This window comes from Pan troglodytes, chromosome 10 (genome assembly GCF_028858775.2).
Source record: "Pan troglodytes isolate AG18354 chromosome 10, NHGRI_mPanTro3-v2.0_pri, whole genome shotgun sequence".
NCBI classification, from domain to species: domain Eukaryota; kingdom Metazoa; phylum Chordata; class Mammalia; order Primates; family Hominidae; genus Pan; species Pan troglodytes.
In genome coordinates this window covers 122085035-122229213 of record NC_072408.2, presented here as the reverse complement: position 1 = coordinate 122229213, position 144179 = coordinate 122085035, and the positions used below count along the sequence as shown (strand labels likewise).

Here is a 144179-nt window from a genome sequence, read left to right as displayed (position 1 = left end):
GGTCACATGCAGCCCAGGATAGCTTTGAATATTGCTCAACCCAAATTTGTAAACTCTCGTAAAACATTATGAGATTTCTTTGTGATTTTTTTTCCCCATCAGCTATCATTAGTGTTAGTGTATTTTATGTGTGGCCCAAGAAAATTCTTCTTCCAGTGTGGCCCAGGGAAGTCAAAAGATTGGACACCCCTGCCTTAGAACATCACTGAGTACAGGGCTTGTCTCTCTCTTTGGCTTCGACACCTATGGGTCCTGAGAGCCAACCTGAACTTGTTCATCCCCAGTGTGACAATCATTCACTTAGCCATCAACACCTGGCCCACTGAACTGTTGGAAGGATTTAGAGAGACAAGGAATTTGCCTTGTGTGGGTAGATGCTAAAGATGCCCTCTGGGGTTTCAGCATTTAATGTTTTCTCCTTGTCTTCTGCTTTTCTAAAGGGAAATCTTTCTTCTCTTTCTCTTTCATTAGTGGAATAAAAGGAAGGAAGACAGACACACAGAGAGAGTTTGCCCTGGTTACTCAACAAAGGCGCACCACAAAGATCGTGTTTGTTCATCCCCGAGGCCTTGGGGCCCTATTAGTCTTCCTGTAATCTTCAGAGTGGCACTGATGAACTCGAAGCCCTTCCTGCTCACCAGTTTTACCCTCCCTTCCTCCCCCTTCTTCTCCCCCCGTGTCTTCTAAGCTTCCAGGGCTGCCCGGTGACTGGGAATTGGGCAGAGCCCTGTTGCAGTGATGTTGCAAATCAGCCCCACCTGTCTCTGGAGTTCTGACCTTTTCAGTTTTGAAGGAATCTAAGCCCCTGTAGGAGGAGCCCTCTCACCTGCTGAGGTTGCCTCATCTGGTCTCAGGGTACTGCCAGGGAATAATAGCAACGGCAACACCAGTTAGTAACGGCTACTTCATATGACCAGTTGACCACGTGCCAGCCACTGCTATTATCTCCATCCTCACACAGCTCCACAAGGGATGCACCCTTGCATCCCCATGTGACAGCTAGGGAAACTAAGTCATAGAGAAGTCACTCAGCTTGGGTTCCAGCCCTAGTGTTTCATGGCTGCATTATACCAGGTACCCTACCAAATGCTTTACATGGATTAACTCATTTAATCCTGTTTATGGCCTAACCAGGTAGTTACTAGCATGGTCCCTATTTACAGAGTGGAGAATACTGGGGGACAGAGAGGCTCAGTGACTTGCCCAAGGACACACAGCTAGCAGGTGACAGAGCTCTATGCTGTTTCCCCAGCAGCAGTGACTTTTGTAAATACCTTATAGAATGATAAAGACATAAGTATTTAGGGCTGGATGGGGCTGCAAGAACACCCAGCTGAGATATTATAGGTCAGGAAACAAACCCAGACAGGCAAAGCAGCTCATCTAAGGATTTACAGCTGGTTAGCTGGGGAGTTTCTGGCAGAGCTGTGGAACAATAAGAACAATAATTATTGTATGTAAATATTTAAAGATATTATTATTTTAAAAATTGGAATGAACTTTGAAGACCTTTTATAAATGCACACTTCATTCTGTGCAGATCAAATTGTAAAATTATTAAAATAATAACTACTAGTTAAGCACACTGGAAGGGGCATTTGCGAACACCCTTCACACATATAACACAACACACACATAACACATATAACACACATACAATGCACAATACAGAACATACAACACAATGCATATAGCACACACACAACGCACACTCCTCTTCCTTCTTTGAGTGGCACTTTGGTATTTGGTGTGTGCATGTGTGTGTTTTTTTCCCCATAGATGGTCATGGGATCTATGCACTAGAGCAAAGCATCTTGGCTACCCCCAAGTTTAGTTTTCTGCTACAAGGGTGGCATGGACAAAGGACAGGGAAGGTGTGGAGAAAAGGACTTTGGAGCAGATGAATGGGGGCAGCACAGAGAAATGAGCAGGGGTGATCCGACCTGGGAGCACTTCGGGGGAATCATTTCCTAGTTTTCCAGCCAAGAATAGGATGGCCCCAGAGGCTCTGAAAGCCTACATGCCAGGGCCGGTAGACGTTGGGCAGGGTAAGCCCAGGGTGACAAACAAAAAGCCAAAGACCCTCCAGATGCCTGTTTTTAATCTAAACCTTATTTAGGACCCAGAAACTGACCATAGTTCATCTTACTGGTCTCCCAGAACAAAGTATCCTTATGTGGGAGAGGCACAAGGTCATAGCTAACATTAAACCACACCATGAAAAATATATTCCTTTTTCCTTATTTCTACTCATACCTTTAGATTTCTTCAGTGGCATGTTTCGGTTGGATGCTAATACTTCTTTACTTCCTCCCCATCACCTGCTAACCTCTCTTAGAAAGAGAGCACCCTTCAAGCTTTGGGCCCTTGTTGGAATCATCCAGCTAGAATTTAGCAACAATGTTTTGTATTCTTTGTCTTTATTTTTAAAATTTATTTTAGACAGGGTCTTGATCTGTCACCCAGACTAGACTGCAGCAGGCCCGTCATGGCTCATTGCAGCCTTAACCTCCCAGGCTCAAGTGATCCTCCCACCTCAGTCTGCTGAGTAGCCGGGGCCACACGCATGTGCCACCATGCCTGGCTATTTTTTTTTTTTTTTATCTTTCACTTTTTATGTAGAGACACGGTCTCACTGCCTTGCCCAGGCTGGTCTCAAAATCCTGGGCTGAAGCGATCCTCCCGCCTCAGCCTCCCAAAGGGCTGGGATTAAAGGCATGAGTCACCATGCCCGGCTGTCTTTATGTTTAAGGTGACTTTCTATTTAAAGGATTTTACTCTAAATAAATTTCCAATTACTGTAGCAATATAGAGTTTACCTTTTGAAATAAATATATTTAACAATAAAGTGAGTTGGCATAAAGAAAATCATCAAGTATCATAGTATAAGTGGTACATAGATGTTACAAAAATCATGAAGGTGATACAAGAATGCTTAATGTTTGGGGGCAATATCAGTCTAGGTGGAAAATGAAGAGACAGAGGACAGGGTTAGCAGGGACGGAGTGGTGTCTTTTTTGATTCACATGAGGGTTCTGCCTGTGCTAGCTCTGGGCCTGAAGTGGGCCTTGGGTAGGGAGGGATTTGGATGGGGTCAGGCAGGATAAGCTTGCTGCTGTAACAAATAACCCCAACACTTGAGTGGCTTTACCCAGTGGAAGTTCATTCATCTCACACTAAAGGCCAATTGGGTGGTCCTAGTTAATGGGATGTCTTCTGCGTGGTCATTGAGAGACCCAGGTTCCCTCCATTTTGTGACTCTACCTTCCTCTAAGGCCCCAGTTTCTCTGTTTTACCGGAAGAGGACCTCATGGGCAGTTTTTATGGGCCAAACCTGGATGTGACGCGTTCCACTTCTGCCAAATCCCATTGGCCAGACTCTGTCACATGGCTACCCCAAACTGCAAGAGAGGCTGGCAAATACCATCTCATTATCTACCCGAGAGGAATAAGAAGTGAGTTGGGTGAGCAGACAATCTGTCTCTGCCCTAGATGGTTAGCTAATTTCTTGACTCAATATTATCGCATGCCTACCATATGCCAAACAATTTTGCATCCCAATTTTATCTAAATAGAATTTACTCTTTTCCTGTGGATTTGGAGATAATGTCTGAAAAATGAATTGCACTTACCATAGTCTATTTAAATGATCTTTTCAGAAATGATGACCCATCTTCAGCAGAGGTTCTGGAGAAGAAAGGCCATATCTTAGACATTATTCTCAAATACCTAACCTTGAGCCAGGCACAGAAATGTTTTGTGGAAAAGAATATAGAAAAGAAGTTTCTACAGACAATGACTACATCAGACTCATGTTTGACTAACAAGTTGTGTTGCCCATGAACAACCACATTTCTCACTCACATCATGGGCTCTTGAGCCCAGGACAGAGCCCAAGGCTGCAAAGAAGCAGGCTTCTGGCTCAGCTCCCCCATATCCCTTGTTGTCATGGGGACATGCTGTCTGGCAGCTGTCAATCAAGAAAGGCTGGGAATCCTAGATGTTCTTCAGGGCCTCCTATCAATGGCCTGATATCCTTTCTTTTACCCAAAGCAAAACTGTTATTTTACCTTTTATAAGTGGTATTTTCTGCTCAATAAGATCTGTGTGAACTCACCTGTTGAACACCTCCATGGGCAAATTCCTTTAAAGAGTAGGGTTTAGAGAGTTTCCTAGATGAATGGTGAGTATAGACAGCTCTTTCTATAATGCTGAGTACACCCTGTCACTATCTAGCTTTAAACAATTCATCCATCCATTTTTCATTCAGCCATCTAATGTGTATTGTGGATTAATTCAGTACTTTCAAATTATACATAGTCCTTGTGTATGTTGTATCTTTGGACATCCACTTTGGGGATAGCTTGTATTCTGGGTGTTCTAACTCCCTAACTCCAGAACACCTCACAACCACTCATAATGTTCTAGGGTATTACTATCTTCCTATTTGTGTTATTCTATAGTTCAGATCACATTATAAAGAGTATATCCTTCAACATATATCCCAAAACATTTCCCATGTCAGTAAACATTATTTGTAAGTATTATTTTAATGCCTCCACAATATTTGGTTATTTGTCAAGGATTGCTAAGTAGGGGAGGCATACTCAGATTATATTTCTTTTCTAAACTTTAGAATGCTGGTTCCAGAACAATATGGAGGATGGGGGATGGGGACAGAAACAAATGAGTGAGAAGGAAAGGTAGGAGGGTGGAGGAATAGTCCAGAAAAGAGCATTAGAACTATGACGAGCCAAGTGTATTGGCTGAGGGTCTTGGCCCTGGGACCAGTATGTCTGCATCTATATCAAAGTTTGTACACTTAGTATAATGGCTGTGTGGCTTTGAGCAAGTTACTTAAGCTTCCCTAGTCTCAGTTTCCTCATCTGCAAAATAGCTCTAACAATGGTACTTATGCCACTGAGTCATTTGAGAGCTGAGATAATTCATGTAAAATGCTCTATGAAATATGTCATAATTTATGAATGTGATAGTCTATAATTCATGTAAAACTACTCTTGAACAGTGCTTGACATGTAGAAAGTGCTCTGTTAGCCGGTGTCCTTATGGTAGCTGGTAGCAGGACAGATAGATTGCAATACATTCCAAATACAGACAGCATGGCCAACTGGTGAAGCATGGTGGTGGGGACATCAACATGATTTTGCATGACTGGGTGGGTGATGGTTCATCTGGCCCAGATGTGAAAGGTTAGATGGACAACAACCTTGAGAGAAGGATGGACAATTGGATGTGAGCCTCGTTGACCCCTTGTGACCTCCTAGCTCCATGTCCCCAACAGTGGGTAAGGGACTTCTCTGTGCTCAACAAGTCCAGGGTCTGGTTTGGCTGGGATTGGCCTTAAGAGTTACTCAGGGTCAGGATACATATACCCTCTGCCATCTCTCTCCTTCATGCACCAATCTGAAGAAGATTCCAGGCTCTAAGATGCTTGATTGTGGGAGACCTCAGGACAGTAGCCATTTCTACATTGGAAAATAAAAATGGGATTGCACCACCTTCTCTTTAAATCTTCCCTCGGGTCTCTTTGCTCTTATGATGCAAGCTGAGCTCCTTAGCATGGCTTTGCTTTATGAGTTCCCCTGAATGCAGGCACTGAGATGGAGTCTAGTGCACAAGATGTTTCTGGTATGTTCTTGGCATAAATCCTTGTGCAATGGCAGGGAAAGGAGCAGGAGTGGGTATGAACAGAAGTGAACAGGGATGCAGTTGACAACAGCCTTGGCCAGCCCCATGGGGAGCTTTGGAGCTAGAATGCTCTTCAGCATTGTCCCTCATTGGACTCGGATGGCCAGATCTTTATATTTCCACATGAATCATTCATGGGATATGGGTCTCTTTGAGAAGGGGTGTGGCTGCAAAGCTGCTCTCTGCTACTGGGGGACTCCTTGAAGGGGTTGATTGATGAAGGCCAACTGCTGACAGTGCTCTCAGCAGCCAGAGCACATTTTTTCTTAAAGAGGGATCTAGGTGTATCTCTGTGTCCACTTCAATGGCCTGCTAGACCCTCCTTGATCTGGGCCTAAAGAACTCCCAGTCTTTTCTCACCTAATTGACTTTTCTCTCTGATCCAGCCACCCTAACCTCTTTTCATTGCCTCAAGTGCCACATGATGTTTGGTGCCACAGGGCTTTTGCTCATGCTCTGTCTGAGATGATCTTCCTACCTGTTTTAATCTGACTGATACCCACCTGTGTTTCCAGTCTCAATTCAAATGTTACTTTCTCCTGGAAGCCCTCCTTGAAACCTAGATAACATTCAGGATCCCCCATTGCATACCAGCATTGCCCGTTGGACTTTTCTTTCATTGTTTGCAGTTCCAGGTATATTCGTTTGAGTCTTTGCTTGGTAGCTCTTTTTCTTACTAGACTGAAAGCTCCATGAGGGTAGTGTTTGGGTTCCTGGCCCATTGAGACAATCAAAACTGATTAATTTCCTCTTCTCTCTTCTCTGGGCAATGGAATACCTCATTCTTTGACATATTTCTTATTTTGATTAAAAAATGCATTTATAGGCATTAATATTTAAAACTTCCACCATAAGGACACCAAGCTGGAGGACAAGTCTCATTGTTTATCCTTTCAGCCACAAGTTGCAAAATATTTTTTAAAACCGCTTTAGCAAAAGGCAGACCTAACTTTAAATCCTCCGTCTGCCACTTGATAGCTATGTGACCTTGGGTAAGCTACTTCACTTCTCTGAGCCCCTGTTTTCTCATATGAAAATTGCCCCCTCTTAGGATAAAATGGGACATTGTCCACAGCTCAGCATAATACCTAGCACAAAGCAGGTGCTTGATGAATATTACTTGCTCCTCTTCCCAGAAGCAGGGGATTCAATTACTGCCCCAGTGGCTGTCTGTCAAGAACAGCAGCAGGAGACCAGTTTCAGACAAACATGCTGGCTTAATTGCCTCACCCTTCTTGCTGCTGACCTCACTGGGGCCAAGGCTTGTTTGCCTTGGAAGATGCGCTGATGGCTCCCAAGGTGGTTTGTTTAACTGATGGCCTTTGAGGGCTGGGGCAAGGGATCAGGAGACCCAGAGGCTCCTGGTCAGGTCAAAGGGTTTGACAGACAAGTTGGGACAGAAGTCTAGTGATGCATTGATTGAAAGTGGAGTGACTTGTTAATCTCTGTTGATTTTGGAAAGATGGCTCTATGTGCCACCTATGAAGACAGGTGGGGCTTTTTCATTCCTTGGTGATGGCTTGGGTATTTAAACACTCCGGACAGGAGGATGTGTATTTATGAAGGAGGCAATTTTAGGCAGTGATTTTCCAGGCCCAAAGAGTCCCTGGCATCACATTCCCACTGTTCTAGATGTTGGATGGCAGATGTTGGTAATGGGGCATCACACCTGGTGCCCTGAGAGCCACATAACCTCTTCCTTCTTATTCATCACCTTGATGAATTACTATCTGTTGGACTCCCATGGTGAACTAAGCACTAAGATCTAGAATGGGTTGCAGTTGGGTTCACTAATCACATTTGGTGTGTCTCTCACAAGCAACATGCAAATCGAATGATAATGTTTAATGTATCCAAGGAGTTTATTATTAAAATGAATCTTATGGGAAATTCTATAACAATCTATTAATTATTTTGCTAAGTAATCATCTTTATAATTTGTTAACTGTGTAAATGTATCCGTTGGTCATCATCCATCTATCTACCCACCCTTTCACTCATTAACTTACTCATGCACTCACTTCTTTGTATGTTCATTCATTCATTCATTCACTCATTCATTCATTCACCATTTTATCTGTATAGTTATTCATCCGTTTCTCCATATGTTTAAGTATCTATCCATCTACCCAGGTATCTACTCACTTTTTTTTTTTTTGAGATAGAGTCTCACTCTGTTGCTCAGGCTGGAGTGCAGTGGTGTATGATCTCAGCTCACTGCAACCTCTGCCTCTGGGTTCAAGTGATTCTCCTGCCTCAGCCTCTGGAGTAGCTGGGACTACAGTCATGTGCCACAATGCCTGGCTATTTTTTTTTTTTTTTTTTTGTATTTGTGGTAGAGATGGGGGTTTGCCATATTGGCCAGAGTGGTCTCAAACTCCTGGCCTCAAGTGATCTGCCCACCTCAGCCTCCCAAAGTGCTGGGATTGCAGGTGTGAGCCACTATGCCCAGCCCTGTCTATCTACTTTAAATCCATCCATCCATGCATTTATACATACATCTATCCTTCTGTTTTTCTAACCACCAACCCATTTATCTATTTATCCACCCAAAGTCTGTCTATTCATTCATTCTTTTTTCTCATTTTAAAATTTATTTATTTATTTTTTTACTTTTATAACTTTAGGGAGTACAAGTGAATTCTTGATACATGGATAGACTGTGTAGTGGTGAAGTCTGGGCTTTCCATATAGCCATCACACCAATAGTGTACCTTGTACCCATTAGATAACTTTTTGTTCCTCACCACAGTCCTACCCTCCCACTATTCCCAACTCCAGTGTCTATTATTCCACTGTCTGTCCCCGTGCATACACATTATTTAGTTCCTACTTATGAGTGAGAGCATGTGATATTTGACTTTCTGCTTCTGAGTTATTTCACTTAAGATAATGGCCTCCGGTTCCATCTGTGTTGCTGCAAAAGGCATGATTTCATTATTTTTATGGCTATGTACTATGCCATGGTGTGTGTGTGTGTGTATTACTTTATATATAATATATATATAACTTTATATATAATAATGTAGTACATTATATATAGTAATATTATATATTAAAAGGTTATAATTATATGTACTATATATTATAGTACTATATGTAAAGTATCATATATACGTGTATGGGTGTGTATATATATAATGTGCTACATTTTCTTTATCCAATCATCCATTGACAGACACTTGGGTTGACTCTGTATCTTTGCTATTATGAGTAGTGCTGCAATAAACATTCAAGTGCTGGTGTAATAATTTCTTTTCTTTTGGATAGATACCTCATTCATTCCTTTCAAATTAATTATTCCTTCAGCAGGCTTTTACTGAGTACTCTCCCTGTCTCTAGTTCTATTCTAGGCACTAGAAAGATAAGTCCCTGGCTTTCCAGAAGCCCATGGTCTCATGGTAGAAACCAATATATAACTAGACAATTATCATCCAGCAAGACAAGGGAGAATCAGGATTTCATAAGGTTAGGCACACCTTTATGTTCAGTAAATGTCAGTGAATTCTCCAACTCCCCAGGTGTCTTAGGAAAAACCCTCTTTACTTTTAAGATGAGATGGACGGAGCATGTGAAGCTAAGGGTAGATGCCAAGTTAACCCTTCACTTTTCAAAGTCTTTCACTCCTTTTGCAAATATCTGTCAGTTTTTCAACCCTTTCCTTCTTTCAAGCAATCTCACTTCTAGAAATCAGCTTGGAAATAACCCAAGTATCCAACTACAGAAAACTTTCCATACGTTATGGTACTGCTAAACAATGGAGCACTGTGCAGCTTCTGAAATGCGCAAGGTAGAAGTTTATGAACTGATATGGAAAAGAACTCAAGATGTATGTTTAAATAAAGAAAATGAAGCCCCAAACAGTGTGTCTAGTACAATCACTCTGCGAGGGTTATGTGGGATGACACAGAAGTGACCAGTTTCGCCCCTGTTTGTAATAGATCATTTTTAAATTTTTGGCTGCAAAGAAAAACTTTCTGGAAAGGTCAGCTTTTACTTGCTTTTGCACTCCCAAAAAGCTAGAACAGTGTCTGGTGTGTAGTAGGCACTCCATAAATATTTGTTGAATGGATCAATGAATGCATGATTGAACAACAAACTGTTGTTTTTTTGGGACATATGGAGTTAAAGGTTTTATTAGGGACTTTTGACTTTCATTATATTATATAAAATATATGAAATGTTTTTTTATAAAACTTTTAAAATTTAAAAACAAAGTGGAAAAAAAAAATCCCTGAAAGGCTTCAACCCTCCTGCTCTCCAGGAAGGGATTGTATAGTTGGGTGACATGCCTCTGCTTATCCAAACTGTTTCTCATGTCTAATTAGAGAAGGGGGCCTTCTGTGTTTTAAGCTTCGTCTCTCCCAAGGGGGAAATGCCAGACCTGTCGGAGAAAACAAACAGCAGCCTGTGTGTGTGTGTGTGTTCCTGCCCAGGCGCTTGGGCCTGTAAAACCTGGACCCCCTTTCTGGGGTAGGAACCTACGTTAGGGAGCTGTTGACAGTCCCTCCGTGTGACCTCTTGCACAATTCCAGGGACAGCTCAGCAGCTTAGAAAAAGGAAGAAAACAAACAAAAACATAGGCTGAGTCTGTTTGTTCTGAGGAAACTAAGAGAGGTGTTTGACAGTCAGTAAATGCCAGCTTGGCTGTTGTTTTTAATCTGTAACATGGGAGGCAGAGGTGGGGTTGGGAGGGAGGAGGAGGACAAAGGGGGAAATGTGGAGAAAGGAAGGGCAGTGCTGGGCAGGGGCTCCCTCAATGATGAGTGCAGGCAAAGTGGGTTACATTGGACTGGTTAGGGGACTTCTGAGGGAGCTGAACTGGGACTTATCCTGGGAGTTTGTAGGTGGCAGGGACTGGGTCTCAATCATTTATTCATTCACTTCTCTATTTATTCATTCATCTCATTTTTCAGTCCTTCACTCCTCCCTGCCTCCCTCCCCACTCCCTCCCTCCCTTCCTCCCTCCCTCCCTTCCTCCCTCCCTCCCTTCCTTCCTCTCTCTCTCCCTCCCTCCTCCTCTTTTTCCTCCCTCCCTCCCTCCTTCTTTCCTTTCTCCCTCCCTCCTTCCTTCCCTCCCTTTTCCTCCCTCTTTCCTTCCTTCTTTACTCTCCACTTTCATTTCTTCCTTTTTTCCTTTCTTCCTTCCTCTTTCCTTTCTCCCTCTTTCCTCCCTCCCTGTTTCCTGTCTCCCTCCTTCCTCTCCCTTCTTTCCTCCCTTCCATTCCTCCTTCTTTCCTGACTCCCTCCTTCCCTCCTTTCTTTCTCCCCTCTCTTTCTCTCTCTCCTTCCCTCCTCCCTTCCTCCTTCTCTCCTCCCTTCCTCCTTCCTTTCTTTCTTCCTTCTTTTCTTTTTCATCTCTCTTTACAACTACTTACTGAGTGCCCACTACATGCAAAAAACTCTTCTGTGTGCTGAGGAATGTGACAGTGAATAAATCATTTAAAGACTCTGCTCTCATGATGCTTCCAATAGGTTGTAGAGACACAAGCAAGTGTGTTAAGCAGTTGTAAATGCTAAGATGAAAAATAAAGTTGGATAAGGACAAGGCATCCTGATCGGGGGCTGTTTTAGTAACAAAAATCAGGGACCATTTTTGGACATTTCAAGAGAGATGTGATTGAAGTGAAGGAAAGAACCATGTAGTTCTCAGGGGAAAGCATTCTGGAGAGAGTGAAGAGAAAATGCAAAGGTGAGAAGTGCCTGGGGTATCTGAGGAGGAGCAAGTTGTTCAGTGTGGCTGGAGCAGAGAAAGCAGGGACAAGGTGTGAGGTAATGGGGTCAGGGAGGTGAGCAAAGGACGGATCCCACAGGGCTTTGCAAGCTATGGTGTGGGTTTTATTGTAATTTGACATCAGGTCATTGGAGGCATTAAGCAGGGTGAGGGTATAATACAGCTTACATTACTGTAACAGACATCTTGCTTGCCTTGTGAAGGACAGAACATAGCGGGGCACAAGCAGAAGCAGAGAGACCATTTAGGAGGCTGTTGTAATTGTCCAGGTGAGAAATCATGACGCTCAGGGCCAGGGGGGTCGTGGTAGAGGTGATAGGATGCGGAAGGATTCTGTGTATACTTTGAAGGGAGAATCAATAGGATTTGCTGATGGTTTGAGTGTGCATTGAGAAAGACAGGAATCAAGGATGAAACCAAGGATTTGTGCTGAAGCAACCGACTCAATGGCTTCTCTGTCTGCTGAGATAAGGAATACTGCATTGTTGACTCTGTACATGTACCTGGTATTTGCTCAGTTAATGTTTGCTGACCGACTGGATGAATGAATGAAAGCTATTTTGGAGAGGGGGTGGAGGGTTGGGGGATTGTCTTAGAATTTCTGATACATTCAACAAACATTGATCGATTGTCTACTATGTGTTAGATTCTGTGCTCAGTGCTGTGAAATATATCAATTCATTCAACAGACATTCAGTGAGTTTTCTGATTTTAGGAGCTGGAAGAAATATAAGGGAATAAGATAGATATGATTAAGCCTCTATAAGGACTCACTTCTAGATAGGGAGGCAGGTATTAGACATGTAAAGAAACAAGCAAAACATTTCCCAGCTGTATTATCAAACAATAAAATAATAAAGGAGAATAAATAAAAATAGTGTCCAGGGAAGGCATCTCTAAGGGGGAAACATGTAATCTGAACCTGGAAAATGAGAACAGCTGAGTCACATGTAGAAAAGAGAAAAAGTCATCCAGGCAGAAAGAATAGACAGCTCAAAAGACCTGGGACAGAAATGAGCCTAAATACATAGCTCCCAAGGCAGAAAAAAAATTGCGTGGCTTGAGGTTAGTGAATGGGGCAGAATGACATGAGATAAGGCTACAGATGAAGGCAGGTGCCAGATATAATGATGAACAAGACAGAGACCTTGCCTGCAAAGACTTACAGGCTGCTAGAGGAGTCAAAGGGTAGACAAAAATGGTGAATAAAAGAAAGAACTTGCCAAAGGACCTACAAGGTGGCCTTGATATTAGAGCTAAGTCTATGCGTAAGGTCTTGGTTCACACAAAGGTACGGAAGACACATTCAGTTCCTTCTAATCTTCCTCTCACTCAGCATCATAATAACTTTTCTGAAATCAGAGCAGGTCTACATGGGAAAGAAGGAAAAGACGTTCCAGTGTGGTTATCCTGAAGCTACACGAGTGTTTCAGACCAAATCCCCAGAACTACAAGCCTCAGGGAAACACATGCCAGGCTGTACAGGATCCTACGTGCAGTCCTGAGGGGACCCACTGTGCTGAAGACTGATGCATTATTGGTTTTTACTCCAGTCTTAAACATCTACTACAAGTAAAAATGCTTTTTGCCTTCTTTCTTTATTTTTTTTTTCTTGATTGTGAGCCTATGGGGTTCCAGAAAGTATTATTCATTCATTCAGGAAATATTCATTGAAGGCCAGCTCTCTTCCAAGTACTATGCTTTGTGCAAAGGAGACTCAGTCTTCCCTTGTGGAGTATGCACTCTAATGAGATCAAATGTCATTAAAGAGGTCAGTAAAATAATTTGCATAAAGGGTCATGGCAAGGAGAAGTTCGGGGCTAGAGGAAGCACCTTGCCATGGAACATCAGGGCAGGCTTCTCAGAGGCAGTGGCGTCTATTCTGAGATCTGGAGAGGGGGAAAATAAAGGTAGCTAGATAAAGTGGGGTGAGCAGCGTGAAAAGTAATCCAGCCAGAGGAGATGGATATTTAACAGCCATTCATTCTTTTGAGCATTCCAATATGTGATGATTCAAAACTCTATCCTAAACCATATCACACTCCAAACAGAAGCTGCCATAACTGGCAAAACGGCAAGTGTGAGGTTTGGGGTCAGCTGGGCCTTGGGTCATATCTCAGTTCTTTCAGTTACTCTCTGTGTGAACTTGGCCAGACCATATCACCTCCCAGGGACTCAGTTACCTTGTCTTTTAAACGGGGGTATTAACATCATTCTACTCTCAGGTTTGTAGGGATATAATAAGTTGGCCTATGTAATGGGCCCAGTGCAATACTGGACACATAGTAAGTGCTCAAAACATCATAGCTATTTTTCTTGTGCAAGAATAAATCGGCACTATAAGAGAACAGGCTGAATCTATTAAAGTTGAATATGTGTCTTTCTCCGATGCAACCATTGCACACCAACGTGGAAAATCTCATGGAAATGTGCTCATATGGTCATTAAAAAACATATAACAGAATATTCATAGCAGCACTATTTATAGTAGTCCAATCTGGGAACTGCCCTGATGCCCATCTAGAGCAGAACAGATAAACTGTGGTAGATTCATGCACTGGAATACTACACCGCAATGACCATGAATAATCTTCAATTCACACAACAGCACGTGTGAATATCACAAACAGTGTTGACTAAACAAAGTCAAAGACAAAAGATGACATAGTGTATGATTCTATTACAGAAAGTGTGAAAACAGGTAAAAACCAATCTATGATATTGGAAGTCAGGATAAGGGGTACCTTGTGGGAGGAGGTGTTAATAATAGGAGGGGGGATGAGAGGGACTTGTGGGGGGCTGGTAATGTCCTTTTTGGGTAATCTATGTGTCTGTTCTATGTTGTGTTCCTTTTGGAAAATTTATCAAATTGTAAACTTATGATCTGTTCTTTTTTTTTTTACTTTTGGGATGTTATACTACTTCAATTAGAAATCTTAAAATATAGTTATTCACATAAGTATTCACATAAGTATATAAGTCAATGAAAGCTACCATTGTTCCGACATTTCAGGCTGGACTCTAGACCCCACTGGATGTTAATGTTGCTTTGTAGAATTTTTAGTCACATTTTTTCCTCAGCATGTTAGCCAACCAGTGGTCAGTGGCTACTCTTTCTGCTCACCGGTCTGAAAGCAGTGCCTGCTCTAATGACTTGCTCTTTCTTCTGGATTCTCTCTTGGATTTGATGGCTTTGGTCTTTAGCCAAATTGCAACTGACTTACCAGAGTTCTAATTTGGCTTTGTGGCTTTAAGAAGCTCTAAAGTTCTCATTTGGGTATCTGAAGGTGGATTATTTGGGCGTAGCCTTTGTTGATTGAATTGAAATATTTTCTCTTGATTCTTTGAGTGAGGTAAGCTGTGATGTGAATCACTGTTTTGTCCTGAGCCAAAACTTTGTGGGGGAAAATTAGCAAAAGCAAGAACTCACAACTGTATGCAATATTCTTCTAGCCCCTCTGGACATCTCATAGGCAGTCTAGAGAAACAACAACATTTAGTCAGCAAAATGGCTCGTTAGCTCCTTCTCCATGTTTCCATTTTATGTTCCTAAAGATTGGGTTTATCTTTCATGGGCAGAGATATTCTATTTTTACTTTGGAAACATTGACCTCTGCTTTGCCTGTGCATTTTTTTTCACTCAACACAACTAAATGGGCTGAGGGTAGATGAACAATTTTACAGGAGTCTGAGCAGAAATAGTCACATCTCCCATTTACTGTATGCCAGGCACTAAGTGCTCCTTTTATAAGCTCATAACAAGAATCCCAAAACACAAGAACAATCACTGTCTATATTTAACAGATGAGGAAATTGAAGTTTAGGCAATTTCAGTAATTTGTCCAAGGTTGCCCTGGCAAAGAGCTAAAATGGGATTCTCACTGCATTTTGATTCTTACACACTTGATCTTAACTATAACACAATTCAACATTTTTAGAATTCACCCAATTTCTTGGCATCCAATTTTCCTCATCTGAAGAATGGGGCTGATTAGACTCCTCTTTCAGGGTTATTGTCAGGATCAAAGGAAACAAGACACTTCTAAAAGGTAAGTGGATCTTGTTCCTACATAAATTAGTTCTAAAGCAATACTTCCCATCACTTACTAAGCTGTGTAAGCCAAGTCCTTTCCCTTGCACAATTCCAACCTCAGGGTATCCATCTAAGAATGTTTCTTAGATGATATAGAGGTCCTGGTTTGAAGGAGAAAGACCAGAAAACTGCTGGGACTGAAGAGAATGTAATCTTTAGTAGCCCTGTTGAATTCATCCACAGGTAAATTCCTCCAAAGAGAGGTTCAGCCAATTTCCAGAGGAATGATAAGGAAAGTTGGCTCTTTCTGAAATATTGAGTGCATCCTGTCACTCTTTGGCTTAAAAGAGTTCATCATTAATTCATTCATCTAATGATTATCAAATATTAAGATTTGGTAAGACATAATAATAGTAAAGCACTTACATTCTAAGCTGTGTCCTAGGTAATTTACAAATATTTACTCACTTAATCCTCCCAACAGCTATACAATATGAGGTTGGATATAAATATGTGCTTTGATTATATGACTTGAATCTAGACAGTCTGGCTCCAGAGTCTGTGTTTCTAATCACTGCACTATACTGTCCTTCAGTCTGCTGTGATCTGTTACCAGCTATTACCTGGAATGATATCTCCCTAGTGGGGATGTGTAACCCTGGGTTGGAGTGACATTTATCACTATTGCAACATGTCTACCAAACATTACACACACCAAATATTTTCTGCGAATATAGGAAAGGGTCTTACAAGCTATGTAAAGGCATTTAGATGCTCCCTCCAGATTGGAGACCACACCTCTTCATGTGAACACGCATATTTATCCCAATATTGAAGGGATTGTACCTTTCTCTCTACCCATGTAGACTGATATGCTTTGAGGACAGGGTAGCATGATGTTTAAAGCTGTATCCCCTACTCTGTCAACTTTGAATGAATGGATGCATAAATGAATGAATTGTGTCTTTTCTCTATCTTCCTGCCTACCCCACTTGTACACTAAGTGCTCACCATGTTGAAGTTTATCTTTTTCATAGCTCATAATTTTTGAGTACTTACCAACTGCCAGGTGCTGTGATAGGTGCTTATCCCACAGAATCTTCATGATAACTACCATGGTTTCAATGATGGTGTCCCCTCTAAAATTTATGTTGAAACTTAATCCCCAGTGCAAGAGTATTAGGTGTGGCCTTTGGGAGGTGATTAAGTCACCATGAATGAGATTAGCATCCTTATAAAAGGGGTCAAGGTTGAAAGAAACACCTTATGGCCCTTCCATCCTTTGCCATGTGAGGACATAGCATTCATCCTTTTTGGAAGATGCAGCAGTGAGGTGCCATCTTCGAAGAGGAAATAGGGTTCTCACCAGACACCAAAACTGCCTGCTTGATCTAGGACTTCCCAGCCCCCAGAACCGTGAGGAATAAGCTTCTGTTGCTTATAATTACCTAGTCTGTGGTATTTTGGTATATAGCAGCACAAATGGATCAAGACAATAACCCTGGGAGGCTTGTAGTTGTATTAGCCCCATTTTAGAGAGAGGGAAACTGAGAAGCAGAGAAGATAAGTAATGTGTTTATAACAGGTAGGCCCAGGAGTCCCCATGGTTTTCCTGGCTGTGCCATACCATTTCACACACCCTGCCTTTGCTCAGGCTGCTTCCTCTGCTTGAAGAACCTTGTTCCTCACCCATCCTGTTAGCTGGGCGCACACCTCCCCAATTTTTCCAAGGCTCAAATAAAGTCTCTCTTTTTCTATGGATTCTTTTAAGCTCTTCTCAAGGAGAAATGTTGATTCTCTCTTTGGTGCCTCCACTATTTTTATTAACACTTCTTTTCCTTTTCCTTTTAGCCATGTAATAACTCAAGCACACAGAAAAATACATACAGAGAATAAATGTCACAAACACCTATAGATAGACGTTTAATGAACATTATTTTCTCATACTTTTTTCAGTTTTTTTAAAAAATAAACTTTGTATGTACTTTCTCAAAGGGAGGAGGATTTTTTTCTTAGGCAAAGATGATCTACAAGGGCAAAAGAAGAGTAGATGAAAAGTAGTTGAAGGGAAAACTTGCTTTATTACACTGATAATTATGAAAATAGGTCATAAAATCTCACTAACCTGAAATAACAGTGAGACTTTACATGTCATAAAAATTAATGGGAAGTACCAATTATTAAATGTTATAAATTTGAAAGCAGTTATAATCTAAAAGTTCATTTCTTTTGACCTGGGAATGCTTCAGTTAGAAATTTGTCTTGCTAAATAATCACAGATGGCTACAACAGTTTACTATCAAGGAAGTTCATTGCAGTGTTGTGTAGAACAGTGAAAAAAATGGAAACAACTAAAATGCATAAGAGTAAAGAGGCTGATTATAAAAATCACAGTTTATTCTTACAATAAAATTATATGCAGCCAATAAAATGTATGTTACTGAAGAATTCTAAATGTAATAAAAAGTTATTCATGATACAGTAAATTAAGATGGCAGAATAAAGAGTACAATACCAATTTTATGAAAAAGACACTAATAAATGTTTGTATCTATAGCTATGTTTACAAGTTTGTAATTAATTATATACAACTATACCAATATCTGGGTGACAGAATTATGTGTAATTTTTTCTCTCCGATGCTCCTGTATTTTATAACAATAAACAATCATCTTTGTAATTTAAAAATAAGTTATTTAAAATGGAAAATATTAATAGTATAGACAAAATAATTACATTATTTTAATGCATTGTACATCTTCCATGCTCAGCAGCAAATGAGTCTTGGTAAGTACAAAGAACTATCTATATCAAAATTACTTTCCAAAATGGCCTTTGTTAAAAATGTGTGAGATCAGAAGGTCTCGGGTGGTGGCTTATTTCCCAAATGTGTTGTTCCTAACCTGACAGGTATGCTGTTGAATTCTGTGAAGTTCATCTGAAGGATGAACTTAAATGTGATTTGATGATCCCTGCCCATCCTGTAAAACTGGAATCTGAATATTCTTTTAAGAGGGTGGGGGCTTTGTGATCAGTTATGCACAACTGGCAGGGTGGGGATGTGTCTAGGATCTGGCTTAGGTGGGCACTCATGCTTGGCTGTAGAGTAAAATGCTGGAGCAACTGGGAAATAAGGAAGTGGCTGAGATACAGGAAAAGGGAAATGCAGGGGCTACCAGGGCAGCAATAGATGTGTTTCCCACAGGGCCTTCATCAGCGCAGGAAACAGAGGCAAAGATATTGTTGTGAGGCACAGATGGGGGCCTCAAGTATATTGTTCCAGGTGTGTGACCTGTGATCATCGGGGGCGGAGGTCTTAGGTTGTGTCAGAATGAGAATGGCCTTGGTGGCCCATGAGCATTGGGACCACCAAGGGACATTCTAGTGGAGATCTGAAATAGGTCACTTCTCACTTCCAGGATCCAAGTTCCTCTGAGACCTTGTAGCCCAAGGAAATTAGACTGGGCATTGGAATCCGACACACCAGCCTTTAAGCACTACCACAGGCTCTCTGTCTCTCTGAGCCACAGTTTGCTCATTTGCAAAATGAGTAAAATAGGACCTAACTGTCAGGGTGGTTGTTAAGATTAATGGAGATACTAGGGTTAACATGTTTGCTGCAGTGCGTTTTCAAATTAAACTCTCAGTATACAACATATGCTTTCCTTGAAAGCACAGCAGGACAATCCATTACTCACGGTACAATATATTTTGCAAAAAAAATTACCCTCAGGTATAACAATGTATCTGGGTTTATGATGACTATCCTCTACACCTCTTTCTTTTGATTTGTGTAAATTGCCTGAAAACCAGCCTACCTGTGAAAGGTATTGAAATGTTGTTAATGTATGGATTTGAGAATTGAGGAAATCATTTCAGATTCATGGGGTCAGTTCCTCTAATGCAATATGAGAACGTATTTCAATAAATTTGTGGGGATGTGAAGGAAAAAAGCCACCATTATCAAAACACTACTTTCATCATTACCTTTACCACCGCCATTTTTATCACCACGTCCATCACCACCACAAAGAGCAAGACCATTACCAACACCACCAGCATTAACCCATCAACACAACCACTATTGACATTGTTAATACTAATGGCCTTCACATCTTTGCCAACACCACCGTCATCACCATCACCACCACTACCAACAATAACAACATAAAGAAAACCAGGAAACCTCACTTTTCTGTCCTGAAGATAATTCTTCATCATATTTAAGGCACTGTGCTAGGTGGCAGGGAATTAAGGATGAGTAATAATGGTCTCTGTCTTCAAAGCTCTCACTGTCAAGTGTATAAAGCTAAAATGGGTGCTTTTATAGGGGCGAGTTACTAGTGCCTAGATGGAGAGTCAATGCATAACTGGTTGGGGGTGGGAATAGATGAATGTGGTCCATTTCGATAGAAGAGGTAGAATTTTAGAAAGTCCCTAAAAGATGTTAAATTTCCCCTTGACCAGAAATGGCAAATGGGATGTTCCTACTCCATATCTTCTGCCCGTGGTAGACATCCATAAACCACCACAGCTGACTTTACAGCTGAGCCTGAAGGTGGTGTATCCACCTCAATACAGTGCTAAGGGCAGCCCAACCAGCTACAATGAACTGGAGTTGGCTCTGAAGAGAAACACTTTTCACCTGCCTTAAGAGAAAAGGCAAAAATGCCTTAGGGCAGATACCTATCTTGCTAACTGTTATATCCCCAAGGCTAAGCCATGGTCCTGTCTCCTAGATGGCTTTGAGTAGTACTGAATGAGTGGTTGGATGAATGGGGATGAGAGAGTATTCCATATGGAAGGCAGGGCATGGGTAGAATTCTGAAAGCAGGAAACTGCAGTGTGTGCTTGGGGAATAGCACACAGGTTTTGAAAAAGAATGAAGAGGGAGACAAGATCCTATTTTGTAGGCCCTTGAATGCAACTACTAAAGGTATTTGAGAAGGAAAATAGGATAATGTAAACTGTTTAGATAACCTGCATAAATAATAGTCTAGTCACAGGTGGTAAAGTAGTCTACAGATGATGCTAATAAGAGCTAATTTCCTGGATCCCCTGCTGTGTTCAGTTCTGATTGTTTAAAAATCCTTCCAGCAATCCTTTGAGTTAGGTGCTATTATCATTTCCATTTTACAGGTAAGAAAACTGAGGCATGAAGAAAAGTAACTTACTTAGAGTCACACGTACAGTAATTGGTCACGAATATCCGAATGGGTTAAATCCCTTTCTGAATGAAATTGAAAAAATATTCTTTCTTTGTCTCACAATGTTTTAGCTAAGTTTTCTTTATTTCCAGTTAGAACCAAAGAATTCATTCCCTTCCTTCTGTAGCAGTGGGGGGCAAGAAACTCATCTCTTATGAAGCTAATGGCAGCTGTTCTTCCCTCTCACCCAGCTGTCTTTTCCTGAAATAGGATAGGACAAGAATTCTAAACTTTCAGATACCAGGGAAAGAACCCTGGAGTTGGAGATCTGAGTTTGAATCCCAGCTCATCCATCATACTCATCTGGGTAACCCTAGCAACCAACGTCACCACTCAACTCTGCTCCTCATCTGTCCATGGAAACATACTCATCTCCGTACTTGGTTCATGTGATCCTGGTGAGGATTGCTGAGGTTGCCTAGATGTATTAAAACATTTTGTATAATGTGTACACATATAGAGTCTGCAATCTATTTGTCCTTTGTGGCAAGTACCATGCTCATACGAATATAGTTATTTCTATAATAAAAATTATTATTTAATATTTGGCTCTTGAACTCAGCTGGTAAGTGGTTGATTCAGAGACCTCTGATGCACTCTGCCCATCCCCTTGCCTTGGCTGTCTTTGATTCCAGCTGCTGTTTGGTGTCTGGTTCTATGCAGGGTCTGACCAGATTTCACGCAGGGGCAATGCACAGAGTTCCACCTCAGGTTCACTCTGTATACCTCTTGCTCCTGGCCTCAGGTTTTTGCTTTTGCTGTCACAGTCTGGAACTCAGCAGAGAACCAAGTCTTCACCCACCTGTGTGTAACCTGGAAATGGCGGGAATTTAATGCCTGTTTGGATGAGCCTTTGATGAATAAGGGATGTGAGCAGGAGATGAAAACTTCCTTTTCCTTCTCCCAAGGCAGACGAGCTGAGGCACATTCCCAGTGGCTTCTTGGATAGTTCTGTCCTTTCATGGTGGCATACTCAATAACAACACATTCTTGTATTAGCTCTCTTCCCCCTGAAACCCCTCCCCCGCAACTCTGCTCCTCCAGCTCTCATTTGTTCCCTGGGATCACATCTGCTAACAAAGTAAAAACACATATATCTCTGTTTCAGCCTGTTTTCTGGGGAACCCAGGCTTAAATAATGTTGACTCTAGAATTTGGATCTTTGACTATTCCTCCTGTCACCCATGCATCTATCCCTCACTAAAGAGACTAGCGCAGTGTCTGGCACATAACAAGTAATAAATAAATACTTAATGAATGCATGAATAAATTAACAAGATGCTTATATCTGTAAGAAATTACACAAATAATTGGATTTATCTATCTAGGTAGCAAAGTACAGTGGTTAGAGGGCAAGGCTTTGGAAGTGAACAGCACAGTTTGAATACCAGCCTTGCCACATATTAGCTGTTATCCTGGGCAAGTTACTTGACCTCCATATGGCAGTTTTCTTGTCTGTCAAATGCATAGAATAGTATGTCAAACATAGGAGGGTTCAATGACACCTTTCATGTAAAGTATTTGACACATAGCCATAAATCAATCATTGAAATTATTATTCATAGTAATAGTAGAAGTACAGATATTACATGAGAAATAATATATCAGAGAGCTCTCGGATGGGATTTGAAAGACACATGTATGACTTTGGGCACATCACTGGATGTGCCTTTATTTTTTAACTTGCTTTCTGCAGGGACAATAATTGCTAATCCACCTACAATTTATGTGATAATTGTGAGAGGATTTTACAAAGCATAAACAGTGCTAAAAATGAAAATGACTTATTTTGCTCTGTGATATTGGTGGTGGATGGCACCGACCAGAAAGCATGTCTGATGGCTGGAAAAAAGGCCTTTCCTTTCGGAAGATGGAAATTCATTTGTCATTTCCGAAAAGTGATCTCCCTAGCTGACCACAGTGTGATCACCCGCTGAGATGTAAATCCTGGAGACAGGCAAAGGGAAACCGGGTTCCTGGAGGCCCTGAAAGGTGAAACCTGTGCCATATTTCACATGTGGCTTAAGCCCATTATCGCTGATGAAAACAAGATTTTTAAAGGACATGCTTCTTTCACTCTTCAGCTTCATTCAATGAACTTTTGACCAAAAGCAGGAGTGTTGTGTGCAGCCAAAAAATTCCTGCTATTTCCCACGATGTCATTGGACTGAGATATAGGATAGATTTTTAAAATCTAATCTGCAGAGTAGAGGTGCTTCTCATTTGATAACATGTTATCATCTTATCATCTTAACATGCAAAGTACCGCCCTTACCTCATTTTATTACGTTGTGTTCTGTTGTTTTACATGGTATTGCATTGCATTGTATCTGCTGTAGTTCCCTCTCTCATCCCAGTCCCACTCCCATCTCTCTCCTTCACTCACTGAAAGCATCTGAATGCATTCTCTTTTACATGTCTGAAATATGCCCTTCAGTACTTTTCCTTCTAAAACATACAGTATGGTTTTGTGCATGTGCTTGATTTACATAAAAGTTATCGAGCTATACACCTTACTTTCCACTTGAATTTTTTTATTCAACATCATGTTTTTAAGACCTCTCCTTGTTGCTGAATGCATATATTAAAATATATGTGTTTATCTTTTGTGCATGTGTGTGTGTATTTATTTCCAACTAATGCATAGAGTTTCATGCTACACCTTCTTTACAGCTTCTGCATCATTCCTATAGAGCTGGTGTATTAGTCAGCGTTCTCTAAAGGGACAGGACTAATAGGATAGATGTATATAAAAAGGGGAGTTTATTAAGGAGAATTGACTCACACGATCACAAGGTGAAGTCCCATAATAGGCCGTCTGCAAGCTGAGGAGAAGGAAGCCAGTCTGAGTCCCAAAACCCCAAAAGTAGAGAAGCCGACAGTGCAGCTTCAGTCTGTGGCTGAAGGCCTGAGAGCCCCTGGCAAACCACTGGTTTAAGTTCAAGAGTCCAAAAGCTGAGGAACTTGGAGTCCAATGTTCAAGGGCAGGAAGCATCCAGCATGGGAGAAAGATGGAGGCCAGAAGACACAGCAAGTCTAGTTCTTCCATCTTCCTCTGCCTGCTTTTATTCTGGCCTCTTTGGCAGCTGATTAGATGGTGCCCACCCAGATTGAGGGTGGGTCTGCCTCTCCCAGTGCACTGAGTTAAATGTTAATCTCCTTTGGCAACACTCTCACTGACACACTCAGGAACAATACTTTGCATCCTTCAATCTAATGAAGTTGACACTTCATATTAGCCATCACAGGTGGATACCTACGTTGTTTCCAGCTCCTTTCCACCACTACCACCATACAGATCTGTGTAAGATTTTCCCAGGAAGTAGACTGTTGGATCCTAAGATATATCTTATTTAAATCAGAATAGATTTTATTCAAGTCATGTTGAAATAAGGATGTCAAAGCCACTTGGTAGGTAACTTTCTCAGAACCCTTCCTCTCTATGAGTGTACATTTACTTGCATTTGTATAAAGAGGGGTTTAGATGAGAAAATATCTAAGGATTCTACCACTATTAAGATTCCACGACTAATTTTCAAGCCAGCTGTGTTTATCAAACAAATGCAAGGAAAGTTGGATGAAATCTGCTAGTCCATCATCCAAATATTTGGAAGTAACCAGATGTTCAGCATCTTGTAGACACCACCTAGGAGGCCTTTGTCAGTGTTCTCAGGTATATTTGTGTTATTTTAGCTTCCTAAGAATTCTCCTTGCTCAGAGAGCTGGTATAGATTCAGGTTTGCAAAGATCCTGCAATACCTTAAGAATTTGGGTTTCAACTTAACTTAGGCTTGGCATCTATGTCTATCTATCTATCTATCTATCTATCTATCTATCTATCAATCATCTATCTACATACCTATAATGTATCATCTACCTATATATCTATATCCATCTCTCTGTCTGTCTAGCTAACTGTCTTCTTTTATCTATCTATCTGTTTATTTTGGGAGGGCTAATGAGAACATTGACTCTGAAGTCAGACAACGTGGTACCAACACATGGTGGGTCAAATAACTAGCTGTTTGACTTTGGGCAAGAAACCACTTGGCACCTCAGTTTCCTTATGTACATGTTAGAAAATGAAAGTAATAATTCTGACTTCATTAGCTCCTTGTGAAGAACGCATGCAATCACATATAGTAAGAATATAGCTCAGGACCTGGCACAGAGTAAATCCTGTGGTCATTTACAAAAAAAAAAAAAAAAAAAGTCATAAATCTTTTGGCATTCTTCTCATGGGAAAATAGAAAATAGAGTCTATGACCCTTCCAATGGAATCTAGGTGGGCTTTTGATTGTTTTCATCAATGAAGTATGGCAGAAGTGATACTATGTGACTTCCAGGGTTAGGTCATAAAAGGCAATGCAACCTTCCAGGGTTAGGTCATAAAAGGCAATGCCACTTGTGCCTTACTTGCTGGCGCACCACTGAGCCACCAGGTGAGACATCTAACTACCCCTAGGCTGCCACAGTGGGTAGGCTACTGGGAGCTATGTCAGCTGACAATCCCTCCTGCATCCAGCCTTCCAGCCATCCCTGTCAAGGCACCAGACACTTGAAAGTAGGTTTTCTAGTCCCAGCTGTTTTAAAGTTTTCCCGCTTGACTCTAGACATAGTGGAGTAGAGCTCACCCAGTCCCTCTGTGCCTTGTCCAAATTTTTGACTCACAGAATACATGAGATGACCATTGTTTTATGCTACTACATTGTTTTTTTTTTTTTTTTTTGACAGGGTCTCACTCTGTGTCACCCAGGCTGGAATGCAGTGGTGTGATCACAGCTCACTGTAGCCTTGACTTCCCAGGCTAAAGTTATAATCCTACCTCAGCCTCCAAAGTAGCCGGTATCACAGGCATGTACCACCACACCTGACTATTTTTAAAAAAAAATTTTTAGAGATGGAGTCCACTTATTGCCCAGGCTGATCTCAAATGCCTGGGCTCAAGCGATCCTTCCACCTTCCCCTCAGAAACTGCTGGAGATTACAGGTGTGAACCACTGAGCCCAGACACTACTACATTTGGGAGTAGATTATTATGCAGTAATAAAAATAAGACCACCCTATACTATTCATATCACTCCTATCTTTTGGTACAACGCAGATATTATGCCTTCTGGGAAGAGGTGTTCTACCACTGATAGTAACTAACATTTATTGAGGGCTTACTGTGTGCCTGGTACCGTGCCAACTGCTTTCCAGGGATGTGTTCATTTATCCCTCACCATAGCATTATGAAGTGGGTACTATTTTATTTATATTTTAGAGATGTGGAAACAGAAGCCTAAATAATTTTCCCAAGGGCAAGTAGCAACAAGTTGGTAAGCCTGAATTTGAACTCTGGTGTCTGAGGCACATAATGAGTATTCACAAAATGATTGCTTTGGGCATTACAGTGGTAGGGACGGCTTTCATTTCTGGTGACTTGGTAGAACATTGACCATGAGACAAGAGATCAGAGAAGTTTCCATCCTCTACTTCTCAAAAATACCACCCCCTTTCCTACTTCTCATATGAAACTGACCAGGTTTTGCCAGAGAAACGATATGGCATCAGTTCTTCCCCAGGTGGGGTGAGGCTTCCTAGAGAAATCCAAGAGAAAAGGCCCTCTATGTTTCTGTCACCCCGAGGGAAAATTCTCTGCAGAGGCATAATGAACAGGTATACAATTTCCTAACATGGTGAGTCCCCTCAGAACTGAGAGAGTGCCCCCACATCTGAGGGTGCTGGATGATTGGGACTGAGCAGGTCTGGAAATGGGTAGAAGACCCTCACGCCTCTTCTCCTCCACCCCCACCTTACATCCATAACTTCAGTGAGCATGACCAGAAAGCCACTAATAAAAACATCTCCACCAGCCCTATTTACCCAGCTGTGTATCTCAGGATCTGTCTCTGACATTTTTAATACTCTCTCATTTCTCTGTCCTCCAAGGATTCACTTGAAGAAGCCCACAGGGACGGGTGACACTGAGGAAACAAAACCCAGGCCCCCCGGCCTCCGACTGAGCCGTGCAGAGCATGCTGGGAGATCACCTCCACCTGAGGAGCACAAAAGACCCCAGGAGTGGAGGAAGCTGGCCTGAGGCCAACCGGATGTAACAGACTTGCTGGGCCCAAGGAGGGAGGTCTGGTGATGGAGCCTCGAGTACATATCCTTCCAATCCTAAGGTAAACAGCGCTTGGGGCTTTGGCTACAGGGAGGGTGTGGCCCATTGAAGTGGGTGGTACAAGGCGGGTACAAGGCAGGCCTTCTGATTTTTTTTTTTGAACTGTCTTATGAATTATACTGTACCTACAGAAAAAACACAACAGGAAACTTAAATGAATGGCTCAATGAAATTGCAAACGTTTGCCCAGATCAAGACCTAAGATGTTATTAGCTCCTTAGAAGTCTCGCTCCTGCCCTCTCTAAATTGTTATCCTTCATCCATACCTTTCCCCAAAAGTGACCTCTTTCTGGATTAACAACAGTTTTGTCTGCTTTTTCACTTAATATAAATAAAATGCATTCTTTTGTGGTTGATTTATTTTCTGGAACACTGTGTATGTGAGCTTCCTTTCTGTTGTGTCTGAAGCTTTTGTTTGTTTATCATTGAATGTCATTTTGTTGCATGATGATATGATTATTGATTGATTCTTCTGTTGAGGGGTATTTGATTTATTTGCGGGTTAATGTGAATAGTATCATTATGAATATTCGTTTCCCTCTCTTGGTACACTCATTTCTGTTAGGTACGTACCTAGGAATGGAATTGCTCAGTTAAAGCATGCATGTATATTTTTATGTATGTCAAAATGTTTTCAAAAGTGTTTGTACCAAATTATATTCTTACCATCAATGTGTAAGAGTTCAGGTTGTTCCACATACTTGGCAGCACTTGGTATTGTCTGTATTTTGAATTTATAGTAGTTCTGGTAATTGGGTAGTAGCATCTCATTGAGGCTGTAACTAGCATTACTATGATTATTATTGAGGCTGACCAACAGTTTATATGTTTGCCATACTTTTGGAGATCTTTTATGAAATGCCTGTTTAAATCTTCTGCCCATTTTTTAAAATTGGGTTATCTCTCTTTTTCTTACTGATTTCTGAAGCTGTTTACATATTCTGAAAATGAGCCTTTACTAGGTGATAAGTGTTGCAAGTATCTTTTTCTTTTCTGTTACTTGACTTTTCACTGTTTTAATAGTGTGTCTTTATGAACAGAAATTCGTATTTTATATACACATACACACACACGCACATATATTTCCTTTAAATTTGATTTTTGGGGAGTGTCTTTTGTTTTTGTTTAAGAAATCATTCCCTGCCTGAATAAAAATTAAAAAAAAAAAACTCTCCTATAGTGTTTTCTAGAAGCTTTATTGTTTTTACTTCCATATTTAGATATACAATATATCATTTTGTTCTTTGATTTTTCTCGCATCATACAGCCTTCTTTTCTGTTCCTGGGATACCCCTGAATCCCATGTCAGAAAAGACGTGCAGCTTTATGACTTAGCAAAAGTGATAGCAACAACACAATCATAATAACTGAGATGCATGCAAGACCTTGTGACGCACATTTCCATCCATTAACTGATTTAATTCTTTCATATCAGCCCTTGGAAACTGTTGAAGTGAGCATCATAATGCCCATTTTAAAGATGGAAAGAGTGAGCCTTAGAGAAAAGTAACTTGCCCAAGTTCACATAGCTGATAAATAGCAGAACAAGGAGATTCAAATATAGATCTGCCTGGTTTCAAAATATATTCTCCTTTTATCCCCTGGTGTTGATTAAGATGCCTTGAGGTTACTAAGTCCCTGTTACTCACAGTTTTGTGTAAGATTTTCCAAGAATCTCACAGGAATTTTGTGTGCAGCCAAAAAATTCCTGGTATTTCCCATGATGTCATTGGACTGAGATATAGAATAGGTTTCTTTTCATGTAATCTGCAGAGTAGAGGTGCACCAGAGAGTTGGGTCATCAGAGGGTTGACATTTTGACTTGCCTAGGGAAATAAGAGTTTCTTTACCTCTGGTCCTCCCTCATCCTCTGGGAAGCCTCGGATGCTTTTTTATAGCCTGGCTGATCTTACGGTAAATGATACAAGCAGCAGCCTTTAAAAATCCGAGTTGCTGCTTCAAGTATTAGAAATGCCTCTAGAGTTTGGTAGTTAAAGCCAAAGCAGATGGATAAAAACTAGTAGCTGCCGAAGGTGGTGCATGATGTCAATGGAGAACAGGCAAGGCAGGTCTTTCGTAGGGGACAGCCGTTGTTTGACCTGGCAGCGCCCTCACTTCTTCAGGGACTGGTGATCCTTTGATAAATTGCTCCTGCCTTCTCTCTAAACATATGGTTTGAATAGAGGCTGTCCATGCTAGCTCCCCACCCTCTTGGGCTGGGTGATGGGTACAGCATTGGACACACCATCCAACAGAGCCAATGAGGTGCCTTCCCTGGGATTTTTCCAACCAAAGCAGGAAAGAAAGTCTGTTCCTATTTTGATACATCTCTGAGGAACACTTCCCAGGCAATAAATATCTATGAAATGAATGAATGAATCCCCACTGCCAAGTGAACTCTCAGAGGGTATCTCTGTACGTAGTGAGAATTTATCATGCTTTTGGATAAGTACGTGAATAAATTAGGAGAGCATGCGTGTGTTCATAAACGGGCATGTAAGAGAGTAAGTGAATAAATAAACAAGTGAATATATACTCTGCAATTCTGATTGTTTATATTTCTCATACTGATAGACATTTGCATTCCAAAGAGATCCACTTTGTTCCAGTTATCTTTGCTGTGTAACAAAGTGTCCAAAAACTTAATGGTATAAACAACCATTTCATTAGGTAACAGATTCTGTGACTCAGAAGTTTTGATAGAAGGTGCAGATAGGTGTTCTCTGCTCCAAGATGTCTAAGGTCTAATCTGGACATAATTCAATGGCTGGGATATGTAGGTGCTAAGTGAAGGGATTTCTAGGTGATCCCAGCTCCCAGGACCTGTTAAATCCTAAACCAGACCATGGCACTCCTCTGTTCAAAACGAACAGCTCACTCCAACCTCGTGACCTTTGCACTACAGCCCCCTCTGCTTGGAATTCTCTGCTACAGAAATCTGCAAGGCAGATTTACTTACAGGAGCTGGGATCACTTACAAATGCCATTGCTTAGCACTTACATATGGCCTCTCCATGTGGCCTGGGCTTCCTCTTAGTGTGGCAGCCTCAGGGTTAGTTGGAACTCTTACATGGTGTTTTGAGGTTCTAGCATAAGTGTCTTAGTGGACAGGGCAGAAGCGGTATTGCTTTTTATGAAGTTGCACAATATAACTTTTGCCATACTCTATTAGACTCTACTGGTCAAAACCTTAGAAGTTACACAATATAATTTCTGCCATACTCTATTAGACTCTACTGGTCGAAACAGTCACAGCCCACCCAGGTCTAAAGGATGGGAACACAAACCCCAACCACTGGATGGGAGGGTGCAAGGTCATATTGTAGAAGAGCATATAGAATGGAAAATATTGTTGTGTTCGGAAAACAATCAGCCACATGATTTAAATCAAATAAATTGGTCGCTGGGGGAGTTTTTAGTTTTAGGAAGATATTTCTCAGGACTCCTGAAGTCAAAGCTTTAAGATGACCTCTTAGAGGATCTGTATATACCCTAGCACTGTCTAGAGCAAAGTATTCCACCAGGATTCACCAATGGAAATAAGACATAGTGGGTCGAAAATGGCCCCCAACTATGTCCACATCCTAATCCCTGAAACCTGTGACTGTGTTATCTTACATGACAAAAGAGCCTTTGTGTGTGTGATGAAGATAAGAACCTTGAGATAGGAAGAGGATAAGAGAGAAGCAGAAGTGTCAGAGTCAGAGAAGGAGATGTGATGCTGGAAAGAGGGCTGAGAGAGATGAGAAAAATGCTACACTGCTGGCTTTGAAAATCAAGAAAAAGTCCACAAGCCAAGGAAAGTGAGAGGTCCCAAGAAACTGGAAATGGCAAAAAGTGGATTCTCCCCTAGAGCCTCCAGAGTGGATGCAGTCATGCCAATGCCTTGATTTTTAGCCCAGTGTAACCCACTTTCAGATTTCTGACTTCCAGAACTTGTAAGATAATAAAATTTTGTGGTCATATGGAAATAAGCTTGGGATTATTTGTCACAGCAGCCACAGAAGACAGACACATACAAGAAAAGCCCTTCAGCTTGCTGCCTGGTTTTGACTCTTAGACTTGATGCCCTCAGAACTGGGAAGACTGCAGGTTGATTGCTCATTGGTTGCTCACTTTTAGGCAGTCTGCCTTATGAAATAAGCTACAATGGATTCTAAAGCTTTACTGAAGTATGTCTAAGGAGAAAAGATTTGCAAGGGACCTCAACGTTTTTTTCTCAATCCTTCGTCACTGAAGTGCTTTAGAATCTTGCTACTCAAAGTGTGGTCCCTAACCAGTAGCCGCATTGTCATCTCGAAGCCAGGTAAAATGAGGAATCTCAAGGTAGACCCCAGAGCCACTGAATCAGAATCTACATTTTAATAAGATCCCCCCAGAGATGTATGTGCACATTGAAGTTGGAGACACTATTTTAGAGATCTTATTGCGTCACCCCATCTTTCCAGAAGTCTCCAGAGTAAAGGTGAGTGTGGTTGTTTCCTTCTTTAAAATAAAATAAGTGGCCTCGAATTTGAGCAGGCATGTCAAAACAGAACTAATGTCCCCAGCTACTGATGCAGGGAGTCCAATTCGTGATACGTGTGGGGCTGATCGTTGCCACTTAATGCTGCTTCTAGGCTGAGCAGAGGACAGACACCTGTGTGCTTTCCTCAGCAAATATGTACAAAGCAAAGTTTGCAATGCTTTAGGAATGAGGCCAGAGATTTCACCCAGCTGAGGAGCAACGCTCTCTCAAGGATAGATAAACCAAAGAGTTCTCCTCATGTTTCCTTCAAAATGGTCGTAATTTAATTTCTCTCCAATATTGCCTGGGTACCATTGCAGACTCTCAGAAGCTGGTATTTTGTTTTGTTTGAAAGTCATGCTGTTGGGCTGTTTCAACTTAAATTCTCCCTAAATAAAACTGTATAAATGCCACGTTTCTAAGTGTGCAAACCCCCAGAAACACACATATGGGGTGTACCGAAATGTGGTTGTGGAAGAGACAGGCAGTAGACTGTGGCAAGAGAAAAAAAGTAGCCTCAAGACTTTTTAGGCCAAGATACTTTGGGTAGATCCTCGGTCGAATTCTGCGTTGAATCCAGGCCCAATGATTCTCTTTTCTAGAAACGAATTCAGACTTAGAACTACCTAAGAGGAGAAGGAAAATGTTGAGGAACTGAAAAGGAATTCTTGAGAATGAGAAAATGACAGCATCAAAAGAAAGGGGAAAATCATTCTTTTGCCTGGGGAGGTAAATTGCTTCCATTTTCCTTTTTTTTTTTTTAATTTTATTTCCTTTGGTGATGTTGCAGGGTAGCAGAAGATTTTGACATCTAAGGCTCAGAACTAAATATAGGGGCTTTCTTAAAGATGTGTGGAACTCCGATGGTTGGATTTTTCACATTGGGTTTTCTTTAATCACGCTAAGACTCTTTTAGGGGCTGAGTTTCTGCATGATCTATTATTGTTCAGAGTAAGGGAAGAAGGATGGTTTGATTTAGAAGTGGTTAAAAAATGAATTTTAAAAAACAGTATCATGTTAACAATCAATACAGAATTGTGTCTAACCAATTACACAAACAACTAACCAAAGCCAATTACCATAAAGCTTAGTATGTAAATATACAAACTCCTCAAGATGGCAGGATTACAAGTAAGTTGAAAAATGTAAAAGAATGGGGGACAGACTCTTAAGAGTCTCTGGCAGGCACTCTGCTGGGGTTTTGCACACATTGTCTTCCTTTATCCTCACTACATTCTTACAACGTGTGTTGTTGTATTCCAATTTTACTGATGAACTGAGCTGAAATTAACTGAAGCTTATTTCCTTGTGTTCACAAAGATGAAGTATGAAGTTGAGAATTTAAGTTAGATCTGTGACTTGGGCTTTCTGATTTCTATGGAGCCTCTCCTTGTTGACCCATTTTACAGATAAAGAAACTGAGGATCTGCAATGGAATCATCCAGCATTATCCAGCTTTTTTTTTTTTTTTTTTGATGGAGTCTCGCTCTGTCGCCCAGGCTGAAGTGCAGTGGTACAATTTTGGCTCACTACAACCTCTGCCTCCTGGGTTCAAGCAATTCTCCTGCCTCAGCCCCCTGAGCAGCCCCATACAGGTGCATGCCACTATGCCTGGATAATTTTTTGTATTTTTAGTAGAGATGGGGTTTCACCATGTTAGCCAGGATGGTCTCGATCTCCTGACCTCGTGATCTGCCTACCTTGGCCTCCCAAAGTGCTGGGATTACAGGCATAAGCCACTGTGCCCAGCCTCATCCAGCTTTTAACAATGTTGGGCTTCAAATTGAGGAATCTCTGTTGTCAATATTAGACCTTGTGGTGGATTAAAATTGCCCATATGAAGGAAGTTCTTTATGGTGATGAAATAGTTCCACATCTTGACTGTGATGATGGTTACCTGTGTTTACATGTGATAAAATTTCATGGAACTCTGCATACGATACACACACACACAATTACACGTAAAAACTGGTGAAGTCTGAATATGGTCTGTTCCTGAGTTAAAAAGTACTGCAGTCAATTCCCTGTTTTTGGCAATATACTATGATTATGTAAGATATTAACACTGAGGGAAGCTGGGTGCAGTAAAAAAACAGTCTCTCTATTTTTTTTTGCAACTTTTTGTGAGTGTTGTATAGTAACAAACAAACAAACAAAATGACCACTCTGCAAATTCTTTAATGCTCCTCCAATGGAGAGGTGGTGTCTCTGTTCCTTTCCATCAGATCTGGGAAGATTCCATAACTGCTTGGCCAATAGAATACAGTTAGAGTGATGCCGTGTCAGGTTTCAGGCTCACACTGTCTGTGGGATCCCTTCACCATTTTGCGTAAAATCTGACTCTCTGAGACTGCCACGCAGAGAGGCCATGTGCAGCATTGCAGTCAACAATCCCAGCTGAACCTGGCCTTCCATCCATCCCTGCTAAGTCACCAGTCACATATAGGGGAAGCTGACTTGGACCCTCCAGACCAGCCCACTCTCCAGGTAATCAACACTGATGAGTTCCGTTGATACCACTCAGTGCCCACCCAGCTGAGTCCTGCTCCAATTCTTGACTCACAAAAGCATGAGGCCTAATAAGATGATTATTGATTTAAGCCTCAATGTTTTGGGCAGTTTTCTGTAAGACAATAGGTAACAAAATAGACTTTTTGTTATCTGATAGAGAAAAAGAAGGCTGATGAAAGGTGGTTAGATATGTAGAATTAGATGATGTGACATAGGCATATGCCTTCCTTTCATTGGGCTGAATACTGTAGGTTTCACCTTGAACACCACTTCCTCCAGGAAGCCTTCCCTGATACTGTAGACTGGATTTTGAGATGCCTCCCTCATGCCTCTCCTTTCCTACCTTGGTTAGCAGGCATCAGAAATATCCTGATGTTATACTTTATTTCTCCCTTTCCTACTAGATAGTAGACTCCATGCAGGCAAGGACTACTGTTGGCCTGTTGTTGTTTTTAAGTGTTGTGGATACATAATAGTTGTGTATATTTATGGGGTACATGTGATATTTTGACACACGCATACAATGTGTAATGATCAAATCAGGGTGACTGACTGAGATATTGTCACCTCAAGCATTTATCAATTTTTGTATTTGGGATATTCCAATTTCACTCTTCGAGGTATTTCAAAATATTCAATAAATTATTGTTAACTATAGTTACCCTATTGTTCACCAAACTACAGATCTTATTCTTTCTATCTAGCTGGATTTTTGTACCCATTAATCAGCCCTCTTTTTCTCCCCCTCCCCACTACCCTTCCCAGCCTTTGACAAACATCATTCTACTCTCTATCTCCATGAGATCAATTTTTTTTTTTTTTTAGCTCCCACATATAAGTAAGAACATATGATATTTGTCTTTCTGTGTCTGGCTTATTTCACTCAGCGTAATGTCCTCCAGTTCCATCCATGTTGTTGCAAATGATAGGATTTCATGCTTTTTATGGTTGAATAATAGTTCATTGTGTATACGCGCCACATTTTCCCGATCCATTCATCTGTTGTTGGATGCTTAGGTGGATTCCATATCTTGGCTATTGTGAATAATGCTGCAGTAAACATGGGAGTGCAGATATCTGCAAGGACTACTTTTGCCTAACATCATTACTCCACTCTGTCTAGTATACAACCTTCAATATGTGATCGCTGAATGAATAAACAAAGAGATGAATGCTCTCCAAAATCCGCCTTAGCTCCAGCCTTCTTCATTGTTTCTGGAGCTTTAGGGCAGGTAAGAAGGTTCCAGGTGTGTCTCCAGTACTTCTGAGACATCAGCCTTATCTCTAGGACTCCCAAGATCCTAAGTCCACAAATCCACCTGGTAGGCAACAGCTCAGAGGCAGCAGGAGCTGGGAGGGCAGGAAGGCAAGCGGTGTACTTGCCAATCCCCTACCAAGCTGGTATCTCCCGGTTTTCTTCTTTCCTGCTCAGCTGCTTCAGCCAGAGGAAGGCCGTTGCCACAGGCGTCTGCCCCCTAGGTCATCACCAGGGAGCTCTCTAGTATCACTAGGTGTTTGTCCCTGCAGTGTCCTGTGTCCCTGTTTAGATCCCGCCAGGGGGTGATCTGGCTCCTTCTGGACTGCCCTTGAAAATTCCAGTCACACTGACACAACAAATATTTACTGAGCATCACTCTCTAGCAAGGCTCTGGGCTGGGCAAACCCTCAGCCTCCAGGAGCTTAATATCTCAGTGGCATCTCCATGTGGTAGAAGATGAGAGATGAGAAAAACAAAAACATAAACAAAAAATCTTAACCACTGGCCTGTTCCTAAAGAGGTCTAATGGTAAGCTGGAGCCAGCACTCATGGGCTTGCAAGAATCAGCTGAAAAACTTTCAAGAATTTCCTGACTTAGTTGTGAAGCCATCAGAAGGTTAAGACTGGTCATGGTGAGAATATCTGCATGGAGAAAATCAGCAAAGACTAGAATCGAGCTCCCTCACACCATCAAGTTTACCAGCACACCACTGCAAAATTCAAGTCCCCTCTCAACTTGTTTTTCTATCTGAAAAATGGAGATATAAGTCCTTATCTCCAAAGATTTCACAAGTATTAACATAGCATAGTGCTTGGCATGTGGCAGGTGCTCAGGAATGACCCTGGCTTCTCTCTTCTTCCTGATCTAACATTGAAGGTTAACAATGGGTTCAATTTTCCTTTCAATGTAGGGATTGATGTATCAACATCACTGAATGGGAAAGAGTATACATTTTAAGATGGAGCATGGGACTGTTTCCCGGGGTGAATAATTCTACTTTGGAATGTTCCTAAAGTTTTCCAGGATCTTATTCTTCCACCCTAGTATTAGTAATGGAGTAGGGAAGACAAAGTCAGGCAGAGATACTGAGGGGGCCAATATGTGAGTGTCTGGGTAGTTTTTAAGTTGCGCAGTTTAGGACAAATGTTTGAACAGATCATGACACTCAGGATACTTCTGTTTGGTCATTCATTCAAAAGCACATTCATACATACATTGAGCATCAGAATAGGGAAGTTACTCTCTGAGCTAGACTTTGGATATGTAGCGCTAAACAGATGTGTTACCTGAAGACAACCATGAAGCAAGTCATTAAAAGTACACAGGTATAACTGAAGGAAAATACAGGCCACTGCATGGGCATATAATAGGTGGGAATAATTTTAGTTGGGAAGGCTCTTCTAAGGCAGTGACATGTCAGAAAAGATTCAAGGGAAAAAATTCTCTTGTCAGGCTAATGGGACATGTGGCAGACAGACTTTAGGATGGTCTCTGTGATCCCTGCCTCCTGATACCTCATGTTATCCTGTCTCCTTGAATGTGGGTGGGACCTGTGACTTGCTCTAACTAATAGAATAAGGCCAAGGTGACATGGTGTCACTTCTGTGATGCCATTTCATAAGACTGCAGCTTTTGTCTTGCAAGTAGACTCTCTCTGTTGCCATCTTGGTTTGCATGCTTAGATGAAACAACTATGTTGGAGAAGCTTACATGGCAGGGAATGGAGAGTAGCCTCCAGCCAACAGCCAGAAAGGAATGAGGGCTCTCAGTCCAACAGTGCATGAGGAACTGAATCCTGTCAAGAGCCCAATTGTTTAGAAGTGGATCCTTCCATAGTTGAGCTTTCAGATGAGACTCCAGCCCTAGGTGACAACCTGATTGCAGCCTTTTGAGAAACCCAAAGCAGAAGACCCAGCTAAGTCAGGCCCAGACTCCTGAGCCATAAAAACTTAGAGATAATAAATGTATTTTGCTTTTAGTTTTTGTTTAAGCTAAGTTTGTGGGTGATTTGTTATGCAGCATAGCTGACTGATACAAAGAGTGAGCAAGAATGTGTTCCAGGCACAGAGAACCATATGCATGTAGGAGGCAAAGAAAATAGAGTCTAAACATGGAGGAAGACCAGTGTGATGGAATGAATACAGGGTGATGAGAACTGAGTCAGGAAGGTAAGACCAGGTCATGTCCTGCAGTCCCATATGGGCCATGGAAGAGATTCTGGCTCTTATCCTGGGGACTCTGGGGAGTCAATAATAGCAAAAATGTAGACTCAACCCAAATGCCCATCAGTGATAGACTGGACAAAGATAATGTGGTACACACCATGGAAAACTATGCAGCCATAAAAAGGAATGGGATAAACGCTGGAAGCCATTATCCTCAGCAATCTAACACAGGAACAGAAAACCAAACACCACATTTTCTCACTTATAAGTGAGAGCTGAACAATGAGAACACATGGACACAGGAAGGGGAACAACACACACTGGGACGTGTGAGGGTGGGGGAAGGGGAGGAAGAGCATCAGGATAAATAGCTAATGCATGCAGGGCTTAATACCTAGGTGATGGGTTGATAGGTCCAGCAAACCACCGTGGCGCATATTTACCTATGTAACAAACCTGCACATCCTGCAACTATATCCTGGAACTTAAAATAAAATAAAAGTTTTAAAAAATGGAAGTGCAGAGCTTAATCAAATTTGCTTTCTAATATGGCTATCTGGCTGCAGTGTGAAGGATGGATTGGAAGGGCAAGGCAAATGTAGGGAGACCATATGGGTAAGATGCCATGGTAGCTCAGACTGGGAAGTGAGAGTAGATTCATGGAAAATTGGACACTTTCAAGGAATATTTCTGAGGTCGAGTGGGTAGGATTCAATGACAGATTAGATATATACAGAGGCAAACAGGACCATCTATTGAAATGAAGGAAGAAGTTGGTGGTTTGAGTCTTTTAAGGGAATTAGAACTACTGGATCAGTCTGGGGAGCTTGAAGGCTCATGTGAATGTTGGCCTTTTGATCTCATCTTCTCTATGGGGTTGTTTTCACCTCCCTTGGGCAGGACATTTCAGGATTTGCCTAGCTACTGAGCCCAATTAACATACTGTGTAAAGATTTCATTAGCATGTGGAGAAGGCCTGGGTGCAAAATAAATCACCATGTCATTTTGCTGATGCTAATTATTTCATCTAAAAACAATCAAGAGTGTGACTATTGCTTGATCAGAGAAAAGTTGTTTATCTCCCTGGGGGAGCCAAGTCAGAGCCAAAATGATATGAATTTATTTGGAATATATGAAGTTCCCTACCATCACATTGTCGATTTAACAGGGATAGATTATTTGCAAGAAGTGTGTGTGTGTGTGTGTGTGTGTGATCTATACAGGAAAGTGAGCTTGATCCTTGCCCTGAAGGAGGTAAGATTCTGTTTAGAAAGGAGGGACATGAATGCATTTTTCCTTCATTTATGCATTCACACAATTTTTTTCTCTTCTTATGCATAGCTCATTTGTAAAGACTTTGATAATTGCCCTAGCAAGTTGCTAAACTTTTTGTACCTTGGTTTTCTCATGTGTGAAGGCTGACAGTCTGCACTTAAAATCTAGCTTTCTGAGTTCAGGTCTTCCTGGAGCAAAGTCAGGTTTTCCTACTAAAATATAAGCTCCATGGAAGCAGAAATATATTCATTTTATTCACTGCTGTGTCCCCAGTGCCACAGGAGACTGCCTGACTCAAGAAGTATTTGCTGAGTAAATAAATGACATAATATGTGTATAGCATATGACATCTAGAAAGCTCAGAAAATGGCCCCGGTTTTCATCTTTCTCTTCTTCCTTGCTCGCTCTTCTTTCCCTGCTCTGTTCCTCTACCTCTGTCTTCTCACCCTCCTCCTCCATTATCTTCCTCTTGGTTTTGGGAGAAAGAGGAAAAGCACCCTCTCTCCCTGCCAGGTGATTTATTGTTGGCTTCCCCAGCATATGTAAACCACATTTATTTCTTTTCATATTATGAAATCAGAGGATTATAGTGTTATGGGACCTCAGTTCAGTTCTTCCTTTGAAAGGATATCTATATTTAGGTAGGTCGTTGGTGAGTATCACAGCTGTTCCTTGGTTTGGATACTATTTGCCTCAGCTCTGGAAAAACAAAAAATTACCCTGAGAACTGAGAGGGTGAGCAGGCTAGACTTTAAATCACTGCTGCTCAAAAGGGAATACTCATAGTTCCTTACTGATTCACCCATCCTTCCATCCATCCATCCATCCATCCATCCATCCATCCATCCATCCATTCATGCATTCATCCATTACTCACTCACTCACTCACTCACTCACTCACTCACTCACTGGTTTATTTATTCTTCTGCCCAATAGGTATGTTAATCAGCAATGTGCTCAATCCTGTGCTAGGAATGGGGAGTATCATGGTGACCAAAAAAGATAAAGATTCTTCCCCTACTTCTTGATAGCCTGTAAATTACCTGCACAGTGTAGTGTAAAACTGTATACCAGGAAGATGTTATATCTTTTTCCTGAAGAATTTTCTACTTCTTGATAGCCTGTAAATTACCTACACTGTGTAGTGCAGGTAATATACAGTTTTACTCAATAGCAAGAAACTGACATGTTAATTCTGTTGTAAAGTAGATGGGCCAGATTTTTCCACGTTGTTGCAAACAGCAGTATTTTCTTCTTTATTAAGGCCGAATAATATTAATATATATTTGAATATATATAAAATATTTTGTAAAAATAAAACATTTTCTTCATCCATTCATTCATAGATGGACATTGAGGTTGCTTCCATGACTTGGCTATTGTAAATAATGCTTCAATGAACATGGAAGTGTAGATATCTCTTTGAGATTCTGATTTCAATTTTTTTAGACATAGACTCAGAAGAGAACTGAAAAATTACATGGTAGTTCTACTTTTTATTTCTTAAAGAACCTCCATTCTGTTTTCTATAGTGGCTGTACCAATTTACATTCCCAACAATAGTACACCTGGGCTTTCTTTTCTCCACATCCGTGCCAACACTTGTACTTTTTTTCTGTTTTGGTTAATAGCCAAAACAGATGTAACAGGTGTAAGGTGATAGCTCATTGTGGTTTTGATGTTTATTTCCCTGATGATTAGTGATGTTGAGCATCTTTTCATGTATCTCTGGGTCATTTGTGTATCTCCTTTAGTAAAATGTGTATGCAGTTCCACTGCCACTTAAAAATTATATATATGTATATATGGATGTGTGTATGTATATTATTTATGAGTGTGTGTGGAGAGACAGTTTGTAAGCATTCCTTAGGTATTGAGCTATTGGCCTTTCATCAAACATATGTTTTCTAAATATTTTCTCCCATTCCAGAGGTAATTTGGTTGATTGCTTTCTTTTAATTTTGTTGATTGCTTCCTTTGCTGTGTAGAAGCTTTTTCATTTGATACAGCACCACTTGTATTTGAGCTTTTGTTGCCTTTTAGCGTCATATTAAAGCAATAATTGCCAAGACCAATATCAAGACACTGTTCCTCTATCTTTTCCTCTAGAGTTTCAGGTCTTATGACTACATTTTTAATCATTTCAAGATTATTTTTGTGAATGTTGTATGAACGTGGTCCAGTTTTATTCTTTTGCACGTAGATATTCCGTTTTCCCAGCACTATTTCTTGAAGAAACTGTTCTTTCCCCATTGTGTATTTTTGACACCCTGGTCAAAGATCAGTTGACCATACATGATAGGTTTATTTCTGGGCTTTTGATTCTATTCCATTTGGTTATATATCTATTTTTATGCCAATATCATATTGTTTAGGTTAATGTAGTTTTGTAATATATTTTGAAATCAGGAACTGTGATGTCTCCAGCTTTATTTTTCTTGCTCGAAATTGCTTCGGTTATTTGGGATCTTTTGTGGTTCCCTATAAATTTTAGGATTGTTTTTCTATTTTTATTAAAAAAATAGAAAGAAAATGCCATTGGAATTTTTATAGAGATGGCATTGAATCTGTAGATAACTTTGGTTAGTGTGGGTACTTTAACAATAACAAATCTTTCAATCTGTAAATTTGGAATATTTTTCCATTTTTTTGTGTTTGCTTTAATTCATCTCATCTGTGTTTTATAGTTCTCACTGTATGAGTCTTTTACCATCTTGGTTAACTTTATTGCTAAGTATTATTTTTATACTATTGTAAATGGAATAGTTTTCTTAATTTCTTTTTGAATAGTTTATTGTTAGCGTATGGAAGCACTATTGATTTTTTACGTTGATTTTGTATCCTGGAACTTTACCAAATTTGTTGTTTTCTGTTTGTTTTGTGGGTCTTTTGCTCCTCCCTTCCTCTCTTGCTATCTTCTTTCGTGATTTTGTTTTTGTAGCTACGTATTTTGATTCTTTTCTCTTTATCTTTTTTGTATCTATAATAGTTTTTTTTTTTTCATTTTGGTTGCTATTAGGCTTGCAAAAAACATCTTACAATTGTAACAGTCTATTTTAAGCTGATAACTACTTAACTTTAATTGCATATAAAAACTCTACACTGTCCCCCTGCTACAACTTTGTATAATTGGTGTCATAATTTACTTATTTTTCTACTGTGTATCCATTAACAATTTTTGGTAGCTATAGTTACTCTTAATATTTTGTCCTTTAAATTTTATATGAGAATATAAAATTTAAAAACTTATTTGGGCACCAACATTACAGTATTATATTATCCTATATTTTCTATAGGTTTGCCTTTACCAGTGAAATTTATACTTTCATATGCTTTTATTTTACTGTTAATCTTCCCTTTGTTTCAGCTAAAGAAACTTCTTTTAGTACTTTTTTTATGGCAGGTCTAGAAGCGATAAACCTCAGTTTTTGTTTGTCAGGTAAAGTCTTTATCAATCCTTCTCTTTTAAACAACAGTTTATCTTGGTATGGCATTCTTTTTTAGCAGTTTTTTAAAAAATACTTTGAATATATCATTCCACTGTCTCTTGGTCTGCAAGGTTTCTGCTAAGGGATCCACTGATAGTCTCATGCAGATTTCCTTGTACATGATGAGCCTCTTTTGCTGTTTTCAAAACTCTCTCTGTCTTTGATTTTTTATAATTTAAGTTTAATGTGTCTTGTGTAGATCTCTTTAGGATTAGCCTATATGGAATTCTTTAGGCTTCATGAATCTGGATGCCTATTTCTCTCACCAGATGTAGGAAGTTTTTTATCGTAATCTATTTAAATAAACTTTCCTTCTCTTTCTCTTCTTCTTTTGGGACTCTAATAATCCATATTCTTTTTTGGTTTGATAGTGTCCCAAAAGTCCCATAGATATTCTTCACTCTTTTCACTCTTTTGCTTTTTGTTCCTTTGGATAATTTCAAATGACTTCTCTTAGAGTTCACTGATTAAACTCAAATACTTGATTGCATTTACAGTTGAAGTTCTGTATTTATTTTTTTCAGTTCAGTCAGTGTATTATTTAGCTCCAGAATTTCTGTTTGGTTCCTTTTAATTATTTCTTTATCTTTTTTGAACTTCTCATTTTGCTTATGTATTGCTTTTCTGATTTTATTTAGTTGTCTATCTGTGTTCTCTTGCAGTTCACTAAGCTCATTTAGGACAACAATTTGGAATTTTTCATCAGGCACCTGACATTCTCATTTCTTTAGATATTCATTTCTTTAGCATTTGTTACTAGAGACTTATTTTATTTCCATGGTAGTGTTGTATTTCCCTAATTCTTTGTAATCCTTGTAGCCTTGCGTTTGTGATTGTGCATTTGAAAAAGTAGTCACCTCTTTCAGTCTTTACAGTCTGGCATGGAAGGCCCTTTATTAGTCAGCCTGGCCAAAGATTCTGAGTGAGCTATTTGGTGGAGACCACAGAGGGGCCCACTTCCAGGATCCACAGGTGGGTGGGCAGATGGACTTGGTGCCTGGGTCTATGTGTGGGTCTGCTGCTGGCCTCTGCAGGTAAACTTGCCGCCAACAGGGTCTTTGGGTGAACAAGTCTTCTGCTGAGGGCCACAGGCAGGAAAGTGTGCCTGGTACTTGGACCCACAGGTGGGAGGGCTTGGTGCCGGGGTCTGCAGGTTGGTGGGCTTATTGCTGGCATCTGCAGGTGGTCCTCTTCCTGGTGGGTAGGGACAGGTGGTCCTGCTGCCAGTGGCCAAGGACAGGTCTTCCACTGGGACTCCAAGCCAGCTGTTGAGATCTGTGTGCTGATTGTTGAGAGGCCCTGCTTCTTTTTGTTTTTAGCTACTCCCAAGCAATCTAACTGTGTTGGCTCCCTCGGTGTTCTGGATGAGGCATAACGGAAGTAGGCATGTCAATTAGCACTCCTGAAGAGCATTTTCCCACCCTTCCTGAAGCAGTGAACTGAGGCAGTCATAATTGTGCCAGGTGATCTGTGATCCCTGGCCTTATCTGATTGGGCCAGTGATAGTTTATAGGTACAACTCAAGTCAATCTTTTTTTTTTTTCTTTTCAGGAATTAAATTAAGAGACATGGGACTAAGGACAAAGAGTCTGTAAGGTCATGCATGGTTGGACCCAATGTCTTCTGATGGCTGATAGCATGCAGAAAAAGGAGCAAGTGTGTAAAGTAACCTGGTGGTCAAGGGAAGAGAAATCAAAGTGTGATATAGCAGAGATGAGCAAACACATGACCCATAAGAGAAGGACTGACGGTCCCATAGAATTGCATTCTGCTTCTTATTTGTTGAGATTCCTCAATTTTATGATAAAACCTTATTGCTTAAGGTAGCTTAAGCTAACCTGTCTGAGTGTCAGTTCCTTAAAATCTAATTAAAGGTTGCTAAGATAAGAAAAGAGACAGAAAAGAATTCTAAGACATGATTCTTGCCCTCAATGAGTTTACTGTCTAATGAGAATAATATCAAAAATTACAACAGCAATGGGTATTGTGTACTGAAATCATGCTATATCTCAGATTCCTTGCATTATCATATTTAAGCCTCATAATCCTCTGAAGTACATAGAACTATTTCTTTTCATTATATTGACAAGAAAGTGGGGCTTAGAGAGAATCAGTTACTTGCCTGCAGTCACACAGCCGGTACACGTTGAAATCTAGTATGGAAATCGGTAGTCTGCCTCAGAGTCCTCTCTCTTAACAACAGTATGCTTGGCTGTCTAGTTAGAGAAATAAGAAAAGTAGAATCACAGAGAATGAAGTGAGTGGCAAATGAATAAGAGTGACCATATTATGCAGATTCAGAGAAGAGAAATATTTACTGTGGGCTGATGATAAGCAGAGAAAGGCAGTTAAGTTTTGGGGACCTGAAAGGATTGCATCAATAAATTAAAGTAATTTCACAATAATGGATTTAGATTCAGAATGCTTAGTGATGGATAGAACTGAAGTTGATAGTTTTAAGGGAAACGTTTTTGTCATAGGTATCAAGAACCTTAAAAATGCCCATAATGTTTAGCAAATTAAATCTACTTTGGGGAATACGTTATGAGGAAATAATATTTTACTGATGCAGAAGATCCCCTACTGAAACCCAACTTACAACACCAAAGAGTTAGAGACAACCTAAATGTTCAACATGGGGGACTGGTTAAAGTATGTAACATCCACTTAATGATGAGCTATTGCCTCTCGTTTTCAATCCCATCCTTCTGTGCTTGGCTTTGTGATCCTGGGGATAAGACTGTGCACCCACTTCTCTGTGAAAAGTGTGCCAGTAGGTGGGTGTGAAAAACAGTGAGAAGCCTGGAGGAAAAGAAGAGTCTTGCTTCCTCCTGGTCAAAAGATTAATTTCAGTAGCAGCTTCCAAATCTACTTTGCCGTTTTCTACTCTATCAGAACTAATCTCACTGGGCTTCCTCAAGGATTCCAGTAAACCATCCAGTTAGTGCCTTATTTTCAGAAGTCTGGGTCTCTGCTATGCTGTGCCTATCTTTAGCCTTACAAATCAAGTTTAATGGTACCAACATCTTTCCTTTGTTCTCTGGTCATAGATGTGGACATTGCTTCTCAAGTGGCTATCTTGGTATGATAGCTCATTATGCCTTATATGTCTTTTCGCTCTACTGTGATTGATCAATAAGCCATGCAGGATGATTCACGTTGCAGAGAAAATTTTATCCTTCTCCTGCTACTGGTGAGTTAGCAAAGTTTGGGGTGACAGTCAATGAGCTAGCCACCTCCAGGAGATAGTAAAATTAATTTTGACATGATACATAAGATTCTCCTCTACTACCTGCTTAACAATTCCTTACGTTACATTCTCTCTTGGTATTAGTTTGTTCTCGCATTGCTGTAAAGAACTACCTGAGATTGGGTAATTTATAAAGAAAAGAGGTTTAATTGGCTCATGGTTCTGCAGGATGTACAGGTAACATGGCTGGGGAGGCCTGAGGAAACTTACAATCATAGCAGAAGGTGAAGTGGAAGCAAGTATGTCTTACATGGCTGGAGTAGGAGAAAGAGAGTAAAGGGGGAGGTGCTACACACTTGGAAACAACCAGATCTCATGAGAACTCACTTGCTATCACAAGAACAGCAAGGGGGAAATCCACTCCCACGATCCAATCGCCTCCCACGAAGCCCCACCCCCACCATTGGAGATTACAATTCAACATGAGATTAGGGTGGGAAGAGAAATCCAAACCACATCACTCTCTTAAAATAACTGGTTTGCTATCTGTCTGTAGCCTGGACCCTGACTGATAGAGACAGTTATGCAAAAATATATGTAACATGTGGCAACATTTACTTTCTAATATTAAATGGGTAAAAATAGGAAGTAAAACTGTAAGAACAATATGACTGGAAGCTTGTTTGTAATGTGTAGGAAAAAGGAATAAAAACAAATGTAAAAAAAGTGACCAGTGGCAGCCTCCAATAATCAGTAAACACATCCACAGGATAGAAAGTCCCCAAGATGCTACTTGGCTAAATCCTTCTCCTGCTGTATCTCATGATACAGCATGTCTGGATTGAGACACTTCTGAATTTTTTTCTACTGGGTCTTTTCCTTTCCTTGCCTGCCCCCTTTGGAGACATGGTAGGGTCCTGGGTATCATCTACAACACAAAGAAACTTGGGGAGGCTCCCTTTGATGTGGGCATGGTCAGGGATGGAATTGCTTTAGGAAGACAGCCTGATGGATCTTGGGCCCCATTTCTATGGCAACAAAGCTGCAAGGCCTGAACGTCTGATTTTGTTTTGGGATGTGGCGGCTGCTAATTATAGGCAGCTCCATGTCCCTTTGCTCTTCCCTAGAATGGTCTCTATTTGTTGTCAAGGTTTATTTACTTTCTTTTTTGGACTTCAGTCCTCCTACCCTTCTTGCACTTTACCCTTAAATATGTGAGTGAATATATATATGTGTGTGTGTGTGTCTGTGTGTATGTCTGCATTCATTCATGTGTGTGCTGTACATATGTGTGTGAATATATATAGATGTGTGCACTCTCTATCTATATTTATATATATATATATTTATATATAGATAGAGAGAGAGAGAGAGAGAGAGAGAGAAATCTTTGTTGTATTTAGTGCTGTGTGCTTTACTAGTTGTTATGGAAACCAAAAGCCAGATTTGAGCAGAAGGGCCCAAGGTGTCCCTTAGCCCAGCTGTAAAGCACAGGAAACAATTTTGGGCCCCAGGGATGATGAGGAGAGATGAAAGGAAGAGCATAAAGGAGTGGAAGGGGGTGAGGCTGTGCGAAGAAGATGAGTTAGACAGGGCCCACTAAGGCTCATTCATCAGAAGACGTACATGTACGTGAGTTGGCCAGGGGCCTCCCTTAGCAACTGGCACATCTTCAATGAAGATTCTCTGTGCTGCACTGTCTGCTTTCTTCTTTCCTAGAGGTTGATCTGCAAACTTCTCTGCTTGGAAGGCTGACTCCGCCTCTGGGGCCCTGGTGAGTCCTTAGGAGGAAAACGTGGCAGGCCTTCCACAGGCTCCCTCCTGGGACTGATGCACACACAGGCTGTGAGGGAGGCAGGAGCCTTCCTTCTTAGTCTCAGTCTAAGTCACTTCTGTCCAATATGGTAGCCACTAGCCACATATGGCTATTTAAATAAACTAAAACAAAATAAAATAAAAAATACTGTCTTTTCTCTGTACTTTCTGCTCAGTGTTTCTGTAAACCTAAAACTGCTCTAAAAAGTGAAGCCCATGAATTTTAAAAAAATTTAATTCCTCAGTTGTCCTACATACATTTCAAGTGCTCCTAGCCACATAGCGACTGGTAGCTATTGTATTGGATGAATAAAGCAGATGTAGAACATTTCCATCATTCTAGAAAGTTCTATGGAACAACTTTGATCTCAGTAATAGTGTACCCTTCTGGACTAATCCTTACATATTCCAGAGCAAAGAGAAACTATTCATTCATTCAGCAAATATTTACTCCTTGCCAGAATTGTTCTGGGTGCCTAGGATTTCACTGGGACAGACATACTTCTGCCCTTGTGAAGTTTATGTGCTGGTACATCATAGGTGTTACATAGATACAAATGGAACATGACTATGGGGAAAAAGAAAGCAGGTGAAGGAAGATAGAGAAGGCTGGGTGCTGGGGTAGTGGAGAGGGTTCTATTTGATAAAGGGTATTCAGAGAAGGCTCACTGAGAAGGTGACAGATGGCAGAGCAGTGGCCTGAAGGAAGGGAATGAGGGAGTATGCCTTGCAGATTTCTGTAGCAGAGAATTCCAAGCAGACGGGGCTGTAGTGCCAATGTCATGAGGTTGGAGCATGCTGCTCATTTTGAATAGAGGAGTGACATGGTCTGGTTTAGGATGTAACAGGATCCCTCTGGCTGTGAAGTGGAGAGTACGGGATGCCACAGAGTGACCAGTAAGAAGGTTGGTGCCACATCCCGAGTGAGAGGTGACGGTGGCTTGGACCAGGGAGGTAGCCTTGGGAGAGGTGAGACGTGGTCAGATTTCGGGCGATACTCTGAAAGTAGAGCAGGCAGGACTTGCTGCTGGATTCACGTGGCGTGAGAGAAAGAGGAGTTGAGGATGATGAGAAGAATAGAGTTTGCAATTATGAAAATGGGATAGATGGCAGAAGGAGTGGTTATGCAGGGACGATAATCAGTATAGTTGTGGAAATAGCAAGTTTGAGATGCCTACTAAATATCTGAGCGTTGATCTCTTTCTATGAGTGTATTCATTCAACAGGTATTTGCTGGGCTCCAATACATATCCAGGACTCAGTCATTTGCATATAAGAGATGAGCATAACTCCTTATTTTCAACTTTCTCTAATTGATCCATTAAAAAATAAACATCTTTTTTTTCCCTTGTTCTTGCACCAGCTTGTACTTTAAACTCTATATTTAGCAGAGCACTGGGATGACTGACTTGGTCCCTTGATTCTACTTTTTTTTTTTTTTTTTTTGCAGTTCACCTAGTTCACAGCCAGACACTTTGCTGGGTTGCAGAGACACTAAGAACATAACATGCCAGCCTGGCCCTTGATAAGCTGACAGCCAGTGGGAGTTGCTAAGGCACAGGACAAAGCACATGGGCTTTGGGCCCATCAAACCTGATTCATAGAACTAGCTCTACCACTCACACGGAGCTCCTTAGCCTGGGGCCACACACTTAACCTCTCTGAACTTGTTTGCTCATCTGTATAATGGAGCACCTGACACCCAACTCACAGGACTGTCAGCAGGATCAGAGAAAATGCATATACATTCACCTGCACAGTACCTGATATATGTAAGTGCTTATTTAATGGTGGTTAGCATTAACTTTACTGTTACCAAATGAAACAGACACATAACAGGAAAAATTATCATATATATTGTGTTAGGCACTTTTAAAAACAGATCTGAATAAAGTGTTAGGAGACAGGATAGCAGAGGGTAGGAATATGGGCTTTGGAGATAGATGTTGATTCCAAACCTAGCACCTCCATTCATGCAGTGAGTTGACACTGGGCAAGTGCCTTGGCATTTTGATTTGTAAAATGGGCACAATTACCTATTAGTACCAACTCACAGGTATATTGCTCATTTTTTTTTTTAAAGAGATAGGATCTGACTCTGTCACCCAGGCTGGAGTGCAGTGATGGGATCATAGCTCACTACAGTGTTGACTTTCTGTAGTCAAGCAATCTTCCTGCTTCAGCTTCCTGAGTAGCTGGGACTACAGACACATGACACCGTGCCTGGCTAATTTTTGTACTTTTTGTAGAGATAACATCTTGATTTGTTGCCTAGAGTGGCCTCAAAACTCCTGGCCTCAAGTGATCCTCCCGCCTTGGCCTCCCAAAGGGCTGGAATTACAGGTGTGAGACACCTCACCTGGCCTGGAATGTTGTGAATTTAAAGGGGATGACACATACAAAGGGATTCACACTTTTTTTTTAGCTATAGGGCTTGCTCAATAAATGTGCATTGCTGCTATTTCCACAGGAACACAGGTGGCCAAAGAAACCTCTTAAGAGGGAAAAAATGAGTCACAGGGAATATGCTCATATAAGAAATTAGGGAAAGAAAAGAAAGAAAACAAAACAAAGCCTTTTTTTTTTTTTTTTTTTTTGCTGGGTATAGGAAGGCATCCCAGGCTGCTTCATCATTGCCCTGTCCAGTTCTGACAAATATCTTTGACATCCCCAGAGAGAACACTGAAGCCCTTCAAGATTTTAAATTCTCCGAGAAGTCTTCAAAGGTCTACTTTGACTGTAGTAGAAGAGTGACTGGTATCTTCGGAATGGTTTTGAAGTTCAGTGGTAAATATGTCTTTTGGGCTGTATTTTTATCAAGGAACATGTAAATATACCAGCGTGCCCTCTCCCTAAGTCCCCAGGAGCCTTGATGTTTTCCTAGATGTCAACTCCGGCACTTCCGTGAGTGGTAGAGGCAGTGGATGCTCATTCTAAACAAGGTGGTGCAACCAGTTTGTTGTAGGTGTAGTTTTCCTGAACTGGTAAATTGTTCAAAACTTTCACTGACTCTGCAATCAGTCACTCCTTGTGCTACTTGCAGACTTGGCTTGCGGCCTGACCTACTTCACGTTTCCACAGGCCCGAAGCTTGCCTGCAAACATCATCAGGGAGCTAGAGATGACGGGCAAGGAGTGATTCATTTCTTTGGCCGTGAGTTGCTTAAAGCAACTCATTTGCGTGCTTGGGGTAACCCCCTTCAAAGTTAAGCAGGCAAGGTGAGCCTTGCTCCATCTGCCCTCAGTAAAGAGATGGCATCCTGCTGGTTATCTTGCTGACATAGCTGGTCCTGCTTAACCAGGTGAGGCAGAGTGTGAAGAGCTTCTTCTGGCGGTCAGGCAAACCTGGCTATGAACTCCGATTCTGCTACTTAGTACCTGTAGCCAAATTACTCAAGTCTCTCTGCTTCTCTAGTTCCTCTCTTGCAAAATGATTTATGAGTGGATTAGATCTATAGATGGCAACATTGTCGTGAAAGACTGTTGTATGGATCGAACACACAATAATCTATGCCCAATACCTGTTCAATAGATATTAATAAACTCATATTTGCTGACTGTGTGCCAGGCACTGCTCTAAGCACTTCACATTTATCAACTCATTTAATCTTCCTAACAAGTCCATGAGGTTGTGTTATTATTGTCCCCATTTTACAGATGTGGAAACTGAGGCAGAGCGGTGTGGTCACTTTTCCAAGGTTATACAGTTAGTAAGTGGTCAAGCTGGTATTTACAGGATGGCAGACTCCAAATTTCATGTCCTTAATTACAGTTAATACGCCCTTTCAATAAATGATCCCTGTTAGAACTTTATCAAGCCAGTCTTTACTGGGTGTCCTTGTGAGTTTGAACACCACTAGGAATCCGGAAATAACCCCAAGCTTGTCTTTTTCCTACTGTGGAAATAAGTGACTGATCTCCGGCCATCAAGATCTGTATAATTCTATACACTTATTTATAGCAAGACATAACTAAATTCCTCCCACTCAGTCTCTCTCTCCCTCTCTTACCCCCAGAGGGCCTTTCAGTAGCTTATTTGGAGTGAACACCATCCAGGGAAAAAAAAATTAGTTAAGAAAAACAGGAATTAAGACGTCAAGACAGGTTGCCGACAGGACCTTTGATCTGACCAGAAATAAATATAAAAGAAGCTGCTGAGAAGTCTCTTGCCTGATTTCCATCTAAACCACTAGAAGTCAGACCCAATTCCTGAGGCTTCGGGCTGGCCCCAGGACTCGTGAGGACTGGGGTATGATCTCCACTTCGCAAGGGGAAGTCAGTGGCTCTCTAAATCTTCCTAGAGTGCCCTGTGTCCTGAGGATGGGGTTGGGCGGGGGAAACATCCATTGAAATCAGGATGGAAGAAAAGTTCCTGAGGTGAGTGTGATTTGGTGGGGCAGTGGAAGATGAAGCTCATTGACAACGGGCTTTACCATTTGGGAAATGGTAGCAAGTGTAGCAGGCATTTGCTCATCCCTTCCCATGTACCAGACACTGTGCTAAGTACATGGATGCATCATCATGCTTCACCATCGCAGCTACCCTAGGAAGTATGGAGTATAATTATTTCCCTTTTATAGATGAGAAAACTGGGGTTCAGAGTGTCTTATCAGGTTGCCCGGGGCCATAATAGCTAAGGCACAGCAGGGCAGAGATTTGAATCCAGGTTTTATGATCCCAATACCTGCTCATTTAACCAGTAGTCGGTTCTGAAAAAATGACTGGAGCCTAGAAAGTTGAGTTTCTCAAAGGAAATTTTCTAGTTTGCTAATTTGGTTCTAGAGCTGCAGGATTATAGGGGCAGCAAAATGAATATTGCCATTTATTGAGTACCTGCTGTGTGTCCAGTATCATAGGAGAGATTTTCGAGCATCAAAGAGGGGTATACAGGCCAGGACGTGGGGAAGGAGTGAGTGAAGGACAGGGAGGATCCAGAGATGGCTTGATTAATAGGTGATGTGGATGCTGCTTGCTGAACCATTCACCAGATTAGGACACTGAAAGAAAATACCTGGGGGTGAGCTGGTGAGGAGATACTGTGATTATCCTCCCAGCAGCCATTCCCTTTATTTCTTACAAACAGATTTTGCCCCTGCTTTGGACTGTTCTCTAAAAGTGAGCCTGTGACCCAATTCTAATCAATGAGACTTGGATGGAGGCTATGATGACTCTAGAAATGTTGCTTTTTTTATTGATCGAAGGACAAAGTGATTCTAGAAAAAGGCCTCGCCTCTCTCCTAGACTTTCTACCTCTGACTGAGCTCATGATGCTTGGAGCTGTGGCTACCATTTTGAAGGTGTGAGTTGATGAACAGGAAGGGAAGTGAATGCGTTGAGCTTGGGGGAGTAGATGAATGGGGAGGGCTTACCTTGATGTCCAGTGGAGTGGCTGCCCCAAACCTGGAAAGCAACCGCCTGTCTATAGATGTCTGAAGATGTCCAAATTAAACATCTCCAAGGTTTAATGCAAGGTGAGCTGGCTTTTCTGTTAATTGCATCTGAAGGCATCCTAACTGATGCTGATGTAAGTTTAGTCTCTGGTCTTTTAAGCATTGGAAGTCCCTGTGAAAACTTCCTGATCATGATTTAAAAGAAAAAAGAAAAGAAAAGAAAAAAGTTCTCTCACTCTGCTGGGAGAACAGAGTGAGGAGGTTTGAATGTGGTTGCTGGAACTGAATGATAAAACGCTTTCGAACGATCCAAATCTAGAGCCTCCCAAATAATAGCAACGTGGAAATTGGCCATCTGAGTCAATGTCTGGTTCTCACTCAGGCCAGACCAGGACAAAACACTTTTCCTACTGCCTTGAGAAAGCATGGGCATCTCTCCCTTGGTATCTTTTCTCAGCATGCAAGTTTCAGATGCCAGGACCGTCACAATGAGGGGAGAGGGTTCATGAAATCATGCCCAGCCAGGAGCAGTGAAGCTAAGACTAGGAACCTGGGTAGAGGGAGCTTTTCTGATTTTAGGGCTCCTCCCTACCAGCTGGCTGGAGTTGGAGATACTCTCAGCAAGGGGGCTTTGCCAGCATGAGTAAAACCAGTTTCCTCTGTGCTGTGCTCCCAGGCAGCCAGATGCAATTTACTCTCCACCTCTACCCTTCCTTGCATCCCATCTGCAAGCATTTGAGTGTCCTCTAGTTATGGGGATTGGAGACCTGACCTCTTCCTCCCTCTCTCTTCCTCTTCCCTCCCTCTTTCACTTCCTCCTGCGACATCTGAGAGGGGCTCGCATCCTGGTTTGTCACAGTTACAACCTTTGAAAGTCTTCCCCGCCCGATCTCCTTCTCCACTTCACTCCCCCATCCCTGGTTCGAATACTTTCCCGTGTACCCTCCTATTTGGCACCAGATGTTAGAGGTTACAAACCGGCCGCCCTAGCTTTTATACCCTCCCTTATTTTACTTGCCGCCTGTCTTTCCGAGACTCTGCCCACAATCCCCCACCCCCATCCTGGCGTGTGTGTGCTGACCTCCACATGCTCCCAAATCAACTGATTGCACCGGAATCCACTTAAAGGTGAAAGGATAAAGCAATTTTCTTCAAGATGTGGCCTAAACTGTTTAGTCTTGGAGGTCTCCAAAGGGCAGAAAATGAAAGGTCCCCCCACCCCCACCTCTGTCCCAGAGAGCCCAATCTGGGCTTGCCTCTGTCTGGGTAATTTGGAATAGCTTAATCTTCTGTCTCTGGGCAGGTTTGTCAGACCTCTGCAGAATTAGGCCCATAATGCACGGGCAGTGTCGGTGATTGGCTGGTTCACTGACTTGAAAATTAAAAGAAAAAAAAAAAAGCCTAAAAACTGTAATAATCAGTCGTTTCCACATCGCAAAGTCTGGAGGCATCAATCCGAAAGGAGAAGGGTGTAATGCATTAATCTGACATGAGGACAATGGGCTGTGACTTTATATATTTAATTGTTAAGTGAGGTGATTGTAAACTGGGGTTGGAACCAAAAGACAGACGTCTGCTCTCAGTGTACTCCACTGCCAAAGCACACACAGATGGATGGATTTGGCCCTCGAATATTTTTGATTGAGGAATGTTGGACTGTGACTGTCTAAAGGGCAGGAAGGTGGGGGCTGCATGCTCAGAGGTTCCAGGCTCCAGAATTATTACACAGACCCAGACTCAAATCCCGGCTCTTCTCCCTATTAACTGTGGCCCTTGGACAAGTCACTTCGCCTCTCTGAGCCTCAGTTTCCTAAAAAACCTGCTGGGAGAATTGATGGGGTGAAGCAGTTAGCATGCACTCGGCGCCTGCTGAGTGATGTTAATATTAATTAGCTTTAAGATTTGCCTTCCTGGCCAGGGTGTTGAGGTGTGATACACATGGAAGGACAAGAGAGCCAGAGAGGTTTTATCTTCCTCATAGGAGTGGTTTCAGGTTCCCTTTGTCTCCAGTCATGTTTCTAAGCAGTCCGCAGGGCACACCGCTCTGGCTGAACACAGCTCTAAGCAGAGCTCCATTGTAATCACCTGGTGGCTTGTCTGTTTCCACCAGGAGACAGTGAGCTTCCTGGGGGAAAAAGCCATGTTGAGCTTGCTCAATAGTGTAATCTCCAAGCAATTAATTCACATAGTGAATAAGTGTGACTTTGAGCAGGTGACTTTATTGGAGCCTCAGTTTTTCCAGCTGGAAAATGGGACTCAATGTAGTACTTTCCCATAGGAGTATGGTAAGAATTGAATTAGACAATCCCTGAGCAGTGCTTGACACATAGTGAGTACTCAATGCATGTTGGCTGTGTTACTATCATGATTATTCTAGTTGTCCTCAAAGAGCCGTCCCTTGTGTCTCAGACATCCCAGTTCCAACTCTCCTTACCATCTGCTGGTAGTACTTTCTTACCTTATGGAATCTCTGTTTAGCCTCAGTATCCCGTGGGGTCGAGGTGCTGGCAAACTGTACTATGTGAAAGCTAAGACAGCTTCCTCTTCTGTTCTGCCCAATTCTAGGCAACCGTCGAGTCTTTGAAAACCCAAGTGAATTTCGATCCTTTTGCTAAATGCCTTCACTTAAATTTCAGGCTGTACCCAGAATTCACAGTGCTACGGGCAATCTATTTGACCTCATAAAAGCCACTTAAAGGCAAATGTGTACACCCAGCAATTCCACCTTTCCATTTCTCCCCAAGAGAAATAGTTGCAACGCTCATAAAGAAGCACATAAAAGGATGTTCACTGCCACCCTGCTTGCAGCAGCAGAAAACTGGAGACAGCCTGAATACCCACCAGTAGGAGACTGGTTAAATAAATCATGGCACGCCCATGCAATGGAAGCAGGCTCAGCAGTCTTAAGCAATGAGGATGATCTACAGAAGGGTCTACAGGACATATTGATAAGTGAAAAAAATTGCAGAACAATTGCATTTATGTAAAAACAAAATTAAGCATCACATTGAATGTTGTATGTATCAGTGCACAGATGCACAGAGAAATGTCTGGAAGGATGCCCAGAAAACTAGTAACAGTGAAACTGAATTAATTGGGTTGGGAGGGAGACGAAAAGAAATCAGAGAGAAATTCACTGCCTGTTTTTTTCCCTGAATGCTAGATTTTTTTTTTTTTTGCAATAAGAATTTACTATGTATTCCTACCATAAATGGGAAAATGAAACACACTCACACATAGGAAAGGTTAAAATTACAACTCTAAAGAACATAAGCTCAACACAATTCCATAAAAATGAACACATCCCCAATGACTTGCAACACTAGAGTGAAGATAAGTTGTGACATATTCTCACAATAGAAAACTATATGCTAATAAGAATAAACAAAACACAATTAGACACCACGACACAGATAATTCTCGCCAATGTAACAGTGAGTTAAAAGAGTTACACACAAAGAACCGCGCTACATAATTCCATTTATAGAAAGAAGAAAACCAGGCAAAACTGGAAGGGGCTGTTAGGAAGCTTCCAGATGCACAGGAATGCTCTTTCAAGATCTGGGCACAGGTTACACCAGTTTGTTCAGTTTGTGAAAATTCATTACGCCGAACATTTATGATTTGTGCACTTTTCTGTATGCATGTTATACATCAGTAAACGTTTCCCCAAAAGTCAATACATTAAAACATGCTTTTTTTATATGACGGGGGATAAAAGCCCTTTATCTTCCTAGAAATACCACCATAAACCAGTCTTAACCATTTTCGAAGGCTTTAACACAAGTAAACAATCATTTATTTAATGAAGGGAGGAGTCCATAGCTTTCATCAGATTTTCAAAGGGAACCTTCACCCCCTGAAAGATTAAGAACAAATGCTCATGCTGTTTTGCAGAGGTTGGAAAGGTGGGGTGGGTGATTACCCCCCCCCCCCCACAAAAAAAGAATCTTGAGTTAAATTTATTTCTCGCACTAAAGGTAACAGCCACACAGTATCCAGCGAAAGGATGTTGGAAGTGGGGAAGGTCAGGGTGAGTTCCTCCAACAGCCGCCCCCTCCAAGGTCTTGGTCAACCTTGCTTGCTTTCTTGCTAGCGGATGTTCACCTTGCCATTCCCCACACATCTGCGGTTTATGGCGGTGTGTGATGCTTACAGGGTGATTTATAGCAAGGCTCAGGCTTGGGGAAAAGGTTTCTAGAGGAAGGTCCCCCCACACTCGTTTGTAATTTAGGGGCATTTCTTGAATTCCCCAGCCCATTGGTTCCTGGCAGAAAATGAATGTGGGTCGTTTCTGGGATAGATGCTCCCCAACATATGTGTCCCTGTGAAGAGAGATGGATGGTCACGGGAAGTGGCTGTTCCCCATAAATCACAGCATTTAGAATACACTGTCTCTTCTTATGAGATATGAGAGAGGGAAGAGAGAGGGTGGACTCACGTGCAGGACACTGCACAGGAAGCGGTGGGTTAGGGGGCAGAGGGGAGAACCGGGGCTGCCTGGGATATGGCAGCTTAAAGAGGCTTCGTCCCGGCAATGGCGTTAACATCACCAGGCCACATGGTGGATCTCTCCCTGCATTTTCGGAGTCTTTTCTGACTACCTGGCATTGGGATGCTTTGTCTCTTTCCTGGGCTCACTCCCTTCCCATCTTTAGTTTCCCTCTCTGATCTGTATAGGGGAAAGGCGTGTATAGACCTGGGTTTAAATCCCAGCTCTGTCTCTTACCAGCTGTGTGAACTTGGGCGTGTTATGTAAGGTCCCGGATCTAGAAAATGGAAGCACTGAGCAGACCTCATAGGGTTCTTGTGGGGGATTCAATGAGGTGTTAAATGAAATTAAGTGCTTTTTACAGGACACTTAGTTGACTCTCAATTCATAAGTAATTACTACTTTTATTTTATTTTTAATTAATTATTATTATTTTTCTCAAATGGGGTCTTACTCTGTTGCCCAGGCTGGAGTGCAGTGGTGCCATCATGGCTCACAGCAGCTTTGAACTCCTGGGCTCCAGTGATCCTCCCACCTCAGCCTCTGGAGTAGCTGGGACTGTACAGGCATGTGCCACCATGCCTGGCAAATTTTATTAAAAATATTTTTGTAGAGACAGGGTTTTGCTGTGTTGCCCAGGATGGTCTCAAACTCCTGGGCTCAAGCAATCTGCCCACCTCGGCCTCCCAAAGTGCTGGGAGTACAGGGGTAAGCCATTGCACCTGTGCATATTAATGACTATTTTTTATACCTTCCTGTATACCCATGGTTCTTAACAGGGGTTGACTTTGTCCCCAGGAGATTCTTGAAAATGTCTGGAGACATTTCTGTTTGTCATGCCACATTTGGGGGAGGGTCTGCTACCGGCATCTAGTGCGGGGAGAGCAGGGATGCTGCCAAATGTCCTACCACGTGCAGGACAGGCCCCCACGGCCGAAAACTGCCCAGCTAAAATGTCAATAGTGCAGATACTGAGAAATCCTGCTTTAGGCCGGACATTCGGTATTTTCTGTCTTTGGTATCCCCATATTGTTTCATCCTTCCCTTTTGGCTTTATATCATCCTGGATGATGAAGTTCTTAATAGTTGTCACATTTCCAACATTATTATTAGACATCACAGATTGGGTCTAAATTCTGGCTTTGCCACTTACTGGCTGTGTATCCTTGGATGAGTTACTTAGGCTCACTGAGCCCCAGTGTCCTCACCTCTAATGTTGGAAGTCGACTATGAAGATGAAATATGATCATGCACAGGAATGACGGCCCGGAGCACTGCTCAAGAAAACATTGTGCATCGTCAGTGTCCTCAACAACCTTGAGAAGCATGTGACCTGCTGGAATATCGAAGTGCATGGCTGGCTCATTCCTGTGTCCTAAAGTTCTTCCTCTCTTGCTTCTCCCATGACTTTCTCCTAGTCCCCTCTTTTTCCTTTAGTTTCTTTCCTCCCTCCCTTTCATTTCTTCTCTTTTTTCTGGCTTACCCTCAGGCAGGAACAGAGGGGGCCCAAACCCTCTCTACTGTGGTTACACATGCACAATTTCAAAGCCTGCTTCTGAAGACAATGTGGCCTGTTTAAAGGCGAATGATTCACTTGTCTGGTTTCTCTTTCACTCCCTGGCTCTGGCTATTAAAGTTTGGTTCCTGTAGGAGGAAGGGGCGAACTTTGAACGTTCCTCAGGGCCTTCTTATCGTGTCACCCACAGCCCCGGCTTTCCTCCCTTGGTGGTGAGAGTTGGGATCAGAAACTCTTGGGCAGGCTGCCTTCCTCTCTCCTCATCTGAGCCCCATTCACCCTGATCTCCCTGCTGACAAGCAGCTGACAGCCACGTGCAGCTAGGATTCCCTGTACATCTGAGCACCACCTGCCCGGCCACCCCCCAGGACCCAAACAGAGAGGAAGGCCTCTGTCCTTGGCTACACCCCTGCCTCTTCTTCTTTTCAGGAAGAACCTCACCTCTCAGGGGCTCTGCTTAACCAAGATCCACTTAAAGTAAGAAGAGAGCCCCATTCAACACCGATGAAGTGTATTCAATATGCCAGACACGTTGCTAAGTGTTTTACATGCATTATCTCATTCAATCCTCACACCAACCCAGGGGGGTGGCCATTTTGTCATCCATATGTTAAAGAGGATGAAACTGAAGCTCACAGAGATGTAGTCACTTGCCCAAAGGCACACATTTACCAAGCGGAGAGCTAGAATTTGGACCCATGTTCCTCGGATGTCAGAGCTAAGTTGACTAACTTGTCCAAGTTTGCCTGGGACTTTCCCAGGTTTACCACTAAAAGTCTCAGGTCTTGGGAAACCCCTTAGGCTCCTAAAAACCAGGTTGTCCTATAATCAGAAGGAGAGAATGCAATGAGACCAACCCTGGTACTACAAATTCCGAGCATTTTTAAATAATAATATTCCCTCCATTCCTCTCCCTCCTTCCTTCCTCCCTCCCTTCCTCCCTCTCTTCTTCCCTTCCTTCCTCCCTCTCTTCCTTCCTTCTTCCCTCTCACTTCTCCCTTCCTCCCTCCCTTCTTTCCTTCTATTCTTCCTCCCTCCCTTCCTTCCTTTCCTCCTTCCCTCCCTCCCTTCATCCTCTCCTTCCTCCCTCCCTTCCTTCTTCCCTTCCTTCCTTCCTCCCTCCCTCCCTTCCTTCCTTCCTTCATTCCTCACTCCCTTCCTTCCTTCTTCCCTCCCTTCCTTCCTCCCTCCCTCCCTCCTTCCTTCCTTCCTTCCTTCCTACCCTCCCTCCCTCCCTCCCTCCCTCCTTCCTTCCTTCCCCGTGTGCTCTACTGCCAGAGAAGAGATTGGGCCAGCAGTGACTTTTGTGTGAGAATCAAGAACTACTTAAAATTGACAATGCCTGGGTTTGGAGAAAGCTCCTTTCTGGTGCCAAGGGTATGCGCAAAAGAAGTGTTGCTCCTCTGCGGGCTTAGGATCTTCCCAGGATGTTCCTCAGCCCTTCCCTGACATTCTTTCTACTTGTGGTCATGTTTTCCTGGGTCAGCTTCTGTTTTCTTAAACACCACTTGGCAGTGGGAGCTGTGGGCTTAGTTGATGGGATCCAGTCACACAATATGTAGAACCAAGCCTGGTACTCAAGGCTCTTTGGGATCAATTCCAACCTTACCAATCTGTGGGAGAGTCTGACCAGCGTGTCTCCAAAGCCATATTCTCTTCCTCCTGGCCACCCACCTAGACTGCACTTCCCAGTCTCCCTGCAGGGAGGTGTGGTCATGCGCCTGAGTTCTGACCCTAGAATGAATATAGGTGGAAGTGGCATTTACCATGTGGTTCACGCATAAACATTGTCCATATGGAGTCCACCATGCTTTCATGCTTTTTTTTTTCTTCTTCTGTGTGACCTTAGGCAATGTGAAATCCACAGGACAGAAGAAACCTGGTTCTGGAATCCCCTCTTGGAAGTGAGCTGCCTGCTGATTAATAATACTTGTTGTTTTGGATTTTATGGAAGCTCAAAATATACTTTATTGGTGTGACCCAATGAGATTTGAGGATTTGTTTATTACAGAAACTAGCATTGCCCTAACTAATATATATCCAGTCACATTTCTTTCCACTCTAATACACAAAAATCTCTATGCTGCTCAGAAGAGTTTCCATCTCCCCCACTACTGCTTATATGTCTTCTGCCTAGAATATCTTCAATTGCTTTCTTCCTATTTTAAACTATTCATCTTTAAGGCCCAAGCTAAGTGCCATCTCTTTGTTTGTGTTTTTGTTTTATTATTATTATTATTATTATTATTATTATTTTTGGAGACAGAGTCTCTCTGTGTTGCCCAGGCTGGGGTGCAGTGATGCAATCTCAGCTCACTGCAACTTCTGCCTCCCGGGTTCAAGTGATTCTCCTGCCTCAGCCTCCCGAGTAGCTGGGACTACAGGCACGTGCCATCACACCTGGCTAATTTGTTGTACTTTTAGTAGAGATGGGGTTTCACCATGTTAGCCAGGAAGGCCTCGATCTCCTGACCTCGTGATCTGCCCACCTTGGCCTCCCAAAGTGCTGAGATTACAGGCCTGAGCCACCGCGCCCAGCCTATTTTTAATTTTTGAGTCTTGCTCTGTTGTCCAGGCTGGAGTGCAGTGGCACAATCACAACTCACTGCAGCCTTGACCTCCTGGGCCCAAGCGATCCCACCATGCCTGTGCTCCCAGCTACTTGGGATGCTGAGATAGGGGATTTTTTTTTTTTTCTTTTATGTAGAGCTGATGTCTTGCTATGTTGCCCAGGCTGGTCTCAAACTACTGAGTTTAAGTGATCCTCCTGCCTTGACCTCCCAAAGTGCTGGGATTACAGGTGTAGGCCACTGTGTCTGGCCTACATCTCTTTGGTGAAGCCTTCCCATACCACCTATCTTTCAAGTCAACTGCAGTATCTCTGTCTATCATCTGTTTCTTCATTCATTCATTCTCTTAACAGGGTTTATGAGCACCTTCATGAATGTCCACTGCTCTATGCTAAGCACTGAATATTTAGAAGAAGACAAATCCCAGGCCACACTATCTTAAAGTTTAGTGAAGACAGTAGATGAAGCAAAAAATAGACATCACAATCCACTGTAATATGTGCTAAGTTTGGCAATGCACAGGGTGCTGTGGTTACATTGAGAAGGAATGATAGGCTCAGTTTGGGAAGAGCTATATTCAATAAATAATCACTATTGTTATTTTGCCAGGTCTCATATTTAGGCTGTTAGCAAAAGTCAGTGGGCAATCAACGGCCCTCTGGATGACCCATGATGCACTGTCTCTCTTTTTTGCCTCATTTTTCACCATATGCTACTCAATGGTTCCAGCTTGTCATCATCATATCAGTTACTAGAGAAAAAACTTGTTCAGAGAAGGGAAGACTTAAATGAATGAGCAACAGGCCTAATGAGAAAGGGGTGTTGGGTATGGAAAGCTGTGGAGGGAATCTGATATTTATTGAACGACTACTGTGTGCCATACGCTACTGCCTTTTATTTCACTTAAACAGCACAACAATCCTGTAAACTTAGTATTATTTTTGTGCATATTTTATAGAAGAGGTAACTGAGGTTCAGCAATGTGACATCACTTGTCAAGTTCTTGTATCAAGGAAGGGATGGACCCCCTAGGTTTAAAGTTTTCCTGAAACCAAGCTGCCAACCACAATGCTGCCATTGGTCAGGGTTCTGGTAGGAGAGAGGAGGCTCACTCCACAAGAGAAATGGAAGAAAATTTAATTAAGGGAACACTTGCAAAAATGTGGGCAGGGTGAAAGGAAGTCCATATGCCTAGTGAAACAACCTGGGATTGGCGATAGTCTGAAGTGTTACCTACTCTAGGCCAGAAGAGATTAGTATAGGGAGGCAGACATTACCAGAACCAGAGCAGTAGCCACAGGAAAGGGCTTCTAGACAAGATACGTTGTCTTAGTCATTGCCCGTCCCAGACCCAGCAGAGAGACAACCGAGGGAATAAACACTCTGATATCTCCCTTCTTCCTCCTTCCTATTCCCTGTGAATGGCTTCCATTGGTCAAACACAACTGGAATTCTGAAGACAAGGTATCCTGTTCCTGTTGACCTTGTAGGACAGCCTTCCGGGGTGGAAGTTGAGGTTTAGGCTTGAGCTGGAGTGGTCAGCTAGAATATGCAGCACAGTGACCTATTGCCTCTCATATACACCTAGTTTAAATGATAACAGATTAAACCTGCACCTTCCAGTGGTTGTTTTTTTGTACTGTATTTATGCAACTGTATTTCAGTAGAAATAAGAGAGTGGGCAAACTTAACAATAGTTTGACCACAGACCATAAATTCCTGCAGTTTAAAGATTCTGGGAGCAGATCTCTCTGGAAAATACGACCTGGGGCCAATGTGGTCAGGGTGGACCCATGAAACTTCCTTAGCCACAGGAGTTTTGTTAAACAGTCTTTGTAAGTTTATGCTCTATCATTTCTCGGATGGATTTAAAAATTCACTCATCACTGCTGAGACAAATTGTACCAAGCACAAGGACCACTGATTGAATAAAACAGAAGCAAACTTTTCCTAATGAAATAAGAACACAAAGGAGGCCTCCCAAAGATGGCTTCTTTAGAAAACAGAGAAGGAAATAAAACAGACAGCCCACTAGGATGTGAAGACAAGAGCCTTAGAGAGAAGCCCAGAGCCTTCCACAGAAAAGGAAAAGGGAGAACAAAACCAGAAAAAACAACTCAAAACAAAACCACCCATTTCTGATTTCCTGAGTTTTCAATATGGGGATCATTAACAGGAGCATTCTGGCTAATCTTAATTGCTAGGGCCGAGGAAGGGAATTGCCGGGGTAATCAGATCCCAAAGCATACAGGGCTTTATAGATTAAAGCAAAGTTATCTCCTAATCCCATCAAAACGTCATAATCTTGTGTCACAGCAGCATCTAAACACAGCTGATTGAGATGCCACGAGTGCTGAATCTGGGATCCATCACAGCCTTGCCGTCCGGAAAGCAAATAACCCCAAATGAGAAGATTGGATTTAGTGTGGTCTGGAGATATTTACTACAAAGGCCTAAGCCCTGGCTCCCTCTCTCCCTTGGGCTTTGCATGGGGAAAATTCTAGTGTCCCCAGATGCATTCCTTCTAAAGAAAATTTTCCCCAAATGGAAATAGACTCATCATTTTTGCTGATTATAAAATTAATGTGTGCCTGCTGCAAAAAAAAAAAAAAAAAAAATGCAGTCAATACAGAGAAATAGGAGGAAGAGAATAAAAAGCACTCAATCTCACCAGCCAGAGCAACTATTGTTAGTCTGATGTGTTATCTTTTCAGAGCTTTCTTCTGTGCACATGCACACATACATGTACGATACATATCCTCCATCCCTCTCTCTCTCCCACACACACCCTCACACCCACACACTCTCTCTGATCCTCTTGTGACACCTGTATTCTTCTCTTCCACTCCTAAGATCAGCGTCTGTGCTCTCCATGTAGACTAAGCATGGCCAATCCATAGCTCTCACCTCCCCATCTGCTTAGTTTCACCAACCAGCAGAGACTGACTAGTAAGTATCTTTGAATTCCATTCCAAATCCCAACGAGAGAGGATCCAATGTGCCCTACTTCAATCCGTTATGACGTTGCCATAGGGTCACATATACATACACAACTGTTATACAACAAAGTACCCTTGCTGGAAGTGGGGAGGAGAAAGTAGGGGACTGGTGGCAGCTCCCAGCATCACCCCAAACAACATCTAATACATTTTAATTGGTCCTAGTTCATGCCCAGCTCCTACAGAGAAGAAATGGCCTGCGAAAGTCTCAATTTGCAAGCTGAAACTAGTGAGTAGCTCACTGAAGTCTGAGATCCAGGACTTATTCTTCCAAACTCTGGGGTTGCTCTATTTTATCAGTTATGCCTCCACTATGGAAATGTCACAAAGTCATATAACATAAGAATTTGAGGCCGGGCACAGTGGCTCATGCCTCTCAGTTCTTTGAGAGGCCAAGATCGGCAGATCACTGGATCTCAGGAGTTTGACACCACCTTGGGCAACATGGTGAAAACCCATCTCTACCAAAAAATACAAAAATTATCCAGGTGTGATGGCACATGCCTGTAGTCTCAGCCACTTGGAAGACTGAGGTGGGAGGATCACTTGAGCCTGGCGGGGCAGAGGTTGCAGTGAGCCGAGACCACACTACTGCACAGCAGCCTGGGCAACAGATTGAGACACTTTCTCAAAAATAATAAATAAATAAAATAAAAAAGAAGAAGAAGAATTTGAGAATACAAAGAAAGATAATTGAATACTCATACAATGTTTTATATATAATTTCGGGAGGTTCAAAGACCTCTTTAACTTAGAAGTTTAATTTATGGATCCAATATTAAGAACCCCATTTTAGAGGAAAATAATACCCATGTATTTAAAATATTCTTCAATATCAAATTGAAGTGTCTTCTACTTGTGTTCAACAGAAAAGCATATTCTACCCTCTCTTGTAAATTGATGATATTCAGGACCCACAAGCGGAAAGGGTTTTAACTTTTCTTGATATCGATGCAGAAGTCCCAATTCCTGGAATCCCCAGCTACGGAGACCTTCAGAAGACCTCCAGGATTCCAGCAGCATCAGGGTTGGTAACCATCTTTGAATCACTGGCGTCTTAGTTTTCTCTTCCCTCTCTCCCTCCTCTCCTTCTCTTTCTCTTCTCTATCTACGTGCTGAAGTTTCTCTGCCTCTGCCTGTGTCCTTTCTTTTTCCTTCCTCTATGTTTCTTTTCTTCCTTTCTTATTTGAATGCTTTTTATATACATTTCACATTTTTTAGGGATCAGTTTTGCTGACATCAGGAACAGCTAATAAAGTTAACATAGTCTAATTATAATAATAGATCGAGAAGCTATTCAAATTGCCTTTTGCTGGGGGCTCAAATCTTTGTGTCTCGGGTTCAAGCCCAGCCTCTGAGACTCCCTTGCTCTAAGTTTTCAGATATTCCTCACCTCACTTAGACTACTTTCTCATCTGTATAATGGGTGTGAAAAATACCTCTACCTCACAAGGAGGTCAGGAAGCTTCTGAATGAGATAACATATGGTTTAGCTGCCATCAAATATTAGAAAGACATCATGTTAAAGAGGCACTTGATTTATGCTATATAGATCCAGAAGGAAGAATTAGCAATTGTTAAAGTTGAAGGAAAGTTGAGTTTGGCTCAGGGAAAGGAAAAATTGCCCAGAGCTGTCCAAAAGTGGAATAGATTGTCTCAAGAGATACTAAGCTCTCTGCCACTGGGATTATCCAAGACAAGGCACAAAACCCAATGTGCTTGGATATTAAAGGAAATTCCAGGCACTGTGTACCAGTGTTGACCTCTGACTTCCCTTTTAGATCTAGTATTCTTGATGCTTAATACTCTTGCATTTTTATACCATACCCTTTATTTTCTGTTTTCTTTTCCAGAATCATAATTGTTGGTTAATTTCATAGAGCTTTGGGAGAGGTGGGCTGATCTAGAGGTGAAAGACACTAGAATGTCTGAATTTGGAAACTTATTATTCCCTAACAGCAAGATAATTGCCTCCCTTCTCTTGGCCTTTGTTTACTCAGCTTGGCAAGAGACAAGCATACCCCACTCTGCCTCTCTACCCTCACTGATCCAAAAAAGGTACTGTATTAGTCCATTTTCACACTGCTGATGAAGACATACCTGAGACTGGGAAGAAAAAGAGGTTTAATTGGACTTATGGTTGCACATGGCTGAGGAGGCCTCAGAATCACGGCAGGAGGTGAACGACACTTCTTACATGGTGGTGGCAAGAGAAAAATGAGAAAGAAACAAAAGCAGAAACCCCTGATAAACCCATCAGATCTCATGAGACTTACTCACTATCACGAGAGTAGCACAGGAAAGACTGGCCCCCATGATTCAATTACCTTCCTCTGGGTCCCTCCCACAACACTTGGGAATTCTGGGAGGTACAATTCAAGTTGAGATGTGAATAAGGACACAGCTAAACCATATCATTCCACCCCTGGCTCCTCCAAATCTCATGTCCTCACATTTCAAAACCAATCATGCCTTCCCAACAGCACTCCAAAGTCTTAACTCATTTCAGCATTAACCCAAAAGTCCACAGTCCAAAGTCTCACCTAAGACAAGGCAAATCCCTTTCACCTATGAGCCTGTAAAATCAAAAGCAAGTTAGTTACTTTCCAGGTACAATAGGATTACAGGCATTGGGTAAATACAGTCATTCCAAATGGGAGAAACTGGCCAAAATAAAGAAGTTACAGGGTCCATGTAAGTCTGAAATCCAATGGGGCAGTCAAATTTTAAAGCTCCCAAATAATCTCTTTTGATTCCAGGTCTCATACCCAGGTCACACTGATGTAAGAGGTGGGTTCCCACGGACTTGGGAAGCTCTCTGCCCCTGTGGCTTTGCAGGGTACAGCCTCCCTCCAAGCTGCTTTCATGGGCTGGCATTGAGTGTCTGCAGCTTTTCCAGACACACAGTGCAAGCTGTCAGTGGATCTGCCATTGTGGGGTCTAGAGGACAGTGGCCCTCTTCTCACAGCTCCACTAGGCAGCGCCCCAGTAGGGACTCTGTGAGGGGGGCCTCCAACCCCGCATCTTCCTTCCACACTGACCTAGCAGAGGTTCTCCATGAGGGCCCCGCCCCTGCAGCAAAGTTTTGCCTGGGCATCCAGGCATTTCCATACATCCTCTGAAATCTAGGCAGAGGTTCCAAACCTCAATTCTTGAGTTCTGTGCACTCGCAGGCTCAACACCATCTGGAAGCTGTCAAGGCTTGGGGCTTCCACCCTCTGAAGCCACAGCCTGAGCTGTACATTGGCCTCTTTAGGCCATGGCTGGAGTGGCTGGAACACAGGGCACCAAATCCATAGGCTGCAAACAGCATGGGGACCCTAGGCCTGGCCCACAAAACCACTTTTTCCTCTTGGGCCTCCCAGCCTGTGATGGGAGGGGCTGCCGGGAAGGTCTCTGACATGGCCTGGAGACATTTTCCCCATGGTCTTGGGGATTAGCATTAGGCTCCTTGCTATTTATGCAGATTTCTGCAGCTGGCTTGAATTTCTCCTCAAAAAATTGGTTTTTCTTTTCTACTGCATCATCGGGCTGCAAATTTTCTAAACTTTTTTGCTCTGTTTCCCTTTTAAAATGGAACGCTTTTAACAGCACCTAAGTCCCTCTTGAATGCTTTTCTGCTTGGAAATTTCTGCTGCCAGATATCTTAAATCATCTCGCTCAAGTTCAAAGTTTCACAAATCTCCAGGGCAGGAGCAAAATACCACCAGTCTGAATGCTAAAACATAACAAGAGTTACCTTTGCTCCAGTTCCCAGCAAGTTCCTCACGTCCATCTGAGACCACCTCAGCCTGGACCTTATTGTTCATATCACTATCAGCATTTTTGTCAAAGCCATTCAACAAGTCTCTAGGAGGTTCCATACTTTCCCATATTTTCCTGTCTTCTTCTGAACCCTCCAAACTGTTCCAGCCTCTGCCTGTTACCCGGTTCCAAAGTTGCTTCCACATTTTCGGGTATCTTTTCAGCAAAGCACCACTCTACTGGTACCAATTTACTATATTAGTCCATTTTTATACTGCTGATAAAGACATATCCAAGACTGGAAAGAAAAAGAGGTTTAATTGGACTTATAGTTCCACATGGCTGGGGAGGCCTCAGAATCATGGTGGGAGGTGAAAGGCTCTTCTTACATGGCAGCAGCAAGAAAAAAAATGAGGAAGAAGCAAAAGCAGAAACCCTTGATAAACCCATCTGATCTCATGAGATGTATTCACTATCACGAGAACAGCGTGGAGAAGACTGGCCCCATGATTCAATTACCTCCCCCTGGGTCCCTCCCACAACACGTAGGAATTCTGGGAGAGAGAGTTCAAGTTGAGATTTGAATGGGGACACAGCCAAACCATATCAGGCACAGTGGGGAATGTCTTAGTAGGAAGGGTTGGTTAACCCTGTGATGGGAGTTGGTGCACATACTTGGAAGTGGAATTAGGCTGGGGGTGAAGTGTACTACATAATAAGAGGAGGCATTTGAGGCTCCATCAGAGGAACTGCAGGAGGAAGGGGAAAGAAGCCAGGTACCGCATTGGGCAAAGGATGGAGAACATTTTCCACTGATGGAAGCACAAGGAGGAGTCAGCTGTAGAGAGGACTTGCCCAATGAGGAGCTTTCATTGTTTTTAGTTTGTTTGTTTGTTTGTTTTGTGTGTGTGTGTTGTTTTTTTTTTTTTTTTTGGTGAGTGTGTGATGTAAACATCCTCTCCCCTTTGCCCTGTGGAACCTTCAGCAAAATCTGCATAGCTCACCACTGAATGCTTTTGATGCGAACAGTTGTCTGCAAGAGCACTGACATCAGTTAAAACAGAGAAACCACGTGGGGCTGGCTGACTTCAGGCTTATATCTGTAAAATGAGGACAGTAGGTGGTCTCTCATCTACAGTGAGGGGTGAATGCAGACAGCATGGAACATGTAGCCAGCTACTCAGTACATGCTTCTTGAATGTATAAGCTCCCCATAGAATGTGAATGCAGTCTTTTTCTGGAACTGTTGCATTTTTCTCTCTGAGCAATGACAAACACTCAGATTTTTTTGAGCATTGGATTTCACGTTTACCTTGGCCTGGAGAGTGAGGCAGGAGCAGCTTGTGCATGCCGGAGAGTGCTCCAATACTTCTCTTGATCTTTTTTCCCCAGCCCTACCACACTACAGCCTCAAGCTAGTTCTGGCAACCTGGACTTTTCACTGCCTGAAATCCAATCCAACAGAACATTTTCTCATGGGAGAAAAACATTAATAGAGCTATTCAATGGAAATGTCTAGCTCTGAGAGGCATTTTTTTTTTTTTTTGGAAGGAAGGAAGACAATACTATATTACTGAGATAATTTTTCCCTTTCTTTCCAGAAATCCTATGATATCTCTGGATGTATTTCTCTCTCTCTCTCTCTCTCCCTCTTATTGTTTTTCTGAGGCAATAAATGCTAAATAGACTGATTGCACACCAAAACATTTTATCTATTCTAATGTATTCTGCTCTGTGAATGACTTTAACAGAACAGGTGCAAGGTACAAGCTGGTGCTGTGCAGGTTTCCTTTCAATAGGAATTTTGTTTTTGGAGGGTTCCGTAGATAAATCAATGCCAAAGGTTCATTCAGGCAACTACCTTTTACTCCCTCTTCCCAGGACTAAGTGATACAGTATTGATTCCTTGGGTTAAGAGAAAGTATAAGTTAACACGGGTGAGAAGCCGTTGCCTTTCTTCTCTCAGCACTAACAGTATGAAAAACATTGGCCTCAAATTAATTTGAAGTCAAATTCTGTCTTTAGCTGGGGTGAAGAGAGAGAGGGAAGAATGGAGGGAAAAAATAACGGCTATGGGTACTTTACCCGTGAGTTGATGTCTCGCTTCTCATTTCAAAAAAAAAAAAAAACAAACTCACTACATGGCATCTCCAGTCTCAAATACTGTCATGTGATCTAAGGGAGTCTTCACTACAATATGTGGGCTAGTTCTTTGCTGAATACCATGGAAGACCAAAGCTGATAGTGGTTGAAAACCTCTTTATGTGACAACCTGAAGTCCAGTTTTGTAGAACTGGGAAGCTGATTGGAGAGAGAGGAGCACCTCCAGGAAACTTTTGCTTATAGTGGCTGCCTTTAGGAATCTGAAAGTGCATCTATAAGACAACAGATAAATCAGCTCAGCAAGAAAATTAGTTTGTTAGGTTAAAAAATCAGTTAGATATTGTAATAATACATACTGACTAATGATATTATAAAAAGCTATTAATAATAATTATAACCATTATCAGTTGAATATTTAACAAATATCTGGATTTGATTATAATAAAATTAATTGACAGCATACAATGAGTATTTACCATGTTCTAGAACACTTCTAGGATCTTTGTTGTATATTAAATCACTTAATTCTCACAGCAATCCTGATATGGGTTGACTGTGTCCCCACCCAAATCTCTTCTTGAATTGTAGCTCCAATAATCTCCATGTGTTGTGGGAGGGACGAGTGGGAGGTAACTGAATCATGGGGATGGGTTTTGCCTGTGCTGTTCTAGCCATAGTGAATAAGCCTCATGAGATGTGATGGCTTTATAAAGGTGAGTTCCCCTGCACATGCTGTCCTTGCCTGCCACCATGTAAGACATGCCTTTGCTTCTCCTTTGCCTTCTGCCATGATTGTGAGGCCTCCCCAGCCACGTAGAACTGTGAGTCCATTACACCTCTTCTTCTTTATAAATTACCCAGTCTCCAGTATGTCTTTATTACCAGTATGATATCTAATACTGACTAATACGAATCCCATGAGGTAGGTACAAGTAATGTATAGATGGGGAAACTGAGGCTCGATGTGTCTAAAAGGAGATATTGTTAGTATCTGAATTAATCCTCATTGTGATTTTTGAGATAGGTAGCATAACTCCCATTTTGTGGGTGGGGAAATTGAGGCTGTGTAATTTGCCCAAAATTGCCCACACAGCCAGAAAGTAGCAGAGGTGAGGTTTGAACTTAGGTCTGCCAGGGTACTTCTAACACGGTACCATCTTGCCTCCTGGGCTGGCCTGGCATCTATAGACACACAGTGGGATGGCTGGACATGCTATTCATTCTTTAAACTTCTTCCCATGACACCATACTGATCCCGAGGGGGAAAAAATGTTGAGATGTTTGGAGGGATTTTTAGCACCTGAGTATCTGCTGCCTCAAATGACCTGAAATGAGAACCAGCAAAAGAAATGAGGTCAGAATTTCACCCTCATAGGATCTTGCTCTTCTTTATCACTTTATCTTTCTTCTCGTACCCCTGAAAAGCCCTTAAAAAGGCAATTTGGTGATGCAGATTCTGCAAAAGATACCATGGAGGTTAATGAAATATGATTAAGCTCAAAAGCAGTCTTTAGAGCGGATGAGGACCTATCAGAGATCCATTGCTCCAGCACCTGTTTTGAATAACCCTTCATTTCCCCTGAGCCATGCTGCCACCTTTATCAAACACTAAATCATTGAATAAAGTCTATTTCTGTGTCCACTCTTCTATCTCTTCGAGCACATTCTCTCAACCCTTCCTCCAATGCATATGATCTGATTATCGTTGCTAGTTAACATTATCATCTGGAAAGGCAAATACTTTCATCCTTGGAAAGAAATTCTTGGCTAAACTTGTACATTTACTCATCCAAAGGAACTTGAAAACTACTTTGCCACCCTCCCGCCCCTTAGTGGCAACTCACAAAAGTAATCACTGGTATTTTGTTTTAGAATTGCGTTGCATCTTAAACAATTGGAAGGAAATGACATCTTTAGAATGTTGAATCTTTTCATTCAATCAAATATTTTCATATGCCTTTTAGGAATGTTTAGTAATTTTTTGCATATGGTATTATACATTTTGTATTGTTTTCTAGGCATTTAATAAAAATGGTTGCTATTGAAGCTGAGTCCCTTTTATTTTTTAGCCATTTGTTGCTGTTTAAGAAAACTATTGATTTCTGAATGTTTTACGTAGTATCTGGCAATGCAACTAAACTCTTTATTGGGTTTTGATGATTTTCAATTGTTTCCTTTGTGTTTTCAGGTAGAATATTATATCATCTGCAAAGGACATTTTTTTTCCTCTTTTATGTCTATTAATCTATTTCTGTCTTATGAATTCTTATGTTGCCTACATCTCCCAGGAAAGATGTTAAATGCTAATGGTGATAGTGAATATCATTGTCTCAGTAGGTTGACATAAAAGTAATTGTGGTTTTTGCCATTAGTTTTGCACCAACCTAATATTTCACTTCTAACAAAAATATTTATACAAGTCGCTATTAAATAGCACTCTGCATGTGGTTTTAAGATAGGCAATCTTTAGAAAGTTTTATGAAAAATATCTATCCTTCTATTCCAAGTTTTCTGAAAGATGTTTTGGTAAAATGATGTTGATGTTTTTTAATGCCTTTTATGAATCTATCGAAATTATTATACATTTTTCCTTTGGTATACAGATGAGCTATTTTATATTGTATTCTAGCATAAGCCCTCACTGAACATGAAGACTCATGTTTTTAACGTAATATTTAAGTTAATTAGTAAGGATTTTTGCATTTATGATTCTAGGTGAGATTAGTCTGTAGCTTTCTTTTCTTGTATCAATTTGGTCTTCCGCTGTGTTGCCAGTGTCACAGCTGCAAAGAATGCAGTAGGCAGTGATTCATCTTTCCCTATGGTCTAAAACAAATGTATATGTATGGCATGAAAATTACCAATGTATCCACGTTGAAAAACTGACTATTAAAATTGACCTCTGAATCTTTTTGGGGGATAAAGTTTTTGAATACTGTCTTCTATGATGCTTGTTCAATGACGCTTGTCCTCTGTTTCTTTAATCTGGTAACTTCTATTTCCAGAATATTGATTATTTTGTTGTGATGTAAATTATGTGTGTATTTATATAGTGTGCTTTTTATTTTAAACATTATGCTTGTACAAACCATATATCTGATAAAAGGTTAACATGCAAAACATATAGGCCGGGTGTGGTGGCTCACGTCTGTAATCCCAGCACTTTGGGAGGCCAAGGTGGGTGGATTACCTGAGGTCAGGAGTTGAAGACCAGCCTGGCCAACATGGTGAAACCCATCTCTACTAAAAATACAAAAATTAGCTGGGCATGGTGGCACATGCCTGTAATCCCAGCTACTTGGGAGGCTGAGGCAGGATAATCACTTGAACCCGGGAGGCGGAGGTTGCAGTGAGCTGAGATCGGGCCATTGCACCCCAGCCCGGGCAACAAGAGTGAAAATCTGTCTCAAAACAAACAAACAAACAAACATGAGGAACTCCTACAACTCAATAGTAAAACAAACCCAAACCCCAAAACCCAAAACCAAATAACCTGATTAAAAAATTGGCAAAGGATCTGAGTAGACATTTCTCCAAAGAAAATATACAAATGGCCAACAGGTATATGAAAAGGCGCTCAACATCATTAATCATCAGCGAAATGCAAATCAAAACAACAATAAGACACCATCTCGCACCTGTTATCTCTTATGTATCACTTATTATCTCACTCCAAAGATAATAAATGTAAGTGAGGATGTGGAAAAAGGAGCCTTTGTACACTGCTGGTGGGAACGTAAATTGGCACAGCCAGTATGGAAAACAGTATGGAGGTTCCTACAAAAATTAAAAATAGAACGACCATAAACTCCAGCAATTTCACTTCTGAATATATATCCAAAAGAATTGAAATCAAGATCTCAAAGAGATATCTGCACTTCATTACAACGTAATGTTCATTGCAACGTTATTCACAATAGCCAAGACATGAAAGCAATCTCAATTCCCATTGATGGATGAATGCATAAAGAAAATGTGGTATATACATATACTTTTATTGAGACTTTAAAAAGAAGGAAATCCTACCTTTGTGACAACATCAGTGAATCTGGAGACCATTATGCTAAATGAAATAAGCCAGGCACAGCAGGACAAATACCGCATAAACTTTTGTATACGACGAATCTAACTTAGTCAAACTCGTAGAAGCAGAGAGTACAATGGTGATTGCCAGGGGTTAGTGGGAAAGGAAATGGGGATCTGTTGGTCAAAGGGTACAAAGTTTAGTTATATGAGATAAACAACTCCTAGAGATCTACTGTACAGTATAGTGCCTACAGTTAATAATACTATATTACATACTTAAAAGTTTGTTAAGAGATTAGATCTTATGTTGCCTGTTTTTATCACAAAAAATAGTAATAACAAATAAAAAGGGTGGGAGAAGCCTTTTGAAGGTGATAGATGTGTTTATGACATTGATTGTGGTGATGGTTTCACGAGTGTATGCCTATTTCCACACTTCTCAAGTTGTATACATTAAATATGTGCAGGTTTTTGAACATCAGTCATACCTCATTAAAGTGGTTAAAACTAGCCCTCATGTTTATATTTTTCTTTCTGTTTTCTAATATTATTTGTAGTTTCTTTATTCTCAGTAGTTGTGTGTGTGTGTGTGTGTGTGTGTGTGTGCGCGCGCGTGTATGTGATTTTTTTATATAGACAGGGTCTAACTATGTTACCCAGGCTGGTCTTGAAGTCCTGGACTCTGCTCAACAATCCTGCCTTGGCCTCCAAAAGTGCTGGGATTACAGGCATGAGCCATTATACACCCAGCCTCTCTCAAATAGATTTACTTTACTAAATATCAACATTATTCAACACTTATGAACATTTGTAATAGCTACCAATGTGTGAGGCACTGTTTTTAGCACTTTACATGTATAAACTCATTTGAACCTCACACCAACCTAACTGAGTAGTTGGTAATTTCCTCCATTCTACAACTGAGTTATTGGACACACAGAGAGGCCTAATGACTTGCCAAAATCACCCAATTAACAGGTGATGAAGGTAAAATTGAAGCCCAGATTATCTGGCCACAGAGCCTGGCTACATGGTACCAAATGTGTGATAGCTTAATTAATATTTAAAAGGCAGAAGAATTGATCTTATTGAAAAAGAGAGAAGGGAAATAAAATGATATGCAGAGATGTTAAATATGTCAATGGTCTACCTTCCAGGAGGATTGATCCAATAAATGTTTCCATTCATTTATTCATTCATTCATTTACTCATTAACTCACTATTTGATAGATGCTTTCCAAATATTTATTATACTTCTAACAACAATTCAGCCACTAATCCAGGTGCTTGAGAATCCTTGCCTTTGTGGATCTTACATTCTAGTTAGTGGGATGGAAGCAAGGGGAAAGTAGAGATGACAAATTTTTGCCACAAAATATAACATGTAGATGGCATTTGGATACATGATTAGGCTACTAAATTCTTCTGGGCATGTGTATTTCTAGTCAGCTGTGTTTATTCTATAGATGATCCTGTTCTACAAATAGTTACTAGCATGTGCAGGGCTGTATTCATCCATTCTCTCATTGCTATACAGAACTATCTGAGACGGGGTAATTTACAAAAAGAAAAGAGGTTTAATTGGCTCACATTTCTACAGGCTGTACACATTCTGGGGAGGCCTTGGGAAACTTACAATCATGATGGGAGGCAAAGGGGAAGCAGGCAACATCTTAGATGCCCAGAGCAGGAGGAAGAGAGCTAAGGTGGAGGTGTTACACACTTATAAACAAGCAGATCTTGTGAGGACTCACTCACTATCATGAGAACAGCAAGTGGTAAATCCACCCCCATGATCCAATCACCTCTCACCAGACCCCTCCTCCAACATTGGGTATTATAATTCAATATGAGATTTGGGCAGGGACACAAATCCATATCAAGGGCCCTGGAGTAAATGTAGGAGCCAGACAAGCACTAGATGAGGAAACTGGGACTTGAAAAATTTAAATCTGTCCAACTTCTCGTAGGAGATAGTAGAGTTGGACTTATCTATGTGACTTTCACAGGGAACAAAGAATTGGAGTCTGACGCACCTCTACTAGGGCTCTGCACAACAGAGAAATTAATCCAAATTCGTTGAATGAATGAATGATATAATTCTCAGACTTCCAGGGAGGTGAACATGATTTTAGAGAATTCCAATAATCAAAAGCTCATTCTGAGAAAAGCTGAAATCGACCTCAGTGCCCATAGGAAGCAGAGACATTTAGCTGGTACCAGGAGACCTTTAAATAATGACGTGCACACTCCAGGCGCTCTCAGATTGAAAGAGACAGGCATCTCAGTGGCTTTCCCTGGGCCTCGCCTCCCCCTTTGGTCATCAAGGCAGACTGGAGCTGCAGACGGGACCCGCTGCCTTCAACACGGGCCTTGCATTAGATGCGTGTCAACAGAGATTAGCTCAGCCTCACATGCCACCATTTGCCATTTGTTAGGCCACCTTCACCAACCCCGTAATCTAATCTTGGCTGGAGCAATGCCTCTTCCAGGTTAAATGTATTAAAGGAGCCGGGGGACGTGGGCTGTTCAAGGCGGCCGTGGCTTCTCCCTTTCTGACAAGCCTGACCCCACTCCAAACCCCTCATCCCCAAGAGACACCAGGGGTCAGAACCTCCTTGGTGTAGAAGGGAGCAAAATGCTAACAGAGAGAGACGAGAGGATATTGGAAACATATTCTCTGGGCCTCCGTGCTTTAGAAATTCGAGAAGAACAGGAGGTGACAAGTTAAAGCTTTCACTGCTGGAAATATTTTTCTTTTCCATGTTTCAACAAGAATTTGATAAAGATATTTGTGAGGTTGGAGAGGAGAGGAGGAAGCAGAGAGAGTCCTAAAGCAGATGGTACCTGAAGGAAAGGAAGGATACTTTAGACACCTTTAGAGGAAATTTATGGGGGACAACTTTCCATGGCACACATCCATTCTTATTACATGTGTTTTTAAATCATGTGACATTTTTTAAGCAAGTAAATGTTTCATCAGCAAATTATGCATTTATTTTTCCTTTGAGTTCCTTTGAATCCCTGACTTGGTGTAGGGGGATATCTGTGTAGTTTCCTGTTATTCTCACTCCACTTTATTAAGAGTCGAGATGAATGATTTCCCTTTTTCTTCTGAACATACCTGGAACCCTCCAACTGCCGTCGTTGTTCTCATGTTGTTTTTTCTGCCCCCAAATCTCCCTCTACCCCCATTCATCATTCATCTCTACAAATCCAAGTTTAGTAGGTTTTATCTCCTATTTATCATTTTTTAACTCCATTCTTGAAAAGTTTGAGAACCACTATCTTGGGCCAGCCACCAACATTTCTAAAATGGTACCAAAAAAGTTCATTTTAAAAATATTTAAATTCATGTACCATCAGAGAATGGCACAGGTCTCAAGTGTCCAGCTTAATAAATTGCCACAAACTAAACACATCATGTAACCAGCACCCATGAGAAACAGAACCTCATCAAACCCCTGTATCCCTCTTTGCCCGAGGGCAACTGGTATCTGGACTTGTAACACCATAAACTAGTTTGATTTCTTTTTATACTTTACCTAAGTGGAATTTTAAGGCATGCCCTCTCTTGTGTCTTATTTTTGTGAGAGTCATTTGTGTTATTGTGGGTAGTTGTAGATCATTCTTTTTAATCTCTGCATAGGACTCATTGTGTGAATAGACCACAGTTATTCAATGATTTCTTAATTCTACTGTTAACAGGCATTGGGAAGTTTTCAGTTAGGAATTCTTGATTTTTATTTTATTTATTTATTTATTTATTTATTTATTTCTGAGATGGAGTCTCGCTCTGTAGCCCAGGCTGGAGTGCAGTGGCGTGATCTCGGCTCACTGCAACCTCTGCCTCCCGGGTCCTGGTTTAAGCAATTCTCCTGCCTCAGCCCCCCGAGTAGCTGGGATTACAGGCACATGCCACTATGCCCAGCTAATTTTTGTATTTTTAGTAGAAATGGGGTTTCACCCTGTTGGCCAGGCTGGTCTTGAACTCCTGACCTCGTGATCCACCCAACTCGGCCTCTCAAAGTGCTGGGATTACAGGCATGAGCCACCGCGCCCCAGCCAGGAATTCTTATAAATTCTACTACTATGAATAGTCCAGGTCCTGTCTTCTGGTGAGCATATTATATACCAGAGAGTTCTTTTTCAAATCACAAAAGTCCAATTGTTCCCCTCTTTCAAATGGTTTAACAGATCCTCATTGCTTTAAAGATAAAGACAAAACAGCCTTCAAGGGTCTAGGGAATCTGGCCTCTGCTGACTTCTCTATCCCAACAACAGGTATCAGAAGCATAACTGTGTGCAGAGACCAGGCAGGGAGTATAAATGAGAGAAGTGGAAGACAAGTGTGAAGCAGTAGAGATGGGTGGAGACTATGGCAAATTAGAGAGACAAGAAGTAGAAGATACATGTTCTTGGCTGACAGTTGACACATGCAAATCTGAGCCCACTGTGACCAGATTTTCCCGCATTTAAAATATAAGTTGAAAGTTTATATGTTTGTGTGAAATCTGCCCATTTTTGAATGATAACCATTTCAAAAATATTTTTCAACAGCACATGAATGCCCCAAAACACACATTTTGAAGGGTAGCGTTTGGCTCTTGAATCTGCAGTTTGGAACCACTGGCCCTTATTTATCCTTCCAGACTCTGAATTCCTATTACCCCCTGCATTGCCTACTGAACTGCTCTTACCTCCTCAAACTCCCCATGTTCTTAACCCTGAGCTTTGCATTTTCTATTTCTTCTGCCTGGAGCATTTTATCCCTTGCAGACTCTTTCGCTCTTAGTCACCACCTTCCATCAGGAAATCCCATCTGAATCCTCGAAGTGAGTAAAGGGATCCTCTGGTACATTCTTAAGGCATTCTGCCTTACTCTTGTCATAGCACCTAAAACAGTGCCCAGGACTTCAACAGGCCAGGCACATAGAAGGTGCTCAACAAATAGTACATGATTAATGACATTTACAGAACTGGAATTGTGTTTACATGTCTATGTCCCCTATAAATAACAAAACAGATCCCTGTCACATCTCCGCTTAAAACCTGCTGTAAACTTCTTAACAATTTCAACAACAAATATTAGAATCTCAAATGGCGACAGGGACATGGCGAGTAAGAAATGTGTAAAGCAGACTAAAGGGAACGATAGGGAGTCGCCGGAACTGTGGCAAACTGAAGAGTGCCTGAAAGATCCTTGACTAATGGGAGAACATCTTAATCTTCATTGCCCATCACAATACCTAGAACATGGTAGGTCCTCATTAAATATGTTCTCACTCTAGGTTTTCAAGAGATCAGTGGAACAATTCACATACGGGGTGCAGTATTTCCTACCCACACTCCAGAATGGCATACACCAAGGATAGGGTAATAAAAGGCACATTTGGCAATACAACTGAAGGCAGAGAGAGCAAGAGGGCAGACAGGCTTTTGGCATAATAGCACATCGATAGGTGAAGAGAAACTGAAAGTCATACTTGGAAGATGATGTGACACCATCCCCATTGTCCTTTCCAGAGATGAGCCTGGTGGACTTGAATTACTGACAACCCACAGCAGAAGCTGAAGAGGTGAGCAGGTGCCCTGGTTAGGTGAGAAAGAGATGGAGAGAACTGAGCCATGGAGAGGGATGGAGGAGAGAGCCCCAAGATGTGGTCATGAGGCAGGAAGTACCTGGTTATGAGGAACTGGGGTGGTGTTTGAAAGAAAGGGTCCAGGAAGGGTGCCCCTGAGGATATGCCTTTTGTACTTTGTTAAATAAATAATGAGAAACAGCCATGTCTCAGGCAGAGAGAAGCTCAGGAACAAAGATCCTGGGACAGGAACCGGCTTGGCATTTTGGGGAAACAGAAACAAAAACCAGGGGAACTGGGAGGGTTGAGGCTGGGGAGCCTGGGACAAGGTGGGCTCTGAGCAATGCTCCAGGGCTGGGTGGGAATGCAGCCTCAGTGCCGTTCGGCGGAGTGTGGATTTTACTTTCAGTTAGGCAGGAGCTTGCTCATTCTGAACTCTAGCTCTCTGCTTTGGAGGTGACTCAGCTGCCCCCTTGTTTTTTCTCTGATTCTTGGCTTCTGTTCCTAGTACCACTGCTCACGCTCTTTCCTCCATGCCTGGGCCCCACCCAACCCCACTGAATCATTCTTTCTGGAGGAGGAGCCCAGACTTGTGTAAGTTACTAAAGCTCTGCATGTGATCCTCATGTACATTCAATATAGGGAACCAGTGGATCTCTCTCGCTCTCTCTTTCTCTCCCTCTGTCTCTCTCTGACACTGTTTCTGTCTCTGTCTCTCTCTCTCCCCCTTTCTGTCTCTCCTTCTGTGTGTGTGTATACATACATGCATACATATATGTATCTGTGTATCTATATACACAGTATTTATATACATAATTATATATATGATTATCTACCCATCCATTCACCCCACCTATTATCTGTGTATCTATCTGTCTGTCTGTCTATCTATCTATCTATCTATCTATCTATCTATCTATCTATCTATCATCTATCTCTATCATCTATCTATCTATCTATCTATCTATCTAATCTAATCTATCTACGTACCTACCTATCATCTACTATCATATAGCTATCCATGTTTGTTTTATCTATCTATCCATTTTTAATTAAGCAAAAAAGAAAACTTCAAAGAATAGTAAAATGACATCATCTTTATGTCTCTTAGTATAACATTGATATAAACAATAAAAAGGAAACACAAGGAAAGAAAGAATGGGTAGGTCTCACTAAATAAAGACCTCATTTTGCTATCATTTGCAGCACTACAATGATTAACCAGGTACCTGAATATTTTGGCAGATTCATTTGGATTTCCTTAGGAAAAATTTCCATAAGTGGAATTGCTTATTCAAGGAGCATTAAGTTTTAAAAACTTTCAATACATATTGTCAAATTGTTCCCTCAGCACTTACACCAAATCAGGTCTCCCCAGTATTATTTATTTATTTATTTATTTATTTATTTATTTATTTATTTATTTTAAAAAGATAACTAAAAGGCAAGAGACATACTGGAAATAATTTTAGCTACATATATATTCAACGAAGGGTTAAGTGCTCTTTTACATAAAGCAGTCATAGAATAAGCAAAATTCTAAAACCCCAAAGCAAAATAAAATGGAACTGGGACATAAACTAATAAGTGAAAGAGAATGAAAATTTTGCTAATGAATATTTAAAACTAGATATATTCACACACATTAGTTACCAGAGAAACACAAGCCATAATTGCAATAACATATTTTACTCTCAAATTTGTGATTAAAACCTACTTATCATTCTTGTGAGAGTGTGATGAAATGGACATTCATAGAATGCTGATGGGAATCTGAATTGGTATAAGCTCTAGGGTAGCATTTTGACACTGCATAGCAAAACTCTTAAAAGCATTCATTTTTCTTAACTGGATGATTCTACTTTTAGTGTTTTTTTCTAAAGAAATAAATATGCAGAAATATTTTGCCATCAGCTAATTCATTGTTGCAAATAATAGCAGAGTTGGTATGACCTTTATGGAAAACAGTATGGAGGTTCCTCAAAAAATTAAAAATAGAGGCCGGGCGTGGCGGCTCACGCCTGTAATCCCAGCACTTTGGGAGGCCCAGGTGGACATATCACCTGAGGTCGGGAGTTCAAGACCAGCCTGACCAACATGGTGAATCCTCGTCTCTACTAAAAATACAAAATTAGCCGGGCATGGTAGCGCATGCCTGTAATCCCAGCTACTTGGGAGGCTGAGGCAGGAGAATCGCTTGAACCCAGGAGGTGGAGGTTGCCAGCTGAGATCATGCCATTGCACTCCAGCCTGGGCAACAAGAGCAAAACTCTGTCTCAAAAAAAAAAAAAAAAAAAAAAAAAAAAAAAATAGAGCTACCATATGATCCAGAAATCTCACTACTGGTTATACATCCAAAGGAAGTGAAATCAGCATGTCAGAGAGATAGCTGAACTCCCACCTCCCATGTTCGTGGCAGCATTAGTCACAACAGCCAAGTTATGGAAGCAACCTATGTCCACTAAAAGAACAACATACAGATGAAGAAAATGTGGTAGATATACACTGCGGAATAATATTCAGCTTTATTTTAAAAATCCTGCCATTTGTGGCAATGTGCAAGAAACTGGAGGACATTATGCTAAGTGAAATAAGCCAGCCACAGAACGACAAATATTGCATGATCTCTCATTTATATGTGGAATCTAAAAACATTTAACCCATATAAACAGAAAGTAGAATGCTGGTTTTCAGGGGCTGGTGGAGGGGGTGTGGTTGTTGGGGAGATGTTTGCCAAAAGACACAAAATTTCAATTAGATAACAGGAATAAATTCAGAAGATCAGCTTTACAACCAAGTGACTAGAGTTAATGATGTACTGTGTTCTTAAAGAAGAAAAAAATATAATGGCCAAAAAAATTAGAACCTGAATATTCAACAAAAAAGACTGGTTAAATACATCATAGAATATTACAGCCTGAGAAAATGATGTCATCTATAAAATCCAAGATATAGAAATGATAAGAAAAAAAGACAGTATGCAAAAATGTGCGTACAGAGTGATCTCCATTTAAAACACAGTCACTCCCAGCTTATGCAATAGTTTTTATTTTGGAAAGTCTTGTGCAATTCAAATTTTGCATAAGTCAAAAAGATCCTTTGTAGTCACTGCATATTTTAAAGTTGCAAAATTTTGATGTGCCTTTTGTGTGCATGTAATTCGAACTGTCATTCAGATTTTTTCCTTTTTATTGTTGAAGTAGCCAGGGTTCACAAGAAAGGGAGCGAAGAGTTTTTTGAATATCACCCATAGTGCTGGTTGTTTAATCAGCGCTTGGTAAACACTTGTTGGATTTACTTGTAGGAGGCTGTGATGGTTTTACTGATGCTTATCAAATATTTCTGGCTCTTCATCTTTCCCAAATGTTATAGACAATCTCAGATCTCCTTGCAGTTAGTTAGGGTCACGTGATTAAATCTAGCCAATGAGTTGTGAACTTCTTGATGGGCATTTAATGCCAGTGTGAGATCCACCAGAGATCTTTTTTCCTCTGCTCTTGAGAATGGCAATATTCCAAATGATAGTTCCTCCATTATCCTTATTCTTAAAGGGAGGATGGCATGGAGCAGAGCCCTCAGCCAGCCTGTGATGAACATACAGCATGCACAAGAAATGAGCCCTTGTTATTTCAATCCATCAAGATTTGGGGGATGTTTGTTACTGCCACAAATCCTAGCCCCTTGACACTCAAAGAGTGACCTGCAGACTGGCTGCATCAGCCTCATCTGGGGGTTTGTTAGAAATTCAGAATCTTGGACCCTTCTTTCAGACCTGCTGAATCAGGGACTGCATTTGTTTTGTTTTGTTTTTTAGTTTTTTTGTTTTTGTTTTTGTTTTTTTGAGACAGAGTCTCACTCTGTCACCCAGGCTGGAGTGCAGTGGTGAGATCTCAGCTCACTGCAGCCTCCGCCTCTTGGGTTCAAGCGATTCTCATGCCTCAGCCTCCTGAGTAGCTGGGACTACAGGGATGCACCACCATGCCCAGCCAATTTTTGTATTTTTTGGTAGAGACAGGATTTCACCATATTGGCCTGTCTGGTCTTGAACTCCTGACCTCAAACGATCCACCCACCTCAGCCTCCCAAAGTGCTGGGATTACAGGCATGGGCCACTGCACCCAGATCTAGGAGCTGCATTTTAATAAGGGGCCTCAGGTGATCTGTGCACATAATAAGAATCCCAGAGTTCTGCTCTAGCCTATCTGGAATGATACTCAGGCGAAGGGAGGCAGAATCCGTGGAAGTTGAGAAGTGTACGCAGAAGCCTGCATTCCAGCAGGTAAGTCACTTAGCTTCTCTGAGTCTCAGTTTTCTCATAGAGATTACAGTGAGAATCCAATAAAAATAACATACACTTCATAATGTATATTTTAAAATAAAATATATTATGTATATTTATCTATTATATATATTTACCAATAATGCACATTCGATAATGTACATCATGGGTCCTAGTAAATGCTCAATAAATGATCGTGGGCATTATCATTTCAGAAAGGGTATAGATTGCCAAATGCCGGGACTGGAGTCTTGGCTTTCTGAAGATCTTTTCCATTACCTCTGCAGCAAGAATGACATCTTCTAAAGACTCAGGATGGCCTCTAATGTAAGGATTCAGTAAATATTGATCAATTAACCCACCCACGATGGGGTTCCTGTCAACCACTTAATCACCTTCAAATGGCATGTTTATTTACTTAATTCTTCTTCTGCCCTGTTTCTGCAGCTTCATGGCCTAATTCCCTGATCCTCCAACCAGGAGGCCCCCCCAGGCCTGAAAGAAGTGTTTGTAAAGGTAAGAACAGCTGTTAGCTTTGCATGCTTTTGTAGGATCAATGTTCTATCCCTCTTATGCCTACAGAGGGCCACTTTCTCTGAGAACTATGGAGAAATTGTTCAGCAGTAGCTAATAAACACACACACACACACACACACACACAACACACACACACACACACACTCTTTCTATCTAAGGCAGAGAAAAGTGAATACCCCAGGGAAAGGACCTGGGTAAACACAATGATGATTAGACTGTTCACCACTTGCTTTTCCTGGAGAGAACCGTCTATAGTATGTTTGTTCATTCCACCCTAAATCTTCCTGTGAGGAAGAAAATGCAGGGATTATTTATCTTTTTGTATTATGGAGAAACTGAAGTTAAGTGGCTCCCTAAGGCCATAGAAGACAGTGCCTACCAGGGCAGTGTTTGGAGTCAGGCAGGCCTGGGGATGAAGCAAGGGACCACCGAGGACGAGCCTGCGGCATCCTGAGTGCAGTATTTAACTCTCTAAGCCTCAGTTTCCACATGCAGCTCCTCCCGGCTGGGAAAGCCCCGCCCCATGCACTCTGTGATGTCGATTTTGAGTTGTTTTTAAAATCAAGGGGTTGGATGCAATTATCTTTACAGAACTTTCCCATGCATGGAGCGTTAACTCATCTAATCTTCCTAATGAGAGGAAGAAATTGAGACAGAATCAGAGAGAAAAAATATAGGGGAAGAGAGAGAGAGAAAGAGAGAGAGGGAGAGCTGCTTATGGGAAACAGCATTTCATCCTTTGTTAATAACAACCACATAAACCCAAACTACACTCAAAAAACTGAAGCCCACTATGAGAAGGAAATGATGCTGAATCTCTGACACGGGGACCAGCAGTCCCAGTTTGCCAGGGACTAAGGAATTCCTAGGACATGGGACTTTCAGTGCTAAAAGTCCCAGGAAACCCAAGGTGAGTTGGTCACCCTCATCTTTGATCAGGCCACAGAGATTACAAACTGGCCCAGAAAAGGTGGCATTTCAGGGAATGCTGGGGCATATGTAAAAGAGAGTGTGGCTAGAAATTTCAAGAGAGGAATTGAAAATCTCCATGGGCACCCACCACCCTCCTTCCTCATGCATGGCCTTGTCTGAGCTGAGGTTTGCAAGGGTGGGGTTGCTGGGCCAGGGGTTGGATCAATTTTTGGTAGGAGAGGGAGGTGGAGAGAGAACGGGAGGAATTGAAGCACAGAAGCTCTTTAGAAGGTAGACACCAACTAGCAAAACTCTAAGAGTACATTCAAAATTGGAAATCATGAATGTATCACAAGACATTTTTTAAAAAGATGGGGATCATGTAATTATAGAGGAGACGAAGGCTTGCTTTTCCCTGGCATTCCCTTCTGGCAGGGAAAGAAACCAACAGGGCAACTTCATCACGCTGATTCCTTCACGCTCTGGCAGGCAAGTGATAAAATTATCAGATGAGGGTCCCCAGTCTCGTCTCCTACAGCCACTTTCGCCAAGTGTGCCGTGTCTAAAATAATGAAGGTGGCCTGATTAAATGTTCGCTGGCTGCAACCGCTGTGCTAATTTGTAGATGGGCTTATTAGTTTAATGACCGCTCCAAATCATCAGAATTCATTAGCATTAGTGCCGCGGCTTCATCCGACCTCAGCCCAAGGCTCCAGGCTGCCACCTTCACCGTCGCCATGTCTCTATTTATATCACCCCTACTTCTCGGGGAGGACAGTGTGTGTGTGTGTGTGTGTGAGAGAGAGAGAGAGAGCAGGCACGCATACATGTGTATATGTGTGTGTACACATGCCAGCACCACAACTGGGACTTTCTATGCACTTTATCTGCATAATGATTTTAGCTTTTCTTCCCCCAAAGAAAAGTTGTTGTAGCCTTTTTCTGTTTTTAACACCTCCATACATGTGCAAAGAGGGGCTCTTAAAGTGCTTTGGTGAAATATTCTTTTTTATTAGACTAAGGAGGGGAAAACCCAAATTGCTTACAATGACCCACAGGCTCTACCTGGCCACCTACCCTCCACCTGCTAGGGGGTATCTGATTTCATCTCCTGCACAGTTCTTTTCCTCACTCTCCTCCAGAGGCACAGACTTCCCATAATGCTCCTCAAACATACCAGGCATGATTGCCACCTCAGGACCTTTGCACTCACTGCCTCCTCTGCCTGAAACTCCTTCCTGAGATGGCATCATGGAATACTCCCTTACCCCCAATTGTTGTTCAAATATCACCTTGGGGAGGCCTATCCTGGCCATCTTATTTAAAATCATAACCTCCCTAATACCTCCCCCTCCACTTCACTCTGCCTTATTTATTCCTATCAAATACACTATGTAATTTACATACATATCATATTTAATGCCTGACCCCCCTACACACACTGTGTCACTGTTGCCTGTTTTGTCTACTGTTATATTCCCAGTGCTTAGAACTACCAGAGAGTTGGTGCTCAGTACATAGTTGTTGAATGAATCAATGAATGATCCCATAAATGCATGAGTGGTGTCAATATACAAGGAAATAAGGATCACCATGGACTCAGGGCAAGTCTTTTATAGGTTGCCTTTCAGCTGAGCTGTCACTGGTGGTGTTACTTGGCACAGATGAAGGTGAACAGGCCAATGTAATTCTCTCTCTTTCTGTAAGTTAGCTGGGAGGACACTGAGTGGCGGTGACAGGGAAGTTTGGGAGCTAAAAGGTTGTACAGAGAGATTGTGTGGGGCAAAGCTAAGGCCGGAGGAACCATGGTAACTTGAAGATGCAAGGAAGGAGGTGCTATAAGGGACAAGGAAGATATACAGGTGAGGAAATGAGGAAGACACTCAAACGTGAAAAGTGAATAGAACTGAGTTACATTAGGAGAGTAAAGGTCTCCAAATGACTGGCCCTGGATATTTACTCCAGCAACATTGTAGCTAGTGTCACCTTCCAAGAGGTTTTTCTCTACTTTGCTTTTGTTTGGGGTGTTCTATGAGATTTTTCCTTTCATATCTCTCTTTCTATCCACCACCCTCTTGGGGTTATAAAGTAGGTTGTTAGACAACAAAAAGACCCTTGCTAAAATATAAGGGCTGAGAATTCTAACTTGTATTTGACTTGATTCTTCTTTTTCTCATCTGTAAAATGGGTCAGCTGTAGGTCAAATACTAGTGGTCTCCAGAAACATAGCTTAACCCTTCTAGGAACAGAGAGGTCTACAGATCTCTGCCCCTGTGGGTTCATACAAAGAAAAGGAGTATAATGAGAGATGGGGTATAATGCAGAAAGATGTTTTTGAGTGCAATTACTTTGTCTTTAAAATAAACTTTTAATTATGACAAAAGTGATAAGGATTCAATGTAGAAAACATGGGAAATGCAGAGATAATAAGGAATATTTTGTTCCTTGGAATATTTTGCTCCTTCCTTGCTTCCCTCCTTCCTTCCTTCCCTCCCTCCCTCCCACCTTCCCTCCCTTTCTCCCTCCCTCCATTCTTTCCTTCCTTCCTTCCCTCCCTCCCTCCTTCTTTCCTTCCTTCCTTCCTTCCTTCCTCTTTCTTTCTTTCTTTCTTTCTTTCTTTCTTTCTTTCTTTCTTTCTTTCTTTCTTTCTTTCTTCTTGACAGAATCTCACTCTGTCGCCCAGGTTAGAGTGAAATGGTGCAATCTTGGCTCACTGCAACCTCCACCTCCCGAGTTCAAGCAATTCTTCAGCCTCCCGAGTAGCTGGGATTTCAGGTGCCCACCAACACACCCAGCAAATTTATATATTATTAGTAAAGACGTGGTTTCGCCATGTTGGCCAGGCTGGTCTCAAATGACCTCAAGTAATCCAGCTACCTCGGCCTCCTAAAGTGCTGAGATTACAGGCCTGAGCCACCATGCCGGGCCTTTGGTCCTTATTTCTGCAAAGATTATCTGCCATGAGTATTCCTTGATTCTAAGGTACACACCTGCTCTCCTGATGTCTGAGATCAGGACATATCTTAAAATAAAGGATAGGTACATATATTTAATATTTCACACCACTCATCTCATACCCCTCTAAATAAAAGAGGACATCAAATCAATATTGAATCTTATAATGAAAATCATCTTAGATGAAAATATAACACTCTCTCTCTTTCTCTCTCTCTTAGAAAAATGGCATCGTGCTCTTTGCTGGTCTGCTTTTTTCTCACTTCATTTTAACCACACCAATATCTGGAGCTTTGGCCAAACAACTTGGCTTCTAGAAAATGTGGTAGGGAGTTTTCAAATGAGTGTGAGTTTTGCCCTTCCCTTTAACTCTCTAAATTGGTTTCTTAGGAATTAATTCCACAGTTCTTTCTCTAGATAATGTTTTAAAAAATATCTTCACATGAAAAACACAATCCCTTTTTTTTTTTTTTTTTTTTTTTTGAGATGGAGTCTTGCTCTGTCACTAGGCTAGAGTGCAGTGACTCAATCTCGGCTCACTGCAACCTCTGCCTCCCAGGTTCAAGTGATTCTCCTGCCTCAGCCTTGCAAGTAGCTGGGACTATACGCCCGCGCCACCACACCTGGCTAATTTTTGTATTTTTAGGAGGAATGGGGTTTCACCATGTTGACCAGGATGGTCTCGATCTCCTGACCTCGTGATCTGCCCGCCTTGGCTTCCCAAGGTGTTGGGATTACAGGCGTGAGCCACAGAACCTGGCCGATCCAATCTTAAACTTACAACTTATGAGTTTTGTGACCTTACACAAGAGTCTTAATCTTTCTGGACTTCACTTTTTTGATCTGCATAATGGGAACAGTAATAGGACCCCTCTCCGTGGGGTATCTGAAAGGATTATATGAGGTAATGGATGTAAACAGCACTTATGAAAACACATAGCAAGTATTCCATAAGTGGTAGCAATATTAAAAGGTTAAAAATTTGAAAAAAAAAACATATAAACACAAAGAGAAAAATAACAATGATCTGCAATTTTGTTACTTAAAATGAAAACTACCTTTTAATTTATATTCATCCACATTTTCTGTACATTCTTAAGTATTATATATACACCCAGACACACACGGGCATGCACTTACATGTCCATAAAAGTGAGATGAAACTGTATATATCTTTCAGTAAACAACTTTTCCCATTCTCCAATAAAGTATAAATATCTTTCCAGGTCAACTCCCTTAGATCTTTTAAATTCCAAGAACAAAAGATAAAAGAAGCTCTACCAAAATACAAACAACAAGCAACAACAACAACAATCTTCCTACCTTGATGTGTACGTCTGTAATTGTGGTGTTAAAGTTGTGTAGGGAAAAAGGGAGAAAGCTTCATTTGTCTTCCTCCAGCTTGAGTTGATAGGTGGTGATTGGACTAATGGTCCCATGTACTGTTGTGACTTCAGGAACCGCCGTGAAGCAAGGATTCATCAAAGAGGGGAAGTGAGAGGATTTTGTTTGCTTATTTAATAAAAAAAATTTTTTTAATAGAGATTTCCTTTAGCTTGGAGGTATGGTTTAATTAGAATGGTTTTCTCCTGGGTTTTTGTGCCCTCATTCTCCACCCCTCCTCCATAAAGCCTGCCTGAGAAATGGCTTCTTAAATATGAACAAAATCATCCTAATTATTTAATCTACTCTTATGGAACACAGCACGTGGAAGAATGCGCCCTCAGTTTGACCTTCTGTGGTAGAGGAAAAGAGAGAAAGTCTAGATTTAAAAAAACAAACAAACAAATACAATGACAAAAAGCTCTTCTTTACTTTGACTGTTTTGCTCTTGTCTGCTTAATTTCTCTTAACTGTGGGCTCCTTGAGGGAAGATACCCCATCGGATTTATTTGTGCACCCTCAGAACCTCCCTAACACAAGGTACAGATCTCGGAATGAATAAGTGAATGGATGAATGAATGTAAGAGGGAGTGATTTGCAAAATCATTGCCAGCTTTGCTATTTTTCTTTTCTCTTAGACACGATCAGTAATAGAAGACTACTACATTTTATTCGTCTAAGGAAGGGATGTTCTTAAACTTAGGTTTCCTCTACCTTCTTTCCTCAGAAAGAAAAAACAATAAGGATTCCTATGAGGAAATTATAATAAAGAGGAGGCCATACACAGTGTTACATAACTCAAATTGCGAACTGTGATTGGTTTTGGTAGGGAGGTGGGATTTGGGGGATGAGGAAGAGACTTCCTGCCAACAAGCTCCTCACATTTCAGTGCCCTAGGTAATCATCCACTGGAAATCCTCTTAAAGCCCACGTTCATGCATTCCACATTTAAAATGCATAAAACTTTTGATGATTCAAAAAGGTTCTGCGAGGTTGATGTGGTGGTCAGGGCCATGTGAATCCTAGGTCATATGAATCCTCATACCCCATAATATGTCTCGAGGGATTTCTCAAATCCCATGTTTACGAAAGTGAGCCTTATGCCCTTCTGTACACTTATACATGTTTAAAGGATCGTCTTGAAGTGTGAAGAAACAAAGGTGTGGGAGTCAGAGCCCATTTCATTGTCTATGGAGCTAGGATCCCAGCAGAAAAAAAAAAAAATGCGTTCAGCTGTTTAACTGAGAGACATTTCCATAAGGGCTATTTACAGAATTGTGAGCTGAGTTAGGAGAACCAGAAATGGATGATGAAGCACCATCAGGGACTTCTAACAGCAGGAAGTTGTCACCAACCCTGGAACACAAGGGGCAGTGGGAGGAAAAGGACCCTTGGGGTCCAGGGAAAGCTGGAGCCATGGAGGTGAGGTCACCCAGTGAGTGGTGTAGACATGGGGAACCACAAACCCTTTCAGATATATAATACAGAAGCAGAGAGGGAGTAGAGGCATTGATACCCAAGCTTGCCACCCTCAGTCTTCTGCTGGTGTTTATCATTGGTCAAACCCAACTGAAAGCCAGGGGTAAGGGAACATGAGTTTCATAGTCTGCGTGCATCACAAAGAGGGCAGAGCAAGGTAGAGAATTAACTTTCGAGATGGAATTGGAGTTAGAATAACCAGCATCCTTGATTCAAGGTGGTAAAAGGGAAGACAATGCTACCTGCCTATTTGTTAAGGAGACTGAGTTGACAGGAACAAAGTTTATTGGGTGATATTCCCGTGCAGAATCAACATAGAAGCTCCTCATTCTTTGGCAAGAAATGTTCCCTCCAATTGTATATATTTGACATTGGTCGGAGTGATGGATGGAGAGAAAAAATAAAGGATACTAGGTCCTTGGTGTGTTGTTTCACATGAAGACCACAAAGATTTTCTAGCAGAGAGATGTATTCTTATGGTAACCAGTTTCTAATAGTCCTATCCTTGTGTAGTTCCCTCCCACATTATACCAGGGTTGGTCTCACCAATGGCATACAGCAGAAGTGATGGTGTTTCACCTCTGAGATTAGATAACAAAAGAAATTGCAGGTATATTATCTCTCCCCCATCCCCCCCTTTCCTGCTCTCCTTTTTTCTTCCTCCCTTCTCCCTCCTCCCTGCTCTCTTCTCCCCTCTCTGTCTTTCAACTGATCATGGTGGGGGGCAGGGTGGGGGGCAGGTGGGGGGAGCTATTTTGGGGGCAGCCCTGAAGAGAGACCTACATAGTGAGAATCTGAGACTTCCTGCCAACAGCCACATGAATAAGCATTGAAATGAATTTCCCCCAGTCAAGCCTTCAAATGAGACGACAGCCCATCTGACTACTTGACTGCCATGTCATGAGAGACTCTGAAGCAGAACCATGCAGTTAAGCTGCTTCCAGATTCTTGACCTTCAGAAACTGTGAGCTAACTTTGAGGTTAAATGCATTTGCTCCTTTTCAGTAACGATTTGTAACATGCATTGGAACCTTTTATTTTGTGCTTGTTTTAATCTTTCACAAAGCCTGGGATTCACACTCTCTTAACTGTGTAACAAAGTCCTTGTCTAGCCTCTGAGACTCAGTTTCTTCAATTTTCAGTGAAGATCACAATAATCCTACCAAAAGCGTTGTCCTGAGGATCAAATTGTTGTCCAAAATACTTATAGTGTTCTAATTCCCTAGGACAGTGCCTAAAACAGAGTAACTACTTAACAAACTTAGTTGTTATCATTAAAGAGGGAGAAAAATGGGTTTCAAATACTATTTATAATTAAGAGCATGGCGCCAATGAGACCTGAGATTACAGTTCACCATTATTGCATGGTCTATTTCAGCTCTGTTATTTCTCTTGCCTCGAAGACAGTTCTGTTCTCTCACAATTGCTGCAATGCACAGTTTCCCAAAACAACATGCAGTTCTGCCAACCTCAGAGGCCTGGAGCTTTGAAACATCCCCCTCCTGACCATGGAGAATTGGCTGTCTCCACTCGCGCCTCCTTGGCAGAAGGGGAATCCCTGATTTTCTGGACATGCTTTGTCACTCCCTGGGTGTGAGCCAGATCTTGCTCATGATTTCCATTCTCTAATGACTCGGGGATGAGCATGTGACTGAGTCATAGGGAGCCGGTGGGGTGTGGGTGGCTGTATGGTGTTTATACTGAAATCACAGGGGGTTGGGACTTCATAGAAAATAGCAACAATGAGTAGATGACCGGTTCAGATGTGAGTTCAGCAAACCACCAAGGCACGTGTATACCTATGTAACAAACCTGCATGTTCTGCACGTGTATCCCAGAACTTAAAGTATAATTTAAAAAAAGAAAAAAAAAAAGAAAATAGCAACAATGAATAAGGAGTCAGAGCAGCTCACCCAAGCTCTGTCATGTTTCACACTTAACCTGGGAAAATTCACCAACTTTTCCTTGTTGCTAAAAACTGCCAAGTTTTTCAATCAGTAAGCGCATCTTCTTTCTCTCTAAGAATGATGTCAAGAGCACTATTAGTAGCTTTTGTCTTGAAGCTTGAGCTGGCCTTCATGACAATCTTCCCACTTTGGCAAGAGAGTACATCCATTTTAGTTTTCAACTCTCCCTTACTCCCCAAAAGCAGGTAAAAAGGAAAAGCAGCAGTGAAAATAGTAGCTGTCATTCTGTGTCAATTACCCTCCTAGGCATAGAAATCTCTGACTGGAAAAGAATGGAAGAAAATTGCCAAGTGGACAGAAGGTTGAATCCCAGTATTTTCTCTCCAAAGCAATTCACCTTTCAGACCACACATATTCAAAGAAGCATATGGGCCGGGTATGGTGGCACATGCCTGTAATACCAGCACTTCGGGAGGCCGAAGTGGGGGTATCACATGGGGTCAGGGGTTTGAGACCAGCCTGGCCGACATGGTGAAACCCCATCTTTACTAAAAATACAAAAATTATCCAGGTGTGGTGGCATACACCTGTAATGTCAGCTATTCTGGAGGCTGAGGCAGGAGAATCACTTGAACCGAGGAGGCAGAGGTTACAGTGAGCCAAGGTTGTACCACTGCACTCCAACCTGGACAATAGAATGAGTGAGACCCTGTCTTAAAACAAACAAACAAACAAAAGCATATGTACAAGCACATATTTAGGGTCATGCTGTTTACAATAGTGAAAAATAGGAAGCTACAAAAATGACCATCTATTCGTGACTAATTCAACTCATTCATATACTTTCAAAAGTGGTATCCTCTATAACCATTAGCAAGAATATGCTGTATTTATTTGTATTATATACCCAAAGGATTATAAATCATTCTACTATAAAGACACATGCACACATATGTTTATTGAGCCACTGTTCACAATAGCAAAGACTTGGAATCAACCCAAATGCCTATTAATGATAGACTGGATAAAGAAAATGTGGCACATATACACTGTGGAATATTATGCAGCCATAACAAAGAATGGGTTCATGTCCTTTGCAGGGAAGCCATCGTTCTCAGCAAACTAATACAGGAACAAAAAAGCAAACACTGCATGTTCTCACTCATAAGTGGGAGTTAAACAATGAGAACACCTGGACACAGGGAAGGGAACGTCACACACGGGGGCCTGTCAGGGGATGGGGGGCTAGGGGAGGGAGAGCATTAGGACAAATACCTAATGCATGCGGGACTTAAAAACCTAGATGATGGGTTGATAGGTGCAGCAAACCACCATGGCACGTGTATACCTGTGTAACAAACTTGCATGTTCTGCACATGTATCCCAGAACTTAAAGTAAAATTAAAAAAAGATAAATAAAAAACAAACAAACAAAATCACACAAAGGAATGTATAAAATATCTATTAAGTGAGCCACGTCACAGTATAATAGGAATAGTGTGGTTCCATTTCTGTTTTGAATTATCCTCTGAGTGTGTATCTGCATATATTTATTTGAATAAAAAATTTAGATGTCTGGAACGTTACACACTAAACTATTAACAGTAATTGGGGGTGGCCTGGTTTTGGGAAGGATCAGAAGAAAAACAGCTTTTACTCTCTAAAAATCTCTAGAATTCTATACTGTTTGAAATTCTAACAACAAACATATTTGTGGATGACTTTTAATTACTTTTTATTAACCAGCTTAAAAACGGAGAGGTATAAGACATGGTACCCTGGGTTTCTTCTAGTTTCTCTGCAACAAACTAGTTATGAACAACTAGCTAGTTTTGGAGAGAGGCCCAAAGTATAGGAGAAGGGGAAAAAAATGAAGGGATGTGGGAGCAAGAAAAGAAGGAAGCCGGACAGTGGGAAGAGAAAATAACTACACGAGTATAGTCCAACAGGAACTATGGAAGAATTCTAAAACCCTAGACTCACCTGGAAGTTTGCTGAAAGACAAAGTTGGGGCCCTAGCCCTGGAGATCTTGAGTCAGTCGGTCTAGAGAGGACCAGGGCAACTGCATTTTAATGCTTCTCCCAGGTGTCTCTCATTAGAAACCATAAACAATGGGGTTAAGGCCCAGCTCCACAACCACTGCCTCTGCAACCTTGGACAGGCTGCTTGACCTCTCTGTCCGTTTGTTCCCTCATCTATAAAAAGAATTCCTTACACTCTCATTCTCAACTGTGAGTTTGTATCACAATAGCCTGGAGGGCTTGTTAAAATGCAGATTTCTGAATCTCTCTTTCTGCAAATTTCTGAGTCATTGGGTCTAGCAGTGAGTCCGATAAATTTGCATTTTGAACAAGTTCAAGCGCTGTGGATGCTGCTGGTCTGGAAATCACTTTTGAGAACCAGGACTTTACCATTGAACAAGCCACAGGTTGCTGTGAGTAAGGTGCAAACGAAATCATACATGAGTGAGTGTTTTGAAACTAAAAAGGCTCATGTCACGGTGGTTAAATGTATCATTAACATCCTGCCTCCTCTACTTATAACTTTACAATTTGAGGAAAAACATCATATAGTCTTCCTGAGCCTTGATTTCCACATCTCTAAAATGGGTATAACATTTGATAGATGTGAAATTTCCGGGAAATATGCATTAATTCTCACATGATTACCACGGGAATGCTGGGAAGATTAAATCCTTTTCAATGGAGAAAGTGTCTACCTGTGACAATTTTTGCTTTTATTACTGCCAGTGCTAAAGTACTGTAAATGAGGAAAAAAAAGATTTGGGCACCAGGGGAATTCAGCTATAATTTATCAAGCCTCGTCTGCATGCTCAGGGGTGGCCATTCAGTGAAAATTGAAGTAGCAGGAATCTCTTTGCCAAACCACAGCAAGAACTCAGGCACTAGGCTCTGGATCCTGGTACAGGTGTGCTGTAGAGTGGGTCATGTGACCTTGATACTAAGAACCGTTATTCCCTTGCTTAGAATTGGAAATCTGAGAACTTCCCCTTGGGACTCTTGAGAAATCAGCCAGTCAACATGATCAAGAGCTGGCTGGAAAGCCAGGCTCTTTTCCTCCAGACCTATTTGGGTCTTGAGGCCTTGAACACCCATGGGTCCCTTCTCCACTCTGAGCCCAGTTCACCCTCTGTGTCCCAGTTTTTCCATGCCCCAAACTCCCAGATCTTCATGCGGGTTCTGCGAAGAAGTGGCAAGAACACAAACCCTGACACCAGCATCTTGCCCATTGGTAGGCAAGCTCTGCTCCTCCCTGCTGCATTCTGATGGGGAGGGGACAGATGTAAGAGTTGTTGAAAGAATTGAGTTAACCCAGGGGAACCACCTGGCACATAGTAGATGCTTTCCCAATGAGATCTGTTGTTCTCAACACTCCACCATGCCTATCTAGTCACTGTCCCTTCCAGGGACACCCTAAAGTGGCTGAAGGACTGTCCTGCCAGGGACATGACTTGGCTCCTCCCTACTCATGAGTTTCCTGCCAGCCTTTCCCATGACGTCTTTCATTGCTTTTCAGTACATGATTCATCTAAGCAAACGCTTAGTGTTTTTTGTAAGCATGCTCACCCCAGTTCTCCATCATCAGGGCCACCCGGGAATGCTCTTTTAAGTAACAGATTCTTCTTCTTTCTTTTTCTTCTTCTTTTTTTTTTTTGCCAATTAATTCTTGGGCTCTAATTTTAAATAGCAGATTCTTCTTCTTCTTTGTTCTTCTTCTTCTTCTTTTTTTTTTTTTTGCCAATTAATTCTTGGGCTCTAATTTTAAATAGCAGATTCTTCTTCTTCTTCTTTTTTTTTTTTTTTTTGCCAGTTCTTGGGCTCTAACTCAGATTATCTGCATCAGGTTCTTTGCAGATGAGGCCGCTTCTGCATTGTTAAGAAGTTCCATGGATTCTCATGCACTGTAAAGTTGAAGAATCACTGTTCTCCACGATTTTGTGTCTGTACTGGAGAAGTTGGCTCAGAGACGTATGTATATTATTATCATATATTGTTAAAGCTATTTTGATAGATAACATCAATAACAATGACTGTATCCATTGAGTATTTACTAGGTGTGAGACCTTATAGCAAGGTGCAGGCAGCAAACTACAGCCCGCTTGCCAAATTCAGCTCACCTCCTGTTTTTGCAAATGAAATTTTGTTGGGTTCTGTACTGTCTATGGCTACTTGCACGTGCCACAGCAGCAGAGCTGAGTACTTGCAACAGGACCCCAGGGTCAGCACAACGGAGAATATGTATTCTCTTCCCTTTTAAGAAAAAAGAGTTTGCAGAACTCTGCCACAGAGATGAGCACAGACCCTGTGTGCTCAAAGATACTGTGTCCACTCTACCATGAAATCATGGTGAACCCTTTAAAGTGATGCCATAGAAAAATAATTTCTGCGACTGAAAAATGCTCATATTGGAGAGTGAAGTAAAAAACACAGAGAGGCTAGATTTCAATCTTGAGCAATTATTGCTCTGTGCCTCACTCTCCTTATTGGAAAAATGGCAGCAACAAAAATAGTTCCTCCTGGCATTTGTGGAGATTAAGTGAGAAGACTAAAGTAAAGGGCTTGGCCCCATGTCTGACACATCATAAATGCTCTAAAGAAACCCACAGTCATTCTTTAATCTGCATAGTGAGTAAGATTTTCATTCTCTCCAAGTTGCTTGTCCACTTATACTAAATGTTTGACAAAATTTTACAAACAGTTATGCGTGCCATACAAAAGAACAAAGTCATGCCCTTTGCAGCAACATGGATGGAGCTGGAAACCATTACTCTAAGTAAACCAGCACAAGAACTGAAAACCAAATGCCTCATGTTCTCACTTATAAATGGGAGCTAAACATTGAATGCACATAGACATAAAGATCAGAACAACAGTCACTGGAGACCACTAAACGGGGGAGGGAAGGAAAATGGCTGAAAACCCACCTATTGGGTACTATGCTCACTACCTGGGTGATGGGATCATTTGCATTCCAAACCCCAGCATCGTGCACTATATCCATGTCACAAATCTGCAGATATACCCCCTGAGTCTAAAATAAAAGCTGAAAAATTTTAAAAAGTTATGCATGTGCTTGCATAGCTGTATGATAGGCAAAAGCACCTGTTTGCTGTTTGCTTGTTTATTGTCAGGATGGGTCCTGCCTCCTGGAACTTTGCTCTATCCCCACTTACTGTTCTGCAGGACCTCATGATTCTCAAAGCAAATCACCCGTAAATTGCTCCCTGGCACAGTTTCCAGTTGCCACCTGCGATTTTATTTGCCTGTGGATTTTGTTGATAACAAATGTCTCTGTGCCTTTATACAAATTCCTCTTTTCTTCATCTGGTCTTGGTTTCTCTGTCTTTAAAAGGGGAACATCAGGAGGAGATGGTCTGTGAGCCCCTTTCCAGCTCTCACATTCCGCTGCCCTGGGATGGTGAAGCAGCTTACGCACTTGAAGTTCCCACCACGTCCAGCCTCCTCACTGTGCTCTGGGGAGCAGAGAGCCTGTGAAACAGAGCTTCCCTCCTTCTGGGCTGCTGGGCGTGGTGATCCTTTCAGCAACTCTGGGATCTGGATTAGGAGCTTGAGCAATGACCCTAAGCCCTGCACTCTATTTAATTTCCTTGATTTATAGCCAGGATTTCTCGCACCTCCAGGGGAGAGAGGTACTGCCATCTCAGTCTGATTCCCAGGCTGAGCCCACAATTCCTCGGCCTGTTTATCCACCTCTTGCTACAACAGAGTCCATCTCCAGGGGCCATTGTGCACCTCTTTTGAATGAGGTGGCATAGCCAAGCCCTGGCTCCTCTCCACCCACTAGGATTTCCTCTCGTGGAGGTGGCTTTGGGTTCTCATGATGCACGCATCCTAGCCCTGAAGACTGCCCAAGGGACAACATGTGAATTTTATCAGCAACCCCCAGTGGGGCTTCCTTGGACCCCTAAGATCCCATTTGTTTGTCTGACATTGGGGATGGAGACCAGCACAGCCCCAAAGGTAGAGCTTGGTGAGTCTTGGGGCGGCTGGAGGACGTGTGCAGGCCAGCAGTTGGGAGCAGAAGCCCTGGGGAGGGAGAGTTGGCTCCAGCTTCAGTTGGCTGTCCTTCTGGGTTAGAGGGGAAGTTGAGAAGGGAATCCAGGATCTGACAAGACCCAGGAGGGGAGGAGGTCAGGATGGGGAAATAAGGACATGAGAACTCTGTCCTCCTTTCTCATTGCTTTCTCCTTTAACTGGAGCCAGGTTTGCTTCCAAAGCAGCTGGTGTAACCAAGCTGAGGCCAGGGAACTGGAAACCTGGGCATATCCACAAGCAATATGGATGCAGAAGTTGTCGCTGTGTATACAGTAGGTGTCCCCACAGATGCAGGAAGCTTAACTCCCACTGGTCCTTTGCCCAGATGCCAACATTGACACCTTGGGAACCCTTATGCAAGTCTGCAAGCAGCTCAGTCTCCTTTCTTTTTCTCCCTTTTTCTTCTCTTTTAGTCATTATTCTTCTATTGTGGTCCTCTTTTCCTAGCTTTCCTCTCTCTTCCCAGCTTTTTCTCTCCCCTTTCCCTTGTTCTCCTGTCATTCTCACTATCTCCCCGTCTTCTCTCCCACTCCTCTTTTATATTTTCTTTCTTCTTTTTATTCGGTTTCCTCTTTGTCTATCACTTGTATCCCCTTCCCTTCTTCTGTTGCACTTCTTTACTTCCTAGAGCAGTCATCCTCAGTGTGGTCCCCGGACCAACAGATCAGCATCGCCTGGGAACTTGTTAGAAATGCAAATTCTCTGACCCCACTCCAGACCTGCTGCCTCAGCCACTCCCGGAGTGGAACCTGACAGTCTGTGTTTTCGTAAGCCTCCAGGGGAGACGATGCAAGCTGAAGTTTGAGAATCATGATATAAGAGGAAAATGGCAATTTTCCAAAAAATTGGAGTATCTTTGAGTGCTGATCCAAAAAGCCCTCATTTCTAAACATGTAAAGCCCTCCTGTCCCCATTAGCTAATTTGGACGTTGGACCACCAGCCTGGCTGAGATGCTTTCAGAAACAACACAAGCAATTGCACTCAAGTTCTCTGATTACTATCAGGCTGCTAAATCCCCTCGGCCAAACTATGTCTTTCCTGTTCCTGGACTCTGCCTTGCTTCCTCTCCTTCTCCAGTTGCTTTGAGGAGTAAGGCATCAGGGGACACTGGACCTTATATCCAGCAGCTCATAGTCAGGATCAACGTGTGGCAAAGTGTGTTCCTCAGATACTGATAGGGATATTAATAGAAAAGGGTACCGTAGTCAAATACAGGTGGGGAATGCTCGGTCAACAGATTTCTTGATTGCAGAATTTTTTAGAGTCCGAGTGCACAGTGGCTCTTGGTTGTTTCTTTTTTTTTTTTTTTTTTTTTTCCCCAAGGCAGAGTCTCACTGTGTCACCCAGGTTGCAGTGCAGTGGCACGATCATGGCTCACTGCAGTCTGAACCTCCTAGGCTCAAGAATCCTCCAGCCTCAGCCACCAGAGTAGCTGGAACCACAGACGTGCACCAGCATAGAGGCCCTTAAAAGCGGTTCGGTGCTAGTAGCATATCGTGAACTTAACCACAGAGCTCTGTTTTCCACTGGGCATTGCACAGGATAAGTACATATTTGGAAGATGCTAATTTAGGAGTTCATAACCTTTCTCCTCAGGAGTGTCACCTGTCTTAGGCAGTGTCTGGTATGGAGGAAAGGAACCAAGATGGTGCTCAGTAGAGTATTTTGACCCTGAAAGGGCCTGTGCATGAAGAGAAAGGGCATGTTCAGGAGCTCCTGGGCCTCCTGACATGCCCACCTGTTGGTGTCTAAGTGGGTGATGAACAGCCTTTTGTGCTCAGATGGTGAAGCCAGCTTCCCTCCATGATACTGACAATACTCTGATTTCAGGAGGAAGAATGAGAAAACTATCCTTAAGTTGCTCTTTCTTAAAGATGCCCAGAACATACCCCTGGAGATTCTCTTTCAGTAGATCTGGCATGAGGTCTGGGAATCTAGATTTTTTTAAAGTTCCCGGGGGCTTTGGATATAAAATGAGGGCTAAAAGCCACTGGTTTACATGAATCCATGCATGGTGTTTAAATAATGATATGTTCAGGGAAATAGAGAAACCAGAGCTATGTCCATAACCTTTGAAACAGACATAAGGGAAGACAGCCAGATCCTTTTTCTAACATCATACATGGGGCCCTCAACAGGGAAAATGGACTGTGGTTTTGCTTGGGGGTGGTAACATTGAGGTGGGAGTAGAGAGAGAGAGCTTCTTATTTTCCTATAAACCTGAAAGATACAAAACCATGGTTTAGATCAGTGACAAATAACCCTTTTTTTGTCCATCAGAAAGAATTTTTCAGGAAAAATAAAACAATTTTATAGCCTATTTTTTCCATTAAACTTGAAAATAGTTTTATTGAGTCCCACAAGGGGGAAATGTGTTTTTACCATTGAGTTGATCAACCTACTTTTAGCAGCAGAAATCTTTTCTCAAGAGAAGCCTTATATTTAAACTCCAACATATACCATATTAAAAAAGGTCACACTGCTTGAAGAGTAGATGAGAGATCTGAGGTCCAAATAAGTGGGTCATTTTCTCACTGAGTTTTGGAGGTAATATAGGCATTTTGGGGGAACAAGAATGGGAAACCCATATCCTACTTTGTGGATTCCTCCGCCCGCCAAAGTCAATGAGAAAATCAGCACTTCTCTCCCTCCACAAAAATGTTATTTTCCAAGAATATTAAATTAGTCACAACATGACAGCAGCTTCCCAATTTTTAACATGATACCAAATCTCAAATTACATTTATTTTAATGAATTGAGATTCTAGCAATTGCACTTAAAAATTCTCTTTAATTTTTAGAATTCACATCACTTTAACTTCTACAGAGACTTCTTAGTTGTTGCTGTTTTTAATCTGGGATTTGATAGAGTTCATGACTTTTTCATCTCATCTGAAAAGACTACAGCAACAATAACAAAATAAACTCAGTGTATACTATCCTTATTCTTGCAGGAAGAAGTGACTGGAACACAATCATCTGGCAAAATCAACTGAGAAAAATGGAAAAAAAGTACCACCTGGCTTCCTTGCTAGTAATATTTTTAGTGGCAATAATACCCAAATAATGTGGATCCCAATCAAGGTAATAAACAGATCCATCACCTTCCAAAGTTTTCTTTTGTCCCTTTGTGTGTGTGTGTGTGTGTTTGTGTGTGTGTGTGTGTTAAGAACACTTAACATGAGATCCACCCTTTTAACAAATTTTTAAGTACACATTATTGTATTAACTACAGGCACTATGTTATACAGAAGATCTTGAGAACTTATCCATATTGCATAACAGAAACTTTATACCCACTGAGGAAACAACTCCTCATGTCCCTCTTTCCCCAGCCTTGGCAACCACCATGCTGTTCTCTGCTTTTATGAGTTTGGCTATTTTAGATTTCTCATAGAAGTGGGATAATGCAGTATTTATCCTTCTGTGACTGGTTTGTATCACTTAGCATAACGTCCACCAGTTTGATTCATATTGTATGTAAATGGGAAGATTTCCTTGTTTTTTTTAAGCCTGGATAATATTTTGTTGAGGTTGCTTCCATGACTTGGCTACCTGTGTGTGCTACTTGAAGTGTAGATTATCTCTTCAAAATCCTCATTTCAATTCCTTTAGCTATAAACTCTGGAGTGGAATTGCTGGATCATATGGTAGCTCTATTTTTAATTATTGGAGGAACTTCTATTTTGTTTCCTAAAATGGCCATACCAATGTACATTCCCACCAATAGCGTACAAGTGTTCTTTTTCTTCTACATCCTTGCCAGCACATCTATTTTCCCTTTGAAAATAGCCATTCTAATAGGTATGACGTGATATTTCATTGTAGTTTTGATTTGTGTTTCCCTGATGGTTAGTGATGTCGAGCACCTTCTCATATATGAGAGGACTTCAAAAATTCATGAAGAAAAACTCTATCTTTTATATTAAAAGATAAAAAGAAAAAATGCAAACTTTATTTTTCTCAACATAAGAATCATCAACTTCAAGACACTTTTGCAAGCAGTAATACCAGCCATTTAGTCCATCACTAAAGAACCAAGGGTTTTGGGGATTTAACCATGTTAAGACAGTATTTTTTACGTTATTAACTGAAGAAAAATGGGTACCATTTAAATACTTTTTAAGAGTAGGAAGCCAAAATAAGTCAGAAGAAACCAAATATGGACTGGAAGGTGGATGCCTAATAATTTTCCATTCAAACTCTTGCAAAAGTGCACTTGTTTGACAAGAGGAATGAACAGGAGTGTTGTTGAAGTGGAGAAGGACTTTCTGGTGATGGTTTCCCAGGTGTTTCTCTGCTAAAGCTTTAACTAACATTCTCATAATAAGCAGATATTATAATTCTTAGGCCCTCCAGAAAGTTAACAAGCAAAATGCCTTGAGCATCCCAGAAAACTGTTGCCATGACCTTGCTCTTGACTGCTCTGCTTTTGCTTTTACTGGACCATTTCCACCTCTTGGTTGCTATTGCTCTGATTGTCCTTTGTCTTCAGGATTATAATAGTAAAGCCATGTTTCATCTCCTGTTACAATTATTCAAAGAAATGTTTCAGAACCTTAATTCTACTTGTCCAAAATTTTCATTGAAAGCTCTGCTCTTGTCTGCAGCAGGTCTGGATGCAGCTGATGGTGTTGGTGCCATTGAGTAGAAAGTTTGCTCAACTTTAATTTTTCAGTTGAAATTGCATAAACTGAGCCAACTGAGATGTCTGTGATGTTGGCTATTGTCTCTGCTGTTAGTCATTGATCCTTTTCAATTAGGTCACACACAAGATTAATTTTTTCCTTACAAATCACTGTGGATGGTCTGCTGCCGTGGGCTTCATCATCAACACTGTCTCGTCCTTTCTTATAGTGAGTTATCCATTTGCAAACAGCTGATGTCTTTGGGGCATCATCCCCATAAATTTTCATAAAACATCGATGATTTTGCCATTCTTCTACCCAAGCTTTACCATACATTTGATGTTTGTCTTTGCTTCAATTTTAGTCGAATTCATGTTACTTTGATAAGGACTATTCTCAAACTGATGTCTTATCCTTCCTAGTGCCTCCAACTAGATCCTGTTGAGACATGTTGTAACAAGTTAGTATAAGTTTATTTCCATGTAAAAAATTTTGAAATCCATGCCTAGTTTTTTTTTGTAATACACATCTTCTGTGAACATTTTGAATTCCTTATGTACTTGGCCATTTGTAAATCATTGGAGAAATGTTCATTCAAATACTTTTCCCATTTTAAAATTAGGCTATTTGTATTTTTGCCATTGAGTTGCAAGAGGTTCTTGTATATTTTGTGTATTAACCCCCTATCAGATAAACAGTTTGCAAATATTTTCTCCCATCCCATAGGTTATTTTTTCACTCTGTTGATTATTTCCCTTGTGCTGCAGAAGCTTTCAATTTGATGTAGTCCCACTAGTAACTTTTTGCTTTTGTTGCGTATGCTTTTGATATCATATCCAAGAAATCATTGCCTAGATTGAAACTTCTCAACCAAGAAAAGCCTAGCACCAGATGGCTTCACTGGTGAATTCTAGCAAACATTTAAAGAAGAATTGATGCCAATATATTTCAAGCTCTTTCAAAAAATTGAAGAGGAAGAAACCCTTCCAAACATATTTTATGAGGCCAGAATTACCCTGTTACTAATGCCAAAGATACTATAAGAAAAAAAAACTACAGGCTAATATCCTTGATGAACACAGATGCAAAAATTCATAACAAAATACTAGCAAATCAAATTCAACAGCACATTAAAATATCATACACCCTGAAGAGTGAGATTTATCCCTGGGATGCAAGGATGGTTCAACATATACAGAGCAATGAATATAATATCCCATATTAAGAGAATGAAGGTTAATAAGCATATAATCATCTTAGTAGATGCAGCAAAAGCATTTGAGAGAATTCAACACCATTTGATGACAAAAACTTTCAGCAAGTTAAGTGTAGAAGAAACTTACCTCAGAATGCTGAAGGCTGTATATGAAAAGCCCACAGCTAACATCATACTCAGTGGTGAAAAACTGAAAGTGTTTCCTTTAAGATCAGGAACAAGACAACGATGCTCACTCTAGCTACTTCTATTAAGGATGGTACTAGAAGCCAGAGCAATTAGGGAAAAAATGAGATATTTAAAAAGACATTCAGATCAGAAAAAAAGTAAAATTGTCTCTATTTGCAGATGGCATAATCTAAAGACTCCACCAAAAAAGTGTTAGAACTAATAAATGAATTTAGTAAAGTCACAGGACACAAAATCATCATTTAAAAATCAGTTGCACCAGGCATGGTGGCTCACCCAACATTTTTGGAGGCTGAGGTGGGAATGTAGCTTGAGTTCAGGTTTTGAGACCAGCCTGAGAAACATACCGAGACTCTATCACTACAAAAATAAATAATAAAAAAAAAAACAAATTAGTCAGGCATGGTGGCACACAACTGTAGTCTCAGCTACTCAGGAAGCTGAGGTGGGAGGATTGCTTGATCCTAGGAGGTCGAAGCTACAGTAAGCCATGATTGGTCCACTGCACTCTAGCCTGGATGACAAAGTGAGACCCTCTCTCTCTCTCTCTCAAAAAAAAGAAAAATCAGCTGCATTTCCATACACTAAAAATAAACTATTGGCAAAAAAATTAAGAAAGTGACCTTATTTACAATAGCATCAAAAAGATAAACATGCAAAAACAATTATGTTTCTACAAACTACCAATGAACACATGGACACAAAGATTAAAAAGTACAATACCATTTACAACAGCATAGCTACAAATCTGATAAAACATATACAGGACTAAATGATACACATATACTAAAAAATGCAATATGCCAATGAAAGAAATCAAAGAAGGTCTAAATAAAAGGAGAGACATACTGTATTAAAAAAATAAGATACTTAGAAACAAATTTAACTGTAAAGGCACATTGGTACAGTGAAAAGTACAAAACATTGATGAAAGCAATTAAAAATGACACAAATAAATGGAAAGAAGTTCATGTCATGGATTTGAAGACTTCATATTGTTAAAATATCTACACTACCCAAAGTAAATTTGTAGATTCAATGCTATCCCCAACAAAATCCCAGTGACTTTTTTTGTATAGAAATAGAAAATGTTCTCTTTTCTTTGTTTCTACCAGGGTTGAAGAGAGACCTTTTGGGAGGAGTTTAAAGGGGGAATGTCCTTGAGTATGTGGAAGAAAATTGAGGATGGTAAAGTGTTCACTGGAAGTGACATGGGGTGAGCCATGAAATGCATCCTCAATAACATCCTTTGATAGACTCAGATAAAGAATGGAATTCCTTTTCATTTCATTGATTGGCTGTTTGATATGGTTTTGCTGTGTCCCTGCCCAAATCCCATCTTGAATTGTAGTTCCCATAATCCTCATGTGTCGTGGGAGGGACCTGGAGGGAGGTAATTGAAACATGGGGACAGTTACCTCCATGCTGTTCTCCTGATAGTGAGTGAGTTCTCACGAGATCTGATGGTTTTATAAGGGGCTTCCCCCCGACCCCTATTTTGCTCATTCTTCTCCTTGCTGCTTCCATGTGAAGAAGGACGTGTTTTCTTCCCCTTCTGCCATGATTGTAAGTTTCCTGAGGCCTCCCCAGCCATGCTGGGGAGTCAATTAAACTGTGAGTCAATTAAACCTCTCTCCTTTATAAATTACCCAGTCTCAGGTATGTCTTTATTAGCAGCATGAGAACAGACTAATACACTGTTGAAGGACACTTTTTGAATTCTTCATCACTCAGAGGTGAAAAATCAAAGGGCAATTATGCTGCATTTATAAACAAGTGTTTTTGCTACATTTCTTTAAAGCTACTCATGATTTAACATTTTAAAAAATCAGAATGGCTATGCCACGACTAGTGAATAAGGAGATGTGAATAATACACATCTTCCATGAACGTTTTGAAGTCATTGAAGCCTTTAGTAATGGACTAGATGGCTGGTATTATTGTTTGCATAATCCGCATATTTGGAAGGTCTCAGTTCCTGGGCTACCTTACCCTTCCTCCTAGTCAGTCTGAATCCTGTGCACCCGAGGGGGCTTAGAACAGTGGTTCTCCAGTTGGGGTACCTGGACTAACAGCAGCAGCATAACCTGGGAGCTTCTCCGAAATTCACATCCTTGGTCCCCATCCTGAACCTGCTGCATCAGAAGCCATGGGGGTAGGGCCTGGCAACCTGTGTTATTCTAAGCCCCCCAGGACATTCTGGTAGTCACTCAAGTTTAAGCACCCCTGGCCTTTTCCAAGGTTTTGGTGGCTAAGCCTCTGTTACAAAGCTGCCCCTTTTTCCTGAATTCCCCTCTCTAACCCTGGCCTCACCCTTAATTGCATGGCAAAGGTGTGCATGGGGGTTAAGAGTTCAGACTCGGAAGTCAGGGTTCTGGGTTCTAGATTCAGCTGTACCCCAACCAGCTGGGTGACCATGGCCAAGACAGGTAATTTATTTGTATTTTGATTTCTTTATCTGTAAAGGGGGGATGATGATAATAATAATAGTGTTTGTCTACAATAGTGATTGCAATGATTAAATGAGTTATCACATTAGGGAAATCAAGCAGTGCCTGGCACATAGTAGGTGCTCAAGATATGTTACTGGTTGGGAACAGTGGCTCACACCTGTCATCTCAGCATTTTTGGAGGACAATGGGGACAGATCACTTGAGGTCAGGAGTTTGAGACCAACCTGGACATCATGGTGAAACCACGACTTTACTAAAAATACAAAGAAAAATTAGCTGAGCTTAGTGGCACGCACCGGTAGTCCCAGCTACTCAGGTGGCTGAGCCGGCAGAATCGTTTGAACCCGGGAGGGAAAGGTTGCAGTGAGCCAAGATCGTGCCACTGCACTCTAGCCTGGGTGACAGAGACTCCATCTCAAAAAAAAAAAAAAAAAAATGTTACTAATCACAGTTATCAGTCTCCCACCTAGCAAGTAAGTGCCTTAGGTAGAGAACACGTGCTCTGATGGATTTTTGTCTATGCAGTGCCAAGCTGCAGGCTAGATACCAAGTAGGCACCCCACTGCATCCCCCTTGGTCGTGGTTTGCCATCCCTGGCTAAAGTTTAGATCTTGTCCATTGTACTTGTTAAAAAGACAAGGCACTCATTTTTTCTTTTCTTTAATTGAACACTTTGTGAGTGCCGGGCGCTAGGCCAGGCCCTGTGCAAACATTACCTCACATAATCCTCATTGCCAGTCTAGGAAGAAAGGAATGTCCTTATGTAACAGAGTAGAGGATAGACTCAGAGATGCTCAGTGGTTTTCCTGGTGTCAACAGCTGGGTAAATGGCAGAGCCAGGATTATAAAGCAGGTGTGTCTGAACTCAACATAGAGGTTTCCTCTAGAGAAGAAGAAGTGAACTCTGTAAGATAGAGACTGCCTTTTCCTTTACTGGAAATACTCTTATAACCTTTTCTAATTATAATGTGACCTATATTTGTTTAAAACTTCAAACGACATAGAAATATGACATATATGGCAAGTGGACATATTCTAGTAACTCCGCCTACCAAGAATAAACACTTTGGTAATCCAGTAGGCATAAGTCTGATTTTTTAGGTACACATACAAACACAGACATTCACTGTCTTTCTTAATAAAAAACAAAATCATACTTCACATCTTTTTATACATTGCTATTTTTAACTTAATCTACTGGGAAATCTTTGCATGTCAATACATCCATTTGCTAATGTCACATGGATTGAAAACTAGATCTCCTGGCTCCTCCCAGCTCTGTCCCATTCCAGGACCATTTTCTTTATGCCAATTGCCAATATTTCTCAGCCAAAAGCTGAGATTCTTGGCAGAGTTTTTCACTTGACCCAGTGTACCTTCATGTGTAAATAGGCTGTTCTCTAATTATAATTCATGATGTTTGCATGTAATAGAAGTCCTGGCCGAGAAGTGTTAACTTCATTGGATATCAACCACAGAATTTTTTTCTTCCAAATCACCACCCCCTCCCAAAAATAGAAAAAAGGAAAAGAAATGGCCAGGGCTACAGACAGGCCTTTATTTCTAATACATTGCCTGAGCCCTTGTATTAGGTCATGTTTTCTCTGGCGAGAACTGCCCTTGTATTTTTTTTTTTCCTGTCCGTTTAGTCTATAAATGAAATGGAGTTACTGCCCCTATTAAAATGGAACATTGTGCCCTTAGTTTGCTCTTAACGGGTGGGAAAACCCCATTAAGTGTTTGTGAAATATGTCTTAAATACAGGAATTTTAATCTAGTGGTCTAATAAATCCCTCTCCTCTACTCAAATGAAAGTCTTAGGTTTTCCGGCATCTGTTCAGTTATTTGTTCACCAAAACTTCCTTACAAAAATCTGACCCTGAGAACTGTGAATTAAGGACGTTTCTTCCATCGGGGTTTTATTTTTTAAAAAAAGACATATTTCAAAGTAAGAAGGAACTTTGACAGGTGTATTTCATGGTAAGACACTATTTTTGAAACGTGCCTGGAATTCTTGCTCTTGGAGGGTAAAAGCCATGAAATCTCTATGACTGCCCCAGGATGTGACAACTCATAATATTCTAAGACCTAAGACTTCGTAAAATTGTAAGTCCATTCCTTTGCCTCAATGTTCGATGGCTTCTAAAAAGTACACTCTCCTTTGGGACCATATTTCACGGGCGTTGGAAAGTTTCTCCTTAGCACATCAAGCTGGATATAAGTAGATTAAATTCATCTCTTCTGCATATTTATGTCTACTTTTTTTTTTTAGGGAAAAGATGTTTATTAGGAAACTCTGAGTATATTTTCTGGTGTAAGTTCTATCTTTATATTGGAAGCAATAGGAGAAGATGTACACTTACATTTTAGGTCAAGGTTTATATTTTTTAGCCCCAACAATTTAATATTTATTTCCTAAAATCAAGGGCATTTCCCTTTATAATAAAAATATAACTATTAAATTCAGAACAGTAGTATTGACACATTGTTACCCTATAGTTCTCAGATGTCATTCAAGTTTCGCCTATTGTCTCTATGATGTGTTTGTAGGCTGGCATGGTGGCTCACACCTGTAATTCCAACACTTTGGGAGGCTGAGGTGGGAGGGTTGCTTGAGCCTAGGAGTTCAAGACCAGCGTGGGCAACATAGCAAGACCCATCTCCACACATAGTAAAAAGATTAACCAGCTGTGGTGGTGTGCACCTGTAGTCCTAGCTACATGGGAGGTTGAGGAAGGAGGATTGCTTGAGCCCGGGAGGTCGAGGTTGCAACAGTGAGCTGTGATCACACCACTAGGATACCCCATCTCAGAAAGAAAAAAAGTGATGTGTTTGTAGCCAAAGAATCACACGTTACATTTGGTTTTCTTATTTCTTTTAGCTTCCTTCCAATCTGGAGCAATTCCTCAGTCTTTCCTTGACTTTCCTGTGTGGCCAGTGTATTTCAGCAGAATGAGGTAGAATATACTTCAAAATAAACAATATCCATGGGGATCCTACCTACACTGTGACTTTCAAAATGGGATGGAAATAGGAAGGGAGCATGTTCCAGCAAACATCTGGGATTGATACTTCTCAAAAAGTTCACTTGAAATCCATGGTTGTGATACGATTCATTTCCTCTTGCCTAAGGGGTAGGTCTCACTGCTCAGGTATTCATTCACTCACCAACTTCCTTCCTTGCTTTATCCCTTCCTTCCTCCCTTCTTCCTTTCTTCATTCCTTCCTTACCCTTTCCTTCTTTCCCTCCCTTTTACTTTCTCTATCTTTTCTTTTCTTTCTTTCTTTTTCTTTCTTTCTTCTTTTTTTTTCTTCTTTCTTTTGCTTCCTTTCTTCATTCCTTCTTTCCTTCCTTCCTTCCTCCCTTCCCCCCTCCCTCTTTCTTTCTTCTTTTTCTTCCTTCCTTTCTTCTTCGTTCCTTGCTTTCTTTCCTCCTTTCTGTTTCTTTCTTTCTTTCTTCTTTCTTTTTTCCTCCCTTCCTTCCTCCCTCCCTCCCTCCCTACCTCCCCCTCTTTCTTTTCCCTCCTTCCTCCCTCCCTCCTTCCCTCTCTCTTTTTTCTTTCTTTCTTTCCTACTTTGTCTTTCTTTCTCCTTCCTTCCTTCTTTCCTTCCTCCCTCCCTCCCTTTCTTTCTTTCTTTCCTTCCTCCCTTCTCTTTTTTTCTTTTTTCTTTCTTCTTTCTTTCTTTCTTTCCTTTTCTCTTCCTTCCTTCCTTTCCTTGTTTCCTTCCCTCCCTCCCTCCTCCCTCCCTCCCTCCTTTCTTTCTTTCCTTTTCTCTTCCTTCCTTCCTTTTCTTCTTTCCTTCCCTCCCTCCCTCCCTTCTTTTCTTTCTTTCTTTCTTTCTTTCTTTCTTTCTTTCTTTCTTTCTTTCTTTTTCTTTCTTCTTTCTCTCTCTCTCTTTTCTCTTTCCATTTATTCAGGCAGCAAATATTTGAGTGTCTATTAAAGATAAGGGGGGAAAAAACCATAAATGCACTTTCTCAGTGAGTATGGACCTCAGAATCCTTCTCAACACAGCATCTCCACCCCATTTCTTCCTATAGGTGTGCTAGCGGAAAACATAAGAAAGCACATCTTAGGTGGCCAGGGATTCCCACACACCATGTGAAACAGGGCCTTACATGCAGAAGACACTTATGGAATTAATTTAACCTGGTGTTAAATGATCTTTCCTTTCAGGGTAGGAGAGGAGATGAGTCAAAGAGCAAAAATAAAACAGAGAAGAAAAGCACATAATATAATATTGAGTCAAGTATGTGCTTGTTCCTTTTGTTGCCTATCCTGAGGAGGACAGATGCCTGGAAAATTCGAGTTGCTAAGAGCTGGGGATTGTCCCAGATACTGTTATGAAGATAAAAGAGGAAGTGGAACTGAGTTCATTAATAATGACTAAGAAAACCCTTAATGCTTGTTTTAGTTTGTGATTTTAGAGATCATGCCCGACCAATCGGTTCTGCCCTGAAATAGTTTCCTGTCAGAGTCTTGACACTTGAAGATTTGATCATTATTCAGAGTATTTGTAGAAGTTCTTTTCTGAGTGGAGAAGGGGAAGAGGAGTGTAATACAAAAAATCTTGCTTAATTTTTTGGAATAATTTTTTTTACTGGTGACAAGATCTATAAACTTTAAGAGTAGATTTAACTTGGGGAAAGAATAAAATATCACAGAGAAATAATCATTAAAAATAAATAGATGATTTACTTGGTTATACTAATCTAGAGTCCAACAACTAAAATGCAATCATGATATTTTGTCAAAAAAAAAAAAAAAAAGATAAATGGGCTGAGCATGGTGGCTCAGGCCTGAAATCCTAGCACTTTGGGAGGCTAGGGCGGGTGGATCACCTGAGCTTGGGAGTTCAAAACCAGCCAGGGCAACATGGGGAAACCCTGTCTCTACTAAAAATACAAAAAATTAGCCAGGCGTGGTGACACACACCTACAGTCCCAGCTACTCAGGAGGCTCAGACACAAGAATCACTTGAACCTGGGAGGCAGAGGTTGCAGTGAGCTGAGGTCACGCCACCGCACTCCAGCCTGGGCAACAGAGCGAGACTCTGTCTCCAAAAAAAAAAAAAAAAAAAAAAAAAAAGAAAAAAAAGAAAAGGAAAAAGTCTCAATGAATAATAATTTTTTTTGTGCCTCAATTGTAAATGCCCATTTAGACATTTCCAAAGGCCATGTTCAAAAAGGAATTCCAAGAACATTTGGTGGGAAGGGAATGGCATCGTATTTGTTCTGAAGGAATACTTGTGAAAAGTGGTCATGTGACAAACTCATTCAGGTAAGGTGACTCAAAACCTACGTTGTCACTTTATCATTGCCTCCTACTTCTCTTTTGACTGGTGCCTAGAAAAGAGAGATCCAAAAGAGGGAGAGAATAATCCACAGTTAAGATAAAGATTATTTTAGGGGAAAGGGAAAGGAAGGAATGAGAGCAAAAAGTGGGCCCTGGGAGTATTTCGAGACTCTGCTTTTGGCCATGCTTTGCTGCCATTTGGCAAGGCGACCCTGGCCTTGTGTGCTTAGAGTCATCTGACCGACGATGGCCGGAAGCTGACTATGACAGAGGCTTGAGATATTGCAGATAGGGTTGGGGAAGGTCAAAATAATTAGTCATTGGAGATGATATGAGGAAAGGAAGGAGGCGGAGGCTGGGGGAGTGGGTGCAACAGAAACAGTTCTAGTGTTGGAGCCGAGGAAGCCAACTCTGAAACATTTGGACCTTTGTTGTCTGACATCGCTTTTGCCACTCCTTCTTCTTTCCTCCCACCTTTACCTTCCCCACCACCTCCTCCAAACTCCCCTGCCCTCTATCTCTGGCCCCACTGATGACCCCTCCATGTGAGTCGTAGGCTTTTACTACCCATGATTTCTTTTCTCCAAGCAAAAGAAAGAAGAGTTTATTTCATTCTCAGCAGCATCCCTGGCCAGCCTCGTCAAAGGTGAGATGCTCCCAGGGTGACCTTCCTTTAGGACTGCCATTGGGCGGGTCGAGGTGGAAGACATTCCAAGAAGCAAGAGGGCACTCTCTGAAAGCGCTTTTATTACCCACGCTGCTCCCCTAGCCCTCCCCCATCATTCAGCCTACTTTGAAATTAATAAATGCACAGCTCAGAGAATGCAGGCTTTATCTAATAAAACCTCTCCCTTACTCTGCCCTCGCTCTGAACCCTTGCCTCAAGCATTTTAGTGAATTTGAGGCTGTTGATGTGGGTGGATTGACAGCCCTTGATTTGGGAGGCCTCCCTCTTTGACTGAAGACAGGTAGAGACAGTGGTGGTAGCAGCACCCAAAACAATCTGGCTGTTTCTCTCTCTCTCTCTCTCCTGGAAACACCAAGCCTTGGGGGCCAGGGCTGAGCTTAGATGCTGCCTTCTCTGGAAAGCCTTTTTAAAGTCATGGACACTTGTGATTCTCAAACTTTGCTGCATGTTAGAATCATCTGGGGGAATTTTAGAAAATCCTGATGTTCAGGTCACATCCCAGACTAACCACGCCAGTTTCTGTCCGTGCGATTCTAACGAGCAGCTACGTTTGAAAACCAATGGCCAAGATCAGTGCTTCTTAAGCTTTAAGTTGCAAATGAACCCTCTGAGTGAAGATGTTGTTAAAACGAAGATTCTGATTCAGTAAGTACCAGGTGAGATCTGATATTCTGCATTTCTTGTTTGCTCCCAGGTGACAATGATACCACTGATACACAGACCACACTTTGAGAAGCAAGGTTCTGTAGCAATGGTTCTCAATTCTTATTGCGCATCAGAATCACCCAGAAGGCTTGCTGAAATACACACTCCTGGGCCCTGTCCTTGGAGATTCGGCTTCAGTAGGTCTGGGTGGAGGGCCTGAGAATTTGCATTTCTAATAATTTCCCTGGATGACTGATCCAGGAACCAAAGTTTGAGAACCACTGGCCTAGACTGCTTTGCTCATGCCCCTCCCAGGTCTTCCAGAGTGCCTAAGATGACTTCGTCGCAGCAGTCATTTATTCAATCAGCTGGTGTTTACTCGGACACTTCCCATGCTCCAGGAGTTGTACCGGGCACATAGGAGGCAGTGCCTTGTAGCTGTTGTCAGCAAGAACTTTAAATGTGGAAGAATCGTTGTAAATTCCAGCCTAAGCTTTTTAGCTTCCTAACTAGGACAGATTGTTTTATCTATACAATCTGTCATAGAAGCTATTATATGTTGGAAACTCTGGAAGATCTATAATTACCCTTAACACTCAGCTCTACTTTGTAAGTTACATTTATTTATTCTTAGTTTCTAAATAGGATTACCATGGCCAGTGCCTTTCTAACAATTTTAGAGTCATTTTATTTGTGAGATTAATGATTTGAAACTTGGATTTTGTCAGAGATCTCTAGACTGACCTCTAGAGATAGGCGTGTTAAGAATTAACAGCCTTTAAATTCTGGGATACATGTGCAGAACGTGCAGGTTTGTTACCTAGGTATACATGTGCCATGGTGGTTTGCTGCACCTACCAACCCATAATCTACATTAGGTATTTCTCCTAATGCTATCCCTCCCCTAGCCCCCCACCCCGCAACAGGCCCCAATGTGTGATGTTCCCCTGCCTGTGTCCATGCGTTCTCATTGTTCAACTCCCACTTATGAGTGAGAACATGCAGTGTTTGGTTTTCTGCTCCTGTGTTAGTTTGCTGAGAATGATGGTTTCAGGCTTCATCCATGACCCTGCAAAGGTCATGAACTCATCCTTCTTTATGGCTGCATAGGATTCCATGGTGTATATGTGCCACATTTTCTTTATCCAGTCTATCATTGATGGGCATTTGGGTTGGTTCCAAGTCTTTGCTATTGTGAACAGTGCTGTAATAAACATTCATGTGCATGCGTCTTTATAGTAGAATGATTTATAATCCTTTGGGTATACCCAGTAATGGGATTGCTGTGTCAAATTGTATTTCTGGTTCTAGATCCTTGAGGAATTGCCACACTGTCTTCCACAATGGTTGAACTAATTTTCACTCCCACTAACAGTGTAAAAGCGTTCAGTGTTTCTTTAACAGTAAAGACATTTTCATTATCAAATAATGATGTTCATGTTTTTCTAGAAAAACTATCATTACTCCATTTGTTTAAACTTTGATCTTGAATAAAAATAAAACAAGCAAAAAAAATTAACATTCTTCAGCTGGGTGCAGTGGCTCATGCCTATAATCCCAGCACTTTGGGAGGCTGAGGCAGGTGAATCGCTTGAGGTCAGGAGTTCAAGACGAGCCTAGTCAACATGGTGAAATCTGTCTCTACAGAAAATACAAAAATTAGCTGGGTGTGGTGGCACGCACCTGTAGTCCCAGCTATTCAGAGGCTGAGCTAGGAGAATCGCTTGAACCCATGAGGCAGAGGTTACAGTGAGCCGAGATCACACCACTGCACTCCAGCCTGGGTGACAGAGCAAGCCTCTGTTTCAAAAAAAAAAAAAAAGAAAGAAAGAAAGAAAGAATTAACAGCCTTCTTTCTAGAAGCAGGGATCTGCCCAATTAGCAAGGAGATTGGGTGGACCAATGCTGGGAATAGAATCCTGAGATTAAAGATATTGTTATTAAAAATATCTCTAATGTCCTTTGAAGTGAGGAGGCTCATTGCCTTTTCCCATTTCAAGAACCTCAGCAATTTTGAGGCACCAGAATTTTCCCTTTAAATCTAACTTCTGTCTTTCTTACTTTATTGTCAGTCCATTTTTAAGCCAAATCACTGAGATATGACTCACATTGAAACGCTGTGCATCTTTAATGCATACAACTTGATGAGTTTGGAGATAAGTGTACACCTGTGAAGCTATCACCACAATCAACACCATAATCATTTCAATCACCTCCAAAAGTTTCCTTCTGCCCTCTTTGTTTGATATGGTTATTATTACTGTGATAAGAAGACAATGTAAGATCTATCCTTCTAGCATATTTTTAGTATACAATAGAATATTCTTAACTATAGCTACTATGTTGTCCTCTGGATATCTAGGACTTATTTATCTGGCATAATCAAAACTTTGTATCATTTGACCAGCATCTCTCCATTTCACCCTCCCTGTAGGCTTGGCAATCACCACTCTGCTCTCTGCTTCTGTGAGTTTGACTATTTTAGATTCTTCATAGAAGTGGGTTCATGTAGTACTTGTCCTTCTGTGCCTGGCTTATTTCACTTACCATAATATCCTCCAAGTTCATCCACATTGTTTCAAATGGCAGGATTTTCTTGCTTTTTAAGGCTGAATAACAATTCATTATATGTATATACCAATTTTCTTTATCTGTTTATCTGTCAGTGGACATTTAGGTTGCTCTCATGTCTTAGCTATTGTGAATAATGCAATTCCAATTTCAATTCCTTTGGATATACACCCAGAAGTGGGATTTCTGGATTATATAATGATCTATTTTTATTTATTTATTTATTTATTTATTTATTTATTTATTTATTTATTTTGAGACAGTCTCGCTCTGTCACCCAGGCTGGAGTGCAGTGGCACCATCCCAGCTCACTGTAACCTCTACCTCCTGGATTCAAGTGATTCTCCTGCCTCAGCCTCCCAAATAGCTGGGATTACAGGCATGTGTCACCACACCCAGCTAATTTTTTTATTTTTATTAGAGACAGAGTCTCATCATGTTGCCTGGGCTGGACTCAAACTCCTGGCCTCAAGAGATCCACCTGTCTTGACCTCCCAAACTGCTGGAATTACAGGTGTGAGCCACTATGCCCAGCCATGATGACCTATTTTTAACTTTTTGAGCAATCTCTGTACTGTTTTACATAGTGATTGCACCAATTTACATTCTGACCAAAATTATACAAGAGTTCTCTTTCTTCCACATCACCACCAAAACTTGTTATCTTTTTAAGACAATAGCCATCCTGACAGGTGTGAGGTGAGATCTCATTGTGGTTTTGATGTGCATTTCTCTGATGATGTTGAGCATCTTTTCATAGCTATTGGTCATTGGTTTGTTTTCTTCGGGAAAATGTCTATTCAAGTCTTTTACTCCTTGAAAAATCTGGTTCTTCTTCACTTCCTTCCTTCCTTTCTTCTTTTCTTCCTCCCTTCTTCCCTTCTTTTCTTCTTTATTTCTTTGCTTCCTCTCTTCTTTTCTTTTTCTTTTCTTTTCCTTTTCTTTTCTTTTCTTTCCTTCCTTCCTTCCTTCCTTTCTTTCTTTCTGTCTCTCTTTCTTTCTCTCTCTCTTTCTCTTTCTTTCTCTCTCTCCCTTCCTTCCTTCCTTCCTTCCTTCCTTCCTTTCTTTCTTTCTTTCTTTCTTTCTTTCTTTCTTTCTTTCCTTCCTTCCCTCCCTCCCTCCCTCCCTCCCTTGCTTCCTTCCTCTCCTCTCCTTTCTCCCTTTGTCTCCCTCTCTCCTAGTAAATTGTAGGAGTTTCTTATATCGTTTGGATATCAACCCTTAATGATATATACAGTTATGGTTTGCAAACATTTTCTCCCGTTCTGTTAGTTGTATTATCATTTTGAAGTTTTTTTGTTCTGTGAAGAAGGTTTTTAGTTAGATATAGTCCAATTTGTCTGTTTTTGCTTTTGTTGCTTGTGCTTTTGGCACCATATCCAAGGAATCATTGCCAATGTCAATATCAAGGACACTTTTTCCCATTTTTTCCTAGGAGCTTTATAGCCTCAGATCTTAATTTAAATATTTAATTCATTTTAAGTTTGTTTTTGTGTATGGTGTAAGATAAGGGTCCACTTTCATTCTTTTGCACATGGATATCCAGTTTTACCAACACCATTTATTGGACAGAATACCCTTTCTCTAAGTGTGTTCTTGGGACCCTTGTCAAATATCAATTGACTATATAATCACAAGTTTATTCCTGGGCTTTCTGTTTGTTCCATTGGTCTACATGTCTGTCTTTATGCCAGTACTGTATTGTTTTAATGCCTGTAGCTTTGAAACATATTTTCAAATTGGGAAGGGGTGATGCTTCCAGCTTTGTTCTTCTTGTTCAATAGTGCTTTGGTTTCTGGGTAACTTGTGGTTCCATAAGAATTTTAGAATTTGTTTTCTATTTCTGCAAAAAAAAAAATGCCATTGGGATTTTGATAGGATGGTATTGAAACTATAGATAGCTTTGGGTAGTATAGACATTTTAAAAATATTAATATTAATTGTATCAGTCCATTTCATTTAGTTGTTATCCAATAATCTGAAGACTTACTGAGGATAAGAATTGTGTCAGGATATTTCCCTTTTATCTTTCTTGATTAATGGGCTGGTGCATAGTAAATATTAACCGAATGAATGAATGCAGAGATGAAGATTAAGGGCCTTGAGGAGGGTGGTGGAGCTGGAATTTGGACCCAGCTCTATGTAAGTTTAGAATCTCTGCCCTCCCTAAGAATTAATTTTTGCAGGCACCTGAATTCACTCATATGTCATTGAGAAGAGGCTATGGACTCAAAAGACTGGAGTCCTTTTCTAACAGCTTTGAAATCATAAAATGAAAAGAATGAAGATTTCTTTTAATATATTGACAAATTTTGGCACACCATAGAAGGGGTTTTCCTATGTTATTGGAGATACTTCTAGGTCATGCATTGTCATAGCAGAACTACAAATACTTAATTATTTTTCTACCTTACCTAAAATGTGTTTACCACTCTAGCAGGTTGCTCTCCTAATGACTGCTATGAAGCAGAGCCATGGGTTCTTTGTACATCCCAGCCTACTAGAGTCAGGTGGAGCCATGTCTCCAATTCTGTCTATTGGGCTGAGAGAAGAGGGAATACATGTCATTCCCATGCCAAAGCACACAAATCAGATGTGGGTTCTCCATGAGCTCTCTTCCCCTTCTGTGGTGACCATGGCGGACTAATATTGCAGATGATGCAGCTAAGACTAGGTAGTCAACGGATCCTGCCATCATCCTGGATCCTTGAATGGCTATGTGGAGCAGAGCCCCCTTACATTACCTGCTGGGCATACAACATGAATAAGAAATCAACCTTTATGATATTGAATCACTAAAATTCCAGGGAAATTGTCTGCAAAATAGTCTAGCCTCTTTTGAATAATTTAACTCCCAACAGAACAAGCCAAGTTTGTTCTCTCATGGGGATCTTTGTTAAAATTGATGGTCTTTCTGAATTATTTTCTTTTTCTAGCAATTCAAATTGTACCCAGCTCCCACCACCCATTTAACCTGTGACACCGTCATTGGCAGCCATAGTCAACAATGATTTCTTCCTGTAGTTCTTTCATTTCACAAATATTTCTTGAGTAGTTATTATGTGCCAAGTAGATTAAATAAAAATTAATGAGCCTAAGTACTAAGGTAGAGAAAGTACATGTTTCCTGGCCTTAATACCTCTCTAGGACCTTTTTAGTCTCTGATTACCTTATTTTTTCACAATGTGTTTATATGATCTTCTGCTCTAGTTTTATGAGTGTTTGGCTGGCCAGGGAGGATCCTGATGTTCTTAAATAACCTTTCTTTTATGCCCTTTTCTTCTCTCTTTTCTCTTCTCTGTGAATTTTTGCTGCCTTAGGCTGTCAAACAAACACATTGCTAGGAGGATCACCTCAACCTGTAGGAACTTCCTTCCTGCCAAGAAGCTGGTTCATTCATCACCAAGCATCATCATCATGGAATGTAAGTGCACGCTTTGCTCTGGGCTCTCACTCCCACTGGGACTTTGACCTGGACTCAGTCAGCTGCTTGATTTTCAGAAAGGAGGCTGACCCTGTGGGGTAGACAAAAGCTTGTTTTGATAGTCATCACCACGTGGAAGCTGTGTGTATGTGCCAATTTACACAGCATCAAGGTTTTAGGTTTGCTACTTGGAGTTTGGCTCCATCAGGTAAAGCACTGCAGGTTTAGGGAAGCTTAGTTTTTCCTGGCTTTGATGCTCTCCTCTAGATGGAAGGGGACTTGTAACAGCTGAGTTGAGAGGTAACCCGTGATACCCAGAGCCCAGATTGGGGAAATGCCCTGCTTAATGTAGCACAGTGAGTGGGGATCAGAGCTGGAACTAGAAGCCAGGACTCATGGGTCCTAATGCAATGTCCATCCTTTCATATCATACTCTCTGGCTACATTTTTCAGGACAAATATTATAATTATTTCAGCCTCCCTTATGAGGCAAAATTATCTAAATAAAAATAATAACTAATAACGATAATTTCTACCATATAGTTAACACTCAGTCTATACCAGGCTTGAACAGGGTAGACCGTATACTAAGAGGGTAGTAGGCCCTCAACAGGTAATAATTGGATGGGTGAATGAAAGACAGCATAGCAAAGTGCTTAAGAGGAGGGGTGGGGTTCAAATCCTGGCTCATACAGTTACAAGCTGCAAGACTTTAGCAAGTGAACACAACCTCTCTGCGCCTCATTTTCTGCAATGTTCACATTGGCATGATAATATTGATAACCATTGAAAGGATTGAATGAGGTGGTGCAAGCAAACACTTACTGGCATGCAGTGGGTGCTTGATAACGGGAAACCCATTACTACCCTTATCATCATCATCGTCAGCATCATCATCTTCACTCTTGCTTACAGTAGAGGGAGGAACAGAGAAGATTAAAGTTAGAGGCAGGAAGCCTACTTAAGATGCTATTGTAATTATCCACTCAGTATCTCTCCCATTACTGAGCCCTTTCCACCTGCCAGACACTGTGCTAAGTGCTTGATGTGCAATATCCCTGGTAACATCATTCTGAGTTTTATGTGTACATTAGACAAAATAAACAGCAAGCAGGATTCAAAATATTTGTCCCCACTCCATAAACAAACCTGCCTGTGTCATCACCATGAGCCTCGTCTCAACATCCTAACTTTGTAAGGCATTTTCCAAAATCAGAGAAGATTCTGCACAATAGAAATTTGGATGCTGGGCCACTGAGAGTTTCACAACTTGTGTCCCCAAAGTATAGTGCCAGCCACCATTCTTCTATGGGGATTCTAGTTTCATGAACTTTATCACAGGGGTTGCTGGAGAAAAAGTCATAGATGTGATAGATGCCTTGAAGCCAGAAACAGCTGTGCCCAGTAGCATCAAACATGAATAGGACTCTGAGTCAGTCTCATATTCTTTTCTCATAGGGACCAGCATTTCCTTTCACCAAAGAAAAATGCTTAGGGAAGCGTTACCCTGCCATATGTCAGCCTTGAAGGATGAGCCAGTGCTACAATGGATTTACCAATCCCATGACATTGTATAAAAACTTTCTCAGACCTAGCCACAATTTTGGTATTCTTTCTGAGGACTTTGGAGAGGCAGACCGATCCTTTCATTGGTCATCTGAAAAAAAAAAAAAAATGAGTCACTACCAAGTCGGTGGGGCTGAGCTGGAGTCTGTGGAGAAATTTCATGTATAAGTTTGGTAAAGCTTGCGGGTCTTCTGGATCCAAGGCAGATCTTGACAATTCAGAACCGTCCTGTGAATTGCTCTGAGGCCATCTCCATGTAGTTCTCCCATGCAATTAGTTACATCTCCTCCTGAAGCTTTCATGGGATGAGCAATTTGATGAATAAAAACAAACAAACAAACAAACAAAAACTTGAGACTTGAGTGCAAAGTATTATTTGGAAATCTTACCGCCTAATGAACTTATTTCAAAGGCAGCTTACCGAGTTTGGTTGAAGGTATGAAGGTAAGAAGTACCTCTACAGATTTATGTAGGGTGGAGGTGGCATGTCCAATTGCCCACATGACACAGTGCTTGTGCAATGCAAAGAACGTTCAAGAATCATCTGCTGTAGGAATGACAGAGAAGCTTCTTCTCAAAGTCTATCTTTTATCAGTGGGTAGTGGCTCCCTGAAACTCTCAGCTGAGATAAATCCTGAGACCTCATCTGGGTTCAACAGGAAAAATAAATAAAATGATTGACTAGTGATGTCTGTTGTGGATGCGACAATAGAGAGTTATGACCTGTGAGCCAAATATACACTCTCCTACCTACTGTCCAGTTTTCTCATTTTCTAGATGGGCAATCTGAGTTTCACGTAAAAGTTACTTGCCCAAAGTTACATAATGTACTACAAGTTAATTCCACATTAAGTTAACACCAATGCGTCTTTTCTACCACATTATAAAATTTAGCTCCAATCACCCATGAGAGGAAAGCAGGCTGATTAAAGAAAAAAACTGTATACGGCCTCACAATATAAGTTAAGTTTAGTTTGCTGGTTTCCACCAACATCTGACATATTGGTGACTTATGCATTGTGGTTTATTTTAAAGCTGCCCCCATTTTTTTTTCTTTGCAAAGAGCCTGAATTATTTTAACGGGCCACTTTGTGCCAGTCATTTACAAGCCATGGGAACTTCTTGAATTTACACAGTCAGATTAAAGTTATTGTGAAACAGGGTGATGCAGCTTTCACAGGGGATATCCAAGCGACAGGGGTTGTTGACTTGTTATTTGTTGAGTGATGGGCCCTAAACTTCCCCCAGTGATATGTTACACCACCCTGATCCTTTTTCTCCCATTTCCATGGTGTCCTCTTCCAGACTGGCTGGCGCAGCTGAAAAATAAACACTGGGTGTCCCCCGCATATGGTGTGAGGAGTGGGAAGAGAGGAATCATATTTATTTTAGATGCACCCTGGAGATCTTGACACCAATGCATTTCTATCTCTCCTCTCAATTCCATGAGTGGACGCTTAATATGATCTCTGGCTATTGCAAGGGAGGAGGCCAGTGTGACAGCGAATCTGGGATCCAACCCAGACAAACAGTGGGAAAGCAAATATCCTGACAGACCAGTATGGAAAATTCTCCTTTCTTTAGAAGACAGATCTGTCCCCCTTATTTAATCCCCGGCACAGCTGCTCTACTCAGGGCATAGAGACATCAAATGAAAATGGATTCTGATTTGGGAATCATAGGCGCAAATCTAATTTCAGATTATTCCTTTTTCCACAGTCTCACCCTGCTGGAGGTTCGAGCCAAGACATAGAAAGAGGACATTACCTGGGGCAGGAATCAATTGCCTATCACTGGGGATGCCTGCAGATCATTGTCCAGAGTGGCTGCTGTTCACTGAGTGTTTCCTCTGTGCCGGGCACCTTGCACACCTTATTTTCAGTCTCTGCAGCTGCCTTGTTGAGGTTGGCTCTCTATGCTTCTGTTTCACAGTTGGGGAAACTGAGGTTCAGAGATGTGAATTAATTTTCTCAAAGTAACATTAGGTATTGGTAAGATTTCATTTATCCATTCACTATTAAATATTATTAAGTAATTACAGTGCTTTAAGAACTCCATGTAAATGGTGGATTTGAGGCCAAACTTTAAAAGCTGAATTACATAAGGAGTTAACATTGCAAAAAGCTTAGAAATTTATGTTCCAGGTGGAGCGAACAGAGGTTGTGTCTTTTCGGTTACAAGTAATAAAATCCAGAGGCTATCTCAAGGGAAAAATAAAGCACTAGATGGTCTACCAAAGATAGAGGGGCAGGTGGATTTTGGGAAGGGGCAAGAGTGAACAGCTAGAAAAATGTGGCTTACGTTTTCTGTCTTATCTGCCCCTTAGCTTCATAACTTTCTTTTTCTCATGTGTAGAGTGATCAAAGATGACCACCACCAAACTTTCATATTAAAGATTAAAACACAAAAATAGGCCAGACAGAGTGGCTCATGCCTGTAATCCCAGCATCTTGAGAGGGTGAGGCAGAAGGATCGCTTGAGCCCAGGAGTTTAGGTTCAGCCTGGGCAACATAGCAAGATCCTGTCACTATAAATAGTAACAAGATTAGGTGGACATTATGGTTCATACCTGTGGTCCCAGCTCTTCAGGGGGCTGAGGCAGGAAGATCCCTTGAGCTCAGAAGTTTGAGGCTGCTATGAGCTATGATTACGTCGCTGCACTCCAGCTTGTGTGACAGAGCAAGACCCTGTCTCAAAAAAAAAAAAAAAAAAAAAAAAAGACATCTAAATAGATAAATAGAGCAACTCTCCCTCTCAGAATCCTGGGCACAAAATTTCTATTGGCTTAGCTTCTGTCAAGTGTTTAATCCTAGTCACATATCAGAGGCTGCGGGTGGATGGGGTCATATGATATAATACGGCCTCAGGGGGATTGATCACTGTGGGTGAAGAACTCAGTTAAGGTGGCATTAGAAGGTGGACAGATAGCTTGAAAGATGCTGCCTCACCCAGTTACAGAGCTAAAAACCAGACCTAAATGTGTCTAAGTCAAAACACTACAGTTGACAACCAACTTCATATCTTCTGTCATTTCAGAGTAGCACGACACTGGTCAAGAAAGGCCCACATGTTGGTAATTTGTGCCTCCCATATGGTCAATGCTACATTGCAAGGAAGCATGCTGAGCACGACACTATGCTCTACACCTGTGTGGCTACCATGTTTTGGTTGCCTCCATATAATGGGGTGGTTAAGAGTCCGGGTTCTGGGGCTGGAACACTGGAATTTGAGCCCCAGCTCTGCCACTGTGTGCCCTTGAGAAAGCTAACTGCCCTCATTACATGTGTTGGTCTTCTCATCCATAACAGGCAGATAATATTAGTTTCTAGCTCAAGGGGTTATTGCCAAGATCAAATGAATGAGTACAGATTAAGACTTATTGAACAACAGCCAATAAAGGCAAGTTATTTTGAGATACTCAGACTGGACACCATGGGAAACAATGATGAAAGACTCTCCCACAGAGAGACATGGTGTGATAAGTCAGGGGTTGCAATATTCCGGAAGCTCAGTCACCATAATGAAATAATAGGTCCAGACATGATGGACACAGTTCCTTTGGAGTCATGTTCCAATTACCACATGGAACCATGGTCCCAGATGCTGACCAAATCTGCTGGCCCAGCTTGGCTTCATTAGTCCCCAGAGATCACCCAGACAGATCAAAGAAAACCCATCCTCAACCAGCCAGAGATTGCTCAAAAAAACCAATGACTGTCCCACCAGGGACTGGAATTTCAACTTGCTGGCTAGGTCTGGAGAAGGAGGAGGAGGTGGAACTGCATCCTTTTTTCCAGTATGGACTGAGAGCCAACCATGTGCCAAGGCTGGGAGGAGGTACCGAGGTTGCAGAAAGAAAGGCCCAGTCACGGAATTCAGAGAACTCAGAGTTCAGTGGGGAAGACATGGGCATCCACAATGATATGGGACAATTCATGTTTTTCATTGTTCTGGTAAGAATTTAGTGGGATTATAAAAATAACAATAAAAACAAGAACAATAAAGTGAGATTAAATGAAATGCAAAAATAAAATATGTAATTTCATGAAGAAGTTAAAACAAGGGGAAAATGAGAGAAGAGGGGATAAAATGTAGCTGGAGTTAAATTAGTGGCTGAAGTCAAGAGACTGGCTTTGGAGCCTGTGTTCTGCCTCTTCTGAGAGAGCACAGTGAGCTTGAGAAAGATAGTCTACCTTCAGCATCTCTGCTTCCTCTTCTGTAATGTGGGGATAACAAAAATCATATGTGGATTTTGTGATGAATGAATGACAGCAGCTCTACATAGCACATTACACAATGTAGGGCCTATTAGAGGTGGGGATGAGGTTTCAATTATGGGCTAATGGTGCAAAGCTTGAGATCACAATGCTTTGCCATTCACCTCTTCTCCCTAAAAGGGTCCTAACAGAGGGAGCTTTTCACATAAGGAATACCCGCCAAGCAGGAAGCAGGCCACTGCTTTATTAATAACTGATATGAATGAATAACCTAGCCAACATTCAATGGCACCAAATGCTGAGCTTTCTAGCAGGGCTAGGTTTGGGTTATAAATGAGGGCTTGGTTTGGGATATAAATGAGGGTTCCTGCTGCTATACCCTCATGGCAACTTCCTAGCCAGACTGGCTTCCTCATTTCGGAGAAGGAAGAATTAGAATAGCAACCAAAAAAAGCACATATACATCATTCGAGTTGGACATACAGTCCCTGAGAATAAAGACTACAGCCTCCCTTGTCACTAGATTTGGCCATATATCTAAGCTTTGGCCAGTACATTATAATATCTTTCCTAAAAAGACAGCTAGCTCAGACCCTTGTTTATTTATTTGTTTGTTTTCATTTGTCGTTCCTTTCTCCTTCCTGCTGGTTGGAAGGTGAATAGCATGATGACAGTCCTGGCAGTGAACTTGGATTACATGAACCTGGGCCACATCCTAAGGAAGTCAGGGCCAAAATCTGGAGGGAGCCTTGGCCTCTGGGGACTTGATCTGCAAAAGCCTCCCATTAGCTCTAGACTTCTTCCCTTCAGATTTATATATGATAGAGCAGGACATTTCTACTGGGGGTACGCTGCCGTTAGTTTGAGACTCTGTTACAACTAAACTTAGTTCTAATGATACAAAAAACTTGGGGCTTAAAAAATATAAATATCAGTATCTAGAATCATAATTCGAAGTCATGGGTTTAAAAAAAAATACATAATTGAATAAGACATGCTCTAAAAAAGTTCTCTGCTTGTTATTCTTTCAAACTAAAAAGAGTCTTTGAGCCTCCACTGGGTGTCAGGTGCCAGCAGAGGATGTTACAAAAATCCAAGGATGAGTGACATTCACAAGGGTTTGTTTTATGCATCATTGGGGCTTTTGTTTCATGTTGGAAACAGCATATGAGGTAGGTTTGAGTATGGGGAGAATTTGACAGAGAGAGAGAGAGGAGGGAAGGAGAAAGAGAGAGGAGTTAGGGTGGAAACTAGTGTTTCTAGGAGAGTTAATAGTAGGACTAAGACAGGCATAGTGGCCACACCTGTAGTCCCAGCTACTCTGGAGGCTCAGGCGGGAGGACGGCTTGAGGCCAGGAGTTTGAGTCCAGCCTGGTCAACATAATGAGACCCCATCTCTCTAAAAAAAAAAATAGTAGAACCAAAGGACATGAGAGAAAAAGCCCTTTTCCCAATTTCAATATTTAGCCATGGTCTTTGTTTAATAAGAGAGTCTCTTTAATTGCTTAATCATGATGACTTGATTCCCAATTCCTGTTATCTGTGTGACCTGACACAGGCTGTGATACACTGTCACTTCCCGGTAGATGATGGATGCTGCAGTTGTTGTTAGATATTCAGACCAATGCAAGCAGAAGAGCAGGGCCCACCGGTAGCACCTTTTGTTCTATGTATGTTTTCGTTTCTCATTTGAGGCATTGGGTATTCATCTCAATGTAACCCAACACTAGCTCCTGCCCTGTATCTTCAGGACTGTAGCTTATAGTCAAACAGGTTAGGTGATGGATGACTCTAGGGAGGGCCACTGACATTGTCCACAGTGTGATTTGCACTGGGATTGTGCAAGAGGCTCAGTTTACACAATCATCAGCAGAACTTCGCCTAGGGCCTCTCATTAGAGAAAAACATGGAGGGGACAAATGCCATTTCATCTTCTGTCATTCTTTGGCCCAAACACTCCACCCTACTGGAATGCCAGCTTCAAGAGGGCAGGGATGTTTTGTCTGTTCTGTTCACTGCCATCTTCCCAGTGATCAATAGTAAAATGAACTATATTTGCAGTGTTACTTATGGAAACACCTTTATTCTACCCTGTAATCTCCTGGAAGCTTCCGTGTCTCAACCACGTGCCATAAGGTCATAAAGAAAAAAAAAATGGAAACTTGAAAATGGGCAGAACAAATGCTCCTGTTCCCTAAATATATTGCTGGTATCTAGCGCTGTGTCTGATTTCCCCACCATTTTATTTTTGGCCCTGATCTCAGAGGCTTGAAGCATTAAATCATCACTAGACAAGGGTAAGCACAGGCTGTTAGAACAGAACAAGTTCATGGTGCTAACGGACCCTCCCAGCAAGGATTGTGATCTGGCACTGTGAGAACAGCATCTTATTGTGTGTCTGCAGCCTGAGAAGACAGCACCCTGGCATGGAAAAGTGTGGCCTGAGGCTCTGGGTTGCTGGGTTCGCTGTAGAGTTTATTCTCTCATGTAGTCCCCCAATCATCACACCCATGCCGTACCCTGACTCATTGGTTATTGGGTGTAATGTCTCTCTATTCAGTAATGGGGATTCTTTTCTCTTTAAGTCATTAGCAACTCAGTGATAACTGCTACTTCTTGCAAAAAAAGCATTTGCAAGCTCCACTTCTGCCCATTCATGGGAAAACACACACTCGACTTCGGTTCAGTACCTAAGTGTTCCAGGCTCTATGCTACACACTGAAGAGGTGCTGTCTCATCAGTACCGTACCACACTCCTCTGAGTCAGGAAGAATTAGCCGCATGTCTAGCCTTCCTAGAGAAATTAGGAAAACTTCCCAAGATAGTGCTACTAGCTCATATCTGTAGAACTTATTGCATGCTCAACTAGCCCTTTTCAACTCCCACAGCCACCCTAAGTGAGAGGTAAGGCTAGGTGTGCCCATTTTACAGATTACATAACTGAGGTGCAGTTACTCAGGAAGTGAGGGAACCAGGATTCAAGTCAGCCAGTCAGCACCAGAACCCACACACTGAATCTAGTCCTGAGATTGGGGTTGGAATCCAGTCCTTTCTCCCAGTCTGCAGGCCCCAGTACCAGGAGCTCAGTCGAACAGGTTTTACAAACTCCTTTCAGAGATCTGGCATACAAAGGAATGTTGCAGGCTAAGGGTATACAAACTTCCTATTGTTCCTGAAACAAAGCATTGTCTCAGTGTTTCTTTGCTTTTTTTTTTTTTTTTTTTTAATTAGGTAGAGATGTAGGTACTGGAAATACTTTACTGTATTCTTAGCTGTGTGAATGCCAGAAAACAAGTAAATGCAGATAACATAGAAGCAGAATCTGAACTCAGGGAACAGCTTTCCTTCCAAACAGTTTGCCTTGCATGCATGTGGTGAACAGGGAACACTTTTACACTGCAGGTGGGAATGTAAATTAGTACAGTCACTATGGAAAACAGTATGGAGACTCCTTAAAGAAATGAAAGTAGAACTACCATTTGATCCAGCAATCAACTACTGGGTATTTATCCAAAGGAAAAGAAGTCATTACATAAAGAGGGCACATGCACACACATGTTAATAGCAGCACAATTCGCAATTGCACAGATATGGAACCATGCTAAGTGCCCATCAATCAACGAGTGGATTAAGAAAATGTGGTATATGTACACCATGGAATACTATTCAGCCATAAAAAGCAACGAAATAATGTCTTTTATAGCAACTTGGATGAAGCTGGAGGCTGTTATTGTAAGTGAAGTAACACAGGAATGGAAAATCAAATATAGTGTATTCTCTTATAAGTGGGAGCTAAGCTATGAGGACACAAAGGCATAAGAGTGATATAATAGACTTTGAGGACTCAGGGGAGAAGTTTGGGAGGGGGTGAAGGATAAAATACTACCTACTGGGTACAGTGTACACTGCTTCAGTGATGGGTGTCCTAAAGTCTCAGAAATCACTATTAAAGAACTTATCCATGTAACCAAAAACCACCTGTACCCCAAAAAACTACCGAAATTAAAAAACAAAAAACCATGAAATGGATGTCTCATCACCAAAAAACAAAACAAAAAAAAAAAAACAAAAGAAGTTTGTCTCGGAAAACAGTTGGGGTTTTCACAAACTTGCTGAGCATCACCTAAGGCCTATGCTTCCTAAGGCTACAGGCAAGAATGTTAGAGACTCTCTTTTAAGTTATTTAGTTTTTGCATCTTCCATTAAAAAAAAAGGTAAGGTGATAAATCTCAGATAGATAACAAGCTTTTGCAAACACGAGCTTCTCTCTGCAGCAACTGGCCTTCAGAAGGCAGATTGGGGCAGCCTGCAGATCTGCCTGCAATTCCTGGTCCTGACTGTTGTTCTGCAACTGGAATTAAGGAACCAGACAACGTGCCCAAGATTTATGGATTCCATTGTTTATGATATGTGTTCCTCACATATGTTCCCTCTGCCTCACCCGACAGGGAACACCACATCACAAGGTCTGTGGGAGCTGGAGAAAACTCTCGCTGACTCCCTGAATATAGTCCCAGTGGGAACCACCTTGGGGAGAGGCTCTGTCCAGCTGAACCCTCCAGTGCACAGTATGCTTGGCTGCAGAGGCTTGGAGTGAGAGAGGAGACCAGAGTCCAGCTTCTCGGACAGCACTCACTGGGGTAGGTTGTGTCTGGCACATTTTCAGCAACTGCTTTCAAAGTAATAATAATAGGAATTATAATCTAAAAAGAATGGCTTCCACATGTCCCTCTGCTTGTTTAAAATCCAGGTTCACAGCCCTACTTCTTGAATTCCCAATTAAGAAGAGTCTGAAGGAATCCAGTGATCTCTGCATTTAACTATCTTTCAGAATAATTTATCAGCAACTGACTACGACATTTGAAAATCACTGATCTAAAAATGTCAACATCCTGTTCACAGACATTTCAAAGTTTCCTGAAATAATAGTTCAAGACTTTCTTTGAGAGTGACTGCCCTATGATACAAAGCAAATGCACATATATGAAAGTATATAATGACCAGAATAGTCTGGTAATCCAGTGAGTATCTATGATGTGCTAGGCACTGCACAGAAAAGTTTACAGGCATTACTGCATTTAATCCTTTCTGCAAATTTTATGGGGAGAGGGTTATGAATGCACCCATTTCACAAATTATAAAACCATGACTCAGAAAACAAGAGCTGCCAGAGGTCACACAGCTAGTGAGGAACAGAGCTGTGATTTGGGCCCAGGTTAATTTTATTTCCATTTGATTCCTTCTTTGATGAAAACTGGGAGAAATCAGTGTTTTGTTTTTCCTGAAAAGGAAATTGAAATAGGGGAGAGTTTGGGGATCTGTATTAGTTTTCCGTGGCTGCTGTACCAATTTACTACAAGCTTGGTGGCTTAAAACAACAAAAATGATGTGTTTTCTCACAGTTCTAGAGGCAAGAAGTCTGGAATAAGTATCACTGGGCCAAAATCAAGGTGTCAGAAGAACTTCACATCCCCCAAAACCTCCAGGAGAGAAGCCATTCCTTGCCACTTCCAACTTCTGAGCCTCCAGATATTCTTTGACTTGTATCTCTGTCACGCCAATCTCTGCCACTGTCTTCACATGGCCTTCTCTTCTGTGTCTCTCCAATTTGCCTTTGTATTTCTCCTATAAAGACACTATCATTGGATGTAGGGCCTACCTGGATGATTTAGAATGATCTCCTGTCGAGATCTGTAATTAGATCTAAAAAGGGCCTTTTTCCAAATGTTACATGGTGAACATGTTTTGGGGGAACTAGCATTCAACCCGCTATGGCGTCCTCTAGCTAGGAAGTGGTAGAAGCAGGACCTAATGTAGATCTAGCCACAATCCCACATGGATTGCTTAGACTGCATCAGTTGTGAATGACAGACACCCAGTGCAACTTAAGCTTTCTGCATTGTTGTTGAATAGGGGGAGGATGCATTGTTGTTGAATAGGGGGAGGAGGAAATGGTGGATACAGAGTCACTGTAGCTGAAGATGCCAAAGGTAGACATTTCTAGTTGCAGACATCATCTACATTTTGTGGTCAGGGCTCAAGCCATCTCTTGGGCAGGCTTTCTTCACCCAGTAGGTGAAATGTCTTCTGTTAGCTCAACACCCACAGTCCTCTAGTGTGGCCAGTAGAAAGTGACTTCTCTTTCCATTAACTCAAGAGAAAAAGCCCGAAAAGCTTTGGCCCTGCCAAAATCACATCACCCTGGTGAAATCACATGATCAGCCCTAAACCAATCACTCTAGCCAGGGAGATCATTTATTCAATAGCAATAATAAATATATATTGAGTACATTCTATGTGTCAGGAATTCTTCAAGATGTATAAAAATACCCCAGCAAACAGAAGACAAATTCCTACCCTCATGGAGCTTATATTCTAGAGGAAAATGCAGACAATTAACATACAAACAAATTTTAAAAACTGTCATTCAAATTCAGACAGAGAGTAGAGCTATGTAATAAATTAATTAGGGCAATGTGCTTAAAAATGGCCAAAGGTGGTGTGGACTCCTTTAGCCAGTATGATCAGTTAAGACCTCTCTGTAGAGGTGGTAGATGAGGTGCAACTCAAGTCACGGGAGGCAACCGTTTAAAGATTTGTGGAAGATCATTCTAAATGGAAGGAATAGCAGGTGCAAAGACAGTGGGGTGGGAACAACCTTAGAGGAACAGAAACATGGACAGTACAGCTTGACTATAGTCCATGAGCAGGAGACAGTATGAGATGGAGTACTTCAGTGGTGAAACTGGGATCTCAAAACCAAAATGTGATTTCCAACCCATCTGCTCTTTAACTCTTTTCTACACAACCTTGCTCAGGAGAGGTATGTCTGTCCACCAAGCATAGGTGTCCTGTGCATTGTGTCACCCCTCTCACTGCATGGCTAGAAGATGTTCTTTGAGCAGCTGGAAGATTGTAAATATGACACCATCTATCTGGTGGGTGATTTTTGCTCCTTCTGGTATAAGAGGATATAAGTGGGGAAATAGAACAAGAGTTAACAAACTCTGTAAGGTCTCATTGGATCTTCACCCAAACTCAAACTTGGTCCAAACAAAACACTTTGACAATATTTAGGTGTGAGTGGGGGAGTTGATAAATGATGTTTTCTCTTTTCTCTTCTTTTTCACTTTTATACGCCTCTGGGTTGATGGTTTCTGGCCAAGGCCAGAGGTACTAAAATACCATAAGAAAGGAGAACTTTGAAGTGATCATCTGTTCAGCCAAGAAGGAGGTGGTGCTGCCTAAAGGTTCACTAGGAATGCGGTCTTCTGGAGCTTTAGACAGAGTTCCTAGGAGGCCCCCAGAGACAGACAGATGCCTTGGAGTTGATTTGGAGAAACATCTGAACTTCTGGATGGAGTTCTGAGCCGAGCCTGAAACCCTCTGGGAGCCTTCATTTGCTCCCAGACAATCCATGGAAACACCTGTTCCAAGTCTGAGCTGACTGGACCACCGCCTTTGATTTTGGAAAACTCAGAGACCAGATCTTGAATCGTCCTTTCAGAATGTACTCTGGAATTCCTTGTTCTTCAGTGCAAAGATTTAGATAAAGTTATCTGACCATGTGAATGACAGATCTGAGAATGTGATGACTTTATTGATAGGTCCTACTGGACACTTCCTTGGCCCAGCAGCATCAGCACCTCCTGGGATCTTGCTAGAAATACTAAATCTCAGGCCCCACCCCAGACCTGCTATTTCAGAATCTGTAATTTAACAAGATCCCAGTTAATTAGCATGCACATTCCAGTTTGAGAAAAGCGGCACTAAAAAGCTTTGTCAAATAGGCAGTGTGCTCCCATTTCTCGGCATTGTGCCTGTGACAGGCATCAATAATCAACCAGAGAATCACTTCCTTCTGAGAGCAGAATATTCTCAAGTCATGGTTTCAGGTCGCAGTGACCAATCAATGGGAGTTGGCTCAAAATTAAACCTATCTTCCATACTGGTGTCAACACTTGAAGAAAGCTCTTTTATATCAACCCATATACACATCATACATGCCTGATAAATGTCTGTGGAATGAATGTGTTTTCCCCTAGCCTTGTTTCCTGTGATATTCACACTATTCCAGTCCATACCCACAGAAAATCAGAACTTCACTGGGCATCTGGGAAGTTCAGCAGCTGTTCTAGGTGTTGGATTTTGCTATTGGCCATGACCCATTAGAAGGTTGAGGTGAGGTTGGAAAGATGTTAGGGATGGAATGAAGACACATGGGAACCCATCTGGCTGTGGCACATGGACCTCAAACCATGCAAGTTTTCTTTTTTCTTTCTTTCTTTTTTTCTTTTTCTTGAGATGGAGTCTTGCTCTGTCTCCCAGGCTGGAGTGCGATGGCACGATCTCGGCTTACTGCACCCTCTGCCTCCCAGGTTCAAGCTATTCTCCTGCCTCAGCCTCCCGAGTAGCTGGGATTACAGGGGCATGCCACCATGCCCAGCTAACTTTTGTATTTTTAGTAGAGACGGGGTCTCACCATGTCAGCCAGGCTTGTCTCAGACTCCTGACCTCAGGTGATCCGCCCACCTCTGCCTCCCAAAGTACTGGGATTACAGGCATGAGTCACCATGCTTGGCCGCAAGTTTTCTTCAGGACATGGCCCCATGTAGTCCAGCTCTACAAGGTGGCTGCTGTGTGAACTAGGCTACATGCCGAAACGGGACTGTGGGGGGAGTCAGCAGGGAGGGCAGACCAACAGCCCTGTAAGACATAGCAATAATGATTATAAATAGCATCCTCCTGACCGCCTTTTGATGTACTGTCCAAGGCCAGGTGGAAAATCTTTCCTCCCCTGCCTTTCCCCACTAATCACCTTCCCCTCATTTTTCAATAAAGACTCTGAGCCCAGTCCGTTGCTTGTCAGGAGCATTTGTTTCCCATTAGAATACCTTTTGCGATTTCGGTTTGTTATGCTAGATAATTGCTTTAATAACAAACTGAGGAAAGACTTTTGAACATTTTAGGAAGTAGCTTTTTTTTTTCTTCAGTGAAAATTAACAGAGACTGACAGAGAATTTGGGAATAGTGAAAGAGAAGAAAAGAGGGCTTGGGGAGGTGGGGGTTTGGGGAAGTTCAACCAGTGGGCGCAGGTGAAGATCATCAGCAGGCAGAGAATTGTCAGGGGCATGGATGCTTGTGAATGGAAGGGGAAGCTTAAATATTTGGCAGGCTTGTCGGGGGGTAAGCGTGAAGCAACGTTACCTGTCGTCGGGGATAAGCGTGAAGCAACGTTACTTGTTGAGGGTAAGCGTGAAGCAACGTTACCATTTTGTCTTTCCTGTGATTAAAAGGGATAGCGTTCCAGGGTATGTGTTGTCTTCCCCCCGTGGTGGGAAATGCATTTGGGAGTCATGTCCTCATAGAATTTGCCCATCATACCTAGGAGTACCCAACATATTCTGTGTGTGAGTGATTAATCAAAACATGTGAAATGGCTGAACAAATTTATTTGCTACTTAACAAACAGAAACAAGAGTGCTAAGTATCCTACCTAATCGCTGTTCTACATTTTGCCATGTTAAAAAAAAATCAAGAATGGATAACACTTATAGAGTGTTTACTATGTGCCTCAAACTGGTCTAACCCCTTCACATATATTAATGTGCATACACTTTGCAGCCAGCTCATTTTTATCTCTATTTTGTGGATGAAGAAACTGAGATGCAGAGAGGTTAAGGTTAAAAATGCATAATGAGTAAATGGCAAAGATATATTTGGGTGCTGGAAGTCTAACTCCAGAGTCTATGTGTTTCAGCCTCTCCATGTACTTTGTCTCAGTGATAATTGCAGAAACTGTAGTATTGGGCTACCTTGTATTGATCCCCTGCTGTAAAAACAAAAACACTAAGTAGCGTTTATCGAAAGCCCTGTGTGTCAGGTGCTGAGCTAAGGCCATTGCATGAATAATAAGTTGGAGGATGGTGGGGGTGGGGCCACTGCAGTTGCCCAGGAAGTATCGATGTTATTCCAGACTAGGGAGGAGTGATTAGGGGAGGTGACCAGATTCAAAATATATTAGGAATATTTTAGGATCTGTGTGTATAGGACCAGCAATTGATCAAGCATGGGATGTGAGCAGAGAATGATGTTCCCGTTGTATAAGCAAAACAATACTTGATCCCTCAGGAGGAAGACTCTCTGAGAAGACTCTCTGAAAAGGCTCCTACTCTGGCAACTGTGGGCGGTAAATCAGTTTCATTTCTTCTGCCAAATCTGTGGAATAAAAGCAGCTACAGGGTAGAGAGCTGGCTTTTTATCCAATGCCATGTTCCATAGTATCTAGAACAGTGCCTTGCACCTTTGAGGCCCTGGATTGATAGTTGATTAACAAATAATTGGAAGCGGCTGCCGCAAGAATTGAGACTGCATCTGGACTCATAGGATGGGAATCTGTCAACATTGGCTGTGGGTGTGGAGAGGAGATATAGAGAGCATATCCTGTTTATCTAGCATCCCACGGGGAAATGTATTTATTCTTTTGTTCATTCATTTATTCAATCACTTACTTATTCAGCAAACATTTATTGAGCGCCTACTATGTGTCAGGTCCCTGAGCAGAACTCTAGGGATACGGCATTTAAAGCAACAGACGTTGTCTGTGCCCTGATGGCAGCAGAGGACCTTGACTCAATATTTTATCAGATCCAAGGGGAGCTTACAAGCCCAAATCCTGGACTACCATGAGGTCAATTGATCCTATTAGTGCCTAGAAGCAACAAAGGACCTTTCTGGAAGAAGCAGTACTCAGAGCTTCCAGGAGCAAAGGTCCTGAACTTTTATGACCCACTTCCCTTTGTTCCCTTCACCAAAGTATGTTGACTTACATGCAAAACACAACAGCGTCCACAAGCAAGGGCTAGGAGCCTCATTTGACGTCTTCAACTTGTTCTACTGTTCACTGGGTCATGTTGCCAAAGCTCAGACTGAGTCAGCTTGTCCAGCTGTAGAACAGGTTCATATGTGCTCATTAGAGAGCCTTGGGGTACTTTGGCATGGGTATCTCAGGGGGCCTGGAAACTGGTAATGATCATAATAACCTGTGATACCTGTACAACTCTCTAGTCTTTGCAAAGAAAGCAGCCACATCTAAGTTACTCCACAACATTTTGGGGGCAGAAAAAGTAGGGTTATTATCCCAATTTTACGGCTCCAGAGACACAGACAGGTTCAGCGACATGCCCAGGTCCACAAAAAGAAAACTGTGATAAGGTTGATGTTGAAGGGACTTGGAAAAATGAATGAAAGAGAGTGAAATAGCAACACAAACACGTGTGCATGTGCGTGCGTGCGTGTGTGTGTGTGTTTCACTCCCTACAAACCTCATGGCATGTTCATGGCTGTGAATAACTACTTTTTTCCCCTCCCTCCCTCCTTCCCTGCCTTCCTTTATTCCTTTCTTTTTTTTTATTTTTGTAGTATTTATTTATCTCAGTGACTAATATGTTAACTTCTCCCTTTAACTAATATGTTAAATTATCCAGCTCAGTTGGAAATTTTATTCCTCACTGAAAGCTAGAGGCAGCACTGTATGCTCTAGGGCAGGGGTCCCCAGCCCTCAGGCTGTGGATTGGTACTGGTCTGTGGCCTCTTAGGAACTGAAACACACAGCAGGAGGTGAGCCGCAGATGAGCGAGCATAACCACCTGAGCTCCGCCTCCTGTTAGATCAACAGCGTCATCAGATTCATATAGGAGCGTGAACCCTAGTGTGAACTGTGCATGCGAGGGATCTAGGTTGCACGCTCCTTTTGAGAATGTAACTAATGCCTGATGATATGAGGTGGAACAGTTTATCCCAAAACCACCCCCACCCCAACCCCCAATCCATGGAAAAATTGTCTTCCATGAAACCATTCCTGATGCTGAAAAAGTTGGGGACCACTTACTGCCGTAAGGGAAAGCTACACCCAGGGACAGTTGGAACAGAGTGGAATATGATGCAGAACACGCATGAATTCAGGGGTGCAGGAGCCAAGCAGAGCTACAACGTCTGTCTCCAGTGGCAAATGAGAGGGAGATCCCAAGAGTGCATGGTGGATAAGAGACAGGAGAAGCCATCCCCCTCAGGAACTCAGCTTCCCGAGCTCAGCTTGCAGTGCAGAGTTTTATGTGCTCAGGTTGAGGAAGCGCTTGCTTTTCCTCTCCCGCTTGCCAAAGTTCTGTGTTAGGGGTTTCCAGACTTTAGTGTGCCTAGGAACCACTCAGGGAGATCATTAAAAATGCATACTCTGGGGCCCTGCCCCCAGAAATTTGAATTAAGTAGGTTGGGGGCAGGGCCCAGGAACCTGAATTTTCACAAGCAGCTAGCGTACACACCTCACTTAAAGAATGATCACAATATGCTGACATGACACATCTCGGCTGTGATAGAAAGGTAGAGGTTAAAAAAACAGGAAACTGAGGTCTCAAGCAGAACTGTCCTTGTCATTGGGAGTGTCACTGAGGATGAATATACCCTCTTTCCCTTCCCTTGAATTTGAATGTCTGCTTCCTATCAGTTGGTGGGAACTGAGGAGGCCAAGCCAAGGAGGTTTTTTTTGTTTGTTTTTAAATTTGTGGCAATGTTTTCCAACTTGAAGTAGAGTTTGGGGAAAGATGGGGGAGTAGGAAACAGGATTGGTGAGAGAAGATGGTATGAGAGATCAAGAGGAAGAGGGAGACAGTATTTATTGGCCACCTACCGAGTGTGAAGTGTGTTATGCATATTAACTTCAATATCTAATATCTACAGCTCCTTAGGATGGCTGGAATAGGCTTTGAAGGCAGGCAGGTTTGTGTCCTAATCTTGACTCTGTCACATATAGCCTGTGTGATCTTGAACAACTGACTTCACCATTCTGAACCTTGGTATCAACATCTGAAAAATGGGAAGGGTTATAGCATCTACCTTATAGGACTGTTGTAAGAATCAGTTATCCCCACCCATAAAAAATGTATTTATTGAGTAACTTCAGGCATAGATAGAGACACCAGAGATACACCAGTAGGCAACTCAGGGAGAAACCTTACCCTCGCAGGACACATATTCTAGTGGATATGCACAAAATTCTTGGCATGAGCCATGAGTGGACATCATTATCACCATGGATACTGAAGCTTGGGAAGCTCAAGTCACTTACTCCCAGTCCCACAGTTGGTTAGAGGCCAAGCAGGGATTTGATTTTTGGCATGTTACATTCTAAAGACCCTGCTCTTCAGATCTCCCTTAGTCAGGGGACAGGAGGGAAAACCCAGTTTTAGAATTCATAGAGAAGAGCAGAACTCTCAAAGTAGGGGAATGAAGATAGGTCTTCTGGAGGGTCTGCTTGGAGAGAGAAGACAAGCCTAGGCTGGTGTGACTCATGGGTCTTGTTGCTCTAACAAAGCTTTTTTTCTCTTCCTTTCCCTGGGAGACTTGGAGTTAATCAAGAAACCCAAACAGGAATGACCCAAGATTGAACTAGTCTGGCAAGGAGTGGTACAAGGAAGAAATCAGCCAAGAGCTGAATCCATTCCAACAAACAAGGGTATTTCTTGGGTATGGGCCAGGGTAGCACCAACTGTGAGAGCTTCTACAGCATAGTCCAGCGGAGGCAGGAGAGGAGCGGGAAACTTATTTTTGAACTTGGAGCTCTCAAAGACGAGAAGGAACCTAGCTATTCTTAGCTGTGTCTGGGGGCTTAGCAAAAGCTTTCTTGCTGAATTATAGACAACAAGAGCATTTATTCACTCACTCCCTGTTGCAGCCTGGCTGCTAAGCAGATTCCAGGAGATGTTATCTGGAAGGTGCATCACTGTGTATAAATATTTCAGAGGTCAAGACCCAACACAGAGCTTGAACTTTTCAGGGCCTAGATGTGTTTATCAAGGGATGGATGTTTAGGCTTCATTTCTGGGTGTTGGGTAATCTTGCAACCACTTTGGAGAGCTGCTAACTGCAAATTCTGGTTGCCTTATGAGGCTCACAATGGAGTCCAGCAAGCATCAAAAAAAAAAAAAAAAAATCTGCTTGCACGGATAGGTTCTGGTTTTGCAGCTTTAGAGCATTTTCGGACAAGTGTCCTTAAATCAAAAGGTTAGAAAATCTAACTGTTCCAGGAGGATTTTCTACAGAAGTGTTTCTAAATTTTTATTATTGTGGAATGAATATTTGGAGAACTTGTTAAAATGTAAATTTTGTTAGGAGGTTCAGGGTGGGACCTGAGACTATATATTTCTAACCAGCTTCCAGGTGCTGTGAATCCTGTTGGTCCTTGAACCAGAATATTTCAGTGGCAAGTTTCTAGGGTCTTTTGACTGGCTTCTTATAGCCACATTGCCTATTATACTGGCTGGAAAATTCATTTGTATCAGTTAGGAATACATTCAGCTGCAAGTAATGGAACACACAGCTTCAGTGGCTTAAATAGATAAGGAATTTTTAAAAATTAATTATTTTTAAATTGACAAATAAAAATTGAATATATATATAGTATATAACATAAATATGTTTTGATATATATATAAACTGTGAGGTAGCAAAATCAATCTAATTAACATATTCATTACCTTTCATTTTTGTGTGTGAGTGATGAGAGCTTTTTTGTGTAATGAGAACATGTAAAATCTACTCTGTTAGCAGTTTTCAAGATTGCAGTACACTGTTAGTAACTACAGTCACCATGTGTACAATAGATATACTCAACTTCCTCCTCGTCTCTAACTGAAATTTCGTGTCCTTTGGCAAACATCTCTCTATTTCCTCTCCCCTGCCTCCAGCCCTTGGTAACCACCATTCTACTCTCTGCTTCTATGAGTTTGACTCTTTTTCAGTTTTCATATAAAAGTGAGATCATGCAGAATTTGTCTTTCTGTGTCTGGCTTATTTCACTTAGCAAAATGTCTTCGAGGTTCATCCATGTTGTCACAAATGACAGGATTGCCTTTTTTTAAATGTTTAATAGTATTTTATTGTGTTTATATGATCCCCAAAGCACAGGCAACAGAAGCAAAAATTGACAAATAGGATTACATCAAACTAAAAGGCTTATGTACAGCAAAGGGAACAATGAACAGAGTGGAAAGATGACCTACAGAATAGGAGAAAATATTTTCAAATTGTACTTCTGATAAAGGATTAATACCCAAAATATATAAGAAACTCCTAGAACTCAAGAAAATGAGTAACCTGATTAAGAAACAGGCAAAGGACATGAAAAGACATTTCTCAAAAGAAGACCTACAAATGGCCAACAGGTTTATGTAAACATGCTCAATATCACTGATCATCAGGGAAATGCAAATGAAAACCACAGTGATTTATCACCTCACACCTGTTAGAAAGGCTATTATCAAAAAAAGATCATGAATGTTGGCCAGGGTGTGGAGAAAAGGGAACTCTTTTACACTGTTGGTGGGAATGTAAATTGGTGCAGCCACTATGGAAAACAGTATGGAGGTTCCTCAAAAAACTAAAAATAGAACCATTTGATCCAGCAATCCCACTTCTGAATTATATACCCAAAGGAAATAAAATCAGTAAGTCAAAGAGATATTTGCACTCCTATGTTCATTGTATTATTCATATCAGCCAAGACATGGAATCAACCTAAGTGTCCATCAATGGATCAATGGACATGGATGACAGATTTGGAAGCCACCATATACAAAGTCCAGAGGAGGACCATTCCAGTGGCTGACTGTTAGCATCAGTGATCTCAAGATTTTCATTCTTCCTCTCCTCCATGCATCCTCAACATCCTCCATGCAATTCCATCCCTGGATGGAATGTTTATGCTTCTTGCAAATTCATATGTTGAAATCCTAATACCCAAGATACTGCTGTTAGGAGATGAGGCTGTTGGGAGGTGGTGGGTCATGAGGGCAGAAGCCTCATGAATGGGATTAGTGTTCTTATTTAAGGGGTCTGAGAGAGATCCCTTGCTTTCCCCTTCGGCCATGTGAGGTTACAGTGAGAATATAGCTGTGTATAAAGATCAGGACCTCATCAGACATGGAATCTGCCAGCACCTTGGTCTTGGATTTCCAGTCTCCAGAACTGTGGGAAATACTTTTTTGTTGTTTGGAAGGCTCTCCATATATGGTATTTTGTTATAGCAGCTCAAGGACGCACACAAATGCAAAAATGCCTGTTGCAGCTTCAAGCCCCATGTCCACATTCCAGTTATGAAGAGCATCCAGAAAGGCGGTTTTTCCCAAGACCCTCAGTTATGTCTTTTTGGTCAACACTGAGTGCTGTGGCTTTCTTGAACTCCACAGAGCCTGGGATCACAAATATTGTAACTGAGTACCTTGCTACCCTGAACAATATTGCAGTTCTGTTAAGTTGAGGAAGAAGGGATGGAGTGGATATTGGGTAGGGAGCTAGTAGTATCTGCCATCCTGTTTCTTAACAATCTACACCTAAAAGCTACCATTGGAAGCAATTGGACACTGCTGAACTTAAAAAAAACTACTATTATTAAGAACTTAGTATGTGCTAGGCACTGTTTGAAACAGTTTATATGGGTTATTCTATTTGGTCCTTAAAATGCTTTGAGGTAGAGATTCTTAGTATTCTCAATGAAACTTGTTTCAATTTCTCAGATATGTCATGTTACTCTCTACCATGGGGCCTTTTTATGAACTGTCCCTATTATCTATAATGTTCTCCTTGAATCCCCTTTGCCAGTTTGTGCGCTGGTAAATGTTTAATAACTGGCTTTCTAGGTAGGGGTGGGTGGATAATAAAACAAAAACCTCATCTACAGCACTTGCCAATTTCTGTGGTGTAAATACTCCCACCATGGCCAAGTTTCAAGCTACTAACATGATGTCACTGGACAAAAAGTTGGGATGAGAAGGATCATAAAACCTCATTATATGGCATTTCCCTTATCAGGGAGTGATAAGTTGTGAGAATTTATCGCTTTGTTTTTAATATAGCATTTAAAATTTTATGTTTGTATCATTTAATTCTTAATAAGTACTGTGCTTAATAACCAGCTTGCACAGTTCCTGAACATTGCACTATCACTTCTCACGAGGCATATGGGCGGGCTTGAGCATACCACAGCTGATGTCCAAATGATGCCTACTCTTTCTTCAGATTCCAATTCCTTCTCTTCCTAGGGAAGCCCTCCATGCAGCTCGCACCATGTGGCCTCACAGACAGAACTCGTCTTCATGGGATTTAGTATTAGGCTGGTGCAATTATAATAGAATTATAACTTTGCATTTATTTGTATGAGTCTTTGAATCCTGTCCCATTGGGCAGGATTCTGTCCTTATTCTTTTTTTTTGTTTGTTTTCTGTTTATTTATTTATTTATTTATTATACTTTAAGTTTTAGGGTACATGTGCACAATGTGCAGGTTAGTTACATATGTATACATGTGCCATGCTGGTGCGCTGCACCCACTAACTCATCATCTAGCATTAGGTATATCTCCCAATGCTATCCCTCCCCACTCCCCCCACCCCACAACAGTCCCCAGAGTGTGATGTTCCCCTTCCTGTGTCCATGTGTTCTCATTGTTCAATTGCCACCTATGAGTGAGAATATGCGGTGTTTGGTTTTTTGTTCTTGTGATAGTTTACTGAGAATGATGATTTCCAATTTCATCCATGTCCCTACAAAGGACGTGAACTCATCATTTTTTATGGCTGCATAGTATTCCATGGTGTATATGTGCCACATTTCCTTAATCCAGTCTATTATTGTTGGACATTTGGGTTGGTTCCAAGTCTTTGCTATTGTGAATAATGCCACAATAAACATACGTGTGCATGTGTCTTTATAACAGCATGATTTATAGTCCTTTGGGTATATACCCAGTAATGGGATGGGTGGGTCAAATGGTATTTCTAGTTCTAGATCCCTGAGGAATCGCCACACTGACTTCCACAATGGTTGAACTAGTTTACAGTCCCACCAACAGTGTAAAAGTGTTCCTATTTCTCCACATCCTCTCCAGCACCTGTTGTTTCCTGACTTTTTAAGGATTGCCATTCTAACTGGTGTGAGATGGTATCTCATTGTGGTTTTGATTTGCATTTCTCTGATGGCCAGTGATGGTGAGCATTTTTTCATGTGTTTTTTGGCTGCATAAATGTCTTCTTTTGAGAAGTGTCTGTTCATGTCCTTTGCCCACTTTTTGATGGGGTTGTTTGTTTTTTTCTTGTAAATTTGTTTGAGTTCATTGTAGATTCTGGATATTAGCCCTTTGTCAGATGAGTAGGTTGCGAAAATTTTCTCCCATTTTGTAGGTTGCCTGTTCACTCTGATGGTAGTTTCTTTTGCTGTGCAG

General features: G+C 41.5%; 2 long non-coding RNA genes across 2 annotated transcripts; both read left to right on the top strand.

Annotated features, from left to right (window-relative positions):
- The first annotated feature begins 25115 nt into the window (after positions 1-25115).
- LOC104001703 (uncharacterized) lies at positions 25116-106331 on the top strand. The gene is made up of 10 exons (XR_001708308.3): positions 25116-25247; positions 26618-26853; positions 79428-79480; positions 83978-84089; positions 84210-84278; positions 91542-91638; positions 91878-91992; positions 96801-96925; positions 101969-102098; positions 106163-106331. It is a non-coding gene; the product is annotated as an uncharacterized LOC104001703 (long non-coding RNA).
- Positions 106332-113172: 6841 nt separating this feature from the next.
- LOC134807513 (uncharacterized) lies at positions 113173-134764 on the top strand. Its single transcript, XR_010148161.1, has 4 exons — positions 113173-113443; positions 120022-120125; positions 123411-123595; positions 130357-134764. It is a non-coding gene; the product is annotated as an uncharacterized LOC134807513 (long non-coding RNA).
- The last annotated feature ends 9415 nt before the right edge of the window (positions 134765-144179 follow it).